General features: G+C 57.6%; 3 protein-coding genes and 1 long non-coding RNA gene across 4 annotated transcripts in view; 1 reads left to right on the plus strand and 3 right to left on the minus strand.

The window, feature by feature from the left end:
- The window catches only part of LOC125627962 (T-cell-interacting, activating receptor on myeloid cells protein 1), a 9831-nt gene extending 7908 nt beyond the window's left edge, over positions 1 to 1923 (plus strand). Inside the window, exons 6-9 of the mRNA XM_048832621.2 lie at positions 320 to 347; positions 608 to 657; positions 1184 to 1221; positions 1481 to 1923. Of these exons, the coding sequence (XP_048688578.2) occupies positions 320 to 347; positions 608 to 657; positions 1184 to 1221; positions 1481 to 1630 (266 nt within the window). The 3' untranslated portion in view covers positions 1631 to 1923. The remainder of the gene's footprint in view (positions 1 to 319; positions 348 to 607; positions 658 to 1183; positions 1222 to 1480) is intronic.
- A 16992-nt stretch (positions 1924 to 18915) lies between these two features.
- LOC125627942 (immunoglobulin superfamily member 1) lies at positions 18916 to 120734 on the minus strand. The gene is made up of 19 exons (XM_075122313.1): positions 120657 to 120734; positions 120396 to 120431; positions 105665 to 105949; positions 104136 to 104426; positions 97432 to 97716; positions 95836 to 96126; positions 94234 to 94397; positions 91260 to 91268; positions 90826 to 90935; positions 88747 to 88754; positions 83542 to 83659; positions 83139 to 83431; positions 64660 to 64707; positions 64480 to 64515; positions 63119 to 63409; positions 61227 to 61517; positions 22913 to 23197; positions 21417 to 21707; positions 18916 to 19983 (listed from the first exon to the last, which is right to left on the minus strand). Exons 1-19 carry the CDS (start codon positions 120685 to 120687, stop codon positions 19817 to 19819), a joined length of 3330 nt encoding a protein of 1109 aa, XP_074978414.1. The 5' UTR covers positions 120688 to 120734; the 3' UTR covers positions 18916 to 19816.
- LOC142069867 (uncharacterized) lies at positions 69803 to 71920 on the minus strand. The gene is made up of 2 exons (XM_075122490.1): positions 71036 to 71920; positions 69803 to 70447 (listed from the first exon to the last, which is right to left on the minus strand). The coding sequence occupies exons 1-2, from the start codon at positions 71616 to 71618 to the stop codon at positions 69912 to 69914; spliced, it is 1119 nt and encodes a 372-aa protein (XP_074978591.1). The 5' UTR covers positions 71619 to 71920; the 3' UTR covers positions 69803 to 69911.
- On the minus strand, positions 73372 to 83099 carry LOC142069868 (uncharacterized). Its single transcript, XR_012665833.1, has 2 exons — positions 82879 to 83099; positions 73372 to 75419 (listed from the first exon to the last, which is right to left on the minus strand). It is a non-coding gene; the product is annotated as an uncharacterized LOC142069868 (long non-coding RNA).
- Positions 120735 to 140124: the final 19390 nt, after the last annotated feature.

Consider the following 140124-nt stretch of genomic DNA (forward strand, 5'->3'; position numbering starts at 1 on the left):
GCGCAGGCTGAGGGGTCCCCATATAACCAGTCCCCTTGCCCCACCCCAGAGGTGGCCGCATCTCAGCACCGGGCGAGGGGGTCCCTTTATAAAGAGCCACAGACACCGTGCCTCTCTGGTACATGGGGTGCCAGGGGAGCCGACCTATGGATCAGGTTTGTTATAGCGAGTCACTAAGGAGGGAGGAATAGGGACAGGAAAAGCCCCCCAAAGTTAATCTGCCCCGCCCCGGCCCATGTTACAGTGTTGTGCTGCCCTGTGCTGGGACCGGGGGATCCCGATCTGCTCATGGGGGATTCTGGTTTGTGTCCCTCTGCAGGAAAAGGAGCTGCACCGAGACCCAGCAGGTAGGAACCCGGCTCCTCCCTCTCCCAATCGACCTGCCGGGGTCACAGGGCTCCTGGGTTCTCTCCTTCATCTGGGAGGGGAGTGGGGTCTAGTGGTTACAGCAGGGAGGTGTGGGTGTGTGTGTTGGGCTGTGACCAGGAGTCCTGGGTTCTAGGGAACTGGGTTCAGTGTGAGGCAGGATGGGGGGCTCTCTAGGTGTGTTGGGGAATCTCTCCGCAGTGGGGGGATATGACATTTACAAGGGAATTTTCTCTTTTAGCACCAGCCCTATGGAGGCATTAAAGGCATCGGCTCAGCAAGACCCCGTCTGTGAGTAACACACCCAAGGGGGTACCAGAGTGGGGCAGGACCCCAGGGAGGGACGGGGCTAGTGGGGGGCTCCACCCATATGGGGCAGGGTCTGATTTACAGCTGCTGCTGGGCGGGACTAAGGAGGGGGTCCCAGAGGTAGCTGGTGTCAGCTGAGAGTGTTGGACTCCCAGGAGCTCCCTGGGGCCACCCTCCCTTCCCGCTCTAGTTCCCCGTCCACTCCTGGCTCCCAGCCCACTGCTCTAACCACTAGCTAGACCCCACTCTCCTCCTGAGCCAGGGCGAGAACCCAGGATTTCTGACTCCCAGCCCCCTGCCCCCGCTGTAACCCCCTCGACATTTTTGTGACTCAGTTTTCCTCTCTGTAACACTGGGCTAATGACTCTGGCCCATGGTGTGGGGCGGGGAGGGGGTGGCTCTGCCAGGCTCTGACCCCCTGGGATGGATATGGGGGGTTGGAGCTGGGTGTGGGGTCCTGCTCTGGGCCAGCCGGGGGTGCAGCTCAGCGAGTGTCTCTGTTCCGCAGACACCTCTATCGACGAGGGAAAAGAGCCACAGACCCTGGTAAGCGTCCCCTGTTCCCCCATGGGGCCTGACCCCCCAACCTTGCCCCACATGGGCCCCAGTAGCTCCCTCACAGCCCCCCTCCCACAAATACACCTTTCCTGGCACACTCAGTGGCGTGGGGTGGGGGTCAGGCTGGTAGGAGAGTGGTGGGCTTATGTGTGTGTGTGTACCCTGTGCTGTGTGTGTGTTGGGGTGTTGGTAGATTCACACACACGCTCACACACACCCCAGTGACTCTCTCCCCTTCCTGCCCCAGGAGCCCGACCCCAGTGCCCAGGGACTCACCTACGCCGAGCTGGACGTCCAGGTGCTGCAGGCCAAGCGGGGGAAACCGGCCCCTGCCCCTGAGTCTGCCCAGCCCAGCGTGTACGCCGCAATCAACAGGGCCCGGGGGGCCCCGCAGTGAGAGCCCCCTGCAGCCATGGGGCACCTGGCCCCAGGGGGCGACAGACTCACCCCCCCTGCAGCGCCAGCCCCAGAGAACTCTGCTTCTAAGAAGATTTAGGGGAGACGCTGCCCTCCCCCTGCTACTGCCCCGTCCCATCGAGCAGCTGGCCCCCTGCCCCGTCCAGACCCACACGTAGGGCCGGTGTGGGGGGCTTAGCACCGGGATGAGGAGAGGATGTGCCGAGGCTGTCTATGTTATTTTGCATCCTGTTAATCTCCAGCTTTGTAATAAACACAGAACCACAAACCAGCCCCCCTGGGCCCCTGCTGTGAATGTGTGTAACACCTGGGCGAGATGGGGTGGGGTGCGTGGGCTGGTTATACAGGGACTCCAACGTAGGGATGCAGCCCCATCTGGGGTGGGGTGCTGGTTATACAGGGACCCCTCGCCTGGCGCTGGGTTGCAGCTCCTCTGGGGAAGGTCGTCCGTTGGGCAGGATGCCGGGGTTCACACCCTGACTCGGGGCGAAGCTGCAGAAGGGTCTGTGTTGCTGTACAGAACTCCAGAATTTGCTAAGCAATAAAAAAGGCATAGTCAACCAGTTATTTTAGATATTTTAAGTTGACTTAAGACAAATTTTAAAATAAAATTTTAGAATAAAAGAAGGAAAACTATATTTTCAAATTATACAAATAGATGGTCTCAAATTGCTTCGGCTGAAAATAAGGTAACTTTCAATGGACATGTAACACAGCCCTGTGCAATGTTGCACTCTAGGTGTGTACTACAAGGTCTGTATTCATGAACCCGTATCTTAGCACTCAGGTGGGCACTCTTTTTATTATCTTGGGGAAATGAGAAGCCCAAGCCCACAGATAGATAGATGCAGAATAAGGAGAATAGAAACTCCTTTTCCACCATGAATATTGATTGATAAAAATCTCCTTCCTTAGAAGGTTTTAAGGTCAGGCTTGACAAAACCCTGGCTGAGATGGGATTGGTACTGCTTTGAGCAGGGGGTTGGACTATATGACCTCCTGAGGTCCCTTCCAACCCTGATATTCTATGAAGTGGGACTGTTCTTAATGTTTCCTCTGAATACTGTACGGGTGCCTCAGTTTCCCCTATGCATTTCTTAAGTGTCTAGGTGATGGGATAAGGGGGTGTAATTGTTGCAGAGCAAAGGGCCAATGTACATAAATGGCTGACACTCTGTCTCCTGGCAATTGATGGCCTGGGCCCTTCCCCCCTGCAAGGTGAGAGATAAAGGGGTTGGAGTACAAAGGGATCAGGTGTCCTCCCGGCCCGGGAAAGGGACAAAGCCCAGAGGAGGAGGGGCTGGAGGGTGAGTCGGTTGGGGCTGGCTGGAGACATCTAGTGAAGTGCAGACAGGGATGTCTGGCTCACTGCCCCCCAAAATGGACCCGGCTGAGGGGTCCAGTTCTCTGTACCTACAAGCTCTGTGTTAGACCATGTTCCTGTCGTCTAATAAACCTCTGTTTTACTGACTGGCAAAGGGTATGTCTACACTATGAAATTAGGTCGAATTTATAGAAGTCATTTTTTTAGAAATCGTTTTTATATAGTCGAGTGTGTGTGTCCCCACACAAAATGCTCTAAGTACATTAAGTGCATTAACTGGGCGGAGCGCTTCCACTGTACCGAGGCTCACGTCGACTTCCGGAGCGTTGCACTGTGGGTAGCCATCGCACAGTTCCCGCAGTCTCCGCCGCCCACTGGAATTCTGGGTTGAGATCCCAATGCCTGATGGGGCTAAAACATTGTCACGGGTGGTTCTGGGCACATGTCGTCAGGCCCCCGCTTCCCTCCCTCCCTCCGTGAAAGCAACAGCAGAAAATCGTTTCGCGCCTTTTTTCCTGACTTACCTGTGCAGATTCCACACCACTGCAAGCATGGAGCCCGCTCAGATCACTTTGGCAATTAGGAGCACATTAAACACCACGCGCGTTATCCAGCAGTATATGCAGCACCAGAACCTGCCAAAGCGAAACCGGGCGAGGAGGTGATGTCAGAGCAGTGACGAGAGTGATGAGGACATGGACACAGACTTCTCTCAAAGCACGGGCCCCGGCAATGTGGGCATCATGGTGCTAATGGGGCAGGTTCATGCCGTGGAACGCCGATTCTGGGCCCGGGAAACAATCTCAGACTGGTGGGATCGCATAGTGTTGCAGGTCTGGGACGATTCCCGGTGGCTGTGAAACTTTCGCATGCATAAGGGCACTTTCATGGAACTTTGTGACTTGCTTTCCCCTGCCCTGAAGCGCAAGAATACCAAGATGAGAGCAGCCCTCACAGCTGAGAAGCGAGTGGCAATAGCCCTGTGGAAGCTTGCAACCGCAGACAGCTACCGGTCAGTCGGGAATCAATTTGGAGTAGGCAAATCTACTGTGGGGGCTGCTGTGATGCAAGAAGGCAACGCAATCAAAGATCTGCTGATATCAAGGGTAGTGACCCTGGGAAATGTGCAGGTCATAGTGGATGGCTTTGCTGCAATGGGATTCCCTACCTGTGGTGGGGCCATAGACAGAACCCATATCCCTATCTTGGCACCGAAGCACCAAGCCAGCGAGTACATAAACTGCAAGGGGTACTTTTCAATAGTGCTGCAAGCACTGGTGGATTACAAGGGATGTTTCACCAAGATCAACGTGGGATGGCCAGGAAAGGTACATGACTCTCACATCTTCAGAAACTCTGGTTTGTTTCAAAAGCTGCAGGAAGGGACTTTCTTCCCAGACCAGAAAATAACCACTGGGGATGTTGAAATGCCTATAGTTATCCTTGGAGACCCAGCCTACTCCTTAATGCCATGGCTCATGAAGCCATACACAGGCAGCCTGGACAGCAGTCAGGAGCTGTTCAACTACAGGTTGAGCAAGTGCAGAATGGTGGTAGAATGTGCATTTGGACGTTTAAAAGCGCGCTGGCGCAGTTTACTGACTCGCTTAGACCTCAGCAAAACCAATATTCCCATTGTTATTACTGCTTGCTGTGTGCTCCACAATATCTCTGAGAGTAAGGGGGAGACGTTTATGGTGGGGTGGGAGGTTGAGGCAAATCGCCTGGCCACTGGTTATGCACAGCCAGACACCAGGGAGGTTAGAAGAGTACAGGAGGGTGCGGTGCGATCAGAGAAGCTTTGAAAACCAGTTTCATGACTGGCCAGGCTACGGTGTGAAAGTTCTGTTTGTTTCTCCTTGATGAAACCTGCCCCCCCTTTGGTTCACTCTACTTCCCTGTAAGCTAACCACCTTCCCCTCCCCCCTTTGATCACCACTTGCAGAGGCAATAAAGTCATTGTTGCTTCACATTTATGCATTCTTTATTAATTCATCACACAAATAGGAGGATAAATAGTTGGATAATAAGGTAGCCTGGGAGGGGTGGTGGAGGAGGGAAGGACAAGGCCACACAGCACTTTAAAACTTTAAAACTTATTGAATGCCAGTCTTCTGTTGCTTGGGCAATCCTCTGGGGTGGAGTAGCTGCGTGGCCGGAGGCCCCCCCACCGCATTCTTGGACATCTGGATGAGGAGGCTTTGGAACTTGGGAGGAGGGCAGTTGGTTACAGAGGGGCTGTAGCGGCGGTCTGTGCTCCTGCTGCCTTTCCTGCAGCTCAACCATACTCTGGAGCATATTAGTTTGATCTTCCAGCACCCTCAGCATTGAATCCTGCCTCCTCTCTTCACGCTGCCGCCACCTTTGTGTCCCCTAAATCTTCACAGCTGTGTGTCCTGAAGACAGTCTGCTCACAGAAAGGAGACTTCCCCAGAGTCCTGCCTGGCTTCGTGGGGAGCAGTTCCAGAGCATCGCCCGGGGGCTCTGTGAGAGTCCCACCCCCCATTCTGTAGTTCCCTCACATCCCCCCCATCAGGTCCCCATCCCCCCAATTTTGCCCCCTGTCCCATGTCCCTTCACCACCCTTGTGTACTCTCATGCCCCTGTCCCCGACCCTGTTCTGCCCTATCCCCATTGTCACGGAGTCCCTGGGCGATGCTCTGGAACTGCTCCCCATGAAGCCAGTCAGGACTCTGGGGCAGTCGCCTTTCTGTGAGCAGCCTGTCTTCAGGACACACAGCTCACACAGCTTCCACCTTCCTGGGTCTGACCTCGGAGCATTCAGCATCCTCTGCCCCTCCGTGCGCTTCCCACAGCGAGTCCGCTCAGGCGGGGCTCCTGGGGAAGCCAGAGGGTCCTGCACCCCAACTTCGCAGTCAGACGTGACTCTCAGCCAGCCAGTAAAACAGAAGGTTTATTAGACGACAGGAACATGGTCTAAAACAGAGCTTGCAGGTGCAGAGAACGGGACCCCTCAGCTGGGTCCATTTTGGGGGGCAGTGAGCCAGACAACCACGTCTGCACTTCACTCCATGTCCCAGCCAGCCCCAAACTGAAAACCCCCTCCAGCCCCTCCTCCTCTGGGCTTTGTTCCTTTCCCGGGCCAGATGGTCACCTGATTCCTTTGTTCTCCAACCCTTTAGCTCTCACCTTGCAGGGGGGAAGGGCCCAGGCCATCAGTTGCCAGGAAACAGGGTGTCGGCCATTCTCTGTGTCCAGACTCCTGCACACACCTGCCCTCTAGGGCTCTGCAATGATCATACACCCTTACCCCACCCCCTAGATACTTAAGAACTGCCTAGGGGAAACTGAGGCACCCCCACACTATTCAGAGGAAACGTTAAGAACAGTCCCACTTCGTCACATCTCTCCCCCCTTCGAGATGGAACTGAGCGGGGTCACTTTAGCCGGTGACCTGGGGAAGTTCGAAGCCACCAACGTTCCCATGGATGCATCTCTCCCATCATGCATCTCTCCCAGCATCTCTCCCATTCCTTGGTAGGAGTTACACCAGGCCCTTCCAGTTTCACGCCCTCCCTTAGGTCAGGGGTGGTCGATAGCCTGCATAGTACTCGCAGGCCGCATGTGGGAAGGTTTATGCAGCCCATGCCCTTTGGCCACCCCAAGAATGTCTCCCCATTGACCATCACCTTCTGCTCCCACTGGAGGTCCGGGGGGCCTGGCCCCAGGAAACTCCACACAGACATATAGGTTGGGGTCAGGAGTGGGAGCCTGTCCACATCCCCAACCATCTGGCTGACGGAGTCTATGGCCTTGGGACCCAGCAAGGGAGCTAGACACCGGGGCTTTTCCGCAGGGTCCCCTTGGTTCAAATCGCCAGCCTGCCCAAAGGCAGTGAGGTGGGCATCCACACACCCCCCCTCCTTAACCAGGGGCAGCAATTTAGTCTCGAGGTTCCCTGCGGAACTGGCCCCCCGGGATCTATCCCCACTCACCCATGGGAGGTCCCCTAGGTCTCTCCGCTCCCCCACCGCCAGTTCATCCTGCTGCTGCTTCTGCAGCTCTTTCTCGGGCTCTCGCTGTCTCCCACGGTCCTCTTGCTCTCTCAGACTCAGCTCCAATCCCGTCCGTCTTGATCCCCCGATGGGGAACCCGATCGTGAAGACCCTCGTCTGGTCGGGGACAGGAGTCTTGGCGATGCCTGGCTCCCGCTTCAGCTGCTCCCAGATCCTGCTATAGCCCCAGTTGGGGTCAGGAATCTGTTCCTTAGAGCGGTCATCCTCCTCCAGCTGCACGATTAACTCTGCTTTGGTGAACTTTCCAACGCTCAACCCTCTCTTTTTGCACAGGGTTACAATGTCCTTCTTAAGGAGACAGTGACAGGCCATCACTCCGCTCTTCCCAAGTTGTTGTGGACTCACAGGCCCGTGTGTTCTCAGCTCCCCACGGTTTCCAGGGAGAACCCCTAGTGTGGCAGCCCTTCTCGAGGTCACCCCCTCTTTGCCAGGGTCGAGCTGCAGACTCCTCCGCCCCTTGGAGTGCTCGCTGCAATCCCCAGGGGAACCCTGTTACTGCACAGTCCTTCTCGCTGGTCACACACTCCCAGGGGTTAACCGCCCCCCGAAACCGCTCCTCTCTGAGCCTTCAGCAGGCCTGGTCCTCGGCAGTCCCCCTTCGTGTTACTGCTCCCCAGTCACTTACTGCAGGAAGCACCATCCACGGGGTGCAGTACATCCCACCGCTGCCACCAGTTGTCACGGAGTCCCTGGGCGATGCTCTGGAACTGCTCCCCATGAAGCCAGTCAGGACTCTGGGGCAGTCGCCTTTCTGTGAGCAGCCTGTCTTCAGGACACACAGCTCACACAGCTTCCACCTTCCTGGGTCTGACCTCGGAGCATTCAGCATCCTCTGCCCCTCCGTGCGCTTCCCACAGCGAGTCCGCTCAGGCGGGGCTCCTGGGGAAGCCAGAGGGTCCTGCACCCCAACTTCGCAGTCAGACGTGACTCTCAGCCAGCCAGTAAAACAGAAGGTTTATTAGACGACAGGAACATGGTCTAAAACAGAGCTTGCAGGTGCAGAGAACGGGACCCCTCAGCTGGGTCCATTTTGGGGGGCAGTGAGCCAGACAACCACGTCTGCACTTCACTCCATGTCCCAGCCAGCCCCAAACTGAAAACCCCCTCCAGCCCCTCCTCCTCTGGGCTTTGTTCCTTTCCCGGGCCAGATGGTCACCTGATTCCTTTGTTCTCCAACCCTTTAGCTCTCACCTTGCAGGGGGGAAGGGCCCAGGCCATCAGTTGCCAGGAAACAGGGTGTCGGCCATTCTCTGTGTCCAGACTCCTGCACACACCTGCCCTCTAGGGCTCTGCAATGATCATACACCCTTACCCCACCCCCTAGATACTTAAGAACTGCCTAGGGGAAACTGAGGCACCCCCACACTATTCAGAGGAAACGTTAAGAACAGTCCCACTTCGTCACACCCATCTCCTATCCCCTCACACACCCCGACCTCCCTCCCTGGGGCAGAGGGGGGTGTGGGGTGTTGTGAGGGCAGGAGACTGAGGTGAAAGAAAGTGGGGGACCCAGAACTAAGGGGGCAGGAGTAGGAAGGGGTCAGTAAGAGGGGAAGCTGCCGAGGGGTGGAAATGGCAGCTGCCTCCTGGGGGACTGTGACGAAGTGGGACTGTTCTTAATATTTCCTCTGAATAGTGTGGGGGTGCCTCAGTTTCCCCTAGGCAGTTCTTAAGTATCTAGGTGGTGGGATAAGGGTATATAGAATCATAGAATCATAGAATATCAGGGTTGGAAGGGACCCCAGAAGGTCATCTAGTCCAACCCCCTGCTCGAAGCAGGACCAATTCCCAGTTAAATCATCCCAGCCAGGGCTTTGTCAAGCCTGACCTTAAAAACCTCTAAGGAAGGAGATTCTACCACCTCCCTAGGTAACGCATTCCAGTGTTTCACCACCCTCTTAGTGAAAAAGTTTTTCCTAATATCCAATCTAAACCTCCCCCACTGCAACTTGAGACCATTACTCCTCGTTCTGTCATCTGCTACCATTGAGAACAGTCTAGAGCCATCCTCTTTGGAACCCCCTTTCAGGTAGTTGAAAGCAGCTATCAGATCCCCCCTCATTCTTCTCTTCTGCAGACTAAACAATCCCAGCTCCCTCAGCCTCTCCTCATAAGTCATGTGTTCCAGACCCCTAATCATTTTTGTTGCCCTTCGCTGGACTCTCTCCAATTTATCCACATCCTTCTTGTAGTGTGGGGCCCAAAACTGGACACAGTACTCCAGATGAGGCCTCACCAATGTCGAATAGAGGGGAACGATCACGTCCCTCGATCTGCTCGCTATGCCCCTACTTATACATCCCAAAATGCCATTGACCTTCTTGGCAACAAGGGCACACTGCTGACTCATATCCAGCTTCTCGTCCACTGTCACCCCTAGGTCCTTTTCCGCAGAACTGCTGCCTAGCCATTCGGTCCCTAGTCTGTAGCTGTGCATTGGGTTCTTCCGTCCTAAGTGCAGGACCCTGCACTTATCCTTATTGAACCTCATCAGATTTCTTTTGGCCCAATCCTCCAATTTGTCTAGGTCCTTCTGTATCCTATCCCTCCCCTCCAGCGTATCTACCACTCCTCCCAGTTTAGTATCATCCGCAAATTTGCTGAGAGTGCAATCCACACCATCCTCCAGATCATTTATGAAGATATTGAACAAAACCGGCCCCAGGACCGACCCTTGGGGCACTCCACTTGATACCGGCTGCCAACTCGACATGGAGCCATTGATCACTACCCGTTGAGCCCGACAATCTAGCCAGCTTTCTACCCACCTTATAGTGCATTCATCCAGCCCATACTTCCTTAACTTGCTGACAAGAATACTGTGGGAGACCGTGTCAAAAGCTTTGCTAAAGTCAAGAAACATCATTGTAGAGCCCTGGAAGGCAGGTGTGTGTAGGGGTCTGGACACAGAGAATGACCAACACCCTGTTTCCTGGTTACTGGTGGCCTGGGCCCTTCCCCCTGCAAGGTGAGAGCTAAAGGGTTGGAGAACAAAGGAATCAGGTGACCTCCTGGCAGGGGAAAGGGACAAAGCCCAGAGGAGGAGGGGCTGGAGGGAGTTTCAGTTTGTGGCTGGCTGGGACATGGAGTGAAGTGCAGACGTGGTTGTCTGGCTCACTGCCCCCCAAAGTGGACTCAGCTGAGGGGTCCTGTTCTCTGCACCTGCAAGCTCTGTTTTAGACCATGTTCCTGTTGTCTAATAAACCTCTGTTTTACTGACTGGCTGAGAGTCACGTCTAACTGTGCAGGATCCTCTGGCTTCCCCAGGACCCCGCCTGGGTGGACTTGCTGTGGGAAGCGCACGGAGGGGCAGAGGATGCTGAATGCTCTGAGGTCAGACCCAGGAAGGTGCAAGCTGTGAGCTTTGTGTCCTGAAGACAGGCTGCTCACAGAAAGGCGACTTCCCCAGAGTCCTGCCTGGCTTCATGGGGAGCAGTTCCAGAGCATCGCCCAGGGACTCCGTGACAACTGGTGGTAGCAGTGGGATCTACTGCACCCCGTGGACGGCGCTTCCTGCAGTAAGTGACTGGGGAGCAGTAAAACGAAGGGGGATTGATGGGGAGCAGGTGTGCTGAAGATTCAGAGAGAGACAGTTTCGGGGGGGGGGGGGTTAACCCCTGAGAGTGTGTGACCAGAGAGAAGGACTTTTGCAGTAACAGGGTCCCCCGGGGGATTGCAGTGAGCGGTCCCAGGGGCGAAGGAGTCTGCAGCTCGACCCTGGCAAAGAGGTGGTGATCTCGAGAAGGGCTGGCACACTAGGGGTTCTCCCTGGACACTGTGGGGAGCTGAGAGCACACAGGCCTGTGAGTCCACAACAACTTGGGAAGAGCAGAGTGAGGGCCTGTCACCGTCTCCTTAAGAAGGACATTGTAACCCTGTGCACAAAGAGAGGGTTGAGCATTGGAAAGTTCACCAAGGCACAGTTCATCGTGCAGCCGGAGGAGGATGACCGCTCTAAGGAACAGATTCTTAGGAACAGGATCTGGGAGCAGCTGGAGTAGCAGCCAGGCATCCCCAAGACTCCAGTCCCCGACCAGACGGGGGTCTTCATGATCGGGTTCCCCATCCAGGGATCGGAGACGGACGGGATTGGAGCTGAGTCCGAGAGAGCAAGAGGACTGTGAGAGACAGCGAGAGCCCGAGAAAGAGCTGCAGAAGCAGCAGCAGCATGAACTGGCGTTGGGAGAGCGGAGAGGCGTAAGGGACCTCCCAGGGGTTAGTGGGGATAGACCCCGGGGGGCCAGTTCCGCAGGGAACCTCGAGACTAAATTGCTGTGATAGGGAAAAAAACCCAGAAAACGACCCTATAATCATGTAAAGCTACGCTGCTGTCTTTTTTCTATGCTTATCTGTCCTTTCTACTTTGTGTATGGATAGAAAGAATGTGAACTGTGTGTAACCTGCACTCCCTGCTTTTGGGAAGAGAATTCCTTATACAGATAAGCCTCCATGCTCGTACCTACCCCAGAACTTCAAACAGACTGGGTTAACCGGTTCGAACTGGAAGAGATATCACAATGTATGTTGAACCAAGCTATAAAAGCTCATCCCTGTTCTCTGTTCGGGGCTTCACCATTTTCCTCTGAAAAGGAATTGGTGAGCCCTTCAGCTGTCGTATTTGCTAGCAATAAAGTGCCTCACTTTATCAAAGAGCCAAGACTCTGTGTTTTGTTTGGCTAATACAGAAGTCCAGGGAAGGCTACCCTCCTAACCCTAGACGGGAGGGGAACCCTTTTTCCCTAACAGCTGTCCCTCCGTCAGCCAGATGGGTGGGGAGGTGGACAGGCTCCCACTCCTGACCCCAACCTATATGTCTGTGTGGAGAATTGGGACGGTGAAGGAAATGTGCCTGTGACTTGCTTATGGAGGGAGCTACCCCGGTCTCCAAGCAGTTGTCTGTGACCAGCCTTGTGTGCTGGGACAAGGGGAAAGAGATCCCAAGCTGTGTGTCTGGTAAAGGAGAAAGTGTGTCCGGCGCTTCTTTGTCTGTGGAGCAAACAGAAGGGGCCTTGCAGCCTGTGATGGTTGAGGGTCGTGCAGTTGACTCAGAGTTGATTCTGGATTCAGCTGAAGCCCAGGAAGGGAATGGTCCTAAGTTTGGGTCTGCTCCGGAGAATGGCCCTATAACTAGGTCGCATCCAGTTAGTGTCTATGTAAAATCCCAGAGACCAGGCAATTCTGGTGCTTGTATTTTGCCTGTTGCTAGTGTGTTGTTGGGAAAGGGTGTAGCAACTCTGTCTAATCAGGGTGAGATCCAAGCCTGGGCACAAGGAGAGCATGAAGATGATTTGATTGTGTTACCTGCTGAGGATGTGGAAACCTGTAGCAGGAAGGAAAAGATTCCTGAACTTGTGTGTGGCAAAGGGAAGGAGAAGGCTTCTGACCTTTTATCTAGGAAGTCTGTCAGTTTGCCTGAAAGGGGTTGTAACTGAGACCCGGAAAGAGTCTGTTGTTGCTCAGGAAAGTGTTCCTCTTGAGCAAGCCCTAGGTAAAGAGAGTAAGAGCAGAATTTCTGTGAAATGTGAATTGTTGCATAGAAAAGCCCCTAGGGAAAGGAATCCTCATGGAGTCTTTGCAAGCAGTTTACTGCAACTGAGGGGTGTGAAAGTGATTTAATCAAGAAAGTTTCAGTTCTTAACAGCCAGAAATTTTCTGTTGTGAATGGATCCACTGACTTTCTTGTTGAAAGATCCAGCGTGGACAGCTTTGAGAAGGTCTCAGATGGAGTGAAAGCTGTTAAGAAAGTTACAGTCCTCTAACCAAGTGGCTGTGTTTGGCCAGCTTGTTGGGGAGGCAAGGTTGTTGAGAGAGGAATGTCTCCATGCTAGTTCTGTAAGTAAACAGTATGTGGCCCAGGTCAAGATGGGGGCTCTTAAACAAGAGAGCCCGAATTGCAGCCCTCCAGACTGGAGCAGTGGGAGAAGACCCAATCGCAGTTTGACCCCCGGGGGTTTTGGGGTGGCCAAAGGGCACGGGCCACATAAACCTTCCCACATGCAGACTGCGAGTGCTATCGACCACCCCCAAGCTAAGGGAGGGTGTGAAACTGGAAGGGCTTGGTGTAACTCCCACCAAGGAATGGGAGAGATGCTGGGGCATCCATGGGAACATTGGTGGCCTCGAACTTCCCCAGGTCACCGGCTAAAGTGACCCCGCTCAGTTCGATCTCGAAGGGGGGAGAGATGTGACAAAGCGGGACAGTTCTTAATGTTTCCTCTGAATAGTGTGGGGGCGCCTCAGTTTCCCCTGTGCAGTTCTTAAGTATCTAGGGGGTGGGATAAGGGTGTATGATCCTTGCAGAGCCCTAGAGGGCAGGTATGTGCAGGGGTCTGGACACAGAGAATGGCCGACACCCTGTTTCCTGGCACCTGAGGGCCTGGCCCTTCCCCCCTGCCAGGTGAGAGTTAAAGGGTTGGAGAATAAAGGAATCCGGTGCCCTCCTGGCCCTGAAAGGGACAAAGCCCAGAGGACCCCACCTGGGCGGACTCTCTGGGGGATGTGCACAGAGGGGCAGAGGATGCTGAATGCTCCGAGGTCAGACCCAGGAAGGTGGAGCCGGGGGAGCTGTGTGTCCTGCAGACAGGCTGCTCCCAGAGAGGAGACTTCCCCAGAGTCCTGCCTGGCTTTGTAGGGAGCAGTTCCAGAGCATCGCCCGGGGACTCCGTGACACCCCCCAGCTGCAGCCCCAAGACCGGAGAAGCTCTGTCCCCACACCCCGGCCAGGGGCCCAGTGGGGAGTGAGGGCAGCAGCTCTGCCGCTCTTCCGAGCTCGGCGGCAATTCGGCAGCGACTGCTTGGGGTGGCAAAATTGGTAGAGCCGCCCCTGGCTCCAGGGGCCCCCACTTGGCCAGGGCCCCTGGGCACACAGGCCCCATAGGCCCAGTGGCTGATCCACCACTGGTTGCAGAGAGTGGGGGGCAATCCCTGTGTCGGTGTTTCAGCCCCTTCCCCCGCCCCGACAGACGCTGGTTCTGTTCCTGCAGGGGAAACCGACACGTTCACGGTCAGTGCAGCCGTGGGGAGAACCCCCCAGATCCAGCCCCAAGAGCTCCCTCCCCTGCACTCACAGCCCCCCGTTCCCAAGGCCTGCGGAAAGGTGGGTCTTGTGTGACTCCCGCCGGTCACAGACTCTATTTCCGACCCCGGGGCGGGGGGCAGAGGTGCAAGAGGACCTACTGGTCAGGCTCCCTGGCTGGCCTCAGGTGGGGTGGGGCGGGGCAGGTGATCTCTCATGCAGCCGGGTTCTGAGCTACGTATGGGTGAACCCCCTGCCCCCGAGCCCCATGGGCAGGCAGTGCCAACCCTGGTAGGGGACACACTCCCAGAGAGGCTGAACGAGGGATGGACTGAATTGGGGTGGAGGGGAAGTGGGGGGCTGTGTCTCCCCTGTTTAACTCCTGTCTCTTGTCGATAGCAGGGTGAGAATTTCTCAAACCCACCATCTGGGTGAGCCCCAGCAGGGTGGTGGCTCTCGGGGGAAGCGTCACCATCCGCTGTGAGGGTTGGCTCCCAGCCCTCCCAGCAAAGAACCCAGGGAATGAATGGACCCTAGAGACTGGACTCTGTGTGATGGGAGTTCGTCGCAGTTTTCAAAAGTGTCCTTCCTTGTGGGGTGGCCCCAGTCTTGGGGGATCTCAGGGTATATAGGGTCCCAAGAACGAGGAAGCTGAGGCACGGTGTCTGTGGGGCTGGGAGCCCAGCTGCAGGAGGGGATGTGGTTTGCTGGGCGTGGCAGGGAGCTGGCTTTGCTCTGACCATGGTAGATTTGGGCTGGAGATTGCAGAGAAACCAGCTGATGGGGAAGAAAGGGGCCGAGCGCATCACGGGGTTCCTGGGGCTGCAGCCCCCGGCGCAGTTCCTCATTCCTCTAGCACTCGGGCCTCAGGCTGGGTGGAGCTGGACACTGGGGTGTTGGTGGCAGCACTGGGGGGCCCCCCACTGCCCCATCATGGCGTCTGCTCTCACCGTCATCCTCCTCAGTAAGTATCGAAGACAGCCAGGGCGTGTGGCCATGCGGGGCAGGGGGGATCTGAGACCAGGGTGTAGGATCCAGTTGCTCTGGGATGTGACCCCTTAACACCACTTTTCTCTCCAGGCTGCTGGCTGGCGGGGCACAGCGGGGCGTGGGGAGGTGAGTATCAGTCTGTGGGGAGGGTGGTAGCATGAAGGATGGGGGAGGGGATGCGTGGGGTGGGGAAAAGAGGAATCGAGCCCTGAACCTTCCCCAAAACACAACCCAAACTCACCCTGTGAAGACCCGTCACAGTTCTCCTGTGCCCCGACCCCATGGAGTAACTAGGAGCCGAATCTGGCTCCCAGGCTCTGACAAAGAAGCCAGGATTTGAACCGTTCACTGGTTCAAAGTTCTGCAATGCCCAGGCTGTGAGGATCGGCGGCGGGGACACCTGGATTTATTTCAGCTCATACAAATGCTAACAGGGCCCGTCCGTGGGCTCTAGATCCCCTCGGGGAACCGAAAGGTTCCCGGTCAGAGCAGCCGTGGGGGAGAACCCCCCAGATCCACCCCTGCCCCGAGATCCACCCCCAACTGCTTCCTACCCTGCACTCACAGCCCCCTGTTCCCAAGGCCTGCGGGAAGGTGGGTCTTGTGTGACTCCCGCCGGTCACAGACTCTATTTCCGACTCCGGGGCGGGGGGCAGAGCTGCAGGGGGCCACTAGTCAGACTCTCTGGCTGGCCTTAGGTGGGGCTGTGGAGACAGGTGATCTCTCGTGCAGCGGGGTCCAGAGCTATGTATGGGTGAACCCCCTGTCCCCAAGCCCCATGGGCAGGCAGTGCCATCCATATCAGTTAGGGGGTGATGGGCGGAGCTGAAGGTTATAAACCTCAGTGTGTAGTAAAGACTTGTACAGTGCCCTACAAGTCAGGGGTGGTGCAGTGCACAGAACCCAGCAGTCCTGGACCCCGTCCCTCCTGCTGTCACCCCACTCCCTTCCCAGAGCTGGGAAGAGAACCTGGCTCCCAGCCTTCCCAGCAGAGAAGCCAGGGAGTGAATGGACCCTGGAGACTGGCTGTGATGAAGTGGGACTATTCTTAATGTTTCCTCTGAATAGTGTGGGGGTGCCTCAGTTTCCCCTATGCAGTTCTTAAGTATCTAGGTGTTGGGCTAAGGGTGTGTGATCACTGCAGAGCCCTAGAGGGCAGGTGTGTGCAGGGGTCTGGACACAGAGAATGGCCGACACCCTGTTTCCTGGCAACTGAGGCCTCGGCCCTCCTACCCCCCCTCCCCCACCCCTCTCCCAGCCACCACCTGGCCCAGGAAAGGAACAAAGCCCAGAGGAGGGGGTTGGGGGGCTGGAGGGAATTTCAGTTTGGGGCTGGCTCGGACATGGAGTGAAGGGCAGATGTGGTTGTCTGGCTCACTGCCCCCCCAAATGCACCCAGCTGAGGGGTCCCGTTCTCTGCACCTACAAGCTCTGTGTTAGACCATGTTCCTGTCATCTAATAAACCTCTGTTTTACTGGCTGGCTGAGAGTCACGTCTGACTGCGGAGTTGGGGGGCAGGACCCTCTGGCTTCCCCAGGATCCCTGCCTGAGCGGACTCGATGTGGGAAGCGCAGGGAGGGGCAGAGGAGGCTGAATGCTCCGAGGTCAGACCCAGGAAGGTGGAGCCGGGTGAGCTGTGTCCTGCAGACAGGCTGCTCACAGAAAGGCGACTGCCCCAGAGTCCTGCCTGGCTTCGTAGGGAGCAGATCCAGAGCATCGCTCAGGAACTCCGTGACAAGGGCACCGTCTGCCCCCTCCCCCCTCACTTCCCCAAACAATCCTGGCCCCCGGCTCTGACCTTTGGGGGGAGCCTGTCTGCCCTCAAAGTCCAGCCCCCATCCCAAACCCTCTCCCCTCTACCCCCCTCCCAACACTCCCAACCTACTTCGCCCAAACTCCCAGCTCCCCCTCAGCTGGGTCCCCCCAAAAACCCGCTGTGGGGGTGTCCAGAAGCGCTGGTGGAGACTTAATAAAGGGCCTGAACACGCCCCAGCCCCTGCCCCACACTGAGCAGGGTTAAACACGGGCCGGGGTGGGGTCCAGAGCCCGCAGCCTGCTCAGCCCCACGGCAAACCCCCAGTGACCCCTGGGACCGGCTGTGACAGACCCAGCAGAGCAGGAACCAGGGAGCTGTGGCAGGCGCCGTGTGAAACGAGGGGTTTGTTCCAGCCCCGGCCCCGTTCGCTGGAGCGAGTCTCTAGCCGGAAAATCCCCCAGGTTTGGGCGTCTCCCCGCTGGCCCCGGAGACGCTAGCGACTGTCCTGGGGGGCAGAGGAGCCGGTGGAGCTGGGCTGGAGCCGGCATCGCCGCGGCTGCTGTGAAAGTCCGACCCCATTTCCTCCCGGGTTGGGGGTTCAGCCGGGGGAGGGGCGATGGCGTCGGGGTTCCTCTCTCCGCCCGCTCTGCTCAGGACGTCTCCGCGGAGCAGGGTCCGGACGGCCCGGGGGGACCAGGAGACGGGGGGTGGCAGCCGGGAGGGCGAAGCGAGTCTCTTCCTTTAAGGCCCCAAAGGGTGGTGGGCGGCACGTCCTGTCCCCGCAATATTTTATCCACCAATGAGGCCTCGTTTCCAGCACCCCAATTTTGGGTCATGCATTTCTCCTCCCCCCATTCTCCTGTGTCCCAGGCGGGCCCCAGCCCCGCCCAAGGGGTCTGTCTGGCGGCCACTCGGGTTGGACAAATCCTGTCTTTCTTTCTCGCCAACGTTCCCCCCAACGTTCATTCGTCCAGGTTCTCGTGAGGCTGCCGGAACTTCTCACTCGCCTTCGTCGGCTGCAACATTAGGGGACATTTGGAGGCTCTGGTATCACAGCCGCCCCTGGGGTGGGGAGATTTGGGGGGCAGGGGGCATGAAGCTCTGGGGGTTTGTACAATAGAAATACCGGGAAGGGGAGGTCTGGGGAGAAAGGGGGGACAGAAAAGGGTCTGGGGGACCCCACTGCACAGAGAGGAGGGGGACAAACACTGGGGGTGCAGTAAGTGCCGTTATTCCAGCGCCAGGGCCAGACGCAGCCTCCCCACACACAGGGGACTGGGGGCTCTGTCTGGGGATGCTGCGGGGAATGGGATTTTGTGGGGTGCGGGGAGAGGCCCAGCTCAGGGCTGGGCGATGAGCCCTGGTGGTCCTGGGGGATTTAACTACCCAGCTGCGGGTTGGGAAAGTGCTAGGGCCTAACGCACCCTGCCCAGTGAGGTCCTGGATGGACGGGGGACAACAGCAGGTGTCTGAGAAGGAGGCCATAACTGGGGGTGGCCAGTTTAGACTCGATGGGGACCCCCAGGCAGGTGCTGGCTGCGAAGCGGCAGGTGGCAGGCGGGTGGGGTGACCATGGCTGTGAAATGCCGGGTGCCCAGCCCCAAGGAAAGGGAGCGGGCAGAGCGGGCGGTGCTGGGAATCCGGCCGGGAAGGGGCTAGTTATCAAGTGCCCGGCTCCCCAGTGCTCTGGGCTCCCCGCAGATGCAGGTGGTGCCTTCCCCATGCTGAGTCCTGCTTTGTCCCTGCTCCCCACTGGCAGCCCTGGGCAGAACCAGCCTGGCTGGGCCAGCGAGTGGGACCCCATCACCCTCCAGGTTCTGCTCCAGAGGGTTCAATGTTCCCCGCCCAGGGGCGACTCCTCTAGCAGGTACCGCAGGGGCTCGTGCTCACGGTGTGACGGGTTCAGTCAGAGAGACACCCTTCGGACTGCCACCTGACATGCTGGGATTACCTCTGAGCCATTTTCCACTGCCACCTTGAGACTCCAGAACCCTGCCTTGTTGAGACAGACACACGAGTCCGCTGCAAACACAGACCCAGGTCTGGTCCACACCCCCAAAGCTGCAGGCTTTGACCAAACCCTGCTCAGCAGGTCACCTATCTCCAGCACCCAGACACCCAGCGTCCAATGGGATCCAAACCTCAAATAAACCCATTTTACTCTGTAAAAAGCTTATACAGGGTAAACTCATAAATTATCCGCCCTCTATAACACTGATAGAGAGATATGCACAGCTGTTTGCTCCCCCAGGTATTAATCACTTACTCTGGGTTAATTAATAAACAAAAGTGATATTATTAGGTATTAAAAGTAGGATTTAAGTGGTTTCAAGTAATAACAGTAAGTTACCAAGCAAAATAAAACAAAACACGCAAGTCTAATCCTAATGCATTAAGAAACTGAATACAGGTAAATCTCCCCCTTAGAGCTGTTCCAAGAAGCTTCTTTCCCAGACTAGCCTCCTTCCTAGTCTGGGCCCAATCCTTTCCCCGGTACAGCCCTTGTTAGTTTTAGCTCAGGTGGTAACTAGGCGATTCCTCATGTCTGGCAGCCCCCTTTGTTCTGTTCCACTCCCTTTTATAGCTTTGGCCAAAGGCGGGACTCCTTTGTCTCTCTCTGGGTTCCCACCCCTCCTTCTAAATGGAAAAGCACCAGGCTTAAGATCGATTCCAGTATCAGGTGACATGGTCACATGTCCCTGTGAGGCCTCCTTCTTCATTACCCACAGGCTGGTCCCCAGGTCCACAAGAAGGCTTGCAGGTAAATAAACCATCTACAGCCAATTGTCCTAGTCAGTGGGGGCCATCAAGATTCTAAACCACCATTAAGTGACTTCAGAGTTAACGTCATATTTCGAGTTTTAGATACAAGAATGATACATGCATATAAATAGGATGACCACACTCAGTAGATCATAAGTTTTCTAATGATACCTTCCAAGAGACCTTTTGCTTAAAGAATATTCCAGTTACATTATATTTACACTCATAAGCATATTTCCATAAACATATGGAGTGCAGTGTCATAGACGGCACTGGGGGTTCAATCCAGGGGAGCTGCTGTCAGGTCGGGAGCTGTTTTGGGGTGAGGATTCTCTGAGCCAGGGGTATTTGGGGGCAGGGGGGTTTCTGCTGGCATCTCAGTCCCCCGAGGGGAAGCGGCTCGTCCCCCGGGGAGATTCTCTTCCCTGCACGGCCGGATCCAGACTCCTGGGGGCACAGAGAGACAGCGGGTTAGAGGGGCCCGTGTCACCATGGGCCCAAGTCCTGGGGGCAGCAAGGGGCTCAGAAGCGGGGGATCACCTCACCTAGGGCACCTCCCTCGAGCGGCTGTAATAGGCCTCAGCCAGGATCAGCCCCATGATGAGCAGGACCATGGCGCTCAGGGCCAGGCGGGCGATGTTGGCATAGGTGAAATCCTGGTGTCCCGCGGGGGCTGCTGCAGAGGGAAGGGGAGAGTCACTTGGCAGCTCAGATGGGGAGATCAGCAGCTAGCTCTGCCCCAGGAGTGGAGCCCCCAACACCCCATCCAGCAGGTCCAGCCCAGCCCCCCTCTGGGGGTCTCCAGGTGCTGCGGCTCTGAGATCTCCCCAGGGCTGGACCCCTCAGGTGAGGCCATGTCCTGCTGCCCCAGGGGGCTGAGCCTCAGCTTCCCCAATGAAGGGGGCTCCCGGGTGGACCAACTGCCCCAAGACACCCAGCACCCCAGGACCACGCCAGGGGATGGGGACAATCAGAGCCTCAGGGTCTTAGCCCCCCACAGCAGGGAACTACCCCACCTCCCTGTCCCCATAGGATCCCCTCTGTCCACCCCCACAGGTGCCATTGCCCCAGCCTGTCTGCTGTGCAGTGAGCCCGTCCCTGGGGTATCTTGGCTACTGCCAAACACAGCCAGGCAGAGCGTGCAGGGGGAGGCTGGAAAATCACCCGCTGCCCCCCACACTCGGGTGGTGCCCAGGGCCCTGGGGACCAGGGCGCAGCCAGAGGCAGCAGAACATCTATTGGGGGAGAGTCAGGGGGTCCCCTGAGACCCCAGTGTGAGGAGGGGAAGCAAGAACCAAGGAAATTCTCGGTAATGCTCACTCCTATTGCCAGGGGGATGTCATGTGGCCCAATAATGGGGGGTTATTGCCAGAGGACTCTGGGCCCAATTTCACAGCCCAGTCCCCCAGATCCTGTCCCTCCCCTGGGATCCCCCAGCAAATTCTCGGCTGCGATCTGCAGAGCAGGAGGCATAGGAGGAGCTGTGGGTCCGGGGTTGCCCCTCCCCCTGATGTCTCAGTCCCACCCACCCCTGGGCACCACGTCCTGTTTCCACAGTAATTGCCCCCCACCCCGGACCAGGACCCAACCTCCTCTATGGGTCCCAAGAACAAGAGCAACAGGGGGGAACATCCCCCTGGGAAAAGCCGCCTTCTCTGCAGCTCCCCCTGGGGGAAGGGATCCCCCCTCCCTCTGCCCTGAACCTCCTCCGGCTGGGGAACCCCCAAGTGACTCCATCCCGGCTGCATGGCTGGGTGTCCCCTCTGCTGGGCCCAGGGCTCAGGGCAGACCCTGGTTCTGAGCGTCCCATCAGTGCAAAGACCGGAGGGATCTGGCCGGGTGTGGGGCTGGGAGCGGGGACGTGGAGCCGGGCCCCTCACCTGCTACCACCAGCTGCACGGGGTGGCTGGGCTGCGAGGAGACGAAGGGCTCTGACCGGGGCCGGTAGCTGCAGCAGTAGTTCCCTCCGTGCTGCCGGCCCACGGTGGGGATGTGGAACTCGGCCCCGTCCCCAGCAGGGTCCATGTGTCGCGGCGGGTTCAGGTCTCCAGCCTTGTGCAGGAAGAACCTCACGTCCCGGGGCTGCCCCCGACACCGGATGGTGACGTCTGTCCCTGTGGCGGTGACCCCAGTGGGGCTCAGAGAGATGGAGGGTCCGGGTAAGCTGGGATCTGCGCACAGGAGACAGGCTGTGAGAGCCAGACCCGGGCACCCACCCAGCCCCAGCCTCCCTGGCAGGCCCCAGCCACGGGCAGATCCAGGGCCCCGGGCAGAGATTCTCTCCCAGATCCCAGAGTCCCCCCACCCAGAATCCCGGCCCTGCGAGCTGGGCTCCCGGCCCCACAGATACCGAGCCACGGCTCCCTACTGCTTGGGATCCTCCTATGCCCGTTTGTGGCCCCTGCCTCGTTCACTGCATCTGGCCTGCCCTGGACACACAGCTACTCACGGGCTTGTCTCCAGGGCCCAGCACAACAGGGCCTGAGCCCCACACAGAAAGGGAGTCACCCTGCCAGCCCCCCAGGAGGCAGGGAGGCATCATTATCCCCTTTCTACACAAGGGGAAACTGAGGCACAGACAGATTCACTTTGTTAGTGAGCTCTCAGGGGCAGGGACTGTTTCTTCATTCTGTGTTTATGCAGTGCCTGGCACAAAGGGACCCTGAACATGGCAGGGACCCTACATGCTCCCCCAACACAAGGGATCCAGCGCTATTGAGGCCAGCATTTGCAGAGGTCTCCACTAACTGTGGGCATCTCGGTTTCTGGCGCTTGGCCTGCAGTCCCCCAAGATTGAGGCCCTTTTGAAGGACACTTTTGAAAATCATGACATGCTCCCATCACACAGAGTCTGTGGCCATGCCAGGAGCTGGGCCACATCTCCTGGGTCCCAGCCCAGCACTGTGTCCACCAAGCCACCACTTCCCCTGCAGCCCCTGCCTCATTCAGCTCCGACTGGGGCACTGTCTGGGGCGGGGCCTGGAGAACAGAGCGGAGGGGATCACGGTTCCTACGCACAAGGGAAAGCGTTAAAGTCACCTCCCTGCCCCGAGTCTCCAGGGGCTGCTGCTCCATGGGGGGAGGGATAGCTCAGTGGTTTGAGCGTTAGCCTGCTAAACCCAAGGTTATGAGTTCAATCCTTGAGGGGGCCATTTTGGAATCTGGGGCAAAAATTGGGGATTTGGTCCTGCTTTGAGCAGGGGGTTGGACTAGATGACCTCCGGAGGTCCCTTCCAACCCTGATATTCTATGATTCTATGATGGGCATCCCGTCAGGGCTCAGGGCAGAGCCTGGCTCTGAGCGACCCATTAGCACCGAGCCGCTGTGAGGGTCTGGCTGGGGCTGGGAATGGGAATGCCGAGCCGGGCCCCTCACCTCTCACCACCAGCTCGACGGGGTCGCTGGGGGACGATGTGGCGGCTGACCCCGATCTGCTGTGATAGGAGCAGTTGTATCTCCCCCTGTCATCCCGGCTCACGTTGCTGATGGGAAACATAGCCTCCAACCCTTTCGGATCCACAGCTGGGAAATGGCGTCCCTCTTTATTCAGCACGAACCGCATGCCCTGGTGCTGCCCCCGACACCAGACGGCCACGGCTCCCCCCAGGGAGACCCCCCCGCTGGGGCTCAGGGAGATGTTGGGTTTGGGGTAGCTGGGCTCTGCAGGGGGAAGCAGACAGGCCGTGAGACGCAGACCCCATCACCCAGTCCTGGGACCCGTCCTCACCACGCAGCCTCAGTGGTGGGTCAGACCTGGCAGGCCTGGGGACGGGCTCCTGGATGCCTTTCCACAGGGGCCCAGAGTTTCCTCTGAGCCCTGGGCTAACAACATGAGACACGGAGCAACCCCAGCCCCTGGGGGCCCAAAGCTCTGCTCCCTAGCAGGAGACAGGCCAGGCCAGTGTCACGGAGTCCCTGGGCGATGCTCTGGAACTGCTCCCCATGAAGCCAGGCAGGACTCTGGAGAAGTCTCCTTTCTGTGAGCAGCCTGTCTGCAGGACACACAGCTCACCCGGCTCCACCTTCCTGGGTCTGACCTCGGAGCATTCAGCATCCTCTGCCCCTCCCTGCGCTTCCCACATCGAGTCCGCTCAGGCAGGGATCCTGGGGAAGCCAGAGGGTCCTGCACCCCAGCTTCGCAGTCAGACGTGACTCTCAGCCAGCCAGTAAAACAGAGGTTTATTAGACAACAGGAACATGGTCTAAAACAGAGCTTGCAGGTGCAGAGAACGGGACCTCTCAGCTGGGTCCATTTTGGGGGGCAGTGAGCCAGAAAACCACGTCTGCCCTTCACTCCATGTCCCGGCCAACCCCAAACTGAAACTCCCCTCCAGCCCCTCCTCCTCTGGGCTTTGTTCCTTTCCCGGGCCAGGTGGTCACCTGATTCCTTTGTTCTCCAACCCTTTAGCTCTCACCTTGCAGGGGGGAAGGGCCCAGGCCATCAGTTGCCAGGAAACAAGGTGTCGGCCATTCTCTGTGTCCAGACCCCTGCACTCAGTTGCCCTATAGGGCTCTGCAATGATCACACACCCTTAGCCCAACACCTAGATACTTAAGAACTGCATAGGGGAAACTGAGGCACCCCCACACCATTCAGAGGAACCATTAAGAACAGTCCCACTTCGTCACATCTCTCCCCCCTTCGAGATCGAACTGAGCGGGGTCACTTTAGCCGGTGACCTGGGGAAGTTCAAAACCACCAACGTTCCCATGGATGCCCCAACATCTCTCCCATTCCTTGGTAGGAGTTACACCAGGCCCTTCCAGTTTCACGCCCTCCCTTAGGTCGGGGGTGGTCGATAGCACTCGCAGGCCGCATGTAGGAAGGTTTATGTGGCCTCTGCCCTTTGGCCACCCCAAAACCCCACGGGGTCAAACTGGGATTGGGTCTTCTCCCTAACAAGCTGGCCAAACACAGCCACTTGGTTAGAGGACTCTTTAACTTTCTTAACAGCTTTCACTTCATCTGAGACCTTCTCAAAGCTCTCCACACTGGATCCTTCAACAGGAAAGTCAGTGGATCCATTCACAACAGAAAATTGATGGCCATTAGGAACTGAAACTTTCTGGATTAAATAAGTTTCACACCCTTCAGTTGCAGTAAACTGCTTGCAAAGACTCCATGAGGATTCCTTTCCCGAGGGGCTTTTCTATGCAACAATTCACCCCTCACAGAAATTCTGCTCTTACCCTCTTCACCTAGGGCTTGCTCTAGAGGGACACTTTCCTGAGCAACAACAGACTCTTTCTGGGTCTCCTTACATCCAGAATTATCTCTGGCCCATCCGGCGGATTCCTACACAATCCCCTTTCAGGCAAACTTACAGACTTCCTAGATAAGAGGTCAGAAGCCTTCTCCTTCCCTTTGCCACAAACAAGTTCAGGAATCTTTTCCTTCTTGCTACAGGTTTCCGCACCCTCAGTAGGTAACACAATCACATCACCTTCATGCTCTCCTTGTGCCCCGGCTAGGATCTCACCCTGATCAGACAGAGTTGCTACACCCTTTCCCAACAACACACTAGCAACAGGCAAAATACAAGCACCAGAATTGTCTGGCCTCTGGGATTTTGCATAGACACTAATTGAATGCGACCTAGTTACAGGGCCATTCTCCCGAGCAGACACAAACTTAGGACCATTCCCTACCTGGGCTTTAGCTGAATCCAGAACCAACTCTGAGACAACTGCACGACCCTCAACCATCACAGGCTGAAAGGCCCCTTCTGTCTGCTCCACAGACAAAGAAGAGCCGGACACACTTTCTCCTTTCCCAGACACACAGCTTGGGATCTCTTTCCCCTTGTCCCAGCACACAAGGCTGGTCACAGACAACTGCTTGGAGATCAGGGTAGCTCCCTCCATAGGCAAGTCACAGGCACATTTCCTTCCCTGTCACAATTCTCCACCCAGCTAACAGGTAAGATCCAGGGACACTCATCTTCCACTCTCCTCGCCTTCCCACCCTGCTGACTAGACACAGCCATCAGCTCACAAGGCTGCCTAGGCTCATCAAAACTTTCCTTACCAAGCACCTTGCCACTCCCCACAGATCCCCTGCCCTGCCTGTGTCTCCCCCCACTCAGCGGGGGTCTCAGCTCCCACTGTGCTCAGCGCTGCCCTTGCTGTCCCAGTGGGGATAGGCAGCGAGCTCGCTGCTTTCCTCACTGCATCAGAGCCAGCGTGAGCCGCCCCCCCCCCCCCCCCCCGCAACCGCTGTGCTCCAGGGAGCAAGGGGGGCGGGGAGCATCTCTCTGTCCCACCCAGCCCCAGAGGTCTGGTGTGATGATGTTACACAGCAGGGAGGAGGGAGTGTTGACCTGGGAATGTGCCCTGGGGATGGGAGACCTGAGAGCCTGTCACCTGAGCCGGGAGGGTGAGGGGGAGATAAGACCTCTGCCCAGGAATGTGGACAGAGGCTGCAGGAGGGAGCCTGCTGGGGGGGTTTAGTTTTCAGTTTGGTGCTGGGTGGAGGAACGCAGGGAACCCCAGGGCTGGGGTCTAAGCTCCCTGCTCCCCCAGAAGGACTTGACTGAGGGGTCCTGGGTGTACCCACAAGCCCTGTTTTGGACTGTGTTCCTGTTGTCTAATAAACCTTCTGTTTTTCTGCCTGCCTGAGAGTCTCAGTGAATCCCAGGCAGAGGGGTGCAGGGCCTGGACTCCCCCACACTCCATGACAACTGGTGGCAGCGGTGGGATGTACTGCACCCCGTGAACGGCGCTTCCTGCAGTAAGTGACTGGGGAACAGTAAAACGAAGGGGGATTGATGGGGACCAGGCGTGCTGCACATTCAGAGAGAGACAGTTTCAGGGGATAGTTAACCCCTGGGAGTGTGTGACCAGAGAAGGACTTTTGCAGTAACAGGGTCCCCCGGGGGATTGCAGTGAGCGGTCCCAGGGGCGAAGGAGTCTGCAGCTCGACCCTGGCAAAGAGGTGGTGACCTCAAGAAGGACTGGCACACGAGGGGTTTTTCCTGGAAACCGTAGAAAGCTGCCCGGCCTGCGAGTGGCCAGCAGGGAGATGTACGCTAAACGCCTTAAGAGCGACCTGGTGGAGCTGTGCAGGCAGAGGGGGCTGCGCATTGGGAGGTCCACCAAGGAACAGCTGATTGCCCAGTTGGAGGAGAGGGATCGCTTGGATGACCCGATCCCTGTCCCGGAGGGAAGCTGCCCGGCGGATGCAGCATGGGCCCTGGGGCCTGACTGGGCTGGGAGGGGTCAGACTGCTGCCGAGGACATCCCGAGACTCTTCCTACCTATGCCTGGGGGAGGGGTTGGGGGAAGCCCGGCGAATACTGAGGGCACCCTGACCCCGGCAGCCAGCAGGGGATCCTCCCGGCGGAGCTCCCCATCCCTGGAGCGGATACGGCTGGAATGGGAGAGGGAGATAAAAATGAGGGAGGTGGAGGATCATGAAAAACAATGTCAACATGAGCAGGAGGAGAAGGAGTGGGAACTTCAGGAGAAGGAGCGGGAACATCAGGAGAAGGAGTGGGAGCACCAGGAGAAGGAGCGGGAGTGTCAGGAGAAGGGGAGGCAACGTAGGCATGAGCAGGAGGAGAAGGAGAACCGAAGACAGCATGAACTGGAGCTGGCCAGGCTGAGGAGCAGTGGGGCCCCAGCTGCGGTGAGTACGGGGGGACCCAAGACTGCAAGGAGCTTTGATAAGTGCTTCCTGGCCCAGCGGAAGGAGGGGGAGGACATAGATAGCTTCCTGACGGCCTTTGAGAATGCCTGCGAGCTGCACAGGGTTGACCCTGCCGACAGGCTCCAGTTCCTCACCCCCTTACTGGACCCCAAAGCCGTGGAGGTGTACAGCCGGATGACAGGGCCGGAGGCAGGGGACTATGAACTGTTCAAACAGGCCCTGCTCCGTGAGTTTGGGCTGACCCCCGAGATGTACCGGAGAAGGTTCCGGAATCAACGTAAAATGCCTGAGGTCACCTACCTACAACTGGTCAACTGCATGCAGGGATATGCCCGCAAGTGGACAGCTGGGGCCCAAGCTAAAGAGGACCTGCTTGACCTAATCGTACTGGAGCAACTGTATGAACAGTGCCCTTCCGACCTGAGGCTGTGGTTGGTGGACAAAAAGCTCGAGAACCCCCAGCACGCAGGGCAGCTGGCCGACGAGTTTGTGAACAGTCGGTCAGGGGGTAGCCGGGAGGAGTCCCAAAGGAACGGCCCCCCCCCCCCCCCAATGCAGACAGAGAGTCACCCTGGGATCTCCCAGCGAGGAAATATGGAGAGCCCCCTCCAAAGGGGAATGCCTGGCGTCGGGCCCCTCCGACCCGCTCGAGGGGACCAACGTGACCTGAGCTGCTATCACTGTGGCCAGAGAGGCCACGTATGGACCCAGTGCCCCAGGCTCAGGGACAAACTGAGCAGACCCAACCTACCCAGGGTTAACTGGGTAGGGACCCAGCTGGACGAGGGGCAGACGACCCAGGCAAGGGGGGCTGCCAGTTTACCACCTGCTCCGGAGGGAAGAGTACCCCAGGCCAGCTCCGCCAGAGGGCTGGATGCTCTGGACTCAGGGTGCTCGGTTTACAGGGTGGGCGTGGGGCTGTCCCTCCGGAGCGAGTGCCTTGTTCCCCTGGAGGTGGATGGGAGGAAGGTCAATGGATACTGGGATACGGGCGTGGAGGTGACGCTGGCCCGGCCCGAGGTGGTGGCCCCAGATTGGGTGGTGTCCAACACCTACCTGACCCTGACGGGGGTGGGCAGGACCCCATTTAAAGTGCCCGTGGCAAGGGTACACCTGAAATGGGGGGTCAAGGAGGGCCCCAAGGATGTGGGGGTACACCACCATTTGCCCACTGAGGTTTTGATGGGGGGAGACCTAGAGGACTGGCCAAGCAAGCCCCAGACCGCCCTGGTTGTGACCCGTAGCCAGAGCCGGCGAGGGGCACTGCACCCCGACCTTGGGGAGGGTACCACACCGGAGGCGCAGGACCCTACCCTTGTGGGGAGGGAGCGCCGAGGGGCACAGCTCAGAGAGGCTGAGGCCTCAGACCCGGCCACTGAGGGGGAACCGGTCCCCATCCCTTCCCCAGCCGCTGAGTTCCAGGCCGAGTTGAGGAAAGATCCCTCCTTGCGGAAGCTCAGGGACCTGACCGACCTCGGTGTGGGACGGACCATGAGGAGAGGCTGCCAGGAGAGGTTCCTGTGGGAGAAGGGGTTCCTGTACTGAGAATGGGCTCCCACAAGGGAAGTAGAGTCCTGTGGGATCAGGAGGCAGCTGGTGGTCCCCCAGAAGTATCGCCGCAAGCTCCTGTACCTGGCCCATGACATCCCCCTCGCAGGGCACCAGGGAATCCGGCGCACCCGGCAGAGGTTGCTACAGAACTTTTACTGGCCCGGGGTCTTTACCACGGTCCGGCAGTATTGCCAATCCTGTGACCCCGTCAGAGGGTGAGGAAGGCCCTGGACAAGACGAAAGCGACTTTGAGACCTTTGCCCATCATAGAGGAGCCTTTCCAGAAGGTGGCCATGGACATCGTGGGGCCTTTCAGCAAGATGACCCGGTCGGGGAAGAAATACATTCTCGTCGTGGTAGATTTCGCCACCCGCTACCCCGAGGCAGTGCCCTTAGCTTCCACTGAAGCAGACACCGTGGCCGATGCGCTCCTGACCATTTTCAGCCGAGTGGGGTTCCCCAAGGAAGTCTTGACAGACCAAGGCTCCAACTTCATGTCGGCCCTGCTCCGGTGCTTGTGGGAGAAATGTGGGGTCCGGCACGACTGGGCCTCAGCTTATCACCCCCAGTCCAATGGGCTGGTGGAGAGGTTCAACGGGACGCTAAAGATGATGCTGAAAACCTTTATGAACCAGCACCCGCAGGATTGGGACAAGTACTTACCTCACCTGCTGTTCAAGTACAGGGAGGTGCCCCAGGAGTCTACCGGATTTTCGCCTTTCAAACTGTTATATGGCAGGAGGGTGAGGGGCCCCCTGGACCTGATGAGAGACGAGTGGGAGGGGAAGGCCACTCCCGATGGAGAGTCAGTGGTGGAGTATGTCCTGATCTTCCGAGAGAGATTGGCTGAACTCATGGGCCTGGCCAGGGAGAATGTGGCCAGAGCCCAGAAGAAGCAGAAGGTCTGGTATGACCGCACGGCGCGGGCCCGTGCCTACGCCACTGGGGCCCTTTCAAGGTTGTCAAGCAGCTCAATGAGGTAAACTATGTGGTGGAGCTGTCGAACTGGGCGCACCACCGCCGGGTGTACCATGTGAATATGATGAAGCCATACTATGCCAGGGGGAATGTGGTGTTGGCTGTATGTGGACATTGGGAGGAGCAGGGAGATGACCCTTTAGTAGATCTATTCCCTGGGACCAGAGCTGGTTCCCCCCTGGAAACAATTCCCCTCTCGCAACAGCTAACCCCTGCCCCTCAAGCTGAGGTCAGGGGGGGTGCTGCATCCGTACCGACAGCTGTTTTCCAACCAGCCTGGACGCACTAATCTGACTGTCCACCGGGTGCAGACAGGGTCGCACCCGCCGATAAGATGCTCCCCCTTCCGAGTCACAGGGAAAACTGCTCAGGACCTGGAAAGAGAGGTCCGGGACATGCTGGCTTTGGGGGTGATCCAGCCATCTGCCAGCCGTTGGGCCTCGCCCGTGGTGCTGGTCCCCAAAAAGGACGGGTCGGTCCGGTTCTGTGTGGACTATCGGAAGCTCAATGCCATCACTGTATCGGATGCCTACCCCATGCCCAGGCCTGACGATCTCTTAGACAAGCTGGGAGGAGCTCGGTACCTCACCACCATGGACCTTACAAAGGGCTACTGGCAAGTGCCGCTGGATGCAGATGCCCGGCTGAAATCGGCCTTCATCACCCCTCTGGGGCTCTATGAGTTGCTGACCCTGCCTTTCGGCCTCAAGGGAGCGCCGGCCACCTTCTAGCGCCTGGTGGACCAGCTCCTGAGGGGGATGGAGAGTTTTGCCGTAGCGTATATTGATGACGTCTGTGTTTTTAGCCAGACCTGGGAGGACCACGTGTCCCAGGTTAGACAAGTGCTGGACCGACTCCAGGGGGCTGGGCTGACTGTAAAAAGGGAGAAATGCAAGGTGGGGATGGCGGAAGTATCTTACCTGGGCCATTGGGTGGGGAGTGGCCGCCTAAAGCCGGAACCAGCCAAGGTGGAGGTGATCAGAGACTGGCCCGCTCCCCGCACCAAAAAGCAGGTCCAAGCCTTTATTGGGTTGGCAGGATACTACCGAAGATTTGTGCCCCACTTTAGCGCCATAGCCACCCCCATCACTGAGCTATGCAAGAAGGGGAAGCCAGACAAGGTGGTCTGGACCGAGCAGTGCCAGGAGGCTTTCCGGGTGCTGAAGGACGCTCTGGTCAGTGGCCGAGTTCTGGCAAACCCAGACTTTGACAAGCCCTTTGTGGTGTTCACCAACGCCTCAGACACGGGACTGGGGGCGGTGTTAATGCAGGAGGATGAAAAGGGGGAGAGACACCCCATCGTGTACCTGAGCAAGAAGTTGCTACCCCGGGAGCAACACTACGCGGCCATCGAGAAGGAGTGCCTGGCCATGGTGTGGGCCCTCAAGAAACTAGAGCCCTATCTCTTCGGGCGACACTTCACCGTCTACACCGACCACTCTCCCCTGACCTGGCTGCACCAGATGAAAGGAGCCAACGCCAAACTCCTGAGGTGGAGCCTGCTCCTGCAGGATTACGACCTGGACGTGGTCCATGTGAAGGGAACTGCCAACCTGATAGCGGATGCGCTGTCCCGGAGAGGGGGCCCCAAACTTCCCCAGGTCACTGGTCACAGTGACCCCACTCAGTTCAGTCTCGAAGAGGGGAGAGATGTGACGCAGCAGGGAGGGGGGAGTGTTGACCTGGGAATGTGCCCTGGGGATGGGAGACCTGAGAGCCTGTCACCTGAGCCAGGAGCCGGATGGGGAGGTAACACCTCTGCCCAGGAATGTGAACAGAGGCTGCAGGAGAGAGCCTGCTGGGGGCGGTTAGTTTTCAGTTTGGGGCTGGGTGGAGGAATGCAGGGAACTCCACGGCTGCTCCCCCAGAAGGACTTGACTGAGGGGTCCTGGGTGTACCCACAAGCTCTGTTGTGGACTGTGTTCCTGTTGTCCAATAAACCTTCCGCTTTACAGCCTGGCTGAGAGTCTCAGTGAATCCCAGGAAGAGGGGTGCAGGGCCTGGACTCCCCCACACTCCGTGACAACTGGTTACAGGCAGGCAGGTAGCCTAAGCCTAGCTGCTCCTCCCCCCTGCCAGCCAGGTCATCTGCATTTTCACTGACCATTTCCCTCTCCACCAATTGGTTCCCTGGATTCAAATTCAAACCCTCGGCAGTTACAGGAGCAGGGCCTGGATCCTGTCCCAAAGAGACACAGTCACCCCACAACAGGGTCTCGCAGCTGGTATCCTGGGGCACCACAACGACCAGCCAGCCCCACCCCTCCTGGGTCTGCACAGGGATCTGGGCCATAGGCAGGGCGAGGGGCTTCGTCCCTGGGACCCTAATCCCAGCTCACGCAGCCCCTCAGCATCTGAGGCTGCACCACCCGGGGCCTGACAACAGTTCTCTCTGTCCCCGGATCTCGCCACCCCAGGAATGTCTCCCCATTGACCATCACCTTCCGCTCCCACTGGGGGTCCAAGGGGCCAGGCCCCAGGAAACTCCACACAGACATATAGGTTGGGGTCAGGAGTGGGAGCCTGTCCACATCCCCACCCATCTGGCTGACGGAGTCTGTGGCTTTGGGACCCAGCAAGGGAGCTAGACACCGGGGCTTTTCCGCAGGGTCCCCCTGGTTCAAATCTCCAGCCTGCTCAAAGGCAGTGAGGCGGCATCCACATCCCCCCCTCCTTAACCAGGGGCAGCAATTCAGTCTCGAGGTTCCCTGCGGAACTGGCCCCCCGGGGTCTATCCCCACTCACCCCAGAGAGGTCCCCTAGGCCTCTCCGCTCCCCCACCGCCAGCTCATGCTGCTGCTGCTTCTGCAGCTCTTTCTCGGGCTCTCGCTGTCTCCCACGGTCCTCTTGCTCTCTCGGACTCAGCTCCAATCCCGTCCGTCTCCGATCCCCCAATGGGGAACCCGATCATGGAGACCCTCGTCTGGTCGGGGACAGGAGTCTTTGGGATGCCTGGCTCCCACTCCAGCTGCTCCCAGATCCTGCTATAGTCCCATCTGGGGTCAAGAGTCTGTTCCTTAGAGCGGTCATCCTCCTCCAGCTGCACGATTAACTGTGCTTTGGTGAACTTTCCAGTGCTCAACCCTCTCTTTCTGCACAGGGTTACAATGTCCTTCTTCAGGAGACGGTGACAGGCCATCACTCCGCTCCTCCCAAGTTGTTGTGGACTCACAGGCCTGTGTGCTCTCAGTTCCCCACGGTCTCCAGGGAGAACCCCTAGTGTGCCAGCCCTTCTCGAGGTCACCACCTCTTTGCCAGGGTCGAGCTGCAGACTCCTCCGCCCCGGGACCGGTCGCTGCAATCCCCAGGGGAAACCTGTTACTGCAAAAGTCCTTCCCACTGGTCACACACTCCCACGGGTTAACCGCCCCCCGAAACCGTCTCTCTCTGAATCTTCAGCACACCTGGTCCTCGTCAATCCCCCTTCGTTTTACTACTCCCCAGTCACTTACTGCAGGAAGTGCCATCCATGGGGTGCAGTAGATCCCACCGCTAACACCAGTTGTCACGGAGTCCCTGGGTGAAGATCTGGAACTGCTCCCCATGAAGCCAGTCAGGACTCTGGGGCAGTTGCCTTTCTGTGAGCAGCCCGTCTGCAGGACACACAGCTCACACAGCTTCCACCTTCCTGGGTCTGACCTCGGAGCATTCAGCATCCTCTGCCCCTCCGTGCGCTTCCCCCAGCGAGTCCGCTCAGGCGGGGCTCCGGGGAAGCCAGAGGGTCCTGCACCCCAACTTCGCAGTCAGACGTGACTCTCAGCCAGCCAGTAAAACAGAGGTTTATTAGACAACAGGAACATGGTCTAAAACAGAGCTTGCAGGTGCAGAGAACAGGACCCCTCAGCTGGGTCCATTTTGGGGGGCAGTGAGCCAGACAACCACGTCTGCCCTTCACTCCATGTCCCAGCCAGCCTCAAAATGAAACTCCCTCCTGCCCCTCCTCCTCCTCTGGGCTTTGTCCCTTTCCCAGGCCAGGAGGGCACCTGATTCCTTTGTTCTCCAACCCTTTAGCTCTCACCTTGCAGGGGGGAAGGGTCCAGGCCATAAATTGCCAGGAAACAGGGTGTTGGCCCTTCTCTGTGTCCAGACCCCTGCACAAACCTGCCCTCTAGGGCTCTGCAATGATCACACACCCTTACCTCATCACCTAGATACTGAAGAACTGCATGGGGAAACTGAGGCACCCCCACACTATTCAGAGGAAACATTAAGAACAGTCCCACTTCATCACAGCTCGTCTCCAGGGTCCGTTCACTCTCTGGCTTCTCTACTGGGAGGGCTGGGAGCCAGGTTCTCTCCCCAGATCTGGGAAGGGAGTGGGGTGACAGCAGGAGGGATGGGGTCCAGGACTCCTGGGTTCTGTGCACTGCACCACCCCTGACTTGTAGGGGACTGTACAAGTCTCTACTACACACTGAGGTTTATAACCTTCAGCTCCGCCCATCACCCCCTAACTGATATGTCAGCTGGGAAAGGCCCCCCCTGCTCTGCAGCTCCCCGGCCGGGCGTCCTCTCTGCTAGGCCCAGGGCTTTACGCAGAAAGAACTTCATGCCCGGGTACCGACCCTCATAGCGGATGGTGATGCTTCCCCCGAGCGCCACCACCCTGCTGGGCCAGATGGTGGGCGTGAGAAATTCTCGCCCTGCTTTCAACAAGAGACAGGAGTTAAACAAGGGAGACACCCCACCCCTGCCTCCCTCCCGCCCCAGTTCAGTTCATCTGTCATTCAGCCTCTCTGGGAGTCTGTCCCCTACCAGGGATGGCACTGCCTGCCCATGGGGCGTGGGGACAGGGGATTCACCCATACATAGCTCAGGACCCAGCTGCATGAGAGATCACCTGTCCCCCCGGCCCCACCTAAGGCCAGCCAGGGAGTCTGACCAGTGGCCCCCTGCTGCTCTGCCCCCCGCCTCGGGGTCGGAAATAGAGTCTGTGACCGGCGGGAGTCACACAAGACCCACCTTCCCGCAGGCCTTGGGAACAGGGGGCTGTGAGTGCAGGGTAGGAAGCGGTTGGGGGTGGATCTCGGGGCAGGGGTGGATCTGGGGGGTTCTCCCCCACGGCTGCTCTGACCGGGAACCTTTCGGTTCCCCGAGGGGATCTAGAGCCCACGGACGGGCCCTGTTAGCGTTTATATGAGCTGAAATAAATCCAGGTGTCCCCGCCGCCGATCCTCACAGCCTGGGCATTGCAGAACTTTGAACCAGTGAACGGTTCAAATCCTGGCTTCTTTGTCAGAGCCTGGGAGCCAGATTCGGCTCCTAGTTACTCCATGGGGTCGGGGCACAGGAGAACTGTGACGGGTCTTCACAGGGTGAGTTTGGGTTGTGTTTCGGGGAAGGTTCAGGGCTCGATTCCTCTTTTCCCCACCCCACGCATCCCCTCCCCCATCCTTGATGTTACCACCCTCGCCACAGACTGATACTCACCTCCCCACGCCCCACTGTGCCCCGCCAGCCAGCAGCCTGGAGAGAAAAGTGGTGTTAAGGGGTCACATCCCAGAGCAACTGGATCCTACACCCTGGTCTCAGATCCCCACCATGGCCACACGCCCTGGTCTCAGATCCCCCCCGCCCCGCATGGCCACACGCCCTGGCTGTCTCCGATACTTACTGAGGAGGATGATGGTGAGAGCAGACGCCATGATGGGGCAGTGGGGGGCCCCCCAGTGCTGCCACCAACACCCCAGTGTCCAGCTCCACCCAGCCTGAGGCCCGAGTGCCAGCGGAATGAGGAACTGCGCCGGGGGCTGCAGCCCCAGGAAGCCCGTTATGCGCTCGGCCCCTTTCTTCCCCATCAGCTGGTTTCTCTGCAATCTCCAGACCAAATCTACCACGGTCAGAGCAAAGCCAGCTCCCTGCCACGCCCAGCAAACCACATCCCCTCCTGCAGCTGGGCTCCCAGCCCCACAGACACCGTGCCTCCGCTCCCTCGTTCTTGGGACCCTGTAAACCCTGAGATTCCCCAAGACTGGGGCCACCCCACAAGGAAGGACACTTTTGAAAACTGCGACGAACTCCCATCACACAGAGTCCAGTCTCTAGGGTCCATTCATTCCCTGGGTTCTTTGCTGGGAGGGCTGGGAGCCAACCCTCACAGCGGATGGTGACGCTTCCCCCGAGAGCCACCACCCTGCTGGGGCTCACCCAAATGGTGGGTTTGAGAAATTCTCACCCTGCTATTGACAAGAGACAGGAGTTAAACAGGGGAGACACAGCCCCCCACTTCCCCTCCACCCCAATTCAGTCCATCCCTCGTCCAGCCTCTCTGGGAGTCTGTCCCCTACTAGGGATGGCACTGCCTGCCCATGGGGCGTGGGGACAGGGGATTCACCCATACATAGCTCAGGACCCAGCTGCATGAGAGATCACCTGTCCCCCCGGCCCCACCTAAGGCCAGCCAGGGAGTCTGACCAGTGGCCCCCTGCAGCTCTGCCCCCCGCCTCGGGGTTGGAAATAGAGTCTGTGACCGGCGGGAGTCACACAAGACCCAACCTTTCCGCAGGCCTTGGGGGGGCTGTGAGTGCAGGGGAGGGAGCTCTTGGGGGTGGATCTGGGGGGTTCTGTTGCACTGACAGTTGCACTGACCGTGAACGTGTTGGTTTCCCCTGCAGGAACAGAACCAGCGTCTGTCGGGGTGGGGGAAGGGGCTGAAACACCGACACAGGGATCGCCCCCCCGCTCTCTGCAACCAGTGATGGATCAGCCATTGGGCCTATGGGGCCTGTGTGCCCAGGGGCCCTGGCCAAGTGGGGCCCCCTGGAGCCAGGGGCGGCTCTACCAATTTTGCCACCCCAAGCAGTCGCTGCCGAATTGCCGCCGAGCCCGGAAGAGCGGCGGAGCTGCTGCCCTCACTCCCCACTGGGCCCCTGGCCGGGGTGTGGGGACAGAGCTTCTCCGGGCTTGGGGCCGCAGCTGGGGGGTGTCACGGAGTCCCTGGGCGATGCTCTGGAACTGCTCCCTACGAAGCCAGGCAGGACTCTGGGGAAGTCTCCTCTCTGGGAGCAGCCTGTCTGCAGGACACACAGCTCCCCCGGCTCCACCTTCCTGGGTCTGACCTCGGAGCATTCAGCATCCTCTGCCCCTCCCTGCGCTTCCCACAGTGTGAGGAAGTGGGACTGTTCCTAATGGATGGGCCAGATGGTGGGGGCGCCTCAGTTTCCCCTAGGCAGTTCTTAAGTATCTACGGGGTGGGATAAGGGTGTGTTATCGTTGCAGAGCCCTAGAGGGCAGGTGTGTGCAGGGGTCTGGACACAGAGACTGGCCAACACCCTGTTTCCTGGCAACTGATGGCCTGGGCCCTTCCCCCCTGCCAGGTGAGAGCTAAAGGGCTGGAGAACAAAGGAATCAGGTGACCTCCTGGCCCTGGAAAGGGACAAAGCCCAGAGGAGGAGGGGCTGGAGGGAGTTTCAGTTTGGGGCTGGCTGGGACATGGAGTGAAGGGCAGACGTGGTTGTCTGGCTCACTGCCCCCCAAAATGGACCCGGCTGAGGGGTCCTGTTCTCTGCACCTACAAGCTCTGTGTTAGACCATGTTCCTGTCGTCTAATAAACCTCTATTTTACTGGCTGGCTGAGAGTCACGTCTGACTGCGGAGTTGGGGGGCAGGACCCTCTGGCTTCCCCAGGAGCCCCGCCTGAGCGGACTCGCTGTGGGAAGCGCACGGAGGGGCAGAGGATGCTGAATGCTCTGAGGTCAGACCCAGGAAGGTGGAGCCGGGTGAGCTGTGTGTCCTGCAGACAGGCTGCTCACAGGAAGGCGACTGCCCCAGAGTCCTGACTGGCTTCATGGGGAGCAGTTCCAGAGCATCGCCGGGGACTCCGTGACAACTGGTGGCAGCGGTGGGATGTATTGCACCCTGTGGACGGTGCTTCCTGCAGTAAGTGACTGGGGAGCAGTAAAACGAAGGGGAATTGACGGGGACCAGGCGTGCTTAACATTCAGAGAGAGACGGTTTCATGAGGCAGTTAACCCCTAGGAGTGTGTGACCAGAGAGAAAGACTGTGCAGTAACAGGGTTCCCCGTGGGATTGCAGGGAACAGTCCCAGGGGAGGAGGAGTCTGCAGCTCGAGCCTGGCAAAGAGGTGGTGACCTCGAGAAGGGCTGACACACTAGGGGTTCTCCCTGGAGACCGTGGGGAGCTGAGAGCACACAGGCCTGTGAGTCCACAACAACTTGGGAAAAGCGGAGTGATGGCCTGTCACCGTCTCCTTAAGAAGGACATTGTAACCCTGTGCAGAAAAAGAGGGTTGAGCATTGGAAAGTTCACCAAAGCACAGTTAATCGTGCAGCTGCAGGAGGATGACCGCTCTAAGGAACAGATTCCTGACCCCAAATGGGGCTATAGCAGGATCTGGGAGCAGCTGGAGTGGGAGCCAGGCATCCCCAAGACTCCTGTCCCCAACCAGACGGGGGTCTTCACAATCGGGTTCCCCATCGGGGATCGGAGACGGACGGGATTGGAGCCGAGTCCGAGAGAGCAAGAGGACTGTGAGAGACAGCGAGAGCCCGAGAAAGAGCTGCAGAAGCAGCAGCAGCATGAACTGGCGGTGGGGGAGCGGAGAGGCCTAGGGGACCCCCCAGGGGTGAGTGGGGATAGACTCCGGGGGGCCAGTTCCGCAGGGAACCTCGAGACTAAATTGCTGCCCCTGGTTAAGGAGGGGGGGATGTGGATGCCACCTCACTGCCTTTGAGCAGGCTGGAGATTTGAACCAGGGGGTCCCTGCGGAAAAGCCCTGGTGTCTAGCTCCCTTGCTGGGTCCCAAGGCCATCGACTCCGTCAGCCAGATGGGTGGGGAGGTGGACAGGCTCCCACTCCTGACCCCAACCTATATGTCTGTGTGGAGTTTCCTGAGGCCAGGTCCCTCGGACCCTCAGTGGGAGCGGAAGGTGATGGTCAATGGGGAGACATTCCTGGGGTGGCGAGATCCTGGGACAGAGAGAACTGTTGTCAGGCCCCGGGTGGTGCAGCCTCAGATGCGTGAGCTGGGTGAGGTTCCCAGAGATGAATCCCCTCACCCTGCCTATGGCCCAGATCCCTGTGCAGACCCAGGAGGGGTCGGGCTGGCTGGTCGTTGTGGTGCCCCAGGGTACCAGCTGCGAGACCCTGTTGTGGCGTGACTGTGTCTCTTTGGAAAAAGAAAAGGAGTACTTGTGGCACCTTAGAGACTAACCAATTCATTTGAGCATGAGCTTTCGTGAGCTCATGAAAGCTCATGCTCAAATAAATTGGTTAGTCTCTAAGGTGCCACAAGTACTCCTTTTCTTTTTGCGAATACAGACTAACACGGCTGTTCCTCTGAAACCTGTCATTATGCAAGGCACTGCATTTAGCCGTATGGAGTGGAAACACGAAAGCTCATGCTCAAATAAATTGGTTAGTCTCTAAGGTGCCACAAGTACTCCTTTTCTTTTTGCGAATACAGACTAACACGGCTGTTCCTCTGAAACCTGTGTCTCTTTGGGACAGGATCCAGGCCCTGCTCCTGTAACTGCCCAGGGTTTGAATTTGAATCCAGGGAACGAATCGGCGGAGAGGGAAATGGTCAGTGAAAATGCAAACCTGGCTGGCAGCAGGGAGAATGCTTCTGAGCTTTTATCTAGGAAGTCTGTTAGTTTGCCTGAAAGGGGATTGTGTAGGAATCCGCTGGATGGGCCAGAGGTAATTCTGGGTGTAAGGGAAACCCAGAAAGAGTCTGTTGTTGCTCAGGAAAGTGTCCCTCTAGAGCAAGCCCTAGGTAAAGAGGGTAAGAGCAGAATTTCTGTGAGGGGTGAATTGTTGCATAGAAAAGCCCCTCGGGAAAGGAATCCTCATGGAGTCTTTGCAAGCAGTTTACTGCAACTGAAGGGTGTGAAAGTGATTTAATCAAGAAAGTTTCAGTTCCTAACAGCCAGAAATTTTCTGTTGTGAATGGATCCACTGACTTTCCTGTTGAAATATCCAGTGTGGATAGCTTTGACAAGGTCTCAGATGAAGTGAAAGCTGTTAAGGAGTTAAACAGTCCCACTTCATCACACACAGCCAGTCCACCCAGGCAGGGTCCTGGGGAAGCCAGAGGGTCCTGCTCCCCAACTCCACAGTCAGACCTGACTCTCAGGCAGCCAGTAAAACAGAGGTTTATTAGAAAACAGGAACATGGTCTAACACAGAGCTTGTAGGTGCAGAGAACAGGACCCCTCAGCTGGGTCCATTTTGGGGGGCAGTAAGCCGGACAACCACGTCTGCACTTCACTCCATGTCCCCAGCCAGCCCCAAACTGAAACTCTCTCCAGCCCCCCGCTCCTCCGGGCTTTGTCCCTTTCCCGGACCAGGAGGGCATCTGATTCTTTTGTTCTCCAACCCTTTAGGTCTCACCTTGCAGGGGGGAAGGGCCAGGCCATCAGTTGCCAGGAAACAGGGTGTCGGCCCTTCTCTGTGTCCAGACTCCTGCACGCACCTGCCCTTATCCCACCACCCAGATACTTAAGAACTGCCTAGGGGAAACTGAGGCACCCCCACACTATTCAGAGGAAACATTCAGAACAGTCCCGCTTCGTCACAGGGGGGGCAGAAAGTAGGAAATGGGTTGAGGGGCTGCAGTGGGGGGACAGAATAGGGCGGGACCGTGGGTGGGATAGGGGCAAGGACTGGGGGAAGGGGCAGAAAGGGGTGGGGCCATGGGCGGGGCCGCAGACTGAGGAGGCGGGACAGGAGAGGGACGGCAGGTGTAAGCGTTAGGGAGGGATCCCCCTTGCTCTGGCCCAGGGCCCCAGGGAACCTTAATCTACCTCTGCCTGTGACTCAGCATCGATCGATCGTTACTGTCAGTCCCAGGGAGGGGGGTTTGTGGCTGGGGATGTTGCCGGCTGGGCAGCCCCTGGGCCCTGACTCCTCTGTGCGTCCCCAGTTCGGGGGCAGCCAGGGGAGCATCCCCTAGGAAAGGCCCCCTGCTCTGCAGCTGCCCCTGGGGCAGGGATCCCCCTGCCTTGGCACCAAATCTCCAGGAGCTGTGGCTCCCCCGTGGCTGGGGAACCCCCCAGTGACACTGTCCCCGCTCCCTGTCCAGGCGAGTCCTAGGGCTCTGGGCAGAGCCTGGCTCTGAGCATCCCATCTGGGTGCCGACCTTCTGAGGGTCCGGCTGGGAGCGGGGACGTGGAGCCGGGCCCCTCCCCTGCTACCACCAGCTGCACGGGGTGGCTGGGCTGCGAGGAGACGAAGGGCTCTGACCGGGGCCGGTAGCTGCAGCCGTAGCTCCCTCCGTGCTGCCGGCCCACGGTGGGGATGTGGAACTCGGCCCCGTCCCCAGCAGGGTCCATGTGTCGCGGCGGGTTCAGGTCTCCAGCCTTGTGCAGGAAGAACCTCACGTCCCGGCGCTGCCCCCGACACCGGATGGTGACGTCTGCCCCTGCGGCGGTGACCCCAGTGGGGCTCGGAGAGATGGAGGGTCTGGGCAGGCTGGGATCTGCGCACAGGAGACAGGCTGTGAGAGCCAGACCCGGGCACCCACCCAGCCCCGGCCTCCAGCTGCAGAAGAGAAGAGCGAGGGGGGATTTGATAGCAGCCTTCAACTCCCTGAAGGGGGCTCCAAAGAGGATGGAGCTGGGCTGTTCTCAGTGGGGGCAGATGACAGAACAAGGAGCGATGGTCTGAGGTTGCAGTGGGGGAGGTCTCGTTTGGATATTAGGAAAAACAATTTCACTGGGTGTGACGAAGTGGGACTATTCTTAATGTTTCCTCTGAATAGTGTGGGGGTGCCTCAGTTTCCCCTAGGCAGTTCTTAAGTATCTAGGGGGTGGGGTAAGGGTGTATGATCATTGCAGAGCCCTAGAGGGCATGTGTGTGCAGGAGTCTGGACACAGAGAATGGCCGACACCCTGTTTCCTGGCAACTGATGGCCTGGGCCCTTCCCCCCTGCAAGGTGAGAGCTAAAGGGTTGGAGAACAAAGGAATCAGGTGACCACCTGGCCCGGGAAAGGAACAAAGCCCAGAGGAGGAGGGGCTGGAGGGGAGTTTCAGTTTGGGGCTGGCTGGGACATGGAGTGAAGTGCAGACGTGGTTGTCTGGCTCACTGCCCCCCAAAATGGACCCAGCTGAGGGGTCCCGTTCTCTGCACCTGCAAGCTCTGTTTTAGACCATGTTCCTGTCATCTAATAAACCTTCTGTGTTACTGGCTGGCTGAGAGTCACGTCTGACTGCGAAGTTGGGGTGCAGGACCCTCTGGCTTCCCCAGGAGCCCGCCTGGGCGGACTCGCTGGGGGAAGCGCACGGAGGGGCAGAGGATGCTGAATGCTCCGAGGTCAGACCCAGGAAGGTGGAAGCTGTGTGAGCTGCGTGTCCTGAAGACAGGCTGCTCACAGAAAGGCGACTGCCCCAGAGTCCTGACTGGCTTCATGGGGAGCAGTTCCAGAGCATCGCTCAGGGACTCCGTGACAACTGGTGGCAGTGGTGGGATGTACTGCACCCCGTGGATGGCGCTTCCTGCAGTAAGTGACTAGGGAGCAGTAACACGAAGGGGGATTGCCGAGGACCAGGCCTGCTGAAGGCTCAGAAAGGAGCGGTTTCGGGGGGCGGTTAACCCCTGGGAGTGTGTGACCAGCGAGAAGTACTGTGCAGTAATGGGGTCCCCCTGGGGACTGCAGTGAGCAGTCTCAGGGGCGGAGGAGTCTGCAGCTCGACCCTGGCAAAGAGGTGGTGACCTCGAGAAGGGCTGGCACACTAGGGGTTCTCCCTGGAAACCGTGGGGAGCTGAGAACACACGGGCCTGTGAGTCCACAACAACTTGGGAGGAGCGGAGTGACGGCCTGTCACTGTCTCCTTAAGAAGGACATTGTAACCCTGTGCAGAAAGAGAGGGCTGAGCGTTGGAAAGTTCACCAAAGCAGAGTTAATCGTGCAGCTGGAGGAGGATGACCGCTCTAAGGAACAGATTCCTGACCCCAACTGGGGCTATAGCAGGATCTGGGAGCAGCTGGAGCGGGAGCCAGGCATCGCCAAGACTCCTGTCCCCGACCAGACGAGGGTCTTCACGATCAGGTTCCCCATCGGGGGATCGAGACGGACGGGATTGGAGCTGAGTCTGAGAGAGCAAGAGGACTGTGGGGGACAGCGAGAGCCCGAGAAAGAGCTGCAGAAGCAGCAGCAGCATGAACTGGCGGTGGGGGAGCGGAGAGGCCTAGGGGACCTCCCCGGGGTGAGTGGGGATAGATCCCGGGGGGCCAGTTCCGCAGGGAACCTTGAGACTAAATTGCTGCCCCTGGTTAAGGAGGGGGGGGGTGTGGATGCCCACCTCACTGCCTTTGAGCAGGCTGGCGATTTGAACCAAGGGGACCCTGCGGAAAAGCCCCGGTGTCTAGCTCCCTTGCTGGGTCCCAAGGCCATAGACTCCGTCAGCCAGATGGTTGGGGATGTGGACAGGCTCCCACTCCTGACCCCAACCTATATGTCTGTGTGGAGTTTCCTGGGGCCAGGCCCCTCGGACCTCCAGTGGGAGCAGAAGGTGATGGTCAATGGGGAGACATTCTTGGGGTGGCCAAAGGGCATGGGCTGCATAAACCTTCCCACATGCGGCCTGCGAGTGCTATCGACCACCCCTGACCTAAGGGAGGGTGTGAAAATGGAAGGGCCTGGTGTAACTCCTACCAAGGAATGGGAGAGATGCTGGGGCATCCATGGGAACGTTGGTGGCTTCGAACTTCCCCAGGTCACCGGCTAAAGTGACCCCGCTCAGTTCGATCTCGAAGGGGGGAGAGATGTGACGAAGTGGGACTATTCTTAATGTTTCCTCTGAATAGTGTGGGGGTGCCTCAGTTTCCCCTAGGCAGTTCTTAAGTATCTAGGGGGTGGGGTAAGGGTGTATGATCATTGCAGAGCCTTAGAGGGCAGGTGTGTGCAGGGGTCTGGACACAGAGAATGGCTGACACCCTGTTTCCTGGCAACTGATGGCCTGGGCCCTTCCCCCCTGCAAGGTGAGAGCTAAAGGGTTGGAGAACAAAGGAATCAGGTGACCACCTGGCCCGGGAAAGGAACAAAGCCCAGAGGAGGAGGGGCTGGAGGGGGGTTTCAGTTTGGGGCTGGCTGGGACATGGAGTGAAGTGCAGACGTGGTTGTCTGGCTCACTGCCCCCCAAAATGGACCCAGCTGAGGGGTCCCGTTCTCTGCACCTGCAAGCTCTGTTTTAGACCATGTTCCTGTCATCTAATAAACCTTCTGTGTTACTGGCTGGCTGAGAGTCACGTCTGACTGCGAAGTTGGGGTGCAGGACCCTCTGGCTTCCCCAGGAGCCCGCCTGGGCGGACTCGCTGGGGGAAGCGCACGGAGGGGCAGAGGATGCTGAATGCTCCGAGGTCAGACCCAGGAAGGTGGAAGCTGTGTGAGCTGTGTGTCCTGAAGACAGGCTGCTCACAGAAAGGCGACTGCCCCAGAGTCCTGACTGGCTTCATGGGGAGCAGTTCCAGAGCATCGCCCAGGGACTCCGTGACACTGGGACAGTGGTGAAGCACTGAAATGGGTTCCCTAGGAGGTGGTGGAACCTCCATCCTTAGAGGTTTTTAAGGTCAGGCTTGACAAAGCCCTGGCTGGGATGATTTAGTTGGGGTTGGTCATGGTTTGAACAGGGAATTGGACTAGAACCTCCTGAGGTCTCTTCGAACCCTGATCTTCTATGCTGCCCGCAGTGACTCTGTCCCCGCTCCCCGGCCGGGTGTCCCCTCTGCAGGGTCAGGGCTCAGGGCAGAGACTGGCTCTGAGGATCCCATTGGCACCGAGCCCCTGTGAGGGTCCGGCTGGGCTTGGGGCTGGGAACGGGGATGCCGAGCCGATCCCCTCACCTCTCACCACCAGCTGCACGGGGTCGCTGGGAGATGACACGGGCGAACGGCTCCGATCTGCTGTGATAGGAGCAGCTGTATCTCCCGCCGTTCTCCTGGTGCACGGTGCTGATGGGAAACACAGCCCCAAACCCGTCCGAATCCTCAGGCCTGGCCTCCCTCAGCACAGCACGTCCAAGTGTGACCAAGTTGGGGGATTTTCTTGTTTTCTCCTTGTTTTTCAATGGTTTGCATGCAGAGGGCATGGGACTCAGTTTCCCTGGACGTTACTGGTTTAACGAGGTGATGGGAGATGGAGTTGGTTGGTACAGGGGACCCGCGAGGGAACTGGGGACCCCGGCCAATGGCCTGGAGAATGGAGACCCCAGCGACTGGTGACCGGGAGGCCCAGCTCAGGAGTCACAGCTGGGTTTGGCCAGTGGGAGGACAATGGGCTGAGGAGAGAGGATCCTGGTAACCGGACCAGCTGGTTCCAGGCAGAGCGGCCAAAGGACAGAAGAGGGGAGAGGAGGCCCAGGTGACCCTGTTTACCTGGAGAGAAGACAATGGACGGGGGGGCTTGGGGCCGGTGAGATCAGATGCCCAGCTGGGAAGCAGGGGGGCTCGGGACTGGAGAGAGGGAGCAGGCAGAGCCCACCTGGATGCAGGGGAGACTGGGATGTGCTGTGCTGAGGGAGGCCAGGCCTGAGGCCCGGAGAGTTTCCTGTGCTGCGTTCAGATGCTCAATAAACCCTCCTGTGTTACGCTGGCTGAGAGTCGCTCCGGGCTAGAGATCAGGGGGGCGTTATTCCCTCTGGTAGTGGAGGCCCTGGGGCTCCAGACCGAGTGGACTCCCTGCGGGGACCCACAGCAGAGACAGGCGTGCTAAGGCTCAGAGAGGTGCAGTTCCAGGAGGTGGAGGGGCCTAACCCCCGAGAGAGTGTGGACCCCCGAGAAGGGCTGTCGCACTGAAGGGGGTTCCCCCCAGGGACCGCACGGGGCCAAGAGTGGGCACCCCCTGGGAGTCCATGACAGGCCTCAATACCCCTGCTGCACTAGGGGGTGCTATGCTGCAGGGGAAGGGGCTCAGTAGAGGGGCAGTCTCCTCTGACCGTCACTGCTGGCCCTGATACCCCAGTGCACTGCTTGGGGGCGCTGTGCTGCAGGGAATGGGGGCAGAGGTTACTAGGGGGCTCTCCCCTGGCCGTCAGTGCCGTCCCCAGTGCTAAGTAAAGTCCTGCAGAGAGAAATCCTACAAAACCCTGTGCAACAATTACAGCCGTGGCCATCTTCACATCCTCCCCGGTGTTCTCGGCTCCGATAGGCCTCTCAGTAGACAAGCGTCGCTAGCGGGATGGTTCCTGCTGGGGTTTCCCTTGGGTCTTCCCTCTTTGATATTGTATCTCTGACTACACCTAACACATAAGAACGGCCACACTGGGTCAGACCAAAGGGCCATCTAGCCCAGTATCCTGTCTGCGACAGTGGCCAGTGCCAGGTGCCCCATTGGGAATGAACAGAACAGGGAATCAGAGAGTGATCCATCCCCTGTAGTTCTCCCAGCAAACAGAGGCTCGGGACACCATCCCTGCCCATCCTGGCTAATAGCCATTGATGGACCTATCCTCATGAACTTATCTAGTTCTTTTTTGAACCCTGTTATAATCTTGGCTTTCACAACATCCTCTGGCAAGGAGTTCCACAGGCTGACTGTGCGTTGGGTGAAGAAATACTTCCTCTTGTTTGTTTTAAACCTGCTGACTATTAATTTCACTGGTTCTTGTTTCATGAGAAGGAGTAAACAACACTTCCTTCTTTACTTCCTCCACACCAGTCATGATTTTATAGACCCCGACCAGATCCCCCGTTAGTTGTCTCTTTTCCAAGCTGAAAAGTTTTAATTTCTCCTGTCACAGAGTCCCTGGGCGATGCTCTGGAACTGCTCCCCATGAAGCCAGTCAGGACTCTGGGGCAGTCGCCTTTCTGTGAGCAGCCTGTCTGCAGGACACACAGCTCACCCGGCTTCCACCTTCCTGGGTCTGACCTCGGAGCATTCAGCATCCTCTGCCCCTCCATGTGCTTCCCCCCAGCGAGTCCGCTCAGGCGGGGCTCCTGGGGAAGCCAGAGGGTCCTGCACCCCAACTTCGCAGTCAGACGTGACTCTCAGCCAGCCAGTAAAACAGAAGGTTTATTAGACAACAGGAACATGGTCTAAAACAGAGCTTGCAGGTGCAGAGAACGGGACCCCTCAGCTGGGTCCATTTTGGGGGGCAGTGAGCCAGACAACCACGTCTGCACTTCACTCCATGTCCCAGCCAGCCCCAAACTGAAACCCCCTCCAGCCCCTCCTCCTCTGGGCTTTGTTCCTTTCCCGGGCCAGGTGGTCACCTGATTCCTTTGTTCTCCAACCCTTCAGCTCTCACCTTGCAGGGGGGGAAGGGCCCAGGCCATCAGTTGCCAGGAAACAGGGTGTCGGCCATTCTCTGTGTCCAGACTCCTGCACACACCTGCCCTCTAGGGCTCTGCAATGATCATACACCCTTACCCCACCCCCTAGATACTTAAGAACTGCATAGGGGAAACTGAGGCACCCCCACACTATTCAGAGGAAACATTAAGAACAGTCCCACTTCGTCACAATGATGCCCGACCTTCTGCTGGCTTTTTTGACTGTTGCTGCACATTGAGTGGAAGTTTTCAGAGAACTCTCCACACTGACTCCCAGATCTCTCTCTTGCCTGGTAACAGCTAATTGAGGCCTTATCGTTGATATGTAGAGCTGGGATGATGCTTTCCAACGTGCATCACTTTACATTGATCAACACTGAATTTCATCTGCCAGTTTGTTGCCCAGTCACCCACTTTCTGGAGATCCCTTTGTAGCTCTTGGCAGTCTGCCTGCGACTTAACTAACTTGAGTAGTTTTGTATCATCTGCAAATTTTGCCACCTCACCATTTATGCATGAAGGTGTGTCATGGACTCACAGGCCCCTGCAAGCTCTCTTGGCTCTGTAGGATCCCGGGAGGAACTCCCCTCCGTCTGACAGCCCTTCTCCGGGTCCACTCTCTCTTGAGGGCTAAGCCCTGGGTTCCACCGTCTCCTGGAACTGCACCTCTCAGAGCCTCCAGCCCGCCTGGCTCTCACCATAAGCCTCCCCCAGGGACTCTCAGCCGGCGTAAAACAGGAGGGTTTATTGAATGTCTGGACAAAGCCCAAGGGCTTGGGCCTGGCCAGTCTCAGCACCGTTCAGCTGGTCTGTCCCAGTCCAGGTGGGTCTGTCCCAGTCCAGGTGCAGCCAGACCCCTCTTTGTCCCGAGTCCAGAAGTGACTTCCTTCCAGCTGACCCCCCTATATCACCTTCCCCACAGCCCCACCTCCACCCTTTGTCTTCCTTCTGGGAAAACAGATAGCTTGGGCCCTCTCTCTTCGTCCTTTGTCCTCCCACTGGCCAGAACTGGCCGGCTCCCAACACAGGCTGGGCCACCAGGTCACCGGTTGCTAAGTTCTATCATGTCTAGGCCATTGTCCGGGGTCCAGGCTGCTAGGCGAGGTCACACCCGGCCCTCTGCACCAGCAAACCCCCTCTCCCACCACCTCATTACACATGCCGCACACAGGGGAAACTGAGGCACGCACAGTACTCATGCACAACACTAAGAAAATCCCCCGCTTCGTCACAAGGTGTCAACCCGCTTTTCCTTAGCTGCACTTCCACGTCCCATGATTATTGGTCTGCCCCATTTTTCTTCGGTTGTTTGTAGTTCCTTTTTGTCTCACGTGCAGCTACGCATGGCAGGTACCCTGCAGTCAGGACAGACATTTTCCCATAACCTCACCTGTTGGCACATCTTATGCAGTAACCTTTGGTCTTAGCGGTTATTGCTAGGTCACGCAATCATCTTAAGCCTCTGGCCTAGTCTGGCGAAGCTAAAATCGTACAGGTCTCAGCCTGTAGGTCTTGCTATTAACCATGCTTTACTAATACCTAATACACACTCCTCACGCCTACTTATCTATCCTATACTGCGCTAATCCTGCAACTCCAGTCGAAGGAGCACCCGTTGATTGTATAGGAAATGCACATCCATTGGCCGTACCATCACATAATACACTGAGAAACGGAGGATAAAATGAAGGCTCCACACATAATCGGGGTGTAGTGAGCAGAGCGTCCTCCCTCTGGACTTGAGAGCGAGGGACCACTATGTTCCCCCCGGTGGGTGGAGCCAAATGTGCCCCACCCCCTTCCCGGAAGTACCGGGGCGGGGCAGGAAGTATAAAGGGAGGGCCCTGCAGGGGAAGGAGGCAGATGTCTCCAGCCTGCTGCTGAATGCAGAGATGACTCTGTGCTGTGGAGTGCCCTGCCCCTGGGGGAAACCAGTCCTGGAGACGTGGTGCCAGGACTGTCGTCCGCAGCGTACCCCACGGAGACAAAGGACCCCTGGACTGCAGTATCCTCCCACCCCCACCCAGACTGTGGTAGGAAGTAGCCCAGGGTCACCAGACTTTCATCCGGTTTTGTCGCCAGAGCACAGACTGGTGTGTTTGGGTAGGATCCCCACTGACCCAGTTGTGGCACTTCATATTCTCCATCGGGATATGCTTTTGATATGAATATGGCATTACTAAGTTGTATTTTATGCAAGATGGGTCATGTAAGATATCATTGGAAAGATTATGATTTACTGAATATGATTATCCTGTTTGTATGCATGGATCATTTCTGTATCAGTCAATATTCCTAACTTTAATGTACCAATTACAAAAATGTTTACACCTGAGGAACGCCCACACACAAAACACCATGAGTCTGGCTGTTTGGTCAATGAACCGTTAGGGGGAACAATAGGATTTTGAAGATGCTAATTTCCCACCTTCCTCAGACGTTTCCTGGGATGCTCCAAACCACCTTTGACTCATGGCTGCTTTGACACGGCAGGGTCATGTGATCATGTCACCTGGTACTGGACTCCATCTTGGACTGATAGTAGTTTTCCACTTGTAGGAGGTGGGGATCAAACTGGGAAACAAAGGATTCCCGCCTTATGTAAATCCTATTTAAGGCTGGGGAGTGAGATAATCAGGGTTGGTTCTTCACTGAATCCCTGCCCAAGCTGACTGCTGAAAACACCTAAAACTGATCTGGGGAAGAAAGGACTGAACCCAGGCTAGAAGTTGTCTGGCCTGTGAAAGGAATACCTGGAGCTTCAAGTTTGTCTTCAAGAAACTCTGCAACCTGCTTAAAACAACATTGAGGGTGAGAAATTACTGCTTGTAGCCAGTTTCTATCGTGTATTAAACTATAGTTTGCATGTTTGTTTTATTTGCTCAGTAATCTGCCTTTGATCTCTTTGCTATCCCTTAAAATCACTTAAAATCTATCCTTTTTAGTTAATAAACTTGTTTTGTTTTCTCAAAACCCAGTTTGTGGAACTCATTACTGGCGGGTGGGGGGACAAAGCTATGCATATCTTCCTCCACATTGAGGGAGGAGGCAAATTTCAATTAGCTTATGCAGTACAGTTCTCTGTGCAGCGCAAGACAAAACAATTTTGGGTTTGCACCCTGAGAGGGTGTGCACCTGAGTGCAGGTCAATTCCTTAGCTGAAAGCTTTCCTATGCAGGGCGGATTTCAGTGTCTGTGTCTTTCCGCAGCTGGTGTGTCCCTACCTGTGTGTGTATGTGCTGGAGAAGGCTTGAGGGCCTGGCTCTGCAGGACAGGGTGAGGAAGCCCAGGCTGGTGGAACGGGTGGGCTCTGTGGTACCCCAGTACATCAGGTGGCATCCCCGGAGTGGTGCGGAGGGAGACTTTGAACGGGGGAACATGCACGCCATGACCTGGCCGCAGGGCTGAGGCAGCAGAAGCTGCTGGAGCAAGAGAGAGAGAGAGAGAGAGGCGGAGGGACGGCAGGCAGCTGTAGGAATGGGCGTCGAGCCGTTCCCCAGAACTGCCAGCAGGAGGCGCCAGCCGCGTGGCGCGTGGAGCACCCCGTCACCGAACTGTTCCAAAGCCGACAGAGGTGCTGCACGTAGGGAAGAAAAACCAAGCGCAGCAGGGCAGGGTGGGGGCGAACGGGCCTGGCAGCAGCTCGGCGGAGATGGATCAGGGAGTTGGGGTGGATCACGCCCTCAGCATGAGGCAGCCATGCGATGCCGTTGCAAAACCAAAAGCAAAGGCAGCTTTAGGCTGTATTAAGAGAGGGGCAGCGTGCGAGTCCCGGGTGGTGAGAGTCGCGCTCTGCTCGGCGCTGGGCAGGCCGGGAGTGCTGCGTCCAGCTCTGGTCACCTAGGGCGCCCCCCTCGGGCGGCTGTAATAGTGGCTCCTCCCCCAGTAGCAGCAGGTCGCGGTGCTCAATGGGCTGCTGTCCGGCCACACCGCTGCACGGCGAACAGGGAACTTAGCTTGGGACCCAGCTTGTTTCACATTATTCCTGACCTTGGCACAAAAACTGGGCGGGTTGTCATAAAATTTGCGGCTGACAAAAAGGCGGGACGTATTGCCAATCGGGAGGAGGACCGGACTATCGTACAGACGAAGATCTGGACGACCTGGAAAACTGGAGCAATAGGCACGGGATGAAATTTAACAATGCAAAGTGCAGGATCATCCACTAACGACAAGAATTTTTGCTAAAGCTGGGGATGTACCAATTGGAAGCAAAAGAGGAGGAGAGTGGGTGGGTTGATCGCAGGATGGCTAGGAGATGCCAGTGTGATGTGGCTGTGGAAAAGGCGAATGCAGTCACAGGATGCATCAGGCCAGGTAGTTCCCATAGAGAGAGGGAAGCGTTTGTACCGTTCTACAGGGCACTGGTGAGACCTGATCTGGAACACTGTGTGCAATTCTGGTCTCCCATGTTCAAGAAAGATCAATTCAAGCTGGAGCAGGTGCAGACAAGGGCTACGAGGATGATCTGAGGAATAGAAAACCCACCTTACGAGAGGAGACTCAAAGAGCTTGGCTTGTTTCGCCGAACCCAAAAAAGGCTGAGGGGAGATACGACTTCTCTGCTCTCTATCAATATATCAGAGGGATAAAGCCCAGGGAGGGAGAGGAGTTATTTACATTGAGCACCAGTTTGGACACAAGAACAAATGGATATAAACTGGCCATCAGCAAGTTTAGGCTTGAAATTAGATGAAGGTGTCTAAGACCTCGTCTACATTACACAGTTTTGTCGGCAAACGGCAGCTTTTGTCGACAAAACAGGGGAGGTGAACACACTACAGTGCCACTTTCGCCGGGAAAATTCCCCTGTTTAGCCGACAAAGTAAAACCCCTTGGAGGAGAGGCGTAGAGCTTTTTGTGGCAAAGTTTTAGCGACAAAGTGTCAGTGACCACACCATGCTTGGTTGTGTCACTGTAAGTGGCCTGCAGGAGGTGGCCAAAAAGGCCCATCCTGACCGCTCTGGTCAGCAGTTCAAACTCCGCTGCCCGGCACCCAGGTAAACAACCATCCGTCCCTCCCCCTTTAAAGGCCAGGGAATTTTTGAAATTCCATTTCCTGTTTGCTCAGCGGAGAGCTCACATCGCATCTTCCCGGCTGACCCTGGCGGTCCACATGGCAAAACCCCCAGCTTGGAGCGATGGGGAGCTGTTAGATCTGCTGAGTGCATGGGGAGAGGAGGCCATCCGGTCCCAGCTCCGCTCCAGCTGAAGGAACTCCGACACCTACGGGCCGATTTCTCCTGGCTTGTGTGATAAGGGCCACGTTTGGGACACAGTGGGCGGCAGAGCGAAGATAAAGGAGCTGAGGCAGGAATAGCAGAAGACAAGGGAGGCAAACCATTGTCCGGGGCTGGGCACCATCCTCGGCACTGACCCCACTCCACTGCCAAGAGCCCCGTGGACACTTCGGCCGGGCTGAAGGCAGTGGACAGTGGACCTTACCCCAAGGACAAAGTCGTGGACGAGGAGGTGAAGTTGGAGGATGATGTGGGGCCTACAGCAGGGTCGTCTGGTCAGTCAGGAACTCGTCTCCACTCCAGAGGGGTCTAGCCAATCCCAGCAGCACATCTACGGTGAGCAAGATGCAGGAGAGGAGACCAATGGGAAGTGATCTTTTTGAGTTGATGCTGCTCTGTCATGTGACGTACAGGTGTCCTTTGCGCTGTATACTGTAGAACTGGGTGAAGCGATAGAAATGTGCCAGACTAGCTGTGTTTGCATGTGCTCCACGTTCCCCTGTGCAGCTAAGCAGTGCGGCGGATCAGTGTATTGATGCACACCGAGATTTCACGGGAATCCTCCAGAGAGATCTCGAGGAAACTTTCCTGGAGGTACTCGCTGATCCTCTGCCCGAAGGTTCCTGGGCAGAGTTGCTTTGCTCCTTCCCCCATTCTAGGAAACTTTCCCGTGCCACTCGGCAATCACTTGTGGAGGAACCAAAGCGGCACACAGGCGAGCAGCATAGGGAGCGGGTCTGAAGCCGCATGCATGTTGGAGAGGCATCCTGGCATCCTTGCTTACCCTCGGGAGTGTGATATTGGCTTCAGTGACCCCTGCCTGTGGAAAATGGGGGTAGAATTTACAATCTTCTCCCTACTCACCAGCATTGTTCCCCTTGAAACATCACCTACACTCTTTGCCCCAGTTTGAATGCCCACCACCCACCCAGGCTGAACTCACGTTTTTTAATGTGTTCCCCGAGATGTGTGCTTTGCTAAGGGTCTAAGAGAAAGCGATTGGTATGTTACAAGAGGTGCATTTTACTGTCATGATTCAATGCTGTGTGTGAACTAACAATCATGCTTCTGTGCATTGCTTCTTTTGTTTCTGTAGATGTGGCTTTCAGGGGAACACCCTACACATCAGTGGAAGCCTCCGCCAGATAGGGAAGCGACCTAGATGGAGTAAGGAGGACATGTTCTGTGAGGTGCTTCAATCCTCAGAGGCAATAAAAAGAGAACACAGGGAGTGGAGAGAAATGGAAAGGTGGGACAGAAAGGAGAGTGAGGAGAGCGTTCAAAAGGCCCATGAGCGGATGATAAAAGTCATGGAGGAGCAAACAGAAATGCTGAAGTCTCTCATCACTCTTCAGTCAGAACAGATGCATGCTTGCCCCCCTCTGCAGCTGAATCAGAACTATTGTCCATGCCCTCCCGAAAATTCTTCCACACATTCCTTTGAACTTTACGGAACATCTCGGTATCCTGTTCACTCCATCCCTTCGGACAGCTTCCAAAATGATAGCTGGACTCACACAGGGCTATGACAGCCTCCACTGCCCTGCACTGCTGCCACACTTCCCACCAAGCCTTTTTTGTGTGTTATTTGGTGTTTAATAAACACAAACTCTCTGAAAGAGAACCAAGCTTTATTTGTGTACTACACGTGGTGATTACTGCTGGGACATGCAGTTTAATCATTTGCTTTCTGTAAATCCTGCTCGGGATGCATCGCAAGTGTTAGGCAAAATCAGAAAACTCAAATTAATGAATCATGGCAGATTCCTGCAGAGAAATACACATTACTGGTGCTCATTATCAAAAAAGGTTGCCTCAAAGCCTCCCTAACTTGAATTGCCCCCCCTTATGTCCCCCTAATAGCCCAGGTATCAGGCTGCTCAAAATCAGCAGCCAGGTGATCTGCCTCAGCGCTCCACCCCGGGCAAACTTTTCACCATTAGTCTCACATAGATTATGGAGAGTGCATCAGGCAGCTGTGACCATGGCAATGTTTTCCTCACTTAGGTCTAACCTGCCATAAAGGCATCACCAGCGCGCTTTTAATCTGTCAAAGACACATTCCACGGTCATTCTGCACCTGCTCAGCCCATTCTTGAAGTGCTCCTTGCTGCTGTTCAGGATTCCCATGTAAGACTTCATGAGTCGATGGGAGTAAGGGGTATGCTGGGTCTCCCAAGATCCCTTTGGGCATTTCAACACCCTCCACTGGAATCTTCAAGCCTGGAAAGAAAGTCCCAGCTTGCAGTTTTCTGTACAGGCCAGTGTTCCTGAAGATGTGTGTGTCATGCACCTTCCTGGACCACCCTGTGTTGATGTCAGTGAAACGCCCACGGTGATCAACAAGTGCTTGCAATACTATGGAGAAGTACCCCTTTCTACTGATGTTCTCCGTCGCAAGATCATCCGGGGCCAAAATTGGAACATGTGTTCCATCTATTGCCACGCCGCAGTTAGAGAATCTCATTGTTGCAAAGCCTATCTGCTATTTCACGCTCATTGCCAAGAGTCACGGTCCTTCATAATGAGATGCGATTAATGGCTCTGTGCACTTGTTTTAACGGGGCACCCCTTCTCGACTTTCCCTCTCCCAGCTGATTCCAACTGACCAGTACAGTCTTGAGTTGCCAGCATCCACACAGCGATCGCCGGACACTTCTCCACAAGAGGCTGCTCTCATTTGGGTGTCCTTGCACTGCAGGGCTGGGGCGAGCTCCGCACACAGGTCCAGGAAGGAGGCTTCCTGCATCCGAACGTTCTGTAGCCGCAGCTCGTCATCCCAGACCAGGCAACGGGTAACTGCAGATAGGAGGGGGCGGTTGCTCACCCACCTCGCCCACACTTAAGACCGGCCCTGTCAGGGTCGACTGGAGGGGAAATGGCCCCCTAGGCGAACTTGTATTTTGGCACCTTGGCCCCTGCTGCCTCCCCCAGCTCCCCACCCCCCATATCGCCCCAGCCCCCACTGCCTCCCCCCTCCTGCCCCAACTCCCTGAGTTCCCTTCTGCACACCCAGGCAGGCTAGTTCAGACCCGCACTCGAGCAGGTACATACATTTCCCTGCTGGTTTAATACTTAGTTCACCAGACCTGTGTCACCCGTGAAGAGGAGTTATTCTCACAGGACCAAGCGGCTGCCGGGCGAGGAAGGGATGGGACTCAGCCGGCTTCCCCGCGCCCCCTCCGGCAGAGAGCTGCGCTGACAGCCCGGTCTCACTTCCCGGCTCTGGGCCACACCTAGTGGGTCTCAGCGGCAGGACCCGCTGCTGGTGCCTTTCCCACGCACAGGCCAACTCGCACCCTGGCAGAAATCGGGGGGAACATGTGACCCCCACGCACCCCCACACACACGTCACCTGTCCCAGACCTGCATAACAATGTGATCCCACCACTCAGCGCACGTTTCCCGAGCCCCAAAGCGACGCTCCGCCGTGTGCAGCCGCCCCGTGATGCCAGAAGGAAGCTGGTGTTGTTTCTTCCCCTGGCACCCAGCCTCTCGGGCAGCTCTGATCCCTGTTCAGACTGGGAGCTCGTGACATACTGCCTGACCAGCCGCGCTGCGTTCACAGCAGTGGAGAGCCGGGCGGGATTCATCCTTTCGCACAGGGGTGGCGGGCGCCCCGGGAACAGGGGCCGTTGGAAAATGCCGCGAAACGCAGTCGGAACAGCGTGGGACGCTGGGAGAGAAAATAAGGCACCACGGGACCTTGAGCCGCCCCCATGATGCGCTGCGATCCACCCCGCCTGCCCACAAGTCCTAGCTGCAGAAGGTGCCGAGTAGCACGGTGGGACAGCTACCCACAATGCACTGCTCTCGCTGTGGACGATGGCACACCAAAGGCGGACGCGCTCTGCCGGCAGAGGAAGCGCAGTGGGAATGTGCAATAACGATGTCATCGTGGCGCCTTTTGTTGACAACACTCTGTAGTGTACACACGGCCCAACGCCAGAGGAGCGAAGTTCTGGAGCAGCCTCCCAAGGGACCTCACTGGCTTCAAGACTGAGCTTGAGACGTTTCTGGAGGGGACGGGATAAGGAGACATCTCACAACGGCAGGGAGCCGATCCGCGACTGCTAGCAGCAAATCTCTCCAACGGCTGGAGACGGGACACCCGCTGGGGAGGGCTCTGAGTGACGACAGAGGATCCGTTCCCAGGTGTCTGGCTGGAGGGTCTTGCTCACATGCTCAGGGTCTAACCGGTCGCTGTATCTGGGGTCAGGAATGAATTTCCCCCCCGGGTCTGACTGGCAGAGACCCTGTGGGGGTTCACCTTCGTCTGTGGCCTGGGGCGCGAGGCACTGGCAAGTTTCAACTCGTGTCAGTGGTGGATTCTCTGGAACTCGAAGTCTGTAGCCCTCGATCTGAGGATGTCAGTGACTCAGCTGGAGGCGAGGGGCCTGCTACAGGAGTGGGCGAGAGAGGCTCTGTGGCCTGCGATGTGCAGCAGCTCACACCAGATGATCACGATGGACCCTTCTGGCCTTAAAGTCAGTGAGTCTGTGGCGCCCTGTGGGCCGGCGCCCCATGTCTGTGAGGGGCTCTCATTGCGGGGCCCCCCGGCTCACGTTAATCGCAGCGTACACGCTGGGCTGGGTGGGCTCAGGGGCAGGAGCCGGGCCCCCCGGCTTGGCATGCAGCGCCTGGCGGTCCAGCTCGGCGTAGGTGAGACCATCGGTGCCAGGGTCGGGCTCCTGGGGCTGGGAGGGGAGAGAGTCACTGGAGTGTGCGTGTGTGCACCAACCCCCACACACACACATTCACACAGAGCAGGGCTTGTCCCCTCCCACAGGGGGTGACAGGGACACACACACACACACTTGCAATCCCAGCTGCGATCCCATGAGCCCCTCCCAGCAACCCAACCCCCACCCCAAAATATTGAGTGTGCCAGATAAGGTGAGTAGGGCCCATGTGGGTCAAGGTTGGGGTCAGGCCCCATGGGGGAACAGGGGACACTTACCAGGGTCTGTGTCTCTTTCCCTTCGTCGACGGAGGAGTCTGCAGAACAGAGACACCCGCTGAGCTGCACCCCCAGCCGGCCCAGAGCAGGACCCCACACCCAGCTCCGACCCCCTATGTCCAGCCAGGGGGCTCAGAGACCGGCACAGCCACCCCTCCCCCGCCCCACAGCATGGGCCATGGTCATTAGCCCCGTGTTACAGAGAGGAAAACTGAGGCACAGAGATGGCAGCAGAGTCTAGGGGGTTATGGCAGGGCAGGGTGGCTGGGAGTCAGGACTCCTGGGTTCTCACCCCAGCCCTGGGAGGGGAGTGGGGTCTAGCAGTTAGAGCAGGGGGCTGGGAGCCAGGAGTGGATGGGGATTCCCCACAGGTCACTGGCTGGGAAGGTCCGATGGAGAAGTGAAGGGGGGACACACAAAGCCTCAGGCCTGGTGGGGTAGAATGGGGGGCTCACAGAGGGAGTCCCTGAACTAGAGGGGGAGGGGAAGGTGACCCCCAGGGAGTTGGTGGGGAGACAGGCAAGAAGCTCAGCTGACACCAGCTATCTCTGGGACCCTCTCCTTAGTCCCACCCAGCAGTAGCTGTAAATCAGGCCCTGCCCTGTATTGGTGGAGCCCCCACAAGCCCTGCCCCTCCCCAGGGGTCCTGCCCCACCCTGGTACCCCCTTTGGTGTGTTACTCACAGATGGGGTCTTGCTGAGCCGGGGCCTTCAACATCCTCAACGGGATGGTGCTAAAAGATAGAAAATCTACCTGTAAATGTCATATCCCCCCACCCACAGGGAGATTCCCCAACACACCCAGAGAGCTCCTCCATCCTGCCTCGCACTGAACCCTGGGGGCGACACTTTGGGGGGGGGCATGCAGGGTCACATGACACACACCCCCAGGTGGCTCTGTGACATGGTGCAGCCAGGCCTCCTCCCTGCAGAGCAGCTGAGCTGGGGAGCTGCGCTGGACAAGGAGGGGCAGAGGCAGGTGCAGAGGAACAGCTGGGAGCTGCACGGGAGGGGGTCACTGCTTTCCGGGGGGGGTGTGGTGTGGTGTGACTCCAGCTGTTCTGGGGTTGTGCCCCTCCACTGTCAGCAGGCCCAAGTAATCTCTGAGGGGTCCTGGCTCCCAATCCCGTCTCCCCACAGAGCCAGGGAGAGAACCCAGGAGTCCTGTGACGGAGGAGGCAGGTTGATCAGGAGCGGGAGGGGCCGGGGTTCCTACCTCCTCGGTCTCGGTGCGGCTTCTTTTCCTGCAGAGGGACACAAACCAGAATCCCCCATGAGCCGATCCCCTGGTCCCAGCACCAGCCACTCACCCCCCACAGGGCAGCAGGGATGAGGGTGCCAGGGAGGGGTCCCCTCTGCTGCTGGGGCTGAGCCTGGATCCCTGCTGGGGTGGGATGGACCAGCAGGGGGCAGCACAACACCATAGTATGCGCCGGCAGGAGGGGCAGATTAACTCGGGGGGGGGGGGGGGGGCTTTTCCTGTCCCCAATCCTCCCTCGTTAGTGACTCCTTATAACGAAATTGATCCATAAGTTCAGCTCCCCAGGTACCTGAGAGGCACGGTGCCAGTGGCTCGTTATACAGGGACCCTTCGCCTGGTGCTGAGATGCAGCTACCTCTGGGGTGGGGCATGGGGGCTGGTTATATGGGGACCCCTCAGCCGGCACTAAGATGCAGCCCCTCTGGGGTGGGACAGCTGTGTGTGTCCAGTGATTACTCACGCAGCGCCCCCTGCTGATCCATGACCCCTGCTCCTGGGCTTTCCCGGCACAGTCCCCCATCCAAGCCGTGACCCCATCCCGCCCTGCTTAGTGGCAGTGTGACGATGTGACTCAGCAGGGAGGGGGGAGTGTTGACCTGGGAATGTGCCCTGGGGATGGGAGACCTCAGAGCCTGTAACCAGAGCCAGGAGGGGGCGGGGGAGGTGACACCTCTGCCCAGGAATGTGGACCGAGGCTGCAGCAGGGAACCTGCTGGGGGGGGTTAGTTTTCAGTTTGGGGGTGGATGGAGGAACACAGGGAACCCAAGGGCTGGGTCTGAGCTCCCTGCTCCCCCAGAAGGACATGATTGAGGGGTCCTGGGTGTACCCGCAAGCTCTGTTTTGGACTGTGTTCCTGTTGTCCAATAAACCTTCTGTTTTACTGGCTGGCTGAGAGTCTCAGTGGATCCCAGGAAGAGGGGTGCAGGGCCTGGACTCCCCCACACTCCGTGACAGGCAGGTTTAACCCTTCCCTCGCTGGGCAGAGCACTCACTGTCTCGGGTTTTTCTGAAGCAGAGGAAGGCCACGAGGATGAGGAGGATGAGGAGGAGGACAGCGGCTGCTGCGCTCGCCCCGGCGATGATGGGGCTGGTCAGACCGGAAGGTGCCTGCGATTTGGATCCACCTGGGAATTAGCAGCAGGCCGTGAGTGCCGGGAGCGGCTGATCTATTCCCCCCCATGCCCCCTCCTACCCCAGGTGGCACCCAAAGGGCTGGGACACCACAGGGCAGAGGGAGCCAAAAATTCTATGGGGAGGATGTCGGGGGCCCCAGGGTATCAAGTGGGGTCAGAGCAAGCAAGGTTTGGGGGATTTGTAGCGCTAGGGGGCGCTGGGCTGCAGAGGGCAGGGAGCTTAGAAGGGGGCGCTCTCCCCATCAGTCAGGGTTGGCCCCGTTACCCCAGCATGGTGCTAGCGGGCCCTGTCTGATCCAGCCTGGCCATCATTTCTAAGGCATTTCACCCCTTTCCTCATGGCCACACCGACTCAGGCCAACAGGCCCATCTAGCCCGGTATCCCGCCTCCCATGCTGGCTACTCCTGGTTGCTTCGCAGGGAGCTCCAGGGCACCCCTCTCCATGGCCACTGATGGGCCCAGCTGCCCCCAGAGGAAGCCTCCGGCTGCCCCGTTAGTGGCAGGTTCGTGTTTGAGCAGGAGGCTTCGCTCCCCTCCCAAAACCATTGGTGGGGGGGAGTCACTGCCCCCGTGAACAGCCTCCGTCTATTGTGACTCAATAGATTCCCATCGCCAGCCCGGTACCTGACCCCGCCCTGCCTGCGTGGGTGGGAGCCGGCGCCGCTCCAGGCTGGGTCAGGTGGGTTCCCCCTGTGGGAATAGAACCAGCGTCTGTCGGGGAGGGGCTGAAACACCGACTCAGAGATCTCCCTGTACCCTCCGCAACCAGTGGTGGATCAGCCACTGGGCCTATGGGGCCAGTGCCCAGAGGCCGCGGCCAAGTGGGGGGCCCCAGAGCCCTGGCTGCCGGGCGAGCAGGACAGGAGAAGCCCCAGCAGCCCGACCCTGCTCCTCTCAGAAGCACGGGGTGGTGGTGGCAGGGGAAGCCTTAGCACCAAGACCTCCGTTGCAGCCCTGGGACGGGAGGAGCTCTCGCTACCCGCCACTGCCTCGGGGCTGGGGGACTCTCACTCCCCGCTGCGCCCCTGGGCCGGGGTGAGGGGACAGAACTTCTCCAGTCTTGGGGCTGCAGTTGGGGTCGGGGGGGTCAGAAAGTAGCAAATGGGTTGCGGGGCTGCAGTGGGGGGACGGAATGGGGCGGGACTGTGGGTGGAATAGGGGCGGGGCCCTGGGGAAGGGAGAGAAAGGGGTGGGGCTGTGGGCGGGGCCACAGGCCGAGGAGGCGGGACAGGAGAGGGAGGGCAGGTGAAAAGGTGGGGAGAGACTCCCCCTTGCTCTGGCCCAGGGCCCCAGGAAACCTTAATCCAACTCTGCCCGTGACTCAGCATCGATTGTTACTGTCAGTCCCGGGGAGGGGGGTTTGGCTGGGGACAGTGCTGGCTGGGCAGCCCCTGGGCCCTGACTCCTCTCTGAGTCCCCAGTGCGGGGGCAGCCGGGGGAGCATCCCCTGGGAAAGGCCCCTGCTCTGCAGCTGCCTCTGGGGGAAGGGATCCCCCCTCCCTTGGCACCAAATCTCCAGGAGCTGCTGCTCCCCCCTGGCTGGGGAACCCCCCAGTGACACTGTCCCCGCTCCCTGTCCAGGCGAGTCCTAGGGCTCTGGGCAGAGCCTGGCTCTGAGCATCCCATCTGGGTGCCGACCTTCTGAGGGTCCGGCTGGGAGCGGGGACGTGGAGCCGGGCCCCTCACCTGCTACCACCAGCTGCACGGGGTGGCTGGGCTGCGAGGAGACGAAGGGCTCTGATCGGGGCCGGTAGCTGCAGCCGTAGCTCCCTCCGTGCTGCCGGCCCACGGTGGGGATGTGGAACTCGGCCCCGTCCCCAGCAGGGTCCATGTGTCGCGGCGGGTTCAGGTCTCCAGCCTTGTGCAGGAAGAACCTCACGTCCCAGGGCGGACCCTGACACCGGATGGTGACGTCTGCCCCTGCAGCGGTGACCCCAGTGGGGCTCAGAGAGATGGAGGGTCTGGGTAAGCTGGGATCTGCGCACAGGAAACAGGCTGTGAGAGCCAGACCCGGGCACCCACCCAGCCCCGGCCTCCAGCTGCAGAAGAGAAGAGCGAGGTGGGATTTGATAGCAGCCTTCAACTCCCTGAAGGGGGGCTCCAAAGAGGATGGAGCTGGGCTGTTCTCAGTGGTCGCAGATGACAGAACAAGGAGCGATGGTCTCAGGTTGCAGTGGGGGAGGTTTAGGTTGGATATTCAGAAACACTATTTCACTAGGAGGGTGGTGAGGCACTGGAAGGGGTTCCCTCGGGAGGTGGTAGAATCTCCTTTCTTAGAGGTTTCTAAGTCCCTTCTTGACAAGGCCCCGGCTGGGATGATTTAGTTGTCCTTGGTCCTGCTTTGAGCAGGGGGTTGGACTAGAACCTCCTGAGGCCTCTTCCAACCCTGATCTTCTATGATTCCCCAGCCGGCCCCAGCGCGGGCAGATCCAGGGGCCCCCTGGCAGAGATTCTTTCCCAGATCCCAGAGTCCCCCTGACCCAGAATCCCGGCCCTGCGAGCTGGGCTCCCAGCCCCACAGACATGGGGCCTCGGCAGCCGAGTTGTTGGGGTCCTCATATGCTGTGTGTGATCCCTGCCTCGTTCACTGTGTCTGCGCCACCCCCCCCCCCCATTCCCCCAGAGATACTGAGCGACTCACGGGCTGGTCTCTGGCGCCTGGCACCACAGGGCCTGAGCCCCACACAGGAAGGGAGTCAGCCCCCTGGGAGGCAGGGAGGTGTCATTATCTCCATTCTACATGGGGAAACTGAGGCACAGACAGATTCACTTTCCTTAGTGCGCTCCCAGGGGCAGAGACCGTCTCTTCACTCTGTGTTTATGCAGCACCTGGCACAAAGGGGCCCTGATCATAGCCTGGTTAGAGTGGGGGAGGGGATGGCTGGGGGCCAGGACTCCTGGGTTCTGTGCACAGTCCCACCCCTGACTTGTAGGGGACTGTGTAAGTCTCTACTATCCACTGAGGTTTATAACCTTCAGCTCTGCCCATCACCCCCTAACTGATGTGTTGCCTGCGAAAGGTCCCCCCTGCTCTGCAGCTCCCCCTGGGGGCAGGGGTCCCCCCTTCCTCAGCCCCAAATCTCCAGCAGCTGCTTCTCCCCTGTGGCTGGGGAACCCCCCAGTGACTCGGTCCCGGTGGGTGTCCCCTCTGCTGGGACAAGGGTCCGGCTGGGCCTAAGGCTCGGAGCGGAGACGCCAAGCCGGGCCCCACACCTGCTTCCACCGACTCCATGGGGTCGCTGGGCTCCGACCGGGTGTCGGGATCCGAGTCGGGGGGATAATAGCATGTGTAGCTGCCTCCGTCTGCCCGGCTCACTTTGGGGATGGGAAAGTTGACCCCAGCCGAGTCCCTCATGGGGCGTGAGACAGACCCTGTCCCCAGCAGGGAGCATCAGCGACGGGGCAGAGACAGGGTCAGGGTCTCCCTTGGGATCCAGGGCCAAGATATCCTCCATCCCCTCAACCTTCACTGGTTGGGCTGGACGTCCCATCTGCTGGGCACCAGGTCTCGCTGAGACCCCCTGGGGGCCTGGCCGGGTGTGGGGCTGGGAGCCGAGGTGCCGGGCTGGGCCCCTCACCTGCTACAATGATCTGCACAGGGTCGCTGGGCTCCGAGTAGGCAGCTGGTCCTGTTCTGTGGCTATAACGACAGGTGTAGCTGCCCCCGTCTTCCCGTCTGGCGCTGGGGATGGGAAATTCAGCCACATAACTAGCAGGGTCCGTGTACGTCGGATGGTTCCCGTCTCCATCCTTGTAGAGGAGGAACCTCATGCCCAGGCGCTGATGCCAACACCGGATGGTGACTTTTCCCCCCACGGGGATCACCCCACCGGGGCTGACGGAGATGGAGGGTTTGGGGAGGAACCCCTCTGGATTTACAAACAAACAGGAAGTAAGTGGGGGTGACACAAACCGCGTCCATCTGGTGCAATCCTCTGCCCGTCTGTCGCTCCAGCCTTTCACCCCAGCCCTGCCTGTCCCTGCGGTGCAGGCCCAGCCCCAGGACTCACAGTCGGGGAGAGACACAGCAGGGGGAAAGGAGATTTCCAGTCTCTGATTCCTTTAGTTCTCCAGGGTTAATTCAGCCCAGCCCCCGCTGCAGTCAGGGGTCACTCCGGATTGAGCCCGGGGGGCTGAGATCAGAATCCAGCCCTTCCTTCACTGCACTCAGGAGGTGAATTGGGATCTACCCTGCGCGGTGTGATGGAGTAGGGAGTAGAGAATATTAACCTGGGAATGTTGCGTGGGAGTTTTACTAGTTGACTGTCTGCATTGATACTAGATGATGGTGGGATATCAGGGTGTGACTTCTCTGCGGGATGATACTTGACAGCCAGCTCCTAACCTGAGCCCAGGAGCGGGTTGGGGCCAGGTGACACCTTCTGCCCGGGAAACTGGACCAAGGCTGGAGGAGGGGTCGGGGTGTGTGGCTGTGGGAGACGGCTGGAGGGAGTTTCAGTTTGGAGCCGGCTGAGGGGGGAGGCCCAGAACCTGGGTCTGGGCTCCCCACCCCCGAAGAAGGACCCCACTGAGGGGTCCTGTTTTGTGTATATACAAGCTCTGTTTTAGACCGTGTTCCTGTCGTGTAATAAGCCTTCTGTTTTACTGGCTGGCTGAGAGTCACAGTGAACCGCAGGAAGTGCAGGGCCCTGACTCCCCCACACTCCGCGACATGGGGTTCCTGGTCTAAATATGGGTCATTTGAGGAAGCTGCTCCCAGAACAGGCACCCCAAGAAAACTTGTTAACAAAATCCCCCAGTTGTTCCAACAGGTTCCCATCCCTGTGATGAGTAGGGCAAGGTCTCAGTCCCCACCTCTGGAGAACACATGTCTGACAGGATCATCCCTTTGGGGGACTGGTGCCCCTCACCCTCACCCACATCCCTCGTCCCTAATGTGGAAATTCCCCCAGCTTCCCCATTCCCCACAGATACTCACGTCCCAACGCCCCGCTCCGCCCAGCCAGCCAGCAGCCTGGAGAGGAGACAGCTTGTTAGAAACCAGATCCCAGAGCAACTGGACCCTGGTCTCAGATCTGCCCCTCCGCCCCCCATGGGCACACTCCCTGGTCTCAGATCCCCACCGTGGCCACACGCCCTGGCTGTGGCCGATACTCACCGAGGAGGACGGTGAGAGCAGACGCCATGATGGGGCAGTGGGGGGCCCCTCAGCGCCGCCACCAACGCCCCAGTGCCCAGCTCCACCCAGCCTGAGGCCCGAGTGCGAGCGGAATGAGGAACAGCGCCAGGGGCTGCAGCCCCAGGAACCCCGTGATGTGTTCAGCCCCTTTCTTCCCCATCAGATTGTTTCTCTGAACTCTCCTCCTCAAATCTACCATGGTCAGAGCAAAGCCAGCTCCCTGCCACGCCCAGCAAACCACATCCCCTCCTGCAGCTGCCTGGCCCCACCCCGCCATGATCTCCCAGCCCCACATGGGAGCTGCCCAGTCCGGAGACCAGCTGGGAGCGGGGCAATCTCAGGAGGCAACAAAAGGTGCCCATGTTGCCCTGACCTTTTCCAACAGGCCCATCTAGCCTCCCTGGAGAAGCAGCTCAGAGCAGAGGAAGGCTTCCCCCATACACACACAGTGCCCCCCACGGAGTGGCCCTTTCCCAAGAAGCAGGGCAGAGATTCCTTCCTGACCCACCCTGGAGCATGAGGGTGGAGGGGCCTGGCCAAACTCCTTCTCAGGTCGTGTCGCTGCAGAATCTATTCTTCGCCCAGTGACGTGGCACAGAGATGGGACGGGTGGCTGGGAGGGGTTGTGGTTTCCGGTCCCCGTGAGTGGGGGAGGAAGGAATAAATGTAGATCCTGAGTTGTTAAAGGAACAGCCGATAAATCCGTGAAAGGGGAAGTCTGCCCAGAGCCGGCGCTCGCGTCCTGTTTCTGGTACTGCCAGTGAAACTCTGAATCATAGAATATCAGGTTGGAAGGGCCCTCAGGAGGTCATCTCGTCCAACCCCCTGCTCAAAGCAGGACCAACCCCAACTAAATCATCCCAGCCAGGGCTTTGTCAAGCCTGACCTTAAAAACTTCCAAGGAAGGAGATTCCACCACCTCCCTAGGTAACGCATTCCAGTGCTTCACCACCCTCCTAGTGAAAAAGTTTTTCCTAATATCCAATCTAAACCTCCCCCACTGCAACTTGAGACCATTGCTCCTTGTTCTGTCATCTGATACCACTGAGAACAGTCTAGATCCATCCTCTTTGGAACCCCCTTTCAGGTAGTTGAAAGCAGCTATCAAATCCCCCCTCATTCTTCTCTTCCGCAGACTAAACAATCCCAGTTTCCTCAGCCTCTCCTCATAAGTCATGTGTTCCAGTCCCCTCATCATTTTTGTTGCTCTCCGCTGGACTCTTTCCAATTTTTCCACATCCTTCTTGTAGTGTGGGGCCCAAAACTCGACACAGTCCTCCAGATGAGGCCTCACCAATGTCAAATAGAGGGGAACGATCACGTCCCTCGATCTGCTGGCAATGCCCCTACATATACATCCCAAAATGCCATTGGTCTTCTTGGCAACAAGGGCACACTGTTGACTCATATCCAGCTTCTCGTCCACTGTAACCCCTAGGTCTTTTCTGCAGAACTGCTGCCGAGCCATTCGGTCCCTAGTCTGTAGCGGTGCATGGGATTCTTCCATCCTAAGTGCAGGACTCTGCACTTGTCCTTGTTGAACCTCATCAGATTTCTTTTGGCCCAATCCTCTAATTTGTCTAGGTCCCTCTGTATCCTATCCTTGCCCTCCAGCTTATCTACCTCTCCTCCAAGTTTAGTGTCATCCGCGAACTTGCTGAGAGTGCAATCCACACCATCCTCCAGATCATTTATGAAGATATTGAACAAAACCGGCCCCAGGACCGACCCTTGGAGCACTCCACTTGATACCGGCTGCCAACTAGACTTGGAGCCATTGATCACTACCCGTTGAGCCTGACAATCTAGCCAGCTTTCTATCCACCTTATAGTCCATTCATCCAACCCATATTTCTTTAACTTGCTGGCAAGAATACTGTGGGAAACCATGTCAAAAGCTTTGCTAAAGTCAAGGAACAACACGTCCACCGCTTTCCCCTCATCCACAGAGCCAGTTATCTCGTCACAGAAGGCAATTAGATTAGTCAGGCACAACTTGCCCTTGGTGAATCCATGCTGACTGTTCCTGATCACTTTCCTCTCCTCTAAGTGCTTCAGAATTGATTCTTTGAGGACCTGCTCCATGATTTTTCCGGGGACTGAGGTGAGGCTGACTGGCCTGTAGTTCCCAGGATCCTCCTCCTTCCCTTTTTTAAAGATTGGCGCTACATTAGCCTTTTTCCAGGCGTCCGGGACTCCCCCGATCGCCATGAGTTTTCAAAGATAATGGCCAATGGCTCTGCAATCACATCTGCCAACTCCTTTAGCACTCTCGGATGCAACTCGTCCGGTCCCATGGACTTGTGCTCATCCAGCTTTTCTAAATAGTCCCGAACCACTTCTTTCTCCACAGAGGGCTGGTCACCTCCTCCCCATGCTGTGCTGCCCAGGGCAACAGTCTGGGAGCTGACCTTGTTTGTGAAGACAGAGGCAAAAAAAGCATTGAGTACATTAGCTTTTTCCACATCCTCCGTCACTAGGGGCATGTCTACACTACGGAATAAGGTCGAATTTATAGAAGTCGGTTTTTTTGAAATCGGTTTTATATATTCGAGTGTGTGTGTCCCCACAGAAAATGCTCTAAGTGCATTAACTCGGCGGAGCGCTTCCACAGTACCGAGGCTAGAGTCGACTTCCGGAGCGTTGCACTGTGGGTAGCTATCCCACAGTTCCCGCAGTCTCCGCTGCCCATTGGAATTCTGGGTTGAGATCCCAATGCCTGATGGGGCTAAAACATTGTCGCGGGTGGTTCTGGGTACATATCGTCAGGCCCCCGTTCCCTCCCTCCCTCCGTGAAAGCAAGGGCAGACAATCATTTCGCGCCTTTTTTCCTGAGTTACCTGTGCAGACGCCATACCACGGCAAGCATGGAGCCCGCTCAGGTAACCGTCACCCTATGTCTCCTGGGTGCTGGCAGACGTGGCAGGTGCGTGGCTCCTGGCCACGTCGGCTGGGAGCGCCTGGGCAGACATGGGCGCAGGGACTAAATTTGGAGTGACTTGACCAGATCATTCTCTTTAGTCCTGCAGTCAGTCCTACTGAACCGTCTTATGGTGAGCGGGCAGGCGATACGGACTGCTAGCAGTCGTACTGTACCATCTTCTGCCAGGCAGGCAAGAGATGAGGATTGCTAGCAGTCGTACTGTACCATCTTCTGCCAGGCAGGCAAGAGATGGGGATGGCTAGCAGTCGTACTGTACCATCTTCTGCCGAGCAGCCATGAGATGTGGATGGCATGCAGTCCTTCTGCACCGTCTGCTGCCAGCCAAAGATGTAAAAGATAGATGGAGTGGGTCAAAACAAGAAATAGACCAGATTTGTTTTGTACTCATTTGCCTCCTCCCCTGTCTAGGGGACTCATTCCTCTAGGTCACACTGCAGTCACTCACAGAGAAGGTGCAGCGAGGTAAATCTAGGCATGTATCAGTCAGAGGCCAGGCTAACCTCCTTGTTCCAATAAGAACGATAACTTAGGTGCACCATTTCTTATTGGAACCCTCCGTGAAGTCCTGCCTGAAATACTCCTTGATGTACAGGCACCCCCTTTGTTGATTTTAGCTCCCTGAAGCCAACCCTGTAAGCCGTGTCGTCAGTCGCCCCTCCCTCCGTCAGAGCAACGGCAGACAATCGTTCCGCGCCTTTTTTCTGTGCGGACGCCATACCAAGGCAAGCATGGACGCCGCTCAGCTCACTTTGGCAATTAGGAGCACATTAAACACCACACGCATTATCCAGCAGTATATGCAGCACCAGAACCTGGCAAAGCGATACCAGGCGAGGAGGCGACGTCAGCGCGGTCACGTGAGTGATCAGGACATGGACACAGATTTCTCTGAAAGCATGGGCCCTGCCAATGCATGCATCATGGTGCTAATGGGGCAGGTTCATGCTGTGGAACGCCGATTCTGGGCTCGGGAAACAAGCACAGACTGGTGGGACCGCATAGTGTTGCAGGTCTGGGTCGATTCCCAGTGGCTGCGAAACTTTCGCATGCGTAAGGGCACTTTCATGGAACTTTGTGACTTGCTTTCCCCTGCCCTGAGGCGCATGAATACCAAGCTGAGAGCAGCCCTCACAGTTGAGAAGCGAGTGGCGATAGCCCTGTGGAAGCTTGCAATGCCAGACAGCTACCGGTCAGTTGGGAATCAATTTGGAGTGGGCAAATCTACTGTGGGGGCTGCTGTGATGCAAGTAGCCCACGCAATCAAAGATCTGCTGATATCAAGGGTAGTGACCCTGGGAAATGTGCAGGTCATAGTGGATGGCTTTGCTGCAATGGGATTCCCTAACTGCGGTGGGGCCGTAGACGGAATCCGTATCCCTATCTTGGCACCGGAGCACCAAGCCGCCGAGTACATAAACCGCAAGGGGTACTTTTCAATAGTGCTGCAAGCTCTGGTGGATCACAAGGGACGTTTCACCAACATTAACGTGGGATGGCCGGGAAAGGTGCATGATGCTCGCATCTTCAGGAACTCTGGTCTGTTTCAAAAGCTGCAGGAAGGGACTTTATTCCCAGACCAGAAAATAACTGTTGGGGATGTTGAAATGCCTATATGTATCCTTGGGGACCCAGCCTACCCCTTAATGCCATGGCTCATGAAGCCGTACACAGGCAGCCTGGACAGTAGTCAGGAGCTGTTCAACTACAGGCTGAGCAAGTGCAGAATGGTGGTAGAATGTGCATTTGGATGTTTAAAGGCGCGCTGGCGCAGTTTACTGACTCGCTTAGACCTCAGCGAAACCAATATTCCCACTGTTATTACTGCTTACTGTGTGCTCCACAATATCTGTGAGAGTAAGGGGGAGACGTTTATGGCGGGGTGGGAGGTTGAGGCAAATCGCCTGGCTGCTGGTTACGTGCAGCCAGACACCAGGGCAGTTAGAAGAGCACAGGAGGGCGCGGTACGCATCAGAGAAGCTTTGAAAACCAGTTTCATGACTGGCCAGGCTACGGTGTGAAAGTTCTGTTTGTTTCTCCTTGATGAAACCCCCCGCCCCTTGGTTCACTCTACTTCCCTGTAAGCTAACCACCCGCCCCTCCTCCCTTCAATCACCGCTTACAGAGGCAATAAAGTCATTGTTGCTTCACATTCATGCATTCTTTATTCATTCATCACACAAATAGGGGGATGACTACCAAGGTAGCCCAGGAGGGGTGGTGGAGGAGGGAAGGAAAATGCCACACAGCACTTTAAGCACATCACTTTAAAAGTTTACAACTTTAAAATTTATTGAATGACAGCCTTCTCTTTTTTTGGGCAATCCTCTGTGGTGGAGTGGCTGGTTGGCCGGAGGCCCCCCCACCGCGTTCTTGGGCGTCTGGGTGTGGAGGCTATGGAACTTGGGGAGGAGGGCGGTTGGTTACAGAGGGGCTGCAGTGGCAGTCTGTGCTCCAGCTGCCTTTGCTGCAGCTCAACCATACACTGGAGCATACTGGTTTGGTCCTGCAGCAGCCTCAGCATTGAATCCTGCCTCCTCTCATCACGCTGCCGCCACATTTGAGCTTCAGCCCTCTCTTCAGCCCGCCACTTACTCTCTTCAGCCCGCCACTTACTCTCTTCAGCCCGCCACCTCTCCTCCCGGTCATTTTGTGCTTTCCTGCACTCTGACATTATTTGCCTCCACGCATTTGTCTGTGCTCTGTCAGTGTGGGAGGACAGCATGAGCTCGGAGAACATTTCATCGCGAGTGCGTTTTTTTTTCTTTCTAAGCTTCACTAGCCTCTGGGAAGGAGAAGATCCTGTGATCATTGAAACACATGCAGCTGGTGGAGAAAAAAAAAGGGACAGCGGTATTTAAAAAGACACATTTTATAAAACAGTGGCTACACTCTTTCAGGGTAAACCTTGCTGTTAACATTACATACATAGCACATGTGCTTTCGTTACAAGGTCGCATTTTGCCTCCTCCCACCGCGTGACTACCCCCTCAACCTTCCCCCCTCCCTGTGGCTAACAGCGGGGAACATTTCTGTTTAGCCACAGGCAAACAGCCCAGCAGGAATGGGCTCCTCTGAGTGTCCCCTGAAGAAAAGCACTCTATTTCAACCAGGTGACCATGAATTATATCTCACTCTCCTGAGGATAACACAGAGAGATAAAGAACGGATGTTGTTTGAATGCCAGCAAACATACACTGCAATGCTTTGTTCTACAATGATTCCCGAGTACGTGGTACTGGCCTGGAGTGGTAAAGTGTCCTACCATGAAGGACGCAATAAGGCTGCCCTCCCCAGAAACCTTTTGCAAAGGCTTTAGGACTACATCTAGGAGAACCGCAAATGCCAGGGCAAAGTAATCCTTTCACATGCTTGCTTTTAAACCATGTATAGTATTTTAAAAGGTACACTCACCAGAGGTCCCTTCTCCGCCTGCTGGGTCCAGGAGGCAGCCTTGGGTGGGTTCGGGGGGTACTGGCTCCAGGTCTAGGGTGAGAAACAGTTCCTGGCTGTCGGGAAAACCGGTTTCTCCGCTTGCTTGCTGTGAGCTATCTACAACCTCCTCCTCATCATCATCTTCTTCGTCCCCAAAGCCTGCTTCCGTATTGCCTCCATCTCCATTGAAGGAGTCAAACAACACGGCTGGGGTAGTGGTGGCTGAACCCCCTAAAATGGCATGCAGCTCATCATAGAAGCGGCATGTTTGGGGCTCTGACCCAGAGCGGCTGTTCGCCTCTCTGGTTTTCTGGTAGGCTTGCCTCAGCTCCTTCAGTTTCACGCAGCACTGCTTCGGGTCCCTGTTATGGCCTTTGTCCTTCATGCCCTGGGAGATTTTCACAAAGGTTTTGGCATTTCGAAAACTGGAACGGAGTTCTGATAGCACGGATTCCTCTCCCCAAACAGCGATCAGATCCCGTACCTCCCGTTCGGTCCATGCTGGAGCTCTTTTGCGATTCTGGGACTCCATCATGGTCACCTCTGCTGATGAGCTCTGCATGGTCACCTGCAGCTTGCCATGCTGGCCAAACAGGAAATGAGATTCAAAAGTTCGCGGTTCTTTTCCTGTCTACCTGGCCAGTGCATCTGAGTTGAGAGTGCTGTCCAGAGCGGTCACAATGGAGCACTCTGGGATAGCTCCCGGAGGCCAATACCATCGAATTGTGTCCACAGTACCCCAAATTCGAGCCGGCAATGTCGATTTAAGCGCTAATCCACTTGTCAGGGGTGGAGTAAGGAAATCGATTTTAAGAGCCCTTTAAGTCGAAATAAAGGGCTTCATTGTGTGGACGGGTGCAGGTTTACATCGATTTTAACGCTGCTAAATTCGACCTAAAGTCCTAGTGTAGACCAGGGCTTGGTTGCCTCCCTCATTCGTTAAGGGGCCCACACGTTCCTTGACTTTCTTCTTGTTGCTAACATACCTGAAGAAACCCTTCTTGTTACTCTTAACATCTCTTGCTAGCTGCAACTCCAGGTGTGATTTGGCCTTCCTCATTTCACTCCTGCATGCCTGAGGAATTTTTTTATAAACCTGATGCAGCTACCCTGTTATATACCACAGTTCGGGGAGGGGAATGGGGTCTAGTGATTGGGCGGGACAGGCTGGGAGCCAGGACTCCTGGGTTCTCTCCCTGGCTCTGGTTGGGGGGGTGGGATCTGGTGCTTAGAGAAAAAGGACACAGATTCGAGCCAGCCCCCTAGAGGTGAAAGGCCCCATGTCCCTTCCCCAGCCCATCCCTGGGTCAGCGGGTCTGCACAGCTCAGGGCCTAGGGCAGAGCTCATAGCGGGTCGACAGCTGAGCAGAGTTTCCCTCTCCCCCCTCAGGATGCTGCGAAAGGGACACAGGGGATGGGAGAGAGCTGACCAGCCCCCCAGAAAGGGGAGGGGGCAAGATCACGGGGACAGAGCTCAAGAGAAACTGGCCCCCCCGGCAGATGCCCCAGCTCTGGCTCCCCAGCTCATTTGCCCTTCACCCCCCCCCCCCCCAGACATTCAGGCATTGGGCCCCTCAGCCCCCCCATTCTGCCCCCTGGCCTGCGTCCCCTCCCCCATTCTGTCCCCCCCAGCCTGTAGTTCTCTCACATCCACCCCATCATGGCCCTCGCCTTCCTAGTTCTGACCTGTCCCCTATCCCTTCATCCCCCGTTGTGCCACTCATGCCCCATGTCCTGTCCCCTGTTCTGCCCCCCATCCCCCTGACCTCCCCCTTGTAGGGAAGGGACACCTGGCTGCCCTCAGTTAACATGGCCGCCCCCTCGCCCCCTGCAGCCCTCACAGGGCAGTCATGCTGGCCCCTGGCTAAGATGGCCAACACCTCAACCTGGGGGCAGGAACAATCCTGTCCCCCCCGTGATGGGTTGGATCACAGGAAACCCCCGTGGGACTGCCAACTGATTTGCTGAGACGTCTTCTGCCCCTGCTTTCCCTGCCAATTTGGGACTCCACAACCCTGCCTGGTTTGAGCCAGACACGCTATCCTGTTACAAATCAAGACCCAGGTCTGAACAACGTCCCACAAAAGCTGCAGGCTTAACTGAAAACAGATTAAGAAGTGTTCCTGTCTCCAACACCCAGATGCCCAGTTCCCAATGGGGTCCAAACCCCAAATAAATCCGTTTTACCCTAGAAAAAGCTTATACAGGGTAAACTCATAAACTGTTCGCCCTCTATAACACAGAGAGACATGCACAGCTGTTTCCTCCCTCCCTCCCCCCACCCCCCCAGGCTCGGTATTAATACATACTCTGGGTTAATAAGTAAAAAGTGATTTTATTAAATACAAAAAGTAGGATTTAAGTGGTTCCAAGTAATAACAGACAGAACAAAGTTCTAGGCAGTTGTTAAGTATCTAGGGGGTGGGATAAGGGTGTACGATCGTTGCAGAGCCCTAGAGGGCAGGTGTGTGCAGGGGTCTGGACACAGAGAATGGCCGACACCTTGTTTCCTGGCAACTGATGGCCTGGGCCCTTCCCCCTGCCAGGTGAGAGCTAAAGGGTTGGAGAACAAAGGAATCAGGTGAACTCCTGGCCCGGGACAGGGACAAAGCCCAGAGGAGGAGGGGCTGGAGGGAGTTTCAGTTTGGGGCTGGCCGGGACATGGAGTGAAGGGCAGACGGGGTTGTCTGGCTCACTGCCCCCCAAAATGGACCCAGCTGAGGGGTCCTGTTCTCTGCACCTACAAGCTCTGTGTTAGACCATGTTCCTGTCGCGTCTAATAACCTCTGTTTTACTGGCTGGCTGAGAGACACATCTGACTGCGGAGTTGGGGGGCAGGACCCTCTGGCTTCCCCAGGAGCCCCGCCTGGGCGGACTCGCTGTGGGAAGCGCACGGAGGGGCAGAGGAGGCTGAATGCTCCGAGGTCAGACCCAGGAAGGTGGAGCCGGGTGAGCTGTGTGTCCTGCAGACAGGCTGCTCCCAGGAAGGCGACTGCCCCAGAGTCCTGACTTGCTTCATGGGGAGCAGGTCCAGAGCATCGCCCAGGGAAACCGTGACAGTAGCATAAAACATATTCCAGTTATGTCAAATATACATTCATAAGCATATTTCCATAATGAATTATGGGGTGTGTCATGGACTCCCAGGTCATGCCCACTCTCAGCCCCGTGCGGTCCCTGGGGGGAACCCCCTTCAGTGCGACAGCCCTTCTCGGGGGTCCACTCTCTCTTGGGGGTTATGCCCCTCCGCCTCCTGGAACCGCACCTCTCTGAGCCTTAGCACACCTGTCTCCCGCCATGGGACCCCTCAGGGAGTCCACTTGCTCTGGACCCCCGGGGTCCCCACTCCCAGAGGGAATAATGCCCCCCTGTTCCCTAGCCCGGAGCGACTCTCAGCCAGCGTAACACAGGAGGGTTTATTGAGCATCTGAACCCAGCACAGGAAACTCTCTGGGCCTCAGGCCTGGCCTGCCTCAGCACAGCACATCCCAGTCTCCCCTGCATCCAGGTGGGCTCTGCCTGCTGCCTCCCTCCAGCCCCAAGCCCCCCTGCTTCCCAGCTGGGCATCTGATCTCACCGGCCCCAAGCCCCCCCGTCCATTGTCTTCTCTCCAGGTAAACAGGGTCGCCTGGGCCCCCTCTCCCCTCTTCTGTCCTCTGGCTGGAACCGGCTGGTCAGGTCACCAGGGTCCTCTCTTCACAGCCCATTGTCCTTTCACTGGCCGGACCAGCTGTGACTCCTGAGCTGGGCCTCCCGGTCACCAGGTCACCAGTCGCTGGGGTCTCCATTCTCCAGGGCATTGGCCGGGGTCCCAAGTTCCGTCGCGGGTCCTCTGTACCAATAAACTCCCTCTCCCATCACCTCGTGAAACCAGTAACACTCAGGGAAACTGAGTCCCACCTACTCTGCATGCAAACCATTGGAAAAACCAAGGAAAAGCCAAGAAACGCCCCCACTTTCTCACAGTGGGGAGCAGGGGTTGCCCCTATTGGTAAGGGGACGTCATGGGCCCCAGAGAGGGAGGTTATTGCCCTAGATCTCCTCCTAGATCGTGCCCCTTCCCTGAGATCCCCCCACAGCTTCCAGGCAGTGACCTTCAGGGCAGGAGTCATCGGGGGAGCTGGGGGTCTACCAGTGGTGGAGGGGCAGTGGGGTTGTCTCTCCATCCCCCCACCTCAATGAGCCCCTCCCCGAGGTGTCTGGGCCCCACTCACCTGGATTCACTGCCCCCGTGCCCCCCAACCAGCCCCAGCCCCTGGGCACCACGAGCCTGTTTCTAGAGCTGGTTTGATGATACCTGGCCCCGTGCTGCCCGGGCGGGTGGGAGTCGGCGCCACTCCAGGCTGGGTCGGGTTGGTTCCCCCTGTGGGAATAAAACGAGCACCTGTCAGGGGCCGGAGGAGGGACTGAAACAGCGACTCAGTGATCTCCCCCTGTCCCCACCTCGATTCAGCAGGCAGGACAGGTGGGGTGGGTGCCACACACCTGACTGTAGCATCTGATGGAAAGCCAGGAGAGTGAGCTAGGAGAGGACGAAAGACACAGCGGGGTGGCAAACAACCCAACCAGGGAAGGGAAAAGGATCTTGTCACAGAGTGTACAGAGTGTGGGGGAGTCCGGGGCCTGCACCCCTCTTCCTGGGATTCACTATGACTCTCAGTCAGCCAGTAAAATGGAAGGTTTATTGGACAATAGGAACACAGTCTAATCCAGAGCTTGTGGGTACACCCAGGACCCCATCAGTCCAGTCCTTCTGGGGGAGCAGGGAGCTCGGACCCCAGCCCTGGGGTTCCCTGTGTTCCTCCACCCAGCCCCAAACTGAAAACTAAACCCCCCTCTCCCCCCACAGCAGGCTCTCTCCTCCAGCCTCTGTTCACATTCCTGGGCAGAGGAGTTACCTCCCCCTTCCCGACCTGGCTCAGGTTACAGGCTCTCAGGTCTCCCATTGAAAATCCCCTGCCACATTCCCAGGTCAACACTCCCCCCTCCCTGCTGTGTCACGTCCTCACATCTCTCCCCCCTTGGAGACTGAACTGAGCGGGGTCACTGTGACCAGTGACCTTGGGAAGTTCAGGCCCCCCTCTCCGGGACAGCGCATCCACTATCATGTTGGCACTTCCCTTCATGTGGACCACGTCCACGTCGTAATCCTGCAGGAGCAGGCTCCACCTCAGGAGCTTGGCATTGGCTCCTTTCATCTGGTGCAGCCAGGTCAGGGGAGAGTGGTCGGTGTACACGGTGAAGTGTCGCCCGAAGAGATAGGGCTCTAGTTTCTTGAGGGCCCACACCATGGCCAGGCACTCCTTCTCGATGGCCGCGTAGTGTTGCTCCCTGGGTAGCAACTTCTTGCTCAGGTACACGATGGGGTTTCTCTCCCGCTTTTCATCCTCCTGCATTAACACCACCCCCAGTCATGTGTCTGAGGCATCGGTGAACACCATAAAGGGCTTGTCAAAGTCTGGGTTTGCCAGAACTGGGCCACTGACCAGAGCCTCCTTCAGTGCCCGGAAAGCCTCCTGGCACTGCTCGGTCCAGACCACCTTGTCTGGCTTCCCCTTCTTGCATAGCTCAGTGATGGGGGTGGCTATGGCGCTAAAGCGGGGCACAAACCTTTGATAGTATCCTGCCAACTCAGTAAAGGCTTGGACCTGCTTTTTGGTGTGGGGAGCAGGCCAGTCTCTGATCACCTCCACCTTGGCTGGTTCCGGCTTTAGGTGGCCGCTCCCTACCCGATGGCCCAGGTAAGATACTTCCACCATCCCCACCTTGCACTTCTCAGCTTTTATGGTCAGCTCAGCCCCCTGGAGTCAGTCCAGCACTTGTCTAACCTGGGATACGTGGTCCTCCCAGGTCTGGCTAAAGACACAGATGTCATCAATATACGCCACGGCAAAACTCTCCATCCCCCTCAGGAGCTGGTCCACCAGGCGCTGGAAGGTGGCCGGCGCTCCCTTGAGGCCGAAAGGCAGGGTCAGGAACTCATAGAGCCCCAGAGGGGTGATAAAGGCCGATTTCAGCCGGGCATCTGCATCCAGCGGCACTTGCCAGTAGCCCTTTGTAAGGTCCATGGTGGTAAGGTATCGAGCTCCTCCCAGCTTGTCTAGGAGCTCGTCAGGCCTGGGCATGGGGTAGGCATCAGATACAGTGATGGCATTGAGCTTCCGATAGTCCACGCAGAACCGGACCGACCCGTCCTTTTTGGGGATCAGCGCCACCAGCAAGGCCCAAGGGCTGGCAGATGGCTGGATCACCCCCAAAGCCAGCATATCCCTGACCTCTCTTTCCAGGTCCTGAGCAGTTTTCCCTGTGACTCGGAAGGGGGAGCATCTTATCCGCAGGTGCGACCCTGTCTGCACCCGGTGGACAGTCAGATTAGTGCGTCCAGGCTGGTTGGAAAACAGCTGTCGGTACGGATGCAGCACCCCCCTGACCTCAGCTTGCTGGCCAGGGTTTAGCTGATCCGAGAGGGGAATTGTTTCCAGGGGGGAACCAGATCTGGTCCCAGGCAATAGATCTACTAAAGGGTCATCTCCCTGCTCCTCCCAATGTCCACACACGGCCAAGACCACATTCCCCCTGGCATAATATGGCTTCATCATATTCACATGGTAAACCTGGCGATGGTGCGCCTGGATAGACAGCTCCACCTCATAGTTTACCTCATTGAGCTGTGTGACAACCTTGAAAGGGCCCTCCTAGGCGGCCTGTAGTTTGTTTTTCTCACGGGGATGAGAACCATCACCTGATCCCCGGTGGTGTAGGCACAGGCCCGCACCGTGTGGTCATACCAGACCTTCTGCTTCATCTGGGCTCTGGCCACATTCTCCCTGGCCAGGCCCATGAGTTCAACAAGTCTGTCTCGGAAGATCAGGACATACTCCACCACTGACTCTCCATCGGGAGTGGCCTTCCCCTCCCACTCGTCTCTCATCAGGTCCAGGGGGTCCCTCACCCTCCTTCCATATAACAGTTCGAAAGGTGAAAATCCGGTAGACTCCTGGGGCACCTCCCTGTAGGCGAACACCAGGTGAGGTAAGTACTTGTCCCAATCCTGCGGGTGCTGGTTCATAAAGGTTTTCAGCATCATCTTTAGCGTCCCGTTGAACCTCTCCACCAGCCCAATGGACTGGGGGTGATAAGCTGAGGCCCAGTTGTGCCGGACCCCCACATTTCTCCCACAAGCACCGGAGCAGAGCCGACATGAAGTTGGAGCCTTGGTCTGTCAAGACTTCCTTGGGGAACCCACTCGGCTGAAAATGGTCAGGAGCGCATCTGCCACGGTGTCTGCTTCAATGGAAGCTAAGGGCACTGCCTCGGGGTAGCGGGTGGCAAAATCTACTGCCACCAGAATGTATTTCTTCCCCGACCGGGTCATCTTGCTGAGAGGTCCCACTATGTCCATGGCCACCTTCTGGAAACGTTCCTCTATGATGGGCAAAGGTCTCAAAGCCGCTTTCCCCCTTGTCCCGGACCTTCCTCACCCTCTGACAGGGGTCACAGGATCGGCAATACTGCCGGACCATGGTAAAGACCCCAGGCCAGTAAAAGTTCTGTAGCAACCTCTGCCGGGTGCGCTGGATTCCCTGGTGCCCTGAGAGGGGGATGTCATGGGCCAGGTATAGTAGCTTGCGGCGATACTTCTGGGGGACCACCAGCTGCCTCCTGATCTCACAGGACTCTACTTCCCTTGGGGGAGCCCATTCTCGGTACAGGAACCCCTTCTCCCATGGGAACCTCTCCTGGCAACCTCTCCTCATGGTCCATACCACACTGAGGTTGGCTAGGTCCCTGAGCTTCCGCAAGGAGGGATCTTTCCTCAACTCAGCCTGGAACTCAGCGGCTGGGGAAGGGATGGGGACCGGTTCCTTCTCATTGGCCGGGTCTGAGGCCACAGGCTCTCTGAGCCGTACCCCTCAGCGCTCCCTCCCCACCAGGGTAGGGTCCTGCGCCTCCGATGTGGTACCCTCCCCAAGGTCTGCTCAGTCTGTCCCTGAGCCTGGGGCACTGGGTCTGTACGTGGCCTCTCTGGCCACAGTGATAGCAGCTCAGGTCACATTGGTGCCCTCGAGCGGGTTGGAGGGTCCCGACGCCAGGCGTTCCCCTTGGGATGGGGTTCTCCCTATTTCCCCGCTGGGAGGTCCCAAGGTGACTCTCTCTCTGCATCGTGGGGGGCCTGTTATTTTGGGACTCCTCCCTGCTACTCCCTGACCTGTTCACAAACTCGTCAGCCAGCTGCCTGCATGCTGGGGGTTCTCTAGCTTTTTGTCCACCCACCACAGCCTCAGGTCGGAAGGGCACTGTTCATACAGTTGCTCCAGTACAATTAGGTCAAGCAGGTCCTCTCTAGCTTGGGCCCCAGCTGTCCACTTGCGGGCATATCCCTGCATCCGGTTGACCAGTTGTAGATATGTGACCTCAGGCATTTTACGCTAACTCCGAAACCTTCTCCGGTACATCTCGGGGGTCAGCCCAAACTCACGGAGCAGGGCCTGTTTGAACAGGTCGTAGTCCCCTGCCTCCGCCCCTGTCATTCAGCTGTACACCTCCACGGCTTTGGGGTCCAGTAAGGGGGTGAGGAACTGGAGCCTGTCTGCAGGGTCAACCCTGTGCATCTCGCAGGCATTCTCAAAAGCTGTCAGGAAGCAATAAGGATAAGTGCAGGGTCCTGCACTTAGGACGGAAGAACCCAATGCACAGCTACAGACTAGGGACCGAATGGCTAGGCAGCAGTTCTGCGGAAAAGGACCTAGGGGTGACAGTGGACGAGAAGCTGGATATGAGTCAGCAGTGTGCCCTTGTTGCCAAGAAGGCCAATGGCATTTTGGGATGTAGAAGTAGGGGCATAGCGAGCAGATCGAGGGACGTGATCGTTCCCCTCTATTCGACATTGGTGAGGCCTCATCTGGAGTACTGTGTCCAGTTTTGGGCCCCACACTTCAAGAAGGATGTGGATAAATTGGAGAGAGTCCAGCGAAGGGCAACAAAAATGATTAGGGGTCTGGAACACATGAGTTATGAGGAGAGGCTGAGGGAGCTGGGATTGTTTAGCCTGCAGAAGAGAAGAATGAGGGGGGATTTGATAGCTGCTTTCAACTACCTGAAAGGGGGTTCCAAAGAGGATGGCTCTAGACTGTTCTCAATGGTAGCAGATGACAGAACGAGGAGTAATGGTCTCAAGTTGCAGTGGGGGAGGTTTAGATTGGATATTAGGAAAAACTTTTTCACTAAGAGGGTGGTGAAATACTGGAATGTGTTACCTAGGGAGGTGGTGGAATCTCCTTCCTTAGAGGTTTTTAAGGTCAGGCTTGACAAAGCCCTGGCTGGGACGATTTAACTGGGAATTGGTCCTGCTTCGAGCAGGGGGTTGGACTAGATGACCTTCTGGGGTCCCTTCCAACCCTGATATTCTATGATTCTATGATTCTATCTATGTCCTCTCCCTCCTTCCGCTGGGCCAGGAAGCACTTATCAAAGCTCCTTGCAGTTTTGGGTCCCCCCACACTCACCGCAGCTGGGGCCCCACTGCTCCTCAGCCTGGCCAGCTCCAGTTCATGCTGTCTTTGTTTCTCCTTCTCCTGATGTTCCCTCTCCTTCCCTCTCCTTCCCTCCTGCCGACGTTGTTTCTCCTCATGCTGACGCTGCTTTTCACAGTCCTCCAGCTCCCTCATTTTCATCTCCCTCTCCCATTCCTTCCACCTCCGCTCCAGGGATGGGGAGCTCCGCCAGGAGGATCCCCTGCTGGCTGCCGGGGTCAGGGTGCCTTCGGTCTTCACTGGGCTTCTCCCAACCCCTCCCCCAGGCATAGGTAGGAAGGATCTCGGGATGTCCTCGGCAGCAGTCTGACCCCTCCCAGCCCGGTCAGGCCCCAGGGCCCACGCTGCGTCCACCGGGCGGCTTCCCTCAGGGACAGGGATCGGGTCATCCAAGCGATCCCTCTCCTCCAACTGGGCAATCAGCTGTTCCTTGGTGGACCTCCCAGTGCGCAGCCCCCTCTGCCTGCACAGCTCCACCAGGTCGCTCTTAAGGCGTTTAGCGTACATCTCCCTGCTGGCCACTCGCAGGCCGGGCAGCTTTCCACGGTTTCCAGGAAAAACCCCTCATGTGCCAGTCCTTCTTGAGGTCACCACCTCTTTACCAGGGTCGAGCTGCAGACTCCTCCGCCCCTGGGACTGCTCACTGCAATCCCCCGGGGGACCCTGTTACTGCAAAAGTCCTTCTCTCTGGTCACACACTCGCAGGGGTTAACCGCCCCCTGAAACCGTCTCTCTCAATCTTCAGCACGCCTGGTCCCTTCGTTTTACTGCTCCCCAGTCACTTACTGCAGGAAGCGCCGTTCACGGGGTGCAGTACATCCCATGGCTGCCACCAGTTGTCACGGAGTGTGGGGGAGTCCAGGCCCTGTACCCCTCTTCCTGGGATCCACTGAGACTCTCAGCCAGCCAGTAAAACAGAAGGTTTATTGGACAACAGGAACACAGTCTCAAACAGAGGTTGTGGGTACAACCAGGACCCCTCAGTCAAGTCCTTCTGGGAGAGCAGGGAGCTTAGACCCCAGCCCTGGGGTTCCCTGCGTTCCTCCACCCAGCCCCAAACTGAAAACTAAACCCCCCCAGCAGGCTCCCTGCTGCAGTCTCCGTCCACATTCCTGGGCACCTCCCCACCCCTCCTGGCTCAGGTGACAGGCTCTCAGGTCTCCCATCCCCAGGGCACATTCCCAGGTCAACACTCCCCTCTCCCTGCTGCCTCACATCCTCACACTCCCTGACAGGGGCACCGTCTGCCCCCTCCCCCCTCACTTCCCCAAACAATCCTGGCCCCCGGCTCTGAACTTTGTGGGGAGCCTGTCTGCCCCAAAGTCCTGCCCCCATCCTGACCCCTCTCCCCTCTACCCACTCTCCCAACCTACTTCGCCCAAACTCCCGGCTCCCCCCAGCTGGCTCCCCGCAAGCACCCGCTGTGGGGGGGTCCAGAAGCGCTGGTGGCTAAATCACTCTGGGCCCTGTTGTGTTCATGGAGACGCAATAAAGGGCCCGAGGTGCGAACACGCCCCAGCCCCTGCCCCACACTGAACAGGGTTAAACACAGGCCGGGGCGAGGTCCAGAGCCCGCAGCCTGCTCAGCCCCACGGCAAACCCCCCAGTGACCCCTGGGACCGGCTGAGACAGACCCAGCAGAGCAGGAACCAGGGAGCCGTGGCAGGCGCCGTGTGAAACGAGGGGTTTGTTCCCGCCCCGGCCCCATTCGCTGGAGCGAGTCTCTAGCCGGAAAATCCCCCGGGTTTGGGCGTCTCCCCGCTGGCCCCGGAGACGCTAGCGACTGTCCTGGGGGGCAGAGGAGCCGGTGGAGCTGGGCTGGATCTGGCGTCACCGCGGCTGCTATGAAAGTCCAACCCCATTTCCTCCCAGGTTGGGGGTTCAGCCAGGGGAGGGGCGATGGCGTCAGGGTCCCTCTCTCCAGCCGCTCTGCTCAGGACGTCTCCACGGAGCAGGGTCCGGAGGGCCCGGGGGCCCAGGAGACGGGGGGTGGCAGCCGGGAGGGCGAAGCGAGTCTCTTTCTTTAAGGCCCCAAAGGGTGGTGGGTGGCACAGCCCGTCCCCGCAATATTTTATCCACCAATGAGGCCTCGTTTCTGACCCCCCAATTTTGGGTCACGGATTTCTGCTCCCCCCCTTCTCCCGTGTCCCAGGTGGGCCCCAGCCCGGCCCATGGGGTCTGTCCGGTGGCCTCTTGGGTTGGACAAATCCCATCTTTCTGTCTCGCCAACTTTCCCCCCAACGTTCATTCGTCCAGGTTCTCGTGAGGCTGCCTGAACTTCTCACTCACCTTCGTCGGCTGAACCCACCACGGGGGGACATTGGGAGGCTCCGGTATCACAGCCCCCCCTGGGGTGGGGAGATTTGGGGGGCAACTCTGAGGGTTTGTACAAGAGAAATACAGGGTGGGAGAGGTCTAGGGAGAAAGGGGGGAGAGAAAAGGGGCTGGGGGCACCCGCTGAAGAGAGAGGAGGGGGATGGACGGGGGGGGGCAATAAGTGCCATTATTCTAGTGCCATGCAAGACACAGGCTCCCCGCTGTCCACTGACAGCCCTGGGCAGAGACTGGCCCGTTTGGCGCTGTCCAGGGGCTGCTCCGCGGGGAGCCCAATGAGCCCAGCACAGGGGCCAGTTCCTCTATCTGGTGCTGCAGGGGCTGATGCTCGCGGGGTTCGGGGTTCAATCCTGGGGTGTTGCTGTCAGGTCGGGAGCTGTTGGGGGGGGGATTCACCGAGGCAGGGGTGTTTGGGAACAGGAGGTTTTGTGCCGGCGTTTCAGCCCCCAAGGGGGAGCAGCTCGTCCCTCGTGGAGATTCTCCTCTCTTCAAGGCTGGATCCAGGCTTCTGGGGGTGCAGAGAGATGGCAGGTTAGAGGGGCCCGTGTCGCACTAGACCCAGCCCCTGGGGGCAGCAAGGGGCACAGAAGTGGGGGTCACCTCACCTAAGACACCAGCCTCGGGCGGCTGTAGTGGGCCTCAGCCAGGATCAGCCCCACGATGAGCAGGACCATGGCGCTCAGCGCCAGGCAGGCGATGTCGGCGTGGGTGAAATCCGGGCATCCCAGGGGGGCTACTGCGGGGGGAAGGGGAGAGTCACTCTGCGGCTCAGACGGGGAGATCAGCAGCTGGGGGCCAAAGAGAGTGGGTGAACTACCCCCTTGAGCCACCCGGCACCCCAGGGCCTGGCCAGGGGACTGTGACAGTCAGAGACGCAGGGTCCCAGGCCCCCCAGGACAGGGAACCACCCCAGCTCCCTGTCCCCGTAGGACCCCCTCAGTTTACCCCCACAGGTGCCTCTGCCCCGGCCTGTCTGCTGCGCAGTGAGCCCATCCCCGGGGTATCTCGGCTGCTGACAAACACAGCCAGGCAGTGCGCACGGGGGGAGGCTGGGACGTAACCCGCTGCTCCCCCCACCCCGTGGTGCCCAGGAAGCAGCCAGAGGCAGCAAAACGTCTGTGGAGGATGGGTCAGGGGTCCCCTGGGAGCCCCATGGGGGAGGGCAAGCAAGAGCAGAGGGAATTCTGGATAATGGTCACCCCTATTACCAGGGGGAGATCATGAGGCCCAGGGAGGGGGCTCATTGCCCCAGCACCTGTGCACCCAGCAGGGCCCAGCCCCCACAGCCCCATCCCTCCCCTGGGATCCCCCCACAGCTCCGAGACAGTGACCTGCAGGGCAGTAGGCGTCTGGGGAGCTGAGGGCCTCGTAGTGGGCGAGGGGCAGTGGGTCTGTTTCTCCTTCCCCCCATGTCAATGAGCCCCTCCCTGTGGTGTCTGGGCCTCACCCACCCAGATTCACTCCCCCGTCATTCCCTGCAACCAGCCCCAGCCCCTGGGCACCACAAGGCTGTTTCCAGGGCTGGCTGGACGGTGATTCCCGCCCCGGCCCTGGTACCTGGCCCTGCTCTGCTCGGGCGGGTGGGAGCCGGTGCCGCTCCAGGCTGGATCAGGGCGGTTCCCTCTGCGGGAATAGAACCAGCGTACACCAGGGCCTGGGGAGGGGAAGAAACAGCGACTCAGCGATCTGCCCCCAGCTGCTGACTCAGCATCGATCTTCACTGTCAGTCCCAGGGAGAGGAGGGATGGATTTTAGTTGGTGGAGAATGGGGACCCCCCCACCCTGTTCCCTCCCTGGTGGGGACGCTCACTTCCTCCTGTTTGTCTCTAGCAGAGGCAGGCCAGGAGGTGCCATTCACACCTGGAGTCACTGCGGAGTCAGTCTCGGTGCGGCTGTTCCTATTTGGGAGGAGGAACGTCCCTGTGTCTATAGAGCTAAAGGTGAGCTCATCTGCCAAACGGGGCTGTATCAAACCGGATGGGACGGCTAATCCGACAGTCCAGACTTGCTCTGAGATCACTGCGGGGGGGGAGGGGGCGGTTGGGAACCACACGGGATTTGTCATTTCAGGTCCAGTTTTCATGTAGACAAGGTTTTAGTCCATCTTTCTATCCCTCACCAAACACGCTCCCATCTGTCCACCTCCCTACTTTCCCACAGACTCATATTCCCACCGACCCGTGACCGTCCGTCCCCATGGATCTGTCCATCACCCTCTATATAGAAGAAATGAGCCCATCAGCTCTGTCTGCAGGGACCATCCCCCTCCAAACAGCCCGACTGGCCCCGTGGGCGTTGGAGCGGGGAGCCCTGTTCCCTGGGGGATGAATTGTTACATTTCTCCTGCTCACCTTCTCCCTCCGGCTCCATCATGGGGGGATCCGGCTGCTGGGGCCCAGCTGGGTCGGTTCCCTCTGTGGGATGAAATCGAGCGTGGGCTGGGGCTGGGGAGGGACGGAACCAGCACCCAGGCCCGGGTGGGAAGAGGCTGAAATGGTGACTCAGCGACTGGTCCCCTCGCCCCACGACCAGGCGTTTGTTATGGGTTTAATTGTCCAGGCTGGTGGGAAGTGAATTCAGCGCTGGGGCCGGAGCCAGCTGAGCATCCTCTGAGCCCTGACTCCTCTGTGTGTCCCCAGAGTGGGGTCAGCTGGGGGAACATCCCCCTGGGAAAGGCCCCCTGTTCTGCAGCCTCCCTGGGGGCAGGGATCCCCCCTTCCTCTGCCCTGAATCTCCAGCAGCTTCTGCTCCCCCTGGCTGGGGAACCCCGCAGTGACTCCGTCCCCACTCCCCAGCCGGGCGTCCCCTCTGCTGGATCCACAGCTCAGGGCAGAGCCTGGCTCTGAGCGCCCCATTGGGGCTAAGCCCCTCTGAGTATCCAGCTGGGTGTGGGGCTGGGAGCAGGGATGCTGAGCCGGGCCCCTCACCGGCTACTACCAGCTCCATGGCGTCGCTGGGCTCTGACCAGACAGACAGGTCGGATTTGATGCTATATCGGCAGCTGTAGCTCCCTGCATCTCTCTGGCTCATGTTGTGGATGGAAAATTGAGCCACATCCTCTGGGGGGGTCTTTGTCCTGTCGTGCTTCTGGGTCTCCAGCTTTATACAGAAGGACCCTCGCTCCCCGACACCAACACTCACACCGGACGGTCATGGCTCCCCCCGGGGCGACCCCCCACTTGGGTGCAGGGAGATGTTGGGTTTGGGGTAGCTGGGCTCTGCAGGCAGAAGGAGACAGGCCGTGAGACACAGACCCCGGCACGGTCACTGTTCCCCGTCCCCACAGCCCGGCCCCAGTGACGAGGCCGAGACAGGGGCTGCAGGGAGAGAGTCTCCTGGATGTTTTTTCCCCAAATCCAAGAGCGAGAGCTGGGCTAGCGACACAAGAGACATGGGGGCCCCCCACCGCTCAGCAGGGCAACGGCGCGGATCCATCTGCCAGGAGCCCATGGAGGGGTGGCTGGGGCAGGGCAAGGAGAGGCTGAGGCGACCTAGAGGCCAATTGCGTTTTATCTCCATCAGCTGGGGAAGGAGAAATCAGTGGGCACGTGTACTGACTTTCTCTGACACTCACCGAGGAAGAGGACGGTGAGAGCAGATGGCATGACGGAGGCAGCGAGAGGCCCCTCAGCACTGCCACCAACGCCCCAGAGCCCAGCTCCACCGAGCCCCAAATAACAAATTCAGCTGGTGTCTCCAGCTACAGGAAGCCGACGATGTCTCGTCTCTTCCTGTGTCCATCGCATTTTGTCTCTAATCTGTAGGGGAACTCTAGTGCGGTCAAAGTAAGCAGAGGCGCCTGCAAAACCCAAGCCTGGGCCCATCGGCCTGGCCAAATGTCATGCAGCTCCCAGCTTGTCTGTGTCTCTGTGGGGAGGGGGGACAGTTCTCCCTCCATGTTCCCTGCAGCCTTGGGGAAGGTGCACCAGGCTGGGAGCCAAGAGAGCATGGGGTCTGGTCTTCAATCTGCCACTGACCATGATTACCATGCAGATTCCCCCACACCCGTCCTTTCTTACATTCTGGGTTCAAACATGGGTGGTGGCCTATCCTAAATATCAAGGGAAGGGTACCCACCTTTCTGTACAAAGTGCTATAAAATCCCTCCTGGCCAGAGGCAAAACCCTTTCACCTGTAAAGGGTTAAGAAGCTCAGGTAACCTCGCTGACATCTGATCCAAAATGACCAATGAGGGGTGTCAGGGTTCCTTCCCCACTCTGAACTCTAGGGTACAGATGTGGGGACCTGCATGAAAACCTCCCAAGCTTACTTTGACCAGCTTAGGTTAAAACTTCTCCAAGGTACAAACTATTTTACTCTTTGCCCTTGGACTTCCACTGCCACCACCAAACGTTTATCTGGGTTTATTGGGAAAACGTAGTTTGGACACGTCTTTCCCCCCAAAATCCTCCCAACCCTTGCACCCCACTTCCTGGGGAAGGTTTGGTAAAAATCCTCACCAATTTGCATAGGTGACCACAGACCCAAACCCTTGGATCTTAGAACAATGAAAAAGCATTCAGTTTCTGAAAAGAAGGATTTTAATAGAAGTAAAAAGTAAAAAAGAATCACCTCTGTAAAATCAGGATGGAAAATACCTTACAGGGTAATTAGATTCAAAACATAGAGAATCGCTCTAGGCAAAACCTTAAGTTACAAAAAAGACACACAGACAGGAATATTCATTCTATTCAGCACAACTTAATTTCTCAGCCATTTAAAGAAATCAGAATCTAACGCATATCTAGCTAGATTACTTACTAAATTCTAAGACTCCATTCCTGTTCTGTCCCCGGCAAAAGCATCACCCAGACAGACATAGACCCTTTGTTTTTCTCCCTCCTCCCAGCTTTTGAAAGTATCTTGTCTCCTCATTGGTCATTTTGGTCAGGTGCCAGCGAGGTTATCCTAGCTTCTTAACCCTTTACAGGTGAAAGGATTTTTCCTCTGGCCAGGAGGGATTTTAAAGGTGTTTTCCCTTTCCTTTATATTTATGACAAGGGGGCAAGATACTTTCAGACCTCGGGGGGGGGGGGGAAGTATTTTGTCTGTCTGTGTGATACCTTTGCCAGGAACAGATCAAGGATGCAAGCCCTCCACTCCTGTAAAGTTAGTAAATAATCTAGCTAGAAAATGCATTAGGTTTTCTTTGTTTTGGCTTGTAAATTCGCTGTGCTGGAGGGAATGTGTATTCCTGTTTTTGTGTCTTTTTTGTAATTTAAGGTTTTGCCTAGAGGGATTCTCTGTGTTTTGAATCTGACTGCCTGTGAGATTATCTTCCATTCTAATCTTACAGAGTGTTTCTTTTATCTTTGTTTTGTTCTTCTAATAAAGTTCTGTTTTTTAAGAATCTGACTGGGTTTTTAGGGTCCTAAGAAATCCAAGCTGGTCTGTGCTCAACTTGTTTATTCTCAAGCCTCCCCAGGAAAGGGGGTGTGAGGGCTCGGGCGAATTGCTGGGGGAAGAGGAATTCCAAGTGGTCCTTTTCCCTGGTTCTTGGTTAAAGCGCTTGGTCGTGGCAGCATTCCTCGTCCAAGAAGAAAATAGAGATTTTGTGCCTTGGGGAAGTTTTTAACCTAAGCTGGTAGAAATAAGCTTGGGGGGTCTTTCATGCGGGTCCCCACATCTGTACCCCAGAGTTCAGAGTGGGGAAGGAACCTTGACATGGCCCATGAAGATCAAATTAATACGTGATCACGAAATTAAAGGATGGCGCCGTAATGCATGTGCACAAGGGGGCAGAGTTAAGGGTGTTTGGGAAACTTTGTGGCATTCCCTGATGCTGGAGGGTTTGACTGCAGCCTTCCCGCTCAGTCTGCCTACCTGCCCACCTGCAACACAAGCCATGGCACCATGTTAAGAGCGGGCGCGATATGAAAGACCTGGGTTTGCTGCCCCTTGCGCCTTAGCTGAGCGGTGATGACGGGTTTACATTGTAATGCCTGGTTCTAAGGGGCTTTTCTCAGCGTGTGAATTAAATAAACCAGGTTCAAAAGAAAATCAGAGAAAAAGAAATTCCATCCCAGGCCCCCAATGGGTCACCAACCAAGAGAGACCCAGGGACCTTCTAATGCCCCTGCAGAGACCCTGTCCCCCAAGCTGGAGGAGACACTGTCAGTGGTTATGTGGCCAGGCCCCTAGAGAGGGACGTGACACAGGCTTTGTTTATACGCCATTGGCTAGAGGACAGCAGAAAGCTGAGGGTCAGGAAGGTTTGACTCAGTTCTGGGCTCTGGCAGCAGAGTGGGGACTAGTAGTTAGAGCCGAGGGGTGGAGCTGGGGCCAGGACTCCTGGTGTCACAATTGTAGTGTCACCCCTCTGGGGCTCGCACACAGCACTGGGCTGGGCCGGGGCTGCATTAAAGGTGCATCAGCTGCCCAGCCGAAGGCTCCCAATGAGCCTCCTTCAATCAGCTCCCTCGTCCCAGGGCCCTGGCCCGCCTCTTCACCAGCTCTCCAGGACCCTTCGCCCCCAGCCACCGGAGCAGGAGGGAGACAAGCAGCAGATTCATTGTGAAGCAGGGTCATTCCCCCCCACACCTGACCCCACCGCCTGACCCCCCCAATCTCCCAGCTTGCTGCCCGCCTTGGAAGAGGCAGGGAGAGAGGTGACTGTGGGGTTGGGGCCCTTATTGGGCAGGGAATTTGCAGCACAGGGGCTGTGAGGGGAGACTCAGGGGACTAAAAAGAAAATGGGGAACCCTGAGGCTGAGGGGGCTGGAGCTGCGGAGGGATGTGGAGGGGGAGGAGTGAGAGGAGAGGCTGCTGGGGGTAGAAGTAGCAGCCCAGGGAGTACTGGGGGGTGCTGCTCCCCCCTCGCTCCTCACATGCCCAACAATCCTACCCCCCGCCCCCCCAGCTCTGACCTTCTTGGGGGAGCGTGTCTGCTGATGTGCTTTGACTAACTCTGAGTCTCTTTTCCCTGCCAGCTTAAGACTTCAGTGCCCAGTCTGGTTTGAGCCAGACCCGCCAGGTGCCAGCGAGGTTATCTTAGCTTCTTAACCCTTTACAGGTAAAAGGACTTTGCCTCTGGCCAGGAGGGATTTTATAGCACTGTATGCAGAAAGGTGGTTACCCTTCCCTTTATATTTATGACTGTCTATAACACTGATAGAGAGATACGCACAGCTCTTTCCTCCCCCAGGTAGTAATCACTTACTCTGGGTCAATTAATACACAAAAGTGATTTTATTAAGTATAAAAAGTCGGATTTAAGTGGTTTCAAGTAATAACAGACAGAACAAAGTAAGTTACCAAGCGAAATAAAACAAAACACACAAGTCAAAGCCTAATACATTTAAGAAACTGAATACAGGTAAATCTCACCCTCAGAGATGTTCCAATAAGTTTCTTTCCCAGACTAGACTCCTTCCTAGTCTGGGCCCAATCCTTTCCCTGGTACAGTCCTTGTTAATTCCAGCAGATATCTTAGGTGAAAAGCAGGGGATTCAACATGACTGAGACCCACTTTGTTCTGTTCCTTTAATAGCTTTGGCAGAAGGCAGGAATCTTTGTCTCCTTCAAAATGCAAAAGCATCCGGTTAAAGATGGATTTCAGTTCAGGTGACATGATCACATATCCTGTGAGACTTCATTACCCACTTGCTGGCACACAGGTATACAGGAAGTCTTACAAGTAAACTGAGCCATTTACAACCAATTGTCCTGGTGAATGGGACACTTTGCATAATTACAATAGGACCTCGGAGTTATATTTCATATTCCTAGTTTCAGATACAAGAACGATACATTCCTACAAATAGGATGACCACACTTAGTAGATTATAAGCTTTGTAATGATACCTGACAAGAAAACTTTTGCATAAAGCATATTCCATTTACATCATATCCACACATATACAAATATTTTTATAAAGATATGGAGTTGAATGTCACACCGACCCCGTTTCCTCCCGGGTTGGGGGTTCAGCCAGGGGAGGGGCGATGGAGTCGAGGTCCCTCTCTCCGGCCTCTCTGCTCAGGACGTCTCTGCAGATCAGGGCCCAGACGGCCTGGGGGGAACAGGAGACGGGGGGCTGGCAGCCAGGAGGGTGAAGCGAGTCTCTTTCTTTAAGGCCCCCAAAGGGTGGTGGGCGGCACAGCCCATCCCCACAATATTTTATCCACCAATGAGGCCTCGTTTCCGACACCCAATTTTGGGTCACGGATTTCTGCTCCCCGCTTTCTCCCGTGTCCCAGGTGGGCCCCAGCCTGGCCCGTGGGTTCTGTCTGGCAGCTGCTCGGGTTGGACTAATCCCGTCTTTGTGTCTCGCCAACTTTCCCTCCAACGTTCATTCATCCAGGTTCTCGTGACGCTGCCGGAACTTCTCACTCACCTTCGTCGGCTGCAACATTAGGGGACATTTGGAGGCTCTGGTATCACAGCCCCCCCTAGAGTGGGGAGATTTGGGGGGCAGAGGAGCATGAAGCTCTGGGGGTTTGTACAATAGAAATACAGGGAGGGGGAGGTCTAGGGAGAAAGGGGGACAGAAAAGTGGCTGGGGGACCCCGCTGCAGAGAGAGGAGGGGGACAGACACTGGGGGTGCAGTAAGTGCCGTTATTCCAGCGCCAGGGCCAGACGCAGCCTCCCCACACACAGGGGGACGGGGGCTCTGTCTAGGGATGCTGCGGGGAATGGGATTTTGTGGGATGCAGGAAGGGGCCCAGCTCAGGGCTGGGCGATGAGCCCTGGTGGTCCTGGGGGATTTAACTACCCAGCTGCGGGTTGGGAAAGCGCTGGGGCCTAACGCACCCTGCCCAGTGAGGTCCTGGATGGACGGGGGATGACGGCGGGTGTCTGAGAGGGAGACCATAACTGGGAGTGGCCAGTTTAGACTCGATGGGGACCCCCAGGCAGGTGCTGGCTGCGAAGTGGCAGCTGGCAGGCGGGTGGGGTGACCATGGCTGTGAAATGCCGGGTGCCCAGCCCCAAGGAAAGGGAGCGGGCAGAACGGGCGGTGCTGGGAATCCGGCCGGGAAGGGGCTAGTTATCGAGTGCCCGGCTCCCCAGTGCTCTGGGCTCCCCGCAGATGCAGGTGGTGCCTTCTGTCACGGTTTCCCTGGGCGATGCTCTGGAACTGCTCCCCATGAAGCCAGGCAGGACTCTGGGGCAGTCGCCTTCCTGTGAGCAGCCTGTCTGCAGGACACACAGCTCACCCGGCTCCACCTCCCTGGGTCTGATCTCGGAGCATTCAGCCTCCTCTGCCCCTCCGTGCGCTTCCCACAGCCAGTCCGCTCAGGCTGGGTCCTGGGGAAGCCAGAGGGTCCTGCCCCCCAACTCCGCAGTCAGATGTGACTCTCAGCCAGCCAGTAAAATAGAGGTTTATTAGACGAGAGGACCATGGTCTAAAACAGAGCTTGTAGGTGCAAAGAACGGGACCCCTCAGCTGGGTCCATTCTGGGGGGCAGTGAGCCAGACAACCACGTCTGCCCTTCACACCATGTCCCAGCCAGCCCCAAACTGAAACTCCCTCCAGCCCCTCCTCCTCTGGGCTTTGTCCCTTTCCCGGGCCAGGAAGGCACCTGAGTCCTTTGTTCTCCAGCCCTTTAGCTCTCACCTTGCAGGGGGGAAGGGCCCAGGCCATCAGTTGCCAGGAAACAGGGTGTCGGCCAGTCTCTGTGTCCAGACCCCTGCACACACCTGCCCTCTAGGACTCTGCAGTGATTATACACCCTTACTCCACCACCTAGATACTTAAGAACTGCCTAGGGGAAACTGAGGCACCCCCACAATATTCAGAGGAAACATTAAGAACAGTCCCACTTCGTCACACCTTCCCCATGCTGAGCCCTGCTTCATCCCTGCTCCCCACTGGCAGCCCTGGGCAGAACCAGCCTGGCTGGGCCAGCGAGTGGGACTCCATCACCCTCCAGGTTCTGCTCCAGAGGGAGTCCAATGTTCCCCGCCCAGGGGCGACTCCTCTAGCAGGTACCGCAGGGGCTCGTGCTCACGGTGTGACGGGTTCAGTCAGAGAGACACCCTTCGGACTGCCACCTGACATGCTGGGATTACCTCTGAGCCGTTTTCCACTGCCACCTTGAGACTCCAGAACCCTGCCTTGTTGAGCCAGACACACGAGTCCGCTGCAAACACAGACCCAGCTCTGGTCCACACCCCCAAAGCTGCAGGCTTTGACCAAACACTGCTCAGGAGGTCACCTATCTCCAGCACCCAGACACCCAGCGTCCAATGGGATCCAAACCACAATTAAACCCATTTTACTCTCTATAAAGCTTATACAGGGTAAACTCATAAATTATCCGCCCTCTATAACACTGATAGAGAGATATGCACAGCTGTTTGCTCCCCCAGGTATTAATCACTTACTCTGGGTTAATTAATAAACAAAAGTGATAATATTAGGTATTAAAAGTAGGATTTAAGTCATTTCAAGTAATAACAGTAAGATTACCAAGCAAAATAAAACAAAACATGCAAGTCTAATCCTAATGCATTAAAAGAAACTGAATACAGGTAAATCTCCCCCTTAGAGATGTTCCAAGAAGCTTCTTTCCCAGACTACAGAGTAACAGCCTTGTTAGTCTGTATTCGCAAAAAGAAAAGGAGTACTTGTGGCACCTTAGAGACTAACCAATTTATTTGAGCATAAGCTTTAATGATGCATCCGATGAAGTGAGCTGTAGCTCACGAAAGCTTATGCTCAAATAAATTGGTTAGTCTCTAAGGTGCCACAAGTACTCCTTTTCTTTTTCCCAGACTAGACTCCTTCCTAGTCTGGGCCCAATCCTTTCCCTGGTACAGCCCTTGTTAGTTTTAGCTCAGGTGGTAACTAGGCGATTCCTCATGTCTGGCAGCCCCCTTTGTTCTGTTCCACCCCCTTTTATAGCTTTGGCCAAAGGCGGGACTCCCTTGTCTCTCTCTGGGTTCCCACCCCTCCTTCTAAATGGAAAAGCACCAGGCTTAAGATCGATTCCAGTATCAGGTGACATGGTCACATGTCCCTGTGAGACCTCCTTCTTCATTACCCACAGGCTGGCCCCCAGGTCCACAAGAAGGCTTGCAGGTAAATAAACCATCTACAGCCAATTGTCCTAGTCAGTGGGGGCCATCAAGATTCTAAACCACCATTAAGTGACTTCAGAGTTAACGTCATATTTCGAGTTTTAGATACAAGAATGATACATGCATATAAATAGGATGACCACACTCAGTAGATCATAAGTTTTGTAATGATACCTTCCAAGAGACCTTTTGCTTAAAGAATATTCCAGTTACATTATATTTACACTCATAAGCATATTTCCATAAACATATGGAGTGCAGTGTCATAGATGGCACTGGGGGTTCAATCCAGGGGAGCTGCTGTCAGGACGGGAGCTGTTTTGGGGTGAGGATTCTCTGAGGCAGGGGTATTTGAGGGCAGGGGGGTTTCTGCTGGCATCTCAGTCCCCCGAGGGGAAGCGGCTCGTCCCCCGGGGAGATTCTCTTCCCTGCACGGCCGGATCCAGACTCCTGGGGGCACAGAGAGACAGCGGGTTAGAGGGACCCGTGTCACCATGGGCCCAAGTCCTGGGGAGAGCAAGGGGCTCAGAAGGGGGGGATCACCTCACCTAGGGCACCTCCCTCAGGCGGCTGTAATAGGCCTCAGCCAGGATCAGCCCCATGACGAGCAGGACCATGGCGCTCAGGGCCAGGCGGGCGATGTTGGCATAGGTGAAATCCTGGTGTCCCGCGGGGGCTGCTGCAGAGGGAAGGGGAGAGTCACTTGGCAGCTCAGATGGGGAGATCAGCAGCTAGCTCTGCCCCAGGAGTGGAGCCCCCAACACTTCATCCAGCAGGTCCAGCCCAGCCCCCCTCTGGGGGTCTCCCAGGTGCTGCGGCTCTGAGCTCTCCCCAGGGCCGGACCCCTCAGGTGAGGCCATGTCCTGCTGCCCCAGGGGGCTGAGCCTCAGCTTCCCCGATGAAGGGGGCTCCCGGGTGGACAAACTGCCCCCGAGACACCCAGCACCCCAGGACCACGCCAGGGGATGGGGACAATCAGAGCCCCCCACAGCAGGGAACCACCCCAGCTCCCTGTCCCCATAGGACCCTCTGTCCACCCCCACAGGTACCTCTGCCCTGGTCTGTCTGCTGTGCAGTGAGCCCATCCCTGGGGTATCTTTGCTACTGCCAAACACAGCCAGGCAGAGTGTGTGGAGGGAGGCTGGAACATCACTCGCTGCCCCCCACAGTCGGGTGGTGCCCAGGGCCCTGGGGACCAGGGCGCAGCCAGAGGCAGCAGAACATATATTGGGGAGAGGGTCAGGGGGTCCCCTGAGACCCCAGTGTGGGGAGGGAAAGCAAGAACCAAGGAAATTCTCAGTAATGCTCACTCCTATTGCCAGGGGGATGTCATGTGGCCCAATAATGGGGGGTTATTGCCCCAGGACTGTGGGCCCAATTTCACAGCCCAGTCCCCCAGATCCTGTCCCTCCCCTGGGATCCCCCAGCAAATTCCTGGCTGCGACCTGCAGAGCAGGAGGCATAGGGGGAGCTGTGGGTCTGGGGTTGCCCCTCCCCCTGATGTCTCAGCTCCACCCACCCCTGGGCACCACGATCTGTTTCCACAGTAATTGCCCCCCACCCCGGACCCAGGACCCAACCTCCTCTATGGGTTCCAAGAACAGGAGCAACACAGGGGAACATCCCCCTGGGAAAAGCCCCCTTCTCTGCAGCTCCCCCTGGGGGAAGGGATCCCCACTCCCTCTGCCCCGAACCTCCAGTGGCTGCTGCTCACCCCCAGCTGGGGAACCCCCAAGTTACTCCGTCCCGGCTGCATGGCTGGGTGTCCCCTCTGCTGGGCCCAGGGCTCAGGGCAGACCCTGGTTCTGAGCGTCCCATCAGTGCGAAGACCGGAGGGATCTGGCCGGGTGTGGGGCTGGGAGCGGGGACGTGGAGCCGGGCCCCTCACCTGCTACCACCAGCTGCACGGGGTGGCTGGGCTGCGAGGAGACGAAGGGCTCTGACCGGGGCCGGTAGCTGCAGCTGTAGTTCCCTCCGTGCTGCCGGCCCACGGTGGGGATGTGGAACTCGGCCCCGTCCCCAGCAGGGTCCATGTGTCGCGGCGGGTTCAGGTCTCCAGCCTTGTGCAGGAAGAACCTCACGTCCCGGCGCTGCCCCCGACACCGGATGGTGATGTTTACCCCTGGGGCGGTGACCCCAGTGGGGCTCAGAGAGATGGAGGGTCTGGGCAGGCTGGGATCTGCACATAGCAGACAGGCTGTGAGAACAAGACCAGGACACCCACCCAGCCCCGGACTCCCAGGCAGTCCCCAGCCACGGGCAGATCCAGGGCCCCGGGCAGAGATTCTCTCCCAGATCCCAGAGTCCCCCCACCCAGAATCCCGGCCCTGCAAGCTGGGCTCCCGGCCCCACAGACACCGAGCCACGGCTCCCTACTGCTTGGGATCCTCCTATGCCCGTTTGTGGCCCCTGCCTCGTTCACTGCATCTGGCCTGCCCTGGACACACAGCGATTCACGGGCTTGTCTCCAGGGCCCAGCACGACAGGGCCTGAGCCCCACACAGAAAGGGAGTCACCCTGCCAGCCCTCCGGGGAGGAAGGGAAGCGTCATTATCCCCATTCAACAGAAGGGGAAACTGAGGCACAGTCAGGTTCACTTTCCTTCGTGAGCTCCCAGGGGCAGGGACTGTTTCTTCATTCTGTGTTTATGCAGCGCCTGGCACAAAGGGGCCCTGAACATGGCGGGGCCCTACATGCTACCCCAACACAAGGGAGCCAGCACTATTGACACCAGCATTTGCAGAGGTCTCCACTAACTGTGGGCATCTCGGTTTCTGGTGCTTGGCCTGAGGTCCCCCAAGATTGAGGCCCTTTTGATGATTTAACTGGGAATTGGTCCTGCTTTGAGCAGGGGGTTGGACTAGATGACCTTCTGGGGTCCCTTCCAACCCTTATATTCTATGATTCTATGAACACTTTTGAAAATCATGACATGCTCCCATCACAAAGAGTCTGTGACCGCACCAGAAGCTGGGCCAGATCTCCTGGGTCCCAGCCCAGCACTGTGTCCACCAAGCCACCACTTCCCCTGCAGCCCCTGCCTCATTCAGCTCCAGCCGGGGCACTGCCTGGGGCGGGGCCTGGAGAACAGAGCGGAGGGGATCAGGGGATTAAATAGCGACTCACGGTTCCTACGCACAAGGGAAAGCGTTAAAGTCACCTCCCTGCCCCGAGTCTCTACGGGCTGCTGCTCCACGGGGGAGGGATAGCTCATTAGCCTGCTAAACCCAAGGTTACGAGTTCAATCCTTGAGGGGGCCATTTTGGATTCTGGGGCAAAAATTGGGGATTTGGTCCTGCTTTGAGCAGGGGGTTGGACTAGATGACCTCCGGAGGTCCCTTCCAACCCTGATATTCTATGATTCTATGACGGGCATCCCGTCAGGGCTCAGGGCAGAGCCTGGCTCTGAGCGACCCATTAGCACCGAGCCGCTGTGAGGGTCTGGCTGGGGCTGGGAATGGGGTTGCCGAGCCGGGCCCCTCACCTCTCACCACCATCTCGACGGGGTCGCTGGGGGACGATGCGGCGGACGGCTTTGATCTGTTCTGATAGGAACAGCTGTATCTCCCGCCGTGCTCCCGGCTCACGTTGCTGATGTGAAACACAGCCTCCAACCCATCCGGATCCACAGTTTGGAAATGGCGTCCCTCTTTATTCAGCACGAACCGCATGCCCTGGTGCTGCCCCCGACACCAGACGGCCACGGCTCCCCCCAGGGAGACCCCCCCGCTGGGGCTCAGGGAGATGTTGGGTTTGGGGTAGCTGGGCTCTGCAGGGGGAAGCAGACAGGCCGTGAGACGCAGGCCCCATCACTCAGTCCTGGGGCCTGTCCTCACCACGCGGCCTCAGTGGTGGGTCAGACCTGGCAGCCCTGGGGACGGGCTCCTGGATGCCTTTCCACAGGGGCCCAGTTTCCTCTGAGCCCTGGGCTAACAACATAAGATACGGAGCAACCCCAGCCCCTGCGGGCCAGAGCTCTGCTCCCTACCAGGAGACAGGCCAGGCCAGTCTCCAGGGTCCGTTCACTCCCTGGCTTCTCTGCTGGGAAGGCTGGGATCCAGGTGCTCTTCCCAGCTCTGGGAAGGGAGTGGGGTGACAGCAGGAGAGATGGGGTCCAGGACTTCTGGGTTCTGTGCACTGCACCACCCCTGACTTGAAGGGGACTGTACAAGTCTCTACTTCACACTGAGGTTTATAACCTTCAGCTCCGCCCGTCACCCCCTAACTGATATGTCGGCTGGGAAAGGCCCCCCCTGCTCTGCAGCTCCCCGGCCGGGCGTCCTCTCTGCTAGGCCCAGGGCTTTAAGCAGAAAGAACTTCATGCCCGGGTACCAACCCTCACAGCGGATGGTGATGCTTCCCGCAAACCCCACCACCGTGCTGGGCCAGACGGTGGGCATGAGAAATTCTCGCCCTGCTTTCAACAAGAGACAGGAGTTAAACAAAGGAGACACCCCACCCCTGCCTCCCTCCCGCCCCAGTTCAGTTCATCTGTCATTCAGCCTCTCTGGGAGTCTGTCCCCTACCAGGGATGGCACTGCCTGCCCATGGGGCTTTGGGGACAGGGGATTCACCCACACTTAGCTCAGGACCCGGCTGCATGAGAGATCACCTGTCCCCCCGGCCCCACCTAAGGCCACCCAGGGAGCCTGACCAGTAGGTCCCCTTGCAGCTCTGCCCCCCGCCCCAGGGTTGGAAATTGAGTCTGTGACCGGCGGGAGTCACACAAGACCCACCTTTCCGCAAACCTTGGGAACGGGGGGCTGTGAGTGCAGGGGAGGGAGCTCTTGGGGGTGGATCTGGGGGGTTCTCCCCACGGCTGCACTGACCGTGAACGTGTTGGTTTCCCCTGCAGGAACAGAACCAGCGTCTGTCGGGGCGGGGGAAGGGGCTGAAACACCGACACAGGGATCGCCCCCCCGCTCTCTGCAACCAGTGGTGGATCAGCCACTGGGCCTATGGGGCCTGTGTGCCCAGGGGCCCTGGCCAAGAGGGGCCCGCTGGAGCCAGGGGCGGCTCTACCAATTTTGCCAACCCAAGCAGTTGCTGCCGAATTGCCGCCGAGCCCGGAAGAGCGGCAGAGCTGCTGCCCTCACTCCCCACTGGGCCCCTGGCTGGGGTGTGGGGACAGAGCTTCTCCGGTCTTGGGGCCGCAGCTGGGGGGTGTCACGGAGTCCCTGGGCGATGCTCTGGAACTGCTCCCTACGAAGCCAGGCAGGACTCTGGGGAAGTCTCCTCTCTGGGAGCAGCCTGTCTGCAGGACACACAGCTCCCCCGGCTCCACCTTCCTGGGTCTGACCTCGGAGCATTCAGCCTCCTCTGCCCCTCTGTGCACATCCCCCAGAGAGTCCGCCCAGGTGGGGTCCTCTGGGCTTTGTCCCTTTCGGGGCCAGGAGGGCACCGGATTCCTTTATTCTCCAACCCTTTAGCTCTCACCTTGCAGGGGGGAAGGGCCAGGCCCTCAGGTGCCAGGAAACAGGGTGTCAGCCATTCTCTGTGTCCAGACCCCTGCACACACCTGCCCTCTAGGGCTCTGCAAAGATCATACACCCTTATCCCACTCCCTAGATACTAAGAACTGCACAGGGGAAACTGAGGTGCCCCCACACTATTCAGAGGAAACATTAAGAACAGTCCCACTTCGTCACATCTCTTCCCCCTTCGAGACTGAACTGAGCGGGGTCACTTTAGCCGGTGACCTGGGGAAGTTCGAAACCACCAACGTTCCCATGGATGCCCCAGCACCTCTCCCCTTCTTTGGTGGGAGTTACACCAGGCCCTTCCAGTTTCACATCCTCCCTCAGGTCGGGGGTGGTCGATAGCACTCACAGGCCGCATGTGGAAAGGTTTATGTGGCCCGTGCCCTTTGGCCACCCCAAAACCCCAGGGGGTCACACTGGGATTGGGTTTTCTCCCAGCGCTCCAGTCTGGAGGGCTGCAATATGGGCTCTCTTGGTTAAGAGCCCCCATCTTGACCTGGGCCACATACTGTTTACTTACAGAACTAGCATGGAGACATTCCTCTCTCAACAACCTTGTGTGACGAAGCGGGACTGTTCTTAATGTTTCCTCTGAATAGTGTGGGGGCGCCTCAGTTTCCCCTATGCAGTTCTTAGATATCTAGGGGGTGGGATAAGGGTGTATGATCTTTGCAGAGCCCTAGAGGGCAGGGTTGTGCAGGGGTCTGGACACGAGAATGGCCGACACCTTGTTTCCTGGCAACTGATGGCCTGGGCCCTTCCCCCCTGCAAGGTGAGAGCTAAAGGGTTGGAGAACAAAGGAATCAGGTGACCTCCTGGCCCGGGAAAGGGACAAAGCCCAGAGGAGGAGGAGGGGCTGGAGGGAGTTTCAGTTTGGGGCTGGCTGGAGACATGGAGTGAAGGGCAGACGTGGTTGGACCCATCTGAGGGGTCCAGTTCTCTGCACCTAAAAGCTCTGTGCTAGACCATGTTCCTGTCGTCTAATAAACCTTCTGTTTTACTCGCTGGCTGAGAGTCACATCTGACTGCGGAGTTGGGGTGCAGGACCCTCTGGCTTCCCCAGGAGCCCTGCCTGAGCAGACTCGCTCTGGGAAGCGCACGGAGGGGCAGAGGAGGCTGAATGCTCCGAGGTCAGACCCAGGAAGGTGGAGCCGGGTGAACTGTGTGTCCTGCAGACAGGCTGCTCACAGAGAGGAGACTTCCCCAGAGTCCTGCCTGGCTTCATGGGGAGCAGATCCACAGCATCGCCCAGGGACTCCGTGACACCTTGTCTCCCCAACAAGCTGGCCAAACACAGCCACTTCGTTATAGGACTGTTTAACTTTCTTAACAGCTTTCACTCCATCTGAGACCTTCTCAAAGCTATCCAGGCTGGATCTTTCAACAGGAAAGTCAGTGGATCCATTCACAACAGAAAATTTCTGGCTGTTAGGAACCGAAACTTTCTTGATTAAATCACTTTCACACCCTTCAGTTGCAGTAAACTGCTTGCAAAGACTCCATGAGGATTCCTTTTCGAGGGGCTTTTCTATGCAACAATTCACCCCTCAAAGAAATTCTGCTCTTACCCTCTTCACCTAGGGCTTGCTCTAGAGGAACACTTTCCTGAGCAACAACAGACTCTTTCCGGGTCTCACTTACATCCCCTTTCAGGCAAACTGACAGACTTCCTAGATAAAAGGTCAGAAGCCTTCTCCTCCCTTTGCCACACACAAGTTCAGGAATCTTTTCCTTCTTGCAACACGTTTCCACACCCTCAGTAGGTAACACAATCAAATCACCTTCATGCTCTCCTTGTGCCCCGGCTAGGATCTCACCCTGATTAGACAGAGTTGCTACACCCTTTCCCAACAACACACTAGCAACAGGCAAAATACAAGCACCAGAATTGTCTGGTCTCTGGGATTTTACATAGACACTAACTGGATGCGACCTAGTTACAGGGCCATTCTCCCGAGCAGACACAGACTTAGGACCGAGCAGACACAGACTTAGGACCGTTCCCTTCCTGGGCTTTAGCTGAATCCAGAACCAACTCTGAGACAACTGCACGACCCTCAACCATCACAGGTTGAAAGGCCCCTTCTGTCTGCTCCACAGACAAAGAAGAGCCGGACACACTTCCTCCTTCACCAGACACACAGCTTGGGATCTCATTCCCCTGGTCCCCGCACACAGGGCTGGTCACAGACAACTGCTTGGAGATCAGGGTAGCTCCCTCCATAGGCAAGTCAATACCCCTGACAGACACAGGCACATTTCCTTCACTGTCCCAATTCTCCACACAGACATATAGGTTGGGGTCAGGAGTGGGAGCCTGTCCACCTCCCCACCCATCTGGTTGACGGAGTCGATGGCCTTGGGGCCCAGCAAGGGAGCTAGACACCAGGGCTTTTCCGCAGGGTCGCCCTCATTCAAATCTCCAGCCTGCTCAAAGGCAGTGAGGTGGCATCCACATCCCCCACCTCCTTAACCAGGGGCAGCAATTTCGTCTCGAGGTTCCCTGCGGAACTGGCCCCCCGGGGTCTATCCCCACTCACCCCTGGGAGGTCCCCTAGGCCTCTCCGCCCCACCACTGCCAGTTCATGCTGCTGCTGCTTCTGCAGCTCTTTCTCACAGTCCTCTTGCTCCCTCTGACTCAGCTCCAATCCCGTCCATCTCCAATCCCCCGATGGGGAACCCGATCATGAAGACCCCCGTCTGGTCGGGGACAGGAGTCTTGGGGATGTCTGGCTACCACTCCAGCTGCTCCCAGATCCTGCTATAGCCCCATTTGGGGTCAGGAATCTGCTCCTTAGAGCGGTCATCCTCCTCCAGCTGCACGATGAACTGTGCCTTGGTGAACTTTCCAATGCTCAACCCTCTCTTTCTGCACAGGGTTACAATGTCCTTCTTAAGGAGACGGTGACAGGCCATCACTCCGTTCTTCTCAAGTTGTTGTGGACTCATAGGCCTGGGTGCTCTCAGCTCCTCACAGTTTCCAGGGAGAACCCCTCGTGTGCCAGCCCTTCTCGAGGTCACCACCTCTTTGCCAGGTTCGAGCTACAGACTCCTCCGCCCCTGGGACCGCTCGCTGCAATCCCCAGGGGAACCCTGTTACTGCAAAAGTCCTTCTCTCTCCCAGGGCCAAGCCACAGGCTCCTCCGCCCCTGAGACTGCTCACCGCAGTCCCCAGGGGGACCCCATTACTGCACAGTCCTTCTCGCTGGTCACACACTCCTAGGGGTTAACCGCCCCCGAAACCGCTCCTCTCTGAGCCTTCTGCACGCTTGGTCCTCGCCAATCCCCCTTCGTTTTACTGTTCCCCCATCACTTACTGCAGGAAGTGCCGTCCACGGGGTGCAGTACATCCCACCTCTGCCACCAGTTGTCACGGAGTCCCTGGGCGATGCTCTGGAACTGCTCCCCATGAAGCCAGGCAGGACTCTGGGGCAGTCGCCTTTCTGTGAGCAGCCTGTCTTCAGGACACACAGCTCACACAGCTTCCGCCTTCCTGGGTCTGACCTCGGAGCATTCAGCATCCTCTGCCCCTCCGTGCGCTTCCCACAGCGAGTCCGCTCAGGCGGAGTCCTGGGGTCAGCCAGAGGGTCCTGCCCCCCAACTCCGCAGTCAGACGTGACTCTCAGCCAGCCAGTAAAACAGAGGATTATTAGACGACAGGAACATGGTCTAAAACAGAGCTTGTAGGTGCAGAGAACAGGACCCCTCAGCTGGGTCCATTTTGGGAGGCAAGTGAGCCAGACAACCAAGTCTGCCCTTCACTCCATGTCCCAGCCAGCCCCAAACTGAAACTCTCTCCAGCCCCTCCTCCTCTGGGCTTTGTCCCTTTCCCGGACCAGGATGTCACCTGATTCCTTTCTTCTCCAACCCTTCAGCTCTCACCTTGCAGGGGGGAAGGGCCCAGGCCATCAGTTGCCAGGAAACAGGGTGTCGGCCATTCTCTGTGTCCAGACCCCTGCACACACCTGCCCTTTAGGGCTCTACAGTGATCATACACCCTTATCCCACCACCTAGAGACTTAAGAACTGCATAGGGGAAACTGAGGCACTCCCACACTATTCAGAGGAAACATTAAGAACAGTCATGCTTTGTCACAGGGGGGACAGAAAGTAGGAAATGGGCTGCGGGGCTGCAGTGGGGGGACGGAATGGGGCGGGACCATGGGTGGAATAGGGGCAGGGACCGGGGGAAGGGGTAGAGAGGGGTGGGGCCATAGGCAGGGCTGCAGGCTGAGGAGGCGGGACAGGAGAGGGATGGCAGGAGGAAAGGGTGGTGAGGGATCCCCCTTGCTCTGGCCCAGGGCCCCAAGAAACCTTAATCCAACTCGGCCCGTGACTCAGCATCAATCGATTATTACTGTCAGTCCCGGGGAGGGGGGTTTGTGGCTGGGGATGGTGCCGGCTGGGCAGCCCCTGGGCCCAGACTCCTCTGTGCGTCCCCAGTGCGGGGGCAGCTGCGAGAGCATCCCCTGGGAAAGGCCAATGCTCTGCAGCTCCCCCTGGGGGAAGGGATCCCCCCTCCCTTGGCACCAAATCTCCAGGAGCTGCTGCTCCCCACTGGCTGGGGAACCCCCCAGTGACACTCTCCCCGCTCCCTGTCCAGGCGAATCCCAGGGCTCTGGGCAGAGCCTGACTCTGAGCATCCCATCTGGGTGCCGACCTTCTGAGGGTCCGGCTGGGAGCGGGGACGTGGAGCCAGGCCCCTCACCTGCTACCACCAGCTGCACGGGGTGGCTGGGCTGCGAGGAGACGAAGGGCTCTGATCGGGGCCGGTAGCTGCAGCAGTAGTTCCCTCCGTGCTGCCGGCCCACGGTGGGGATGTGGAACTCGGCCCCGTCCCCAGCAGGGTCCATGTGTCGCGGCGGGTTCAGGTCTCCAGCCTTGTGCAGGAAGAACCTCACGTCCCGGGGCTGCCCCCGACACCGGATGGTGACGTCTGCCCCTGGGGCGGTGACCCCAGTGGGGCTCAGAGAGATGGAGGGTCCGGGTAAGCTGGGATCTGCGCACAGGAGACAGGCTGTGAGAGCCAGACCCGGGCACCCACCCAGCCCCAGCCTCCCTGGCAGGGCCCAGCCACGGGCAGATCCAGGGCCCCGGGCAGAGATTCTCTCCCAGATCCCAGAGTCCCCCCACCCAGAATCCCGGCCCTGCGAGCTGGGCTCCCGGCCCCACAGATACCGAGCCACGGCTCCCTACTGCTTGGGATCCTCCTGTGCCCGTTTGTGGCCCCTGCCTCGTTCATCTGGCCTGCCCTGGACACACAGTGACTCATGGGCTTGTCTCCGGGGCCCAGCATGACAGGACCTGAGGCCCACACAGAAAGGGAGTCACCCTGCCAGCCCCCCAGGGAGGCAGGGAGGTGTCATTATCCCCATTCAACAGAAGGGGAAACTGAGGCACAGACAGATTCACTTTGTTTGTGAGCTCCCGGGGCAGGGACCATTTCTTCATTCTGTGTTTATGCAGCGCCTGGCACAAAGGGGCCCTGAACATGGCGGGGCCCTACGTACTCCTCCAACTCTAGGGATCCAGCGCTACTGAGGCCAGCGTTTGCAGACGTCTCCACTAACTGTGGGCATCTCGGTTTCTGGCGCTTGGCCTGAGGTCCCCCAAGATTGAGGCCCTTTTGAAGGACACTTTTGAAAATCATGACATGCTCCCATCACACAGAGTCTGTGGCCGCGCCAGGAGCTGGGCCAGATATCCTGGGTCCCAGCCCAGCACTGTGTCCACCAAGCCACCATTTCCCCTGCAGCCCCTGCCTCATTCAGCTCCGGCCGGGGCACTGCCTGGGGCGGGGCCTGCAGAACAGAGCGGAGGGGATCACAGGATTAAATAGCGACTCACGGCTCCTACCCACAAGGGGCAGCGTTAAAGTCACCTCCCTGCCCCGAGTCTCCAGGGGCTGCTGCTCCACGGGGGGAGGGATAGCTTAGTGGTTTGAGCATTGGCCTGCTAAACCCAAGGTTATGAGTTCAATCCAAGGTTATGAGTTCAATCCCTGAGGGGGCCATTTTGGAATCTGGGGCAAAAATTGGGGATTTGGTCCTGCTTTGAGCAGGGGGTTGGACTAGATGACCTCCTGAGGTCCCTTCCAACCCTGATATTCTATGATTCTATGACGGGCATCCCGTCAGGGCTGAGGGCAGAGCCTGGCTCTGAGCGTCCCATTAGCACCGAGCCCCTGTGAGGTTCTGGCTGGGGCTGGGAATGGGGTTGCCGAGCCGGGCCCCTCACCTCTCACCACCAGCTCCACGGGGTCGCTGGGGGACGATGCGGCGTACGGCTTTGATCTGTTCTGATAGGAGCAGTTGTACCTCCCGCCATCCTCCCGGAGCACGTTGCTGATGTGAAACATAGCCTCCAACCCCTTCGGATCCACCGGTGGGAAATGGCGTCCCTCTTTATTCAGCACGAACCGCATGCCCTGGTGCTGCCCCCGACACCAGACGGCCACGGCTCCCCCCAGGGAGACCCCCCCGCTGGGGCTCAGGGAGATGTTGGGTTTGGGGTAGCTGGGCTCTGCAGGGGGAAGCAGACAGGCCATGAGACACAAGCCCCGTCCTCACCACACAGCCTCAGTGGTGGGTCAGACCTGGCAGCCCTGGGGACGGGCTCCTGGATGCCTTTCCACAGGGGCCCAGAGTTTCCTCTGAGCCCTGGGCTAACAACATGAGACATGGAGAAACCCCAGCCCCTGGGGGTCAGAGCTCTGCTCCCTAGCAGGAGACAGGCCAGGCCAGTCTCCAGGGTCCGTTCACTCCCTGGCTTCTCTGCTGGGAGGGCTGGGATCCAGGTTCTCTCCCCAGCTAGGGGAAGGGAGTGGGGTGACAGCAGGAGAGATGGGGTCCAGGACTCCTGGGTTCTGTGCACTGCACCACCCCTGACTTGTAGGGGACTGTACAAGTCTCTACTTCACACTGAGGTTTATAACCTTCAGCTCCGCCCGTCACCCCCTAACTGATATGTCGGCTGGGAAAGGCCCCCCCTGCTCTGCAGCTCCCCGGCCGGGCGTCCTCTCTGCTAGGCCCAGGGCTTTACACAGAAAGAACTTCATGCCCGGGTACCAACCCTCACAGCGGATGGTGATGCTTCCCGCAAACCCCACCACCGTGCTGGGCCAGACGGTGGGCATGAGAAATTCTCGCCCTGCTTTCAACAAGAGACAGGAGTTACACAAGGGAGACACCCCACCCCTGTCTCTCTCCCGCCCCAGTTCAGTTCATCTGTCATTCAGCCTCTCTGGGAGTCTGTCCCCTACCAGGGATGGCACTGCCTGGCCATGGGGCTTGGGGAGAGGGGGTTCACCCATACGTAGCTCAGGACCCGGCTGCATGAGAGATCACCTGTCCCCCCGGCCCCACCTAAGGCCAGCCAGGGAGTCTGACCAGTGGCCCCCTGCTGCTCTGCCCCCCGCCTCGGGGTCGGAAATAGAGTCTGTGACCGGCGGGAGTCACACAAGACCCACCTTTCCCCAGGCCTTGGGAACGGGGGGCTGTGAGTGCAGGGGAGGGAGTTCTTGGGGGTGGATCTGGGGGTTTCTCCCCACGGCTGCACTGACCGTGAATGTGTCGGTTTCCCCTGCAGGAACAGAACCAGCGTCTGTCGGGCGGGGAAAGGGACTGAAACACCGACACAGCGATCATCCCCCACTCTCTTCAACCAATGGTGGATCAGTCAGTGGGCCTATGGGGCCTGTGTGTCCAGCTTGTTGGGGAGACAAGGTGTCACGTAGTCCCCGGGCCATGCTCTGGACCTGCTCCCCATGAAGCCAGGCAGGACTCTGGGGAAGTCTCCTCTCTGGGAGCAGGCTGTCTGCAGGACACACAGTTCACACGGCTTCCACCTTCCTGGGTCTGAACTCAGAGCATTCAGCCTCCTCTGCCCCTCCGTGCGCTTCTCACAGTGAGTCCGCTCAGGTGGGGCTCCTGGGGAAGCCAGAGGGTCCTGCCCCCCAACTCCGCAGTCAGATGTGACTCTCAGCCAGCCAGTAAAACAGAAGGTTTATTAGACGACAGGAACATGGTCTAAAACAGAGCTTGTAGGTGCAGAGAACTGGACCCCTTAGCTGGGTCCATTTTGGGGGGCAGTGAGCCAGACAACCACGTCTGCCTTTCACTCCATGTCCCCAGCCAGCCCCAAATTGAAACTCCCTCCAGCCCCTCCTCCTCCTCTGGGCTTTGTCCCTTTCCCGGGCCAGGAGGGCACCGGATTCCTTTGTTCTCCAACCCTTTAGATCTCACCTTGCAGGGGGGAAGGGCCCAGGCCATCAGTTGCCAGGAAACAGGGTGTTGGCCATTCTCTGTGTCCAGTCCCCTGCACACACCTGCCCTCTAGGGCTCTGCAATGATCACACACCCTTACCCCACCACCTAGATACTTAAGAACTGCATAGGGGAAACTGAGGCACCCTCACACCATTCAGAGGAAACATTAAGAACAGTCCCACTTCATCACATCTCTCCCCCCTTCGAGATCGAACTGAGCGGGGTCACTTTAGCCGGTGACCTGGGGAAGTTCGAAACCACCAACGTTCCCATGGATGCCCCAGCACCTCTCCCATTCCTTGGTTGGAGTTACACCAGGCCCTTCCAGTTTCATGCCCTCCCTTGGGTCGGGGGTGGTCGATAGCACTCGCAGGCCGCATGTGGGCAGGTTTATGAGGCCCGTGCCCTTTGACCACCCCAAAACCCCAGGGAGTCAAACTGGGATTGGGTCTTCTCCCCAACAAGCTGGCCAAACACAGCCACTTGATTATAGGAATGTTTAACTTTCTTAACAGCTTTCACCCCATCTGAGACCTTCTCAAAGCTATCGACACTGGATCCTTCAACAGGAAAGTCAGTGGATCCATTCACAACAGAAAATTGATGGCCCTTAGGAACTGAAACTTTCTTGATTAAATCACTTTCACACCCTTCAGCTGCAGTAAACTGCTTGCAAAGGCTCCATGAGGATTCCTTTCCTGAGGGGCTTTTCTATGCAACAATTCACCCCTCCCAGAAATTCTGCTCTTACCCTCTTTACCTAGGGCTTGCTCTAGAGGGACACTTTCCTGAGCAACAACAGACTCTTTCTGGGTCTCCCTTACATCCAGAATTACCTCTGGCCCATCTGGCCCATCTATTACCAGCAGGAGAGTGAGTTTGTGTGTGTGTAAGGGGGACGGAGGGTGAGAAAACCTGGATTTGTGCTGGAAGTGGCCCAACTTGATTATCATACACATTGTAAGGAGAGTGGTCACTTTAGATAAGCTATTGCCAGCAGGAGAGTGGGGTGGGGGGAGGTATTGTTTCATGGTCTCTGTGTATATAATGTCTTCTGCAGTTTCCACAGTATGCATCCTATGAAGTGAGCTGTAGCTCAGGAAAACTTCTGCTCAAATAAATTGGTTAGTCTCTAAGGTGCCACAAGTACTCCTTTTCTTTTTGCAAATACAGACTAACACGGCTGTTACTCTGAAAAAAGTTCAGGAATGTTTTCCTTCTTGCTACAGGTTTCCGCACCCTCAGCAGGTAACACAATCACATCACCTTCATGCTCTCCTTGTGCCCTGGCTAGGATCTCACCCTGATTAGACAGAGTTGCTACACCCTTTCCCAACAACACACTAGCAACAGGCAAAATACAAGCACCAGAATTGTCTACTCTCTGGGATTTTGCATAGACACTAACTGGATGCGACCTAGTTACAGGGCCATTCTCCCGAGCAGACACAAACTTAGGACCATTCCCTTCCTGGGCTTTAACTGAATCCAGAACCAACTCTGAGACAACTGCACGACCCTCGACCATCACAGGCTGAAAGGCCCCTTCTGTCTGCTCCACAGACAAAGAGCCAGACACACTTTCTCCTTCACCAGACACCCAGCTTGGGGTCTCATTCCCCTTGTCCCAGCACACAAGGCTGGTCGCAGACAACTGCTTGGAGATCAGGTTAGTTCCATCCATGGGCAAGTCAATACCCCTGACAGACAAAGGCACATTTCCTTCACTGTCCCAATTCTCCACCCAGCTAACAGGTAAGGTCCAGGGACACTCATCTTCCACTCTCCTCGCCTTCCCACCCTGCTGACTAGACACAGCCATCAGCTCACAAGGCTGCCTAGGCTCATCCAAACTTTCCTTAACCAAGCACCTTGCAACTCCCAACAGATCCCCTCTCCTGCCTGTGTCTCCCCCGTCTCAGCTGGGGTCTCAGTTCCCACTGTGCCCAGCGCTGCCCTTTTTGTCCCAGTGGGGGTAGGCAGCGAGCTCGCTGCTTTCCTCACTGCATCAGAGCCAGCCTGAGGCCCCCCCCTCAGGTGTGCAAGGGGGGCGGGGAGCATCTCTCTGTCCCACCCAGCCCCAGGGGTCTGGTGTGAAATGTGACGAAGCAGGGAGGGGGGAGTGTTGACCTGGGAATGTGCCCTGGGGATGGGAGACCTGAGAGCCTGTCACCTGAGCCAGGAGGGGGAGGGGGAGGTGACACCTCTGCCCAGGAATGTGGACAGAGGCTGCAGGAGGGAGCCTGCTGGGGGGGTTTAGTTTCAGTTTGGGGCTGGGTGGAGGAACACAGGGAACCCCAGGGCTGGGGTCTAAGCTCCCTGCTCCCCCAGAAGGACTCGACTGAGGGGTCCTGGGTGTACCCACAAGCTCTGTTTTGGACTGTGTTCCTGTTGTCCAATAAACCTTCTGTTTTACTGGCTGGCTGAGAATCTCAGTGAATCCAGAATCTGGAAACCATAGAGAGCTGCCCGGCCTGCGAGTGGCCAGCAGGGAGATGTACGCTAAACGTCTTAAGAGCGACCTGGTGGAGCTGTGCAGGCAGAGGGGGCTGCGCATTGGGAGGTCCACCAAGGAACAGCTGATTGCCCAGTTGGAGGAGAGGGATCGCGCGGATGACTCGATCCCTGTCCCAGAGGGAAGCCGCCCAGCTGATGCAGCGTGGGCACTGGGGCCTGACCAAGCTGGGAGGGGTCAGACTGCTGCCCAGAACATCCTGAGACCCGTCCTACCTAGGCCTGGGGTAGGGGTTGGGGGAAGCCCGGCGAATACCGAGGGCACCCTGACCCCATCAGTCAGCAGGGGATCCTCCCGGCAGAGCTCCCCATCCCTGGAGCGGATGCGGCTGGAATGGGAGAGGGAGATGAAAATGAGGGATCTGGAGGATCATGAAAAACAACGTCAACATGAGCAGGAGAAGGAGCGGGAACATCAGGAGAAGGAGAGGCAACGTAGGCATGAGCAGGAGGAGAAGGAGAAACAGAGACAGCATGAACTGGAGCTGGCCAGGCTGAGGAGCAGTGGGGCCCCGGCTGCGGTGAGTGAGGGGGGACCCAAAACTGCAAGGAGCTTTGATAAGTGCTTCCTGGCCCAGCGGAAGGAGGGAGAGGACATAGATAGCTTCCTGACGGCCTTTGAGAATGCCTGAGAGATGTACAGGGTTGACCCTGCAGACAGGCTCCAGTTTCTCACCCCCTTACTGGACCCCAAAGCCGTGGAGGTGTACAGCCGAATGACAGGGGCAGAGGCAGGGGACTACGAACTGTTCAAACAGGCCTTGCTCCATGAGTTTGGGCTGACCCCCGAGATGTAGCTAGCGAGAGATGTTAAGAGTAACAAGAAGGGTTTCTTCAGGTATGTTGCAACAAGAAGAAAGCCAAGGAAAGTGTGGGCCCCTTAATGAATGAGGGAGGCAACCTAGCAACAGAGGATGTGGAAAAAGCTAATGTACTCAATGCTTTTTTTGCCTCTCTCTTCACAAACAAGGTCAGCTCCCAGACTGCTGCGCTGGGCATCACAACATGGGGAATAGATGGCCAGCCCTCTGTGGAGAAAGAGGTGGTTAGGGACTATTTAGAAAAGCTGGATGTGCACAAGTGCATGGGGCCGGATGAGTTGCATCCGAGAGTGCTGAAGGAACTGGCGGCTGTGATTGCAGAGCCATTGGCCATTATCTTTGAAAACTTGTGGCGAACGGGGGAAGTCCCGGATGACTGGAAAAAGGCTAATGTAGTGCCAATCTTTAAAAAAGGGAAGAAGGAGGATCCTGGGAACTACAGACCAGTCAGCCTCACTTCAGTCCCTGGAAAAATCATGGAGCAGGTCCTCAAAGAATCAATCCTGAAGCACTTACATGAGAGGAAAGTGATCAGGAACAGTCAGCATGGATTCACCAAGGGAAGTTCATGCCTGACTAATCTAATCGCCTTCTATGATGAGATTACTGGTTCTGTGGATGAAGGGAAAGCAGTGGATGTATTGTTCCTTGACTTTAGCAAAGCTTTTGACACGGTCTCCCACAGTATTCTTGTCAGCAAGTTAAAGAAGTATGGGCTGGATGAATGCACTATAAAGTGGGTAGAAAGTTGGCTAGATTGTCGGACTCAACGGGAAGTGATCAATGGCTCCATGTCTAGTTGGCAGCCGGTGTCAAGTGGAGTGCCCCAGGGGTCGGTCCTGGGGCCGGTTTTGTTCAATATCTTCATAAATGATCTGGAGGATGGTGTGGATTGCACTCTCAGCAAGTTCGCGGATGATATTAAACTGGAAGGAGTGGTAGATACGCTGGAGGGCAGGGATAGGATACAGAGGGACCTAGGCAAATTGGAGGATTGGGCCAAAAGAAATCTGATGAGGTTCAATAAGGATAAGTGCAGGGTCCTGCACTTAGGACAGAAGAACCCAATGCACAACTACAGACTAGGGACCGAATGGCTCGGCAGCAGTTCTGCGGAAAAGGACCTAGGGGTGACAGTGGACGAGAAGCTGGATATGAGTCCACAGTGTGCCCTTGTTGCCAAGAAGGCCAATGGCATTTTGGGATGTATAAGTAGGGGCATAGCGAGCAGATCGAGGGATGTGATCGTCCCCCTCTATTCGACATTGGTGAGGCCTCATCTGGAGTACTGTGTCCAGTTTTGGGCCCCACACTACAAGAAGGATGTGGATAAATTGGAAAGAGTCCAGCGAAGGGCAACAAAAATGATTAGGGGTCTGGAACACATGACTTATGAGGAGAGGCTGAGGGAACTGGGATTGTTTAGTCTGCAGAAGAGAAGAATGAGGGGGGATTTGATAGCTGCTTTCAACTACCTCAGAGGTGGTTCCAGAGAGGATGGTTCTAGACTATTCTCAGTGGTAGAAGATGACAGGAAAAGGAGTAATGGTCTCAAGTTGCAGTGGGGGAGGTTTAGGTTGGATATTAGGAAAAACTTTTTCACTAGGAGGGTGGTGAAACACTGGAATGCGTTACCTAGGGAGGTGGTGGAATCTCCTTCCTTGGAAGTTTTTTGGGTCAGGCTTGACAAAGCCCTGGCTGGGATGATTTAATTGGGGATGGGTCCTGCTTTTGAGCAGGGGGTTGGACTAGATGACCTCCTGAGGTCCCTTCCAACCCTGATATTCTATGATTCTATGTACCGGAGAAGGTTCCGGAGTCAGCGTAAAATGCCTGAGGTCACATACCTACAACTGGTCAACCGAATGCAGGGATATGCCCGCAAGTGGATAGCTGGGCTCAAGGTAAAGAGGACCTGCTTGACCTAATCGTACTGGAGTAACTGTATGAACAGTGCCCTTCCGACCTGAGGCTGTGGTTGGTGGACAAAAAGCTCGAGAACCCCCAGGACGCAGGGCAGCTGGCCGACGAGTTTGTGAACAGTCAGGGGGTAGCAGAGAGCAGTCCCAAAAGAACAGGCCCCCCCCGATGCAGAGAGAGAGTCACCATGGGGCCTCCCAGCGGGGAAATAGGGAGAGCCCCCTCCCAAGGGGAATGCCTGGCGTAAGGCCCCTCCAACCGCTCGAGGGGACCAACGTGACCTGAGCTGCTATCACTGTGGCCAGAGAGGCCACGTATGGACCCAGTGCCCCAGGCTCAGGGACAGACTGAGCAGACCCAACCTACCCAGGCTTAACTGGGCAGGGACCCAGCTGCACGAGGGGAAGACAACACAGGCAAGGGGGGCTGCCAGTTTACCACCTGCTCAGGAGGGAAGAGTACCCCAGGCCAGCTCCGCCAGAGGGCTGGATGCTCTGGACTCAGGGTGCTCGGTTTACAGGGTGGGCGCGGGGCTGTCCCTCCGGAGAGAGTGCCTTGTTCCCCTGGAGGTGGATGGGAGGAAGGTCAATGGATACTGGGATACGGGCGTGGAGGTGACGCTGGCCCGGCCCGAGGTGGTGACCCCAGATCGGGTGGTGCCCAACACCTACCTGACTCTGACGGGGGTGGGCAGCACCCCATTTAAAGTGCCCGTGGCAAGGGTACACCTGAAATGGGGGGCCAAGGAGGGCCCCAAGGATGTGGGGGTACATCCATTTGCCCACTGAGGTTTTGATGTGGGGAGACCTAGAGGACTGGCCAAGCAAGCCCCAGACCGCCCTGGTTGTGACCCGTAGCCAGAGCCAGGGAGGGGCACTGCGCCCCGACCTTGGGGAGGGTACCACACCGGAGGCGCAGGACACTACCCTGGTGGGGAGGGAGCGCCGAGGGGCACGGCTCAGAGAGGCTGAGGCCTCAGACCCGGCCAATGAGGGGGAACCGGTCCCCAGCCCTTCCCCAGCTGCTGAGTTCCAGGCCGAGTTCAGGAAAGATCCCTCCTTGTGGAAGCTCAGGGACCTGGCCGACCTCAGTGTGCTACGGACCATGAGGAGAGGCTGCCAGGAGAGGTTCCTGTGGGAGAAGGGGTTCCTATACCGAGAATGGGCTCCCACAAGGGAAGTAGAGTCCTGTGGGATCAGGAGGCAGCTGGTGGTCCCCCAGAAGTATCGCTGCAAGCTCCTGTACCTGGCCCATGACATCCCCCTCGCAGGGCACCAGGGAATCCGGCGCACCCGGCAGAGGTTGCTACAGAACTTTCACTGGCCCGGGGTCTTTACCACGGTCCGGCAGAATTGCCGATCCTGTGACCCCTGTCAGAGGGTGGGGAAGGCCCGGGACAAGGGGAAAGCGGCTTTGAGACCTTTGCCCATCATAGAGGAGCCTTTCCAGAAGGTGGCCATGGACATCGTGGGGCCTCTCAGCAAGATGACCCGGTCGGGGAAGAAATACATTCTGGTCGTGGTAGATTTCGCCACCCGCTACCCCGAGGCAGTGCCCTTAGCTTCCACTGAAGCCGACACCGTGGCCGATGCGCTCCTGACCATTTTCAGCCGAGTGGGGTTCCCCTAGGAAGTGTTGACAGACCAAGGCTCCAACTTCATGTCGGCCCTGCTCCGGTGCTTGTGGGAGAAATGTGGGGTCCGGCACGACTGGGCCTCAGCTTATCACCCCCAGTCCAATGGGCTGGTGGAGAGGTTCAAGGGGACACTAAAGATGATGCTGAAAACCTTTATGAACCAGCACCCGCAGGATTGGGACAAGTACTTACCTCACCTGCTGTTCAAGTACAGGGAGGTGCCCCAGGAGTCTACCGGATTTTCGCCTTTCAAACTGTTATATGGCAGGAGGGTGAGGGGCCCCCTGGACCTGATGAGAGACGAGTGGGAGGGGAAGGCCACTCCCGATGGAGAGTCAGTAGTGGAGTATGTCCTGATCTTCCGAGAGAGATTGGCTGAACTCATGGGCCTGGCCAGGGAGAATCTGGCCAGAGCCCAGAAGAAGCAGAAGGTCTGGTATGACCGCACGGCGCGGGCCCGTGCCTACACCACCGGGGATCCGGTGATGGTTCTCATCCCAGTGAAAAAGAACAAACTACAGGCCGCCTGGGAGGGCCCTTTCAAGGTCGTCAAGCAGCTCAATGAGGTAAACTATGAGGTGGAGCTGTCTATCCAGGCGCACCACCGCCGGGTGTACCATGTGAATATGATGAAGCCATATTATGCCAGGGAGAATGTGGTGTTGGCCGTGTGTGGACAGTGGGAGGAGCAGGGAGATGACCCTTTAGTAGATCTATTCCCTGGGACCAGAGCTGGTTCCCCCCTGGAAACAATTCCCCTCTCAGATCAGCTGACCCCTGGCCAGCAAGCTGAGGTCAGGGGGGTGCTGCATCCGTACGGACAGCTGTTTTCCAACCAGCCTGGATGCAGTAATCTGACTGTCCACAGGGTGCAGACAGGGTCGCACCCGCCGATAAGATGCTCCCCCTTCCGAGTCACAGGGAAAACTGCTCAGGACCTGGAAAGAGAGGTCCGGGACATGCTGGCTTTGGGGATGATCCAGCCATCTGCCAGCCCTTGGGCCTCACTGGTGCTGCTGGTCCCCAAAAAGGACGGGTCGGTCCGGTTCTGTGTGGACTATCGGAAGCTCAATGCCATCACTGTGTCTGATGCCTACCCCATGCCCAGGCCTGACGAGCTCCTAGACAAGCTGGGAGGAGCTTGATACCTGAGGGGGATGGAGAGTTTTGCCGTGGCGTATATTGATGACATCTGTGTGTTTAGCCAGACCTGGGAGGACCATGTGTCCCAGGTTAGACAAGTGCTGGACCGACTCCAGGGGGCTGGGCTGACTGTAAAAGTGGAGAAGTGCAAGGTGGGGATGGCGGAAGTATCTTACCTGGGCCATCGGGTGGGGAGCGGCCGCCTAAAGCCGGAACCAGCAAAGGTGGAGGTGATCAGAGACTGACTCGCTCCCCACACCAAAAAGCAGGTCCAAGCCTTTACTGAGTTGGCAGGATACTACTGAAGGTTTGTGCCACCCCCATCACTGAGCTATGAAAGAAGGGGAAGCCAGACAAGGTGGTCTGGACTGAGCAGTGCCAGGAGGCTTTCTGGGTGCTGAAGGAGGCTCTGGTCAGTGGCCCAGTTCTGGCAAACCCAGACTGTGACAAACCCTTTATGGTGTTCACCGACGCCTCAGACACGGGACTGGGGGCGGTGTTAATGCAGGAGGATGAAAAGGGGGAGAGACACCCCATCGTGTACCTGAGCAAGAAGTTGCTACCCCGGGAGCAACACTACGCGGCCGTCGAGAAGGAGTGCCTGGCCATGGTGTGGGCCCTCAAGAAACCAGAGCCCTATCTCTTCGGGCGACACTTCACCGTGTACACCGACCACTCTCCCCTGACCTGGCTTCACCAGATGAAAGGAGCCAACGCCAAACTCCTGAGAAGGAGCCTGCTCCTGCAGGATTACGACATGGACGTGGTCCACGTGAAGGGAAGTGCCAACCTGATAGCGGATGCGCTGTCCCGGAGAGGGGGGCCTGAACTTCCCCAGGTCACTGGTCACAGTGACCCCGCTCAGTTCAGTCTGGAAGGGGGGAGAGATGTGAGGATGTGACGCAGCAGGGAGGGGGGAGTGTTGACCTGGGAATGTGCCCTGGGGACGGGAGACCTGAGAGCCTGTCACCTGAGCCAGGAGGGGGAGGGGGAGGTGACACCTCTGCCCAGGAATGTGAACAGAGGCTGCAGAAGGGAGCCTGCTGGGGGGGTTTAGTTTCAGTTTGGGGCTGGGTGGAGCAACGCAGGAAACCCCAGCGCTGGGGTCTAAGCTCCCTGCTCCCCCAGAAGGACTTGACTGAGGGGTCCTGGGTGTACCCACAAGCTCTGTTTTGGACTGTGTTCCTATTTTCCAATAAACCTTCCGCTTTACAGCCTGGCTGAGAGTCTCAGTGAATCCCAGGAAGAGGGGTGCAGGGCCTGGACTCCCCCACACTCCATGACAACTGGTTACAGGCCTTGCCGCTCCTCCCCCCTGCCAGCCAGGTCATTTGCATTTTCACTGACCATTTCCCTCTCCACCAATTGGTTCCCTGGATTCAAATTCAAACCCTCGGCAGTTACAGGAGCAGGACCTGGATCCTGTCCCAAAGAGACACAGTCACCCCACAACAGGATCTCGCAGTTGGTATCCTGGAGCACCCCAACGGCCGGCCAGCCCGACCCCTCCTGGGTCTGCACAGGGGTCTGGGCCATAGGCAGGGTGAGGGGCTTCGTCCCTGGGACCCTCACCCAGCTCACACAGCCCCTCAGCATCTGAGGCTGCACCACCCAGGGCCTGACTCCAGGTCCCTCTGACCCAGGGTCTCACCACCCCAGGAATGTCTCCCCATTGACCATCACCTTCTGCTCCCACTGGGGGTCCCAGGGGCCTGGCCCCAAGAAACTCCACACAGACATATAGGTTGGGGTCAGGAGTGGGAGCCTGTCCACCTCCCCACTAACCTGGCTGACGGAGTCGATGGCCTTGGGACCCAGCAAGGGAGCTAGACACCGGGGCTTTTCCGCAGGGTCCCCCTCATTCAAATCTCCAGCCTGCTCAAAGGCAGTGAGGTGGGCATCCACATCCCCATGTCCTTATCCAGGGGCAGCAATTTAGTCTCGAAGTTCCCTGTGGAACTGGCCCCCCGGGGTCTATCCCCACTCACCCCTGGGGGGTCCCCTAGGCCTCTCCGCTCCCCCACCGCCAGTTCATGCTGCTGCTGCTTCTGCAGCTCTTTCTCGGGCTCTCGCTGTCTCTCACAGTCCTCTGGCTCTCTCGGACTCAGCTCCAATCCCGTCCGTCTCCGATCCCCCGATGGGGAACCCGATTGTGAAGACCCTCATCTGGTCCGGGACAGGAGTCTTGGGGATGCCTGACTCCCACTCCAGCTGCTCCCAGATCCTGCTATAGCCCCATTTGGGGTCAGAAATCTGTTCCTTAGAGCGGTCATCCTCCTCCAGCTGCACGATTAACTGTGCTTTGGTGAACTTTCCAATGCTCAACCCTTTCTTTTTGCACAGGATTATAATGTCCTTTTTAAGGAGACGGTGACAGGCCATCACTCCGCTCTTCCCAAGTTGTTGTGGACTCACAGGCCCGGGTGCTCTCAGCTCCCCACGGTCTCCAGGGAGAACCCCTAGTGTGCCAGCCCTTCTCGAGGTCACCACCTCTTTGCCAGGGTCGAGCTGCAGACTCCTCCGCCCCGGGACCGGTCGCTGCAATCCCCCGGGGGACCCTGTTACTGCAAAAGTTCTTCTCGCTGGTCACACACTCCCAGGGGTTAACCGCCCCCTGAAACCGTCTCTCTCTGAATCTTCAGCACGCCTGGTCCTCGTCAATCCCCCTTTGTTTTACTTCTCCGCAATCACTTACTGCAGGAAGTGCCAACCATGGGGTGCAGTAGATCCCACCTCTGCCACCAGTTGTCACGGAGTCCCTGGGTGAAGATCTGGAACTGCTCCCGATGAAGCCAGGCAGGACTCTGGGGAAGTCACCTTTCTGTGAGCAGCTTGTCTGCAGGACACACAGCTCACACAGCTTTCAGCTTCCTGGGTCTGACCTCGGAGCATTCAGCCTCCTCTGCCCCTCCGTGCGCTTCCAACAGCGAGTCTGCTCAGGCAGGGATCCTGGGGAAGCCAGAGGGTCCTGCACCCCAACTCCGCAGTCAGACGTGCCTCTCAGCCAGCCAGTAAAACAAGGTTTATTAGACGACAGGAACATGGTCTAACACAGAGCTTGTAGGTGCAGAGAACAGGACCCCTCAGCTGGGTCCATTTTGGGGGGCAGTGAGCCAGACAACCCCGTCTGCCCTTCACTCCATGTCCCAGCAAGCCCCAAACTGAAATTCCCTCCAGCCCCTCCTCCTCCTCTGGGCTTTGTCCCTTTCCAGGGCCAGGAGGTCACCTGATTCCTTTGTTCTCCAACCCTTTAGCTCTCATCTTGCAGGGGGGAAGGGCCCAGGCCATCAGTTGCCAGGAAACAGGGGATTGGCCAGTCTCTGTGTCCAGACCCCTGCACACACCTGCCCTCTAGGGCTCTGCAATGATCACACACCCTTACCCCACCACCTAGATACTTAAGAACTGCACAGGGGAAACTGAGGCACCCCCACACTATTCAGACGACCCATTAAGAACAGTTCCCCTTCATCACAGCTCATCTCCAGGGTCCATTCACTCCCTGGCTTCTCTGCTGGGAGGGCTGGGAGCCAGGTTCTCTCCCCAGCTCTGGGAAGGGAGTGGGGTGACAGCAGGAGAGACGGGGTCCAGGATTCCTGGGTTCTGTGCAGTGCACCACCCCTGACTTGTAGGGGACTGTACAAGTCTCTACTACACACTGAGGTTTATAACCTTCAGCTCCGCCCGTCACCCCCTAACTGATATGTCGGCTGGGAAAGGCCCCCCCTGCTCTGCAGCTCCCCGGCCGGGCGTCCTCTCTGCTAGGCCCAGGGCTTTACGCAGAAAGAACTTTATGCCCGGGTACCGACCCTCACAGCGGATGGTGATGCTTCCCGCAAACCCCACCACCGTGCTGGGCCAGACGGTGGGCGTGAGAAATTCTCGCCCTGCTTTCAACAAGAGACAGGAGTTAAACAAGGGAGACACCCCACCCCTGCCTCCCTCCCGCCCCAGTTCAGTTCATCTGTCATTCAGCCTCTCTGGGAGTCTGTCCCCTACCAGGGATGGCACTGCCTGCCCATGGGGCGTGGGGACAGGGGATTCACCCATACATAGCTCTGGACCCGGCTGCATGAGAGATCACCTTTCCCCACGGCCCCACCTAAGGACAGTCTGGGAGTCTGACCAGTGGCCCCCTGCAGCTCTGCCCCCCGCTTTGGGGTCGGAAATAGAGTCTGTGACCGGCAGGAGTCACACAAGACCCTCCTTCCCCCAGGCCTTGGGAACAGGGGGCTGTGAGTGCAGGGTAGGAAGCGGTTGGGGGTGGATCTCGGGGCAGGGGTGGATCTGGGGGGTTCTCCCCCATGGCTGCTCTGACCGGAAACCTTTCGGTTCCCTGAGGGGATCTAGAGCCCACGGACAGGCCCTTTTAGCGTTTGTATGAGCTGAAATAAATCCACATGTCCCTCCCGCCGATCCTCACAGCCTGGGTGGGGCAGAACTTTGAACCAGTGAACGGTTCAAATCCTGGCTTCTTTGTCAGAGCCTGGGAGCCAGATTCGGCTCCTAGTAACTCCATGGGGTCGGGAGAACTGTGACAGGTCTTCACAGGGCGAGTTTGGGTTGTGTTTTGGGGAAGGTTCAGGGCTCGATTCCTCTTTTCCCCACCCCACGCATTCCCTCCCCCATCCTTGATGTTACCACAGACCTCCCCACAGGTTACTCACCTCCCCACGCCCCGCTGTGCCCCGCCAGCCAGCAGCCTGGAGAGAAAAGTGGTGTTAAGGGGTCACATCCCAGAGCAACTGGATCCTACACCCTGGTCTCAGATTCCCCCTGCCCCGCATGGCCACACGCCCTGGTCTCAGATCCCCACCATGGCCACACGCCCTAATCTCAGATCCCCCCGCCCCGCATGGCCACACGCCCTGGTCTCAGATCCCCCCCGCCCCGCATGGCCACACGCCCTGGCTGTCTCCGATACTTACTGAGGAGGATGATGGTGAGAGCAGACACCATGATGGGGCAGTGGGGGGCCCCCCAGTGCTGCCACCAACACCCCAGTGTCCAGCTCCACCCAGCCTGAGGCCCGAGTGTGAGCAGAATGAGGAACTGCGCCGGGGGCTGCAGCCCCAGGAACCCCGTGATGCGCTCGGCCCCTTTCTTCCCCATCAGCTGGTTTCTCTGCAATCTCCAGCCCAAATCTACCACGGTCAGAGCAAAGCCAGCTCCCTGCAACGCCCAGCAAACCACATCCCCTCCTGCAGCTGGGCTCCCAGCCCCACAGACACCACGCCTCAGCTCCCTCGTTCTTGGGACCCTATATCCTGAGATCCCCCAAGACTGGGGCCACCCCACAAGGAAGGACACTTTTGAAAACTGCGACGAACTCCCATCACACAGAGTCCAGTCTCTAGGGTCCATTCATTCCCTGGGTTCTTTGCTGGGAGGGCTGGGAGCCAACCCTCACAGCGGATGGTGACGCTTCCCCCGAGAGCCACCACCCTGCTGGGGCTCACCCAGATGGTGGGTTTGAGAAATTCTCACCCTGCTATCGACAAGAGACAGGAGTTAAACAGGGGAGACACAGCCCCCCACTTCCCCTCCACCCCAATTCAGTCCATCCCTCGTTCAGCCTCTCTGGGAGTGTGTCCCCTACCAGGGTTGGCACTGCCTGCCCATGGGGCTCGGGGGCAGGGGGTTCACCCATACGTAGCTCAGAACCCGGCTGCATGAGAGATCACCTGCCCCGCCCCACCCCACCTGAGGCCAGCCAGGGAGCCTGACCAGTAGGTCCTCTTGCACCTCTGCCCCCCGCCCCGGGGTCGGAAATAGAGTCTGTGACCGGCGGGAGTCACACAAGACCCACCTTTCCGCAGGCCTTGGGAACGGGGGGCTGTGAGTGCAGGGGAGGGAGCTCTTGGGGGTGGATCTGGGGGGTTCTCCCCACGGCTGCACTGACCGTGAACGTGTCGGTTTCCCCTGCAGGAACAGAACCAGCGTCTGTTGGGGTGGGAGAAGGGGCTAAAACACCGACACAGGGATCGCCCCCCACTCTCTGCAACCAGTGGTGGATCAGCCACTGGGCCTATGGGGCCTGTGTGTCCAGGGGCCCTGGCCAAGTGGGGCCCCCTGGAGCCAGGGGCGGCTCTACCAATTTTGCCACCCCAAGCAGTTGCTGCCGAATTGCCGCCGAGCCCGGAAGAGCGGCGGAGCTGCTGCCCTCACTCCCCACTGGGCCCCTGGCCGGGGTGTGGGGACAGAGCTTCTCCGGTCTTGGGGCCGCAGCTAGGGGGTGTCACGGAGTCCCTGGGCGATGCTCTGGAACTGCTCCCTACGAAGCCAGGCAGGACTCTGGGGAAGTCTCCTCTCTGGGAGCAGCCTGTCTGCAGGACACACAGCTCCCCCGGCTCCACCTTCCTGGGTCTGACCTCGGAGCATTCAGCCTCCTCTGCCCCTCCGTGCGCTTCCCCCAGCGAGTCCGCCCAGGCAGGGTCCTCTGGGCTTTGTCCCTTTCAGGGCCAGGAGGGCACCGGATTCCTTTATTCTCCAACCCTTTAGCTCTCACCTTGCAGGGGGGAAGGGCCAGGCCCTCAGGTGCCAGGAAACAGGGTGTCGGCCATTCTCTGTGTCCAGACCCCTGCACACACCTGCCCTCTAGGGCTCTGCAAGGATCATACACCCTTATCCCACACCCTAGATACTTAAGAACTGCATAGGGGAAACTGAGGCGCCCCCACACTATTCAGAGGAAACATTAAGAACTGTTCTGCTTCGTCACATCTCTCCCCCCTTCGAGATCGAACTGAGCGGGGTCACTTTAGCCGGTGATCTGGGGAAGTTCGAAGCCACCAGCGTTCCCATGGATGCCCCAGCATCTCTCCCGTTCCTTGGTGGGAGTTACACCAGGCCCTTCCAGTTTCACATCCTCCCTTAGGTCGGGGGTGGTCGATAGCACTCGCAGGCCGCATGTAGGAAGGTTTATGTGGCCCGTGCCCTTTGGCCACCCCAAAACCCCAGGGGGTCAAACTGGGATTGGGTCTTCTCCCAGGGCTCCAGTCTGGAGGGCTGCAATTCGGGCTCTCTTGGTTAAGAGCCCCCATCTTGACCTGGGCCACATACTGTTTACTTACAGAACTAGCATGGAAACATTCCTCTCTCAACAACCTTGTCTCTCCAACAAGCTGGCCAAACACAGCCACTTGGTTAGAGGACTGTTTAACTTTCTTAACAGCTTTCACTCCATCTGAGACCTTCTCAAAGCTCTCCACACTGGATCTTTCAACAGGAAAGTCAGTGGATCCATTCACAACAGAAAAGTTCTGGCTCTTAAGAACTGAAACTTTACAAGTTTAAAGTTTAACGTGGTGATGGGAGAGGGAGTTGGTTGGTACAGGGGACCCGCGAGGGAACTTGGGACCTCGGCCAATGGCCTGGAGAATGGAGACCCCAGCGACTGGTGACCGGGAGGCCCAGCTCAGGAGTCACAGCTGGGTCTGGCCAGTGGGAGGACAATGGGCTGAGGAGAGAGGATCCTGGTAACCGGACCAGCTGGTTCCAGCCAGAGGGGCCAGAGGACAGAAGAGGGGAGAGGAGGCCCAGATGACCCTGTTTATCTGGAGAGAAGACAATGGACAGAGGCGGGCTTCTGGCCGGTGAGATCAGATGCCCAGTTATGAAGCAGGGGGGCTTGGGGCTGGAGAGAGGGAGCAGGCAGAGCCCACCTGGATGCAGGGGAGACTGGGATGTGCTGTGCTGAGGGAGGCCAGGCCTGAGGCCCGGAGAGTTTCCTGTGCTGCGTTCAGATGCTCAATAAACCCTCCTGTGTTACGCTGGCTGAGAGTCGCTCCGGGCTAGAGATCAGGGGGCATTATTCCCTCTGGGAGTGGAGGCCCTGGGGCTCCAGACCGAGTGGACTCCCTGCGGGGACCCACAGCAGAGACAGGCGTGCTAAGGCTCAGAGAGGTGCAGTTCCAGGAGGCAGAGGGGCCTAACCCCCGAGAGAGAGTGGACCCCCGAGAAGGGCTGTTGCACTAAAGAGGGTTCCCCCCAGGGACCGCACGGCCAAGAGTGGGCACCCCCTGGGAGTCCATGACAGGCCTCAATACCCCTGCTGCACTAGGGGGTGCTATGGTGCAGGGGAAGGGGCTCAGTAGAGGGGCAGTCTCCTCTGACCGTCACTGCTGGCCCTGATACCCCAGTGCACTGCTTGGGGGCGCTGTGCTGCAGGGAATAGGGGCAGAGGTCACTAGGGGGCTCTCCCCTGGCCGTCAGTGCCATCCCCAGTGCTAAGAAAAGTCCTGCAGAGAGAAATCCTACAAAACCCTGTGCAACAATTACAGCCGTGGCCATCTTCACATCCTCCCCGGTGTTCTCGGCTCTGATGGGACTCTCAGTAGACAAGCATCGCTAGCGGGATGGTTCCTGCTGGGGTTTCCCTTGGGTCTTCCCTCTTTGATATTGTAGTTCTGACTACACCTAACACATAAGAACGGCCACACTGGGTCAGACCAAAGGGCCATCTAGCCCAGTATCCTGTCTGCTGACATTGGCCAGTGCCAGGTGCCCCAGAGGGAATGAACAGAACAGGGAACCATCAAGTGATCCATCCTCTGTTGTCCTCCCAGCAAACAGAGGCTCGGGACACCATCCCTGCCCATCCTGGCTAATAGCCATTGATGGACGTAACCTCCATGAACTTATCTAGTTCTTTTTTGAACCCTGTTATAATCTTGGCTTTCACAACATCCTGTGGCAAGGAGTTCCACAGGCTGACTGTGCATTGGGTGAAGAAATACTTCCTCTTGTTTGTTTTAAACCTCTGACTATTAATTTCATTGGTTCTTGTTTCATGAGAAGGAGTAAACACTTCCTTCTTTACTTCTTCCACACCAGTCATGATTTTATAGACCCCGACCTGATCCCCCCTTGTCTCTTTTCCAAGCTGAAAAGTTTTAATTTCTTCTCATACAGAAGCCATTCCAGGCCCCTATCTTTTTTGAGATGGGGCGACCACATCTGCACGCAGTATTCAAGGTGTGGGCGTACCATGGATTTATAGAGAGGCAATATTATCATCTATCCCTTTCTTAATGATGTCCAACCTTCTGCTGGCTTTTTTGACTGTCGCTGCACTCTGAGTTTTCAGAGAACTCTCCACACTGACTCCCAGATCTCTCTCTTGCCTGGTAACAGCTAATTGAGGCCCCATCGTTGTATATGTAGAGCTGGGATGATGCTTTCCAACATGCATCACTTTACATTGATCAACATTGAATTTCATCTGCCAGTTTGTTGCCCAGTCACCCACTTTCGGGAGATCCCTTTGTAGCTCTTTGCAGTCTGCCTGCGACTTAACTAACTTGAGTAGTTTTGTATCATCTGCAAATTTTGCCACCAAATTTTGCCACCTCACCGTTTATGCATGAAGGTGTGTCACAGACTCACAGGCCCCTGCAAGCTCTCTCGGCTCTGTAGGATCCCGGGAGGAACTCCCCTCCGTCTGACAGCCCTTCTCCGGGTCCACTCTCTCTTGGGGGCTAAGCCCTGGGTTCCATCGTCTCCTGGAACTGCACCTCTCAGAGCCTCCAGCCCGCCTGGCTCTCACCATGAGCCTCCCACAGGGACTCTCAGCCGGCGTAAAACAGGAGGGTTGATTGAATGTCTGGATACAGCCCAGGCAGTTGTCAGGGGCTCGGGCCTGGCCAGTCTCAGCACCGTCCAGCTGGTCTCTCCCAGTCCAGGTGGGTCTGTCCCAGTCCAGGTGCAGCCAGACCCCTCTTTGTCCCAGTACAGAAGTGACTTCCTTCCAGCTGACCCCCCTATATCACCTTCCCCACAGCCCCACCTCCACCCTTTGTCTTCCTTCTGGGAAAACAGATAGCTGGGGCCCTCTCTCTTCGTCCTTTGTCCTCCCACTGGCCAGAAATGGCCGGCTCCCAACACAGGCTGGGCCACCAGGTCACCGGTTGCTAAGTTCTATCATGTCCAGGCCATTGTCCGGGGTCCAGGCTGCTAGGCGAGGTCACACCCGGCCCTCTGCACCAGCAAACCCCCTCTCCCACCACCTCATTACACATGCCGCACACAGGGGAAACTGAGGCACGCACAGTACTCATGCACAACATTAAGAAAATCCCCCGCTTCGTCACAAGGTGTCAACCCGCTTTTCCTTAGCTGCACTTCTACACCCTGTGATTATTGGTCTGCCCCATTTTTCTTAGGTTGTTTGTAGTTCCTTTTTGTCTCACACGCAGCTACGCATGGCAGGTACCCTGCAGTCAGGACAGACATTTTCCCATAACCTCACCTGTTGGCACATCTTATGCAGTAACCTTTGGTCTTAGCGGTTATTGCTAGGTCACGCAATCATCTTAAGCCTCTGGCCTAGTCTGGCGAAGCTAAAATCGTACAGGTCTCAGCCTGTAGGCCTTGCTATTAACCGTGCTTTATTAATACCTAATACACACTCCTCACGCCTACTTATCTATCCTATACTGCACTAATCCTGCAACTCCAGTCGAAGGAGCATCCGTTGATTGTATAGGAAATGCACATCCATTGGCCGTACCATCACATAATACACTGAGAAACGGAGGATAAAATGAAGGCTCCACACATAATCGGGGTGTAGTGAGCAGAGCGTCCTCCCTCTGGACTTGAGAGCGAGGGACCACTATGTTCCCCCCTGGTGGGTGGAGCCAAATGTGCCCCACCCCCTTCCCGGAAGTACCGGGGCGGGGCAGGAAGTATAAAGGGAGGGCCCTGCAGGGGAAGGAGGCAGATGTCTCCAGTCTGCTGCTGAATGCAGAGATGACTCTGTGCTGTGGAGTGCCCTGCCCCCGGGGGAAACCAGCCCTGGAGACGTGGTGCCAGGACTGTCGTCCGCAGCGTACCCCACGGAGACAAAGGACCCCTGGACTGCAGAATCCCCCCACCCCCACCCAGACTGTGGTAGGAAGTAGCCCAGGGTCACCAGACTTTCATCCGGTTTTGTCGCCGGAGCACAGACTGGTGTGTTTGGGTAGGATCCCCACTGACCCAGTTGTGGCACTTCATATTCTCCATCGGGATATGCTTTTGATATGAATATGGCATTACTAAGTTGTATTTTATGCAACATGGGTCATGTAAGATATCATTGGAAAGATTATGATTTACTGAATGTGATTATCCTGTTTGTATGCATGGATCATTTCTGTATCAGTCAATATTCCTAACTTTAATGTACCAATTACAAAAATGTTTACACCTGAGGAACGCCCACACACAAAACGCCATGAGTCTGGCTGGTTGGTCAATGATCCGTTAGGGGGAACAATAGGATTTTGAAGATGCTAATCTCCCACCTTCCTGAGACGTTTCCTGGGATGCTCCAAACCACCTTTGACTCATGGCTGCTTTGACATGGCAGGGTCATGTGATCATGTCACCTGGTACTGGACTCCATCTTGGACTGATAGCAGTTTTCCACTTGTAGGAGGTGGGGATCAAATTGGGAAACAAAGGATTCCTGCCTTATGTAAATCCTATTTAAGGCTGGGGAGTGAGATAATCAGGGTTGGTTCTTCACTGAATCCCTGCCCAAGCTGGCTGCTGAAAACACCTAAAACTGATCTGGGGAAGAAAGGACTGAACCCAGGCTAAAAGGTGTCTGGCCTGTGAAAGGAATACCTGGAGCTTCAAGTTTGTCTTCAAGAAACTCTGCAACCTGCTTAAACCAACATTGAGGGTGAGAAATTACTGCTTGTAGCCAGTTTCTATCGTGTATTAAACTATAGTTTGCATGTTTGTTTTATTTGCTCAGTAATCTGCCTTTGATCTCTTTGCTATCCCTTATAATCACTTAAAATCTATCCTTTCTAGTTAATAAACTTGTTTTGTTGTCTCAAAATCCAGTTTGTGGAACTCATTACTGGCGGGTGGGGGGACAAAGCTGTGCATATCTTCCTCCACATTGAGGCAGGAGGCAAATTTCAATTAGCTTACGCAGTACAGTTCTTTGTGCAGCAAAAGACAATACAATTTTGGGTTTGCACCCTGAGAGGGTGTGCACCTGAGTGCAGGTCACTTCCTTAGCTGAAAGCTTTCCCGTGCAGGGCTGGTTTCAGTGTCTGTGTCTTTCCGCAGCTGGTGTGTCCCTACCTGTGTGTGTGTATGTGCTGGAGAAGGCTTGAGGGCCTGGCTCTGCAGGACAGGGTGAGGGAGCCCAGGCTGGTGGCAGGGGTGGGCTCTGTGGTACCCCAGTACATCAGGTGGCATCCCCGGAGTGGTGCGGAGGGAGACTTTGAATGGGGGAACACGCGCGCCATGACCTGGCCGCAGGGCCGAGTCACGAAGAGGCAGCAGAAGCTGCTGGAGCGAGAGAGAGAGAGGCGGAGGGATGGCAGGCAGCCACAGGAAGGGGCGTCGAGCCGTTCCCCCGAACGGCCAGCAGGAGGCGCCAGCCGCGTGGCGCGTGGAGCACCCCGTCACCGAACTGTTCCAAAGCCGACAGAGGTGCTGCACGTAGGGAAGAAAAACCAAGCGCAGCAGGGCAGGGTGAGGGCGAACGGGCCTGGCAGCAGCTCGGCGGAGACGGATCGGGGAGTTGGGGTGGATCACGCCCTCAGCATGAGGCAGCCATGCGATGCCGTTGCAAAACCAAAAGCAAAGGCAGCTTTAGGCTGCATTAAGAGAGGGGCAGCGTGCGAGTCCCGGGCGGTGAGAGTCCCGCTCTGCTCGGCGCTGGGCAGGCTGGGAGTGCTGCGTCCAGCTCTGGTCACCTAGGGCGCCCCCCTCGGGCGGCTGTAATAGGCCTCGGCCAGGATCAGCCCCAGGACGAGCAGGACCGCGGCGCTCAGCGCCAGGTGGGTGATGTTGGCCTGGGTGAAATCCGGGCGCCCCGGGGGGCCTGCTGTGGGGGGAAGGGAAGAGTCACTCGGCAGCTCGGACCAGGAGATCAGCAGCTCGCGCTGCCCCGGGAGTGGAGCCGCCAACCCACCCGTCCAGCAGGTCTGGCTCTGGGGCCTCAGCTCGCTCTCCCCCCCCTCACTCACTCGCTCATTTTCAGGGGGTTGGGGTGCGGGAGGGGGTGAAGGCTCCGGCAGGGGGGCGGGCTCTGGGCTGGGGCAGGGGGTTGGGGCGCAGACGGCGGTGCGGGGTGTGGGCTCTGGGTGGGAGTTTAGGTGAGGGGGGGCTCAGGGCTGGGGCAGGGGATTGGGGCATAGGAGGGGGTTCGGGGTGCAGGCCTCGGGTGGCGCTTACCTCAGGCGTCTCCCGGGAAGTGACCAGCCCATCTGGGAGCTGGAGGGGCAGCCAGGGGGTTCTGCACGCTGCCCCTGCCCACAGGTGCTGCCCCTTGCAGCTCCCATTGGCTGCGCTTCCTGGCCAATGGGAGCTGCGGAGACGGCGCTTGGGGCGGGGCCAGGGCACAGAGCTCCTGTGGCCACCCTGCGCCTCGGAGCCGGAGGGAGATGCCGGCTGCTTCCCGAGAGCCGCGCAGAGCCACAGCAGCCAGGGACCCTGCCAGCCCCGCGGTGCCGCCAACCGGACTTTTAACTGTCCCGCCAGGGTCCCTTTGCAACCGGGTGTTCGGGTCAAAAACCGGACACCTGGCAACCCTAGTCCCAGGACCCGCCTGGGCTCCCAACTCGTCCCAACCCCAAAGCCAGGACTCCCAGATCCTGTCCTCTCTTGGGATCCCCCAGTCACTTCCAGGCAGCAATCTATAGGACAGGAAGTGCCGGAGGAGCTGGGGGTCTGGTGGGGAGGGAGGGGCAGGGGCTTTCCCGCCCCCTGGTGTCTGGGCTCATGCACCAGGAGTCACTTGCCCCATCCCGCCCAACCAGCCTCAACCCCCGGGGGCAGCTCCTTGGGCAGCATGAGCCTTCCAGGGCTGGTTTGATGGTGATTCCCCCCCGGCCCTGGTACCTGGCCCCGAGCAGCCCGGGTGGGTGGAAGCCAGGGCCACTCCTGGCTGGGTTGGGTCAGTTCCCCCTGAGGGAATCGAACCAGTGTCTGTCGGGGCCGGGGGAGGGGCTGAAACAGTGACAGTGATTCCCCCCCTCCCCCCCCGGCAACTCAGCTTCAATCGTCACTGTCATTCATGGGGGAGGCGGGCAGCCCCTGGGCCCCGACTCCTCTGTGTGTCCCCAGAGTGGGGACAGCCATCTGGGGCCCAGGATCCCCCCTCAGCCTCAAATCTCCAGGGGCTGCTGCTCCCCCTGGCCAGGGAACCCCCCAGTGACTCCCCGGCCGGGGAACCCCCCAGTGATCCCCAGCCGGGGGTCCCCTCTGCTGGGCTCAGGGCAGAGCCTGGCTCTGAGCGCCCCTTGAGTGCCAAGCTGCCGAGGGTCCGGCTGGGGGTGGGGCTGGGAGCGGGGACGCCGGGCTGGTCTCTGGCGCCCGGCACCGCAGGCCCGGGGTTGCCGGTGTCGTTCTCAGCAGGAAAGTGAGGCTGAAAAGGGAACCTGGCAGCGACGCTGACCGGACCCGAAGTCTGATTCCTGCAGTGACCGGCCTGTGCCACCAGGGGGCGGGAAGAGCAGCGGCTGGAGGAGCCGTGGAGCCACTGAGCAGGGGCCCTGCCCCACGCCCTGCCCCCCTCCCCCCACTCCCCTCCCCCCCCACCCCTGGAGAGCGGCTCCCCCTCCCCCGCCCTGCCCCCCTCACCCCACTCCCCTCCCCCCCCACCCCTGGAGAGCGGCTCCCCCTCCCCCGCCCTGCCCCCTCCCCCCACTCCCCTCCCCCCCACCCCTGGAGAGCGGCTCCCCCTCCCCCGCCCTGCCCCCCTCACCCCACTCCCCTCCCCCCCACCCCTGGAGAGCGGCTCCCCCTCCCCCGCCCCCTCACCCCCACTCCCCTCACCCCCACCCCTGGAGAGCGGCTCCCCCTCTTCTGCCCTGCCCCCCTCACCCCACTCCCCTCCCCCCCACCCCTGGAGAGCGGCTCCCCCTCCCCCGCCCTGCCCCCTCACCCCACTCCCCTCCCCCCCACCCCTGGAGAGCGGCTCCCCCTCTTCTGCCCTGCCCCCCTCACCCCACTCCCCTCACCCCCACCCCTGGAGAGTGGCTCCCCCTCTTCTGCCCTGCCCCCCTCACCCCACTCCCCTCACCCCCACCCCTGGAGAGTGGCTCCCCCTCTTCTGCCCTGCCCCCTCACCCCCACTCCCCTCACCCCCACCCCTGGAGAGTGGCTCCCCCTCTTCTGCCCTGCCCCACTCACCCCCACCCCCACTCCCGAAGTGCAGCTCCCCCTCTCCCACCCTGCCCCACTCCCTGCCCCCCTCACCCCCACTACCCTCACCCCCACCCCTGGAGAGTGGCTCCCCCTCCCCCGCCCTGCCCCACTCACCCCCACCTCTGGTGCACAGCTCACCTGGCAGGAGGAGGGCGGTGGAGAGAGCAGCGTCAAAAGGGGGGAAGAGGGGCAGGGGGCTGAGCCCCACACAGGAAGACAGTCACCCTCCCAGCCCCCCAGGAGGCAGGGAGGGGTCTTTATCCCCATACTACTGGGGGGGAAACTGAGGCACAGACAGATTCACTTTTCATAGTGAGCTCCCAGGGGCAGGGACTGTCTCTTCACTCTGTGTTTATGCAGCGCCAGGCACAAAGGGGCTTTGATCATGGCTGGGGCCCTACATGCTCCCCCAACACAAGGGATCCAGTGCTACTGAGGCCAGTGTTTGCAGAGGTCTCCACTAACTCGGGGTGTCTCGGTTTGTGGGCGCTCGGCCTCAGATCTCCCAAGATTGAGCCCCCCCCACAAGGAAGGACACTTTTGGAAACTGCGATGTGCTCCCATCGCACAGCGTCTGTGGCCGCGCCAGGAGCTGGGCCAGATCTCCTGGGTCCATGCCCGGGACCGTGTCCACTAAGCCACCACTTCTCCTGCAGCCCCTGCCTCATTCAGCTCCAGCCGGGGCACTGCCTGCGGCGGGACCTGGAGAACAGAGGGGAGGGGATCACGGGATTAAATAGCGACTCACGGCTCCTACCCACAAGGGGCAGCGTTAAAGTCGCCTCCCTGCCCCGAGTCTCCAGGGGCTGCTGCTCCTCCCTGACTGGGGAACCCCGGCTGTGACTCCGTCCCCGCTCCCCGGCCGGGCGTCCCCACTGCGGGGTCAGGGCTCACGGAGACCCCCTGGGGCCTGGCTGGGTGTGGGGCTGGGAGCTGAGCTGCCAGGCTGGGCCCCTCACCTGCTACAATGATCTGCACGGGGTCGCTGGGCTCCGAGAAGGCAGCTGATCCTGTTCTGTAGGCACAACGACAGGTGTAGCTGCCCCCGTGTTCCCGTCTGGCGCTGGGGATGGGAAATTCAGCCACATAACTAGCAGGGTCCGTGTACCTCAGATGGTTCCCGTCTCCATCCTTGTAGAGGAGGAACCTCATGCCCAGGCGCTGATGCCAACACCGGATGGTGACGTTTCCCCCCATGGGGATCACCCCACCGGGGCTGACGGAGATGGAGGGTTTGGGGTAGGACCCCTCTGGATTCACAAACAAACAGGCAGTAAGTGGGGGTGACACAAACCGCGTCCATCTGGTGCAATCCTCTGCCCGTCTGTCGCTCCAGCCTTTCACCCCAGCCCTGCCTGTCCCTGCGGTGCAGGCCTGGCCCCGGGACTCACAGTCGGGGAGAGACACAGCAGGGGGAAAGGAGATTTCCAGTCTCTGATTCCTTTAGTTCTCCAGGGTTAATTCAACCCAGCCCCCGCTGCAGTCAGGGGTCACTCCAGATTGAGCCCGGGGGGCTGAGATCAGAATCCAGCCCTTCCTTCACTGCACGCAGGAGGTGAATTGGGATCTACCCTGCGCGGTGTGATGGAGTAGGGAGTAGAGAATATTAACCTGGTAATGTTGCGTGGGAGTTTTACTAGTTGACTGTCTGCATTGATACTAGATGATGGTGGGATATCAGGGTGTGACTTCTCTGCGGGATGATACTTTACGGCCAGCTCCTAACCTGAGGCCAGGAGCGGGTTGGGGCCAGGTGACACCTTCTGCCCGGGAAACTGGACCAAGGCTGGAGGAGGGGTCGGGGTGTGTGGCTGTGGGAGGCGGCTGGAGGGAGTTTCAGTTTGGAGCCGGCTGAGGGGGGAGGCCCAGAACCTGGGTCTGGGCTCCCCACCCCCGAAGAAGGACCCCACTGAGGGGTCCTGTTTTGTGTATATACAAGCTCTGTTTTAGACCGTGTTCCTGTCGTGTAATAAGCCTTCTGTTTTACTGGCTGGCTGAGAGTCACAGTGAACCGCAGGAAGTGCAGGGCCCTGACTCCCCCACACTCCGCGACATGGGGTTCCTGGTCTAAATATGGGTCATTTGAGGAAGCTGCTCCCAGAACAGGCACCCCAAGAAAACATGTTAACAAAATCCCCCAGTTGTTCCAACAGGTTCCCATCCCTGTGATGAGTAGGGCGAGGTCTCAGTCCCCACCTCTGGAGAACACATGTCTGACAGGATCATCCCTTTGGGGGACTGGTGCCCCTCACCCTCACCCACATCCCTCGTCCTTAATGTGGAAATTCCCCCAGTTTCCCCATTCCCCACAGATACTCACGTCCCAACGCCCCGCTCCGCCCAGCCAGCCAGCAGCCTGGAGAGGAGACAGCTTGTTAGAGACCAAATCCCAGAGCAACTGGACCCTGGTCTCAGATCTGCCCCTCCGCCCCCCATGGGCACACTCCCTGGTCTCAGATCCCCACCGTGGCCACACGCCCTGGCTGTGGCCGATACTCACCGAGGAGGACGGTGAGAGCAGACGCCATGATGGGGCAGTGGGGGGCCCCTCAGCGCCGCCACCAACGCCCCAGTGCCCAGCTCCACCCAGCCTGAGGCCCGAGTGCGAGCGGAATGAGGAACAGCGCCAGGGGCTGCAGCCCCAGGAACACCGTGATGTGTTCAGCCCCTTTCTTCCCCATCAGATTGTTTCTCTGAACTCTCCTCCTCAAATCTACCACGGTCAGAGCAAAGCCAGCTCCCTGCCACGCCCAGCAAACCACATCCCCTCCTGCAGCTGCCTGGCCCCACCCCGCCATGATCTCCCAGCCCCACATGGGAGCTGCCCAGTCCGGGGACCAGCTGGGAGCGGGGCAATCTCAGGAGGCATCAAGAGGTGCCCATGTTGCCCTGACCTTTTCCAACAGGCCCATCTAGCCTCCCTGGAGCAGCAGCTCAGAGCAGAGGAAGACTTCCCCCATACACACACAGTGCCCCCCACGGAGTGGCCCTCTCCCATGAAGCAGGGCAGAGATTCCTTCCTGACCCACCCTGGAGCATGAGGGTGGAGGGGCCTGGCCAAACTCCTTCTCAGGTCGTGTCGCTGCAGAATCTATTCTTCACCCAGTGACGTGGCACAGAGATGGGACGGGTGGCTGGGAGGGGTTGTGGTTTCCGGTCCCCGTGAGTGGGGGAGGAAGGAATAAATGTAGATCCTGAGTTGTTAAAGGAACAGCCGATAAATCCGTGAAAGGGGAAGTCTGCCCAGAGCCGGCGCTCGCGTCCTGTTTCTGCTACTGCCAGTGAAACTCTGAATCATAGAATATCAGGTTGGAAGGGAGCTCAGGAGGTCATCTCGTCCAACCCCCTGCTCAAAGCAGGACCAATCCCCAACTAAATCATCCCAGCCAGGGCTTTGTCAAGCCTGACCTTAAAAACCTCTAAGGAAGGAGATTCTACCACCTCCCTAGGTAACGCATTCCAGTGCTTCACCACCCTCCTAGTGAAAAAGTTTTTCCTAATATCCAACCTAAACCTCCCCCACTGCAACTTGAGACCATTACTCCTCGTTCTGTCATCAGCTACCACTGAGAACAGTCTAGATCCATCCTCTTTGGAACCCCCCTTCAGGTAGTTGAAAGCAGCTATCAAATCCCCCCTCATTCTTCTCTTCCACAGACTAAACATCCCCAGTTCCCTCAGCCTCTCCTCATAAGTCATGTGTTCCAGTCCCCTCATCATTTTTGTTGCCCTCCGCTTTACTCTTTCCAATTTTTTCACATCCTTCTTGTAGTGTGGGGCCCAAAACTCGACACAGTTCTCCAGATGAGGCCTCACCAATGTTGAGTAGAGGGGAACGATCACGTCCCCCAATCTGCTCACAATGTCCCTACGTATACATCCCAAAATGCCATTGGCCTTCTTGGCAACAAGGGCACACTGCTGACTCATATCCAGCTTCTCATCCACTGTAACCCCTAGGTCTTTTTTGCAGAACTGCTGCTGAGCTATTCGGGCCCTTGTCTGTAGTGGTGCATGGGATTCTTCCGTCCTAAATGCAGGACTCTGCACTTGTCCTTGTGAACCTCATCAGATTTCTTTTGGCCCAATCCGCTAATTTGTCTAGAGCCCTCTGTATCCTATCCCTACCCTCCAGCGTATCTACCTCTCCTCCCAGTTTAGTGTCATCCGCGAACTTGCTGAGGGTGCAATCCACACCATCCTCCAGATCATTTATGAAGATATTGAACAAAACCGGCCCCAGGACCGACCCCTGGGGCACTCCACTTGATACCGGCTGCCAGCTAGACATGGAGCCGTTGATCACTACCCGTTGAGCCCGACAATCTAGCCAGCTTTCTACCCACCTTGTAGTGCATTCATCCAGCCCATACTTCCTTAACTTGCTGGCAAGAATACTGTGGGAAACCATGTCAAAAGCTTTGCTAAAGTCAAGGAACAACATGTCCACTGCTTTCCCCTCATCCACAGAGCCAGTTACCTCGTCACAGAAGGCAATTAGATTAGTCAGGCATGACTTGGCCTTGGTGAATCCATGCTGACTGTTCCTGATCACTTTCCTCTCCTCTAAGTGCTTCAGAATTGATTCCTTGAGGACCTGCTCCATGATTTTTCCAGGGACTGAGGTGAGGCTGACTGGTCTGTAGTTCCCAGGATCCTCATTCTTCCCTTTTTGAAAGATGGGCACTACATTAGCCTTTTTCCAGGCATCCGGGACTTCCCCGGATCGCCATGAGTTTTCAAAGATAATGGCCAATGGCTCTGAATCACATCCGCCAACTCCTTTAGCACTCTTGGATGCAGCGCATCCGGCCCCATGGACTTGTGCTCGTCCAGCTTTTCTAAATAGTCCCGAACCGCTTCTTTCTCCACAGAGGGCTGGTCACCTCCTCCCCATGCTGTGCTGCCCAGGGCAGCAATCTGGGAGCTGACCTTGTTTGTGAAGACAGAGGTAAAAAAATCATTGAGTACATTAGCTTTTTCCACATCCTCTGTCACTAGGTTGCCTCCCTCATTCGTTAAGGGGCCCACACGTTCCTTGACTTTCTTCTTGTTGCTAACATACCTGAAGAAACCCTTCTTGTTACTCTTAACATCTCTTGCTAGCTGCAACTCCAGGTGTGATTTGGCCTTCCTCATTTCACTCCTGCATGCCTGAGGAATTTTTTTATAAACCTGATGCAGCTACCCTATTATATACCACAGCTCTGGGAGGGGAATGGGGTCTAGTGATTAGGCGGGAGGGGCTGGGAGCCAGGACTCCTGGGTTCTCTCCCTGGCTCTGGTTGGGGGGTGGGATCTGGTGCTTAGAGAAAAAGGACACAGATCCGAGCTAGCCCCCTAGAGGTGAAAGGCCCCATGTCCCTTCCCCAGCCCATCCCCGGGGCAGCGGGTCTGCACAGCTCAGGGCCTAGGGCAGAGCTCACAGGGGGTTGACAGCTGAGCAGAGTTTCCCTCTCCCCCCTCAGGATGAAGCTTTTGACACGGTCTCCCACAGTATTCTTGTCAGCAAGTTAAAGAAGTATGGGCTGGATGAATGCACTATAAGGTGGGTAGAAAGTTGGCTAGATTGTCAGGCTCAACGGGTAGTGATCAATGGCTCCATGTCTAGTTGGCAGCCGGTGTCAAGTGGAGTGCCCCAGGGGTCGGTCCTGGGGCCGGTTTTGTCCAATATCTTCATAAATGATCTGGAGGATGGTGTGGATTGCACTCTCAGCAAATTTGCGGATGATACTAAACTGGGAGGAGTGGTAGATACACTGGAGGGCAGGGATAGGATACAGAGGGACCTAGACAAATTGGAGGATTGGGACAAAAGAAATCTGATGAGGTTCAATAAGGATAAGTGCAGGGTCCTGCACTTAGGACGGAAGAACCCAATGCACAGCTACAGACTAGGGACCGAATGGCTAGGTAGCAGTTCTGCGGAAAAGGACCTAGGGGTGACAGTGGATGAGAAGCTGGATATGAGTCAGCAGTGTGCCCTTGTTGCCAAGAAGGCCAATGGCATTTTGGGATGTATAAGTAGGGGCATAGCGAGCAGATCGAGGGACGTGATCGTTCCCCTCTATTCGACATTGGTGAGGCCTCATCTGGAGTACTGTGTCCAGTTTTGGGCCCCACACTTCAAGAAGGATGTGGATAAATTGGAAAGAGTCCAGCGAAGGGCAACAAAAATGATTAGGGGTCTGGAACACATGACTTATGAGGAGAGGCTGAGGGAACCGGGATTGTTTAGTCTGCGGAAGAGAAGAATGAGGGGGGATTTGATAGCTGCTTTCAACTACCTGAGAGGTGGTTCCAGAGAGGATGGTTCTAGACTATTCTCAGTGGTGGAAGAGGACAGGACAAGGAGTAATGGTCTCAAGTTGCAGTGGGGGAGGTTTAGGTTGGATATTAGGAAAAACTTTTTCACTAGGAGGGTCGTGAAACACTGGAATGCGTTGCCTAGGGAGGTGGTGGAATCTCCTCCCTTAGAAGTTTTTAAGGTCAGGCTTGACAAAGCTCTGGCTGGGATGATTTAATTGGGGATGGGTCCTGCTTTTGAGCAGGGGGTTGGACTAGATGACCTCCTGCGGTCCCTTCCAACCATGATATTCTATCATTCTATGATGCTGCGAAAGGGATACAGGGGATGGGAGAGAGCTGACCAGCCCCCCAGAAAGGGGAGGGGGCAAGATCACGGGGACAGAGCTCAAGAGAAACTGGCCCCCCCGGCAGATGCCCCAGCTCTGGCTCCCCAGCTCATTTGCCCTTCACCCCCCCCCCGACATTCAGGCATTGGGCCCCTCAGCCCCCCCATTCTGCCCCCTGGCCTGCGTCTCCTCCCCCATTCTGTCCCCCCAGCCTGTAGTTCCCTCACGTCCACCCCATCATGGCCCCCGCCTTTCTAGTTCTGACCTGTCCCCTATCCCTTCATCCCCCGTTGTGCCCCTCATGCCCCATGTCCTGTCCCCTGTTCTGCCCCCCATCCCCCTGACCTCCCCATTGTAGGAAAGGGACACCTGGCTGCCCTCAGTTAACATGGCCGCCCCCTCATCCCCTGCAGCCCTCACAGGGCAGTCATGCTGGCCCCTGGCTAAGATGGCCAACGCCTCAACCTGGGGGCAGGAACAATCCTGTCCCCCCCGTGATGGGTTGGATCACAGGAAACCCCCGTGGGACTGCCAACTGATCTGCTGAGACTTCTTCTGCCCCTGCTTTCCCTGCCAATTTGGGACTCCAGAACCCTGCCTGGTTTGAGCCAGACACGCTATCCTGTTACAAATCAAGACCCAGGTCTGAACAACGTCCCACAAAAGCTGCAGGCTTAACTGAAAACAGATTAAGAAGTGTTCCTGTCTCCAACACCCAGATGCCCAGTTCCCAATGGGGTCCAAACCCCAAATAAATCCGTTTTACCCTAGATAAAGCTTATACAGGGTAAACTCATAAACTGTTCGCCCTCTATAACACAGAGAGACATGCACAGCTGTTTCCTCCTGCCCCCCCACCCACCCACCGGGCTTGGTATTAATACATACTCTGGGTTAATAAGTAAAAAGTGATTTTATTAAATACAAAAAGTAGGATTTAAGTGGTTCCAAGTAATAACAGACAGAACAAAGTTCTAGGCAGTTCTTAAGTATCTAGGGGGTGGGATAAGGGTGTATGATCCTTGCAGAGCCCTAGAGGGCAGGTGCGTGCAGGGGTCTGGACACAGAGAATGGCCGACACCCTGTTTCCTGGCAACTGATGGCCTGGGCCCTTCCCCCTGCCAGGTGAGAGCTAAAGGGTTGGAGAACAGGGTTATCAGGAAAGGAGGACTTGTGGCACCTTAGAGACTAACCAATTTATTTGAGCATGAGCTTTGGTGAACTCCTGGCCCGGGACAGGGACAAAGCCCAGAGGGGGAGGGGCTGGAGGGAGTTTCAGTTTGGGGCTGGCCGGGACATGGAGTGAAGTGCAGACGTGGTTGTCTGGCTCACTGCCCCCCAAAATGGACCCAGCTGAGGGGTCCTGTTCTCTGCACCTACAAGCTCTGTGTTAGACCATGTTCCTGTCGTCTAATAATCCTCTGTTTTACTGGCTGGCTGAGAGACACGTCTGACTGCGGAGTTGGGGGGCAGGACCCTCTGGCTTCCCCAGGACCCCGCCTGAGCGGACTCGCTGGGGGGAAGCGCACGGAGGGGCAGAGGATGCTGAATGCTCCGAGGTCAGACCCAGGAAGGTGGAGCCGGGTGAGCTGTGTGTCCTGCAGACAGGCTGCTCCCAGGAAGGCGACTGCCCCAGAGTCCTGCCTGGCTTCATGGGGAGCAGGTCCAGAGCATCACCCAGGGAAACCGTGACAGTAGCATAAAACATATTCCAGTTATGTCAAATATACATTCATAAGCATATTTCCATAAAGAATTATGGGGTGTGTCATGGATCCCAGGTCATGCCACTCTCAGCCCCGTACGGTCCCTGGTGAAAACCCCCTTCAGTGCGACAGCCCTTCTCGGGGGTCCACTCTCTCTTGGGGGTTACGCCCCTCCGCCTCCTGGAACCACACCTCTCTGAGCCTTAGCACACCTGTCTCTCGCCGTGGGACCCCTCAGGGAGTCCACTTGCTCTGGACCCCCGGGGTCCCCACTCCCAGAGGGAATAATGCCCCCCTGTTCCCTAGCCCGGAGCGACTCTCAGCCAGCGTAACACAGGAGGGTTTATTGAGCATCTGAACCCAGCACAGGAAACTCTCTGGGCCTCAGGCCTGGCCTCCCTCAGCACAGCACATCCCAGTCTCCCCTGCATCCAGGTGGGCTCTGCCTGCTGCCTCCCTCCAGCCCCAAGCCCCCCTGCTTCCCAGCTGGGCATCTGATCTCACCGGCCCCAAGTCCCCCCGTCCATTGTCTTCTCTCCAGGTAAACAGAGTCGCCTGGGCCCCCTCTCCCCTCTTCTGTCCTCTGGCTGGAACCGGCTGGTCAGGTCACCAGGATCCTCTCTTCACAGCCCATTGTCCTTTCACTGGCCGGACCAGCTGTGACTCCTGAGCTGGGCCTCCCGGTCACCAGGTCACCAGTCGCTGGGGTCTCCATTCTCCAGGGCATTGGCCGGGGTCCCAAGTTCCGTCGCGGGTCCTCTGTACCAATAAACTCCCTCTCCCATCACCTCGTGAAACCAGTAACACTCAGGGAAACTGAGTCCCACCTACTTTGCATGCAAACCATTGGAAAAACCAAGGAAAAGCCAAGAAACGCCCCCACTTTCTCACAGTGG

Source organism: Caretta caretta, chromosome 23 (assembly GCF_965140235.1).
Source record: "Caretta caretta isolate rCarCar2 chromosome 23, rCarCar1.hap1, whole genome shotgun sequence".
Taxonomy (NCBI): domain Eukaryota; kingdom Metazoa; phylum Chordata; order Testudines; family Cheloniidae; genus Caretta; species Caretta caretta.

Coding starts and splice junctions, on each gene's coding strand:
- LOC125627942 (XM_075122313.1), bottom strand. CDS start 120,687: ATGGTGTCTGCTCTCACCATCATCCTCCTCA. Junction 83,432..83,541: donor GCCCACTACAGCCGCCCGAG/GCTGGTGTCTTA, acceptor CTGCACCCCCAG/AAGCCTGGATCCAGCCTTGA. Junction 63,410..64,479: donor GCGGAGCGGGGCGTTGGGAC/GTGAGTATCTGT, acceptor TTGTAAATCCAG/AGGGGTTCCTCCCCAAACCC.
- LOC142069867 (XM_075122490.1), bottom strand. CDS start 71,618: ATGCAGAGCTCATCAGCAGAGGTGACCATGATGGAGTCCCAGAATCGC. Junction 70,448..71,035: donor AGGCGGAGAAGGGACCTCTG/GTGAGTGTACCT, acceptor TTTCTCCACCAG/CTGCATGTGTTTCAATGATC.